Below are 144,179 nucleotides of genomic sequence, written 5' to 3' on the forward strand. Positions count from 1 at the left end.
TGAGCTGCATGACCAACGTCCTTGATGATCTCGAGCCTTGATTTTTTTCCCAAATGCCTGTTTCATTGAAGTTGGGATAGCTTTGATGAGATTTCCTTTCAGAATGGATGGAAATTCCAATGTGTTAGGCACTGTAAGGCCTAATGTGATGCATGTATCTTATATCCACGCCGTCTATACGTTTTTTAACCTCAATTTATTTTGTGGATCCAAAAATGAAGCTGGTCTGAAGATCAAGTGGACCACACCATGGGAAACAATGGTGATTGAACGCTCACCATTGAAATCTTCCACAGGGCCCGGGCTGATATGTGTTTTCCTTTCATCCTGGTCTGAGTGACGATCTCAACAGGTTGGATGACAAATAAACATTACCGGTGGGCCCCAGAAGGTTTCCACAGTGGATGTCATCATCCCCACTGTTTCCTATGGTGTGGTCCAATTGCACTTCATATCTGCTTCATTTTTGGGTTCATGCATTAAAATAAGCTGGAAAAACAGATGGACGGTGTGGATATAAAACATATATATATCTATTTGAGCCCCACAGTGCCCAACACATCATGGTGAGGGTGGTGTTGGCAACACCACATAATCCGTTGTCCCACAGAGACACATGGCATGGCCACTCGTCGAAGTGGACCCTCATCCATTTATACCACTGGGGGCGGACGCAAGTTGCCTGCAACACCACATGGCCCCACAGAGATGTGTGTAAGAAATCCAAACCGTCGATCAGACTAATGAGCATAGAGTGCACATCGTCTAAACCTTCGGATCAGGTTAACATTTGAATTTTCAATTCATCCTGGTTAAAATGATCTTATGAACGGTTTGGATAGCATATAAACATCAAGGTGAGCCCTGGGACGGTTTCAATGGTGGGCATTTCCATCACCACTGATTCCTGTAGTGTGGTCCACTCAAGTCTTGAATCTCGCTCCTTTCAGATATTCTTTCCTAACATGAGCTGCAGAAACTGATGGACGGGGTGGATTTCTCTCGGACAAATCAGCGGGCCCCAAATAGCTTCCAGACTTCCTGTGGTCAGGATCGCAGGCATCTGGCCATGATGAAAAGATCCTGACACTTTGAGTGTGGGCCATCTTTTAAAACCATCCTCTTTTACGAGCCATGGATGGATCGGATGATTGTCATCATCAAATCAAATTGCTTCTTTGGAATCATAAGCAATCCAAACTGAGATCTATCGAATAGATGCGAATCTATCTTATATCGTTGCTCAGTTTTGACTGTCCATATCATATGCTATTGATCTCATGGTTAGGATTATCTTGATTGCCGTAATTTTTGCAGCCTGGCTTGCTCCCAATGGTACTATTAAATGGACCGCCAGGATTAATTATTAGTCATTCCAGGTGTCATATAGAAGCTTTTGGAGACATTGCTGCAGATAGGCCCACAAGGGTCTGTATATGGCATCCAAGCCGTCCAATAATATCTTCCGATCATGAAAGTGAATGCCCGTAAATCACGCCACGCAGCCAACATGTGGATTTGGAGGTCTTGGATGGTTGTCCATTGCTTTCTATGGTGTGGCCCGTCACGTGGTCAACCGTCCATGATGCATGGTGGTGGCCACTTAATGGACCGGTTAGATGTCTCGCACGGTTGCCAGGTTGGCACGTGTATTGCAAACTGGTACGTTGTGGAAAAGCATCCGTACCTTTTTAATCGATGGGCCATGGATAATGGGAACACATCGTCCTTGTCACCCCAAATAATGAGAGTTTCCTTCAAAAGCATGGGACCCATTTGTCAGTTTCTGTTTTGAACCGTTGATTCATGAAAGAGAGAAGAACGCAAGACACAACAAGTACAACTACAAAACATTTCCTTTGCAAGGTTAGGGCCGTTGAATCTGGCATACATGTATAACATCCAAGCCGTCCATTATGTGGGTCCCACAGTGTAGATTCACCCTGGTACAATTCCAGGGTAGCCCATTTATCAAGCAGGCCATAATGCTAGAAGTCTTAGAATAACTTCCCCAAATCGTCATCCATTGGCTCCGAAACCGTAGCAAAATTGAATTGTGGAGAGGCCAATTTCGATGAAGGACGTTTGCATCCAGTGACAAGTCTGATGAAAGGCTTGGATCTCACACACGTTTGCCAAGTGGGGAGGCGTGTAGAAGTACTCATTGCACACGCATGTGGGCCTAGCAGAGCTCTCGCTAGGCAGAGTGCTTGTAGAGATATGCACACATCCAACCAGTTGGACAATAAGCTGCTGTCCACCGAGTAGATAACTTCCAACATGTCTGGTGCTTGTGACATCCAATCCGTAGAATAGGTTGGCCCCACCATGAGGATCACCTTATGAAATATCGGTCCGATATATTGATCAAGAGGACCATACTTATAATTTTTTATTTATCAGTGGTAATACATTATTTAATATTTCGTGGCCCATAATAAGTGAATGGTATTGATTTTTATATGATATGATTACATAGTAGGGACAACCTATTGGACGGGTTGGATTTGGCCAACACATCATAGGTTGGAAGTTATCCACTAGATGAACAGTTACCTATATACCAAGGAAATGTGGATGTAAGCTTTTCTCATGCTCTTATAACAGAGTAGGATGATTTTAAGAAGCCGTGTCTGGCCCATCTTCTACGAACAATCTGCTACGTCCATTGTACATGCCACTAACTAGACGTTTTGGATCACCTGATCATTATGAATTTTTTAAAGCAAGATATGAAGAGTGAATTAGACCTAATGGACGGCCGAGATATATAATTGGATGCCACATAGTCCAAATGAAACTGTTTGCATGGAAAAGTTTCCGTACACTGTACGTAGATTACTCTAACTTGGTATGCAGACTGATTATTCTCGCCGCTACGGGTTTTGCGTACCATACAAACGGTAATCCCGAACAAAAAGATCTCGTGGATTGTCCGCAAACGATCAAGCTAGATGAGGCCCACCGTGATATTTGCAATATATCCACACCGTCTATCCCTTCTGTCAGCTCATGTTAATACAAGAGGCCCAGAATGAGGGAAATCTAAAACTGAAATGGTACACAACACAGGAAAAGGTGTAGAGGGAAATGCCTACCGTTGAAACCTTCCTGTGGGGTCCACCGTGATGTTGTGATTTTTATTTAAACTAACCCAAAAAACAAAAATATTAGCCTCATCCAGAACTTCTATGGCCCCTCGAAGCTGACATTCAATTCCCATTGTTTCCTTTCCTATGCCTCACTTGAATTATGTATCTACCTCATTTTTAGGCTCCTGTCCTACCATGAGTTGGCCAAAGGGATGGACGGGTGGATCTATCACAGACATCACGGTAGGCCCCACCAAGCTTCCGACAGTTCCAGACATCAAAGGGGCCACGCCATTCGAAATAACGGACAGCCAACAGGATGACTCAACGTACAAGTGTGGCCCATCTGATGAGAATATCCGCCTGACTTTAGAGATCATTGATATGCGTGGAGGACCCTACCGTTTGCATGGTATGGATTTCATCCACAGATAGTAGGTTGGCTGGAAAGAACGGCTGCGTCTTAAGGAGCATTAGTTCTCACTTCTCATTTTTGTATTCCCGAATGAGGTCTGCTCATCTACAAGTCCTGCGTGCGACATCCAGAAGGTCAGGCCCATCCATCATCGTAATGTGGGCCACCACTCGAATTTGAAGGTTTGGATGGTTGACGATTGTTAGCTAAGTAAAGGCCCGCCTAATGATTTTGGGGGAAATCGAACATCATGGTGGGATCTAATGCCCGGTTTCAATGGGATCTACATAACATGATAGGCCCACCATAGGAAACAATAGACAACCATCCAAATTCACCTGTTGCCCACATGATGGTTGGATCGGCTTGATTTTTGGGGCATCCAAATCTAACAGCGGAGCAACCCTAATGGGCAGGTTGGATGTCAAGCACACATTCCCTAGTGGGCCCCAAATGCAGCACTTGTAGAATAAGTTCATTCCACAAGGATTTGCAGATGAACCGGCCTCATGTCGAGCTCGCTGAAGAAGGGTCCCTGCTCTGAAATCCCACTACGGCATGAGTGTGTGGCGGTGTGTGTGGGTGTTTTTTTTTTTTTTTTTTTTTAAAAGGCTCGCTGAAGAACGAGCTACTGAATTGTGGAAGGAATCACACGATCCTCGAGCGAGGACATGCACATATCATCGACTCTTGAGTTTGTACAAGTGGGGCCCATTTCTAGGCCATCCACACCGTTGATTTAACAGGCCCCACAGTGGATGCGTTATTCTCATAAACAACACAGTGAAGCTGACCGTAGAAACACCTAAGCCCAACCCCAGCCCACCATCATAGGAATAGGCCCGTGCAGGACTGGCCCACTATCCAAATACCCAGCCCAACAGTTCAATCAGTCAGCCCGTTCCCACCGGAGCTGACCTATCAGATCTATGGACACATTCAAGCTTGGGGCCCATTCAATCTTTGGACCGAAGAGGGCTGGGCTTTATCCAGATTAAGGCCAGGCCAACGTAATTAGTTTGTATAGCTACACGTAGTCGTGCCTGCCACGTGGAGAATGCGCATGAGATCCACCCCGTCCATCTGATGGGCCACCACATCTTCACCATGGAACAAAGAATCAGGCCGTTCCAAAAGTCAGGCAGGCCACACCATAACAGCCGGTATGGGGAGGCCCACCATTAGTTGTGTGTGGGGCTCACCGTGTTGTTTACATGCCATCCAATTCGTTCATCTGAGGGGCCTCATCAGGATGAGGCGCCCCAAAAAAATCAGGCTATACGAAAGCTCAGGTACCCCACCACACGTGAAATTAGAGGTTTTAGGAATGATGGCAAGCTGCTCTATGTGGTATGCTCCACCTGACTTTGCATTGAGGCCAAATACGGCTGGCGAACCTGATGGACGGTGTGGATCTAAGCCATACAAGGTCCTTCCCACGCTGGCTCAGTGACGAACTTGATACGGACCGTTGCTCTGTTTTGAGCTAATGGTTACTTTTGTGTGCTACTGATTGGATGGCAACCAAAACCCAATCCCCTTCTTTTGAGATGGCCCACACCGATCAACGGTCGTGATCACCAAACATGTTTTCCACGGGTACCGTGGGAGGGAGAAGTTGGGAGAAGAGGGTGGGCCACGTGATCACCTGATTAAGAACGGGAAGCCTATCTCCTTCTATTTTCCTGGATAGCAATTCCTTCAGCATTTCCATTCTCTCCTTCCTATACTTTTTGTACATCACCTGAAAACACAATAAATAAAATATAATTATTTTATTTTATTTTTTAAAAAAGAAATCTTTGATGCTCTTGCAGGTAGCAATGATTCATACACGAGCGCACATTACTTGCACACGTGGCCTAAATGTTCCTATATTAAGGACACAAAATGGTGGGACCAGCTGTAGATGGATCATAAGCCCAAAGCCGCTGGCAGGTTGGCCGGCATCTAATGGACGGTCAAAACAAAATAAGTGAACGGTCCAAATTCAACAAACAGTGTCGTTGGACCTATCTGAATTTGGAGCTACTTGCCTCTACGGCGGGTCCCGCTACTTCGGCATATGCAACCAAATATGCCATGGATGGGTGTATAGGTAGGGATAGGTGCATCCCCGCGGCGCGCAAGACGGTGTAGCCCTTAGGGTGGGGCCCACTTTGATGTATGTATTCTATATTCACACGGTCTATCAGTTTTTACATATAATTTTATAGCATGAACCTGAAAATGAAGCAGATCCAATTCTCAAGTGGACCACACCTTTGGAAACAGTGGTGATTGACCATTAATGAGCCAATAGTTATTTTAGCCTCCATCCAGGTTTATGTGACATTATCAACAGGTTGGATGGCAAATAAACATTATGAAAACGTTACAGTGGCCCTAGTAAGTTTGTAGTGGTAGGGTATTCAATCACCACTCTTTCCCATAGAATGGTCCACTTAAGATTCGGATATTCTCCATTTTTGGGGGTATTGCCCTAAAATGATTTGTCATGCATATATAATACATACATCAAGGTGGGTCCTATGATAAAGGTTGCACTGTCTTAGGTGAGGCCAGGGCGTACGTAATCCACAAAGCAGTGAACGGATTGACTGAGACCCCGAAGTGCCGCTTTTACTGTGGGACCCACCTTGATGCATGTATCTTATATTAACACCATCTATCTGTTTTTTCATATCATTTTAGAGCATTATTCCAAAAATGAAGTAGATCTAACTATCAGGTGGACCGTGCCATAGGAAACAGTGTCGCTATATCATTAATGAGCTAAAAAAGTTTTAGATCAAGCTAATATTTTTTTACCCTTCATCTAGGCTTATGTGACCTAATCAATAGATTGGATGGCAAATAAATATTATAAAAAACATTATGATGTGCCTTAAGAAGCTCTTAATGGCAGAACGTTGAATCAACATTGATTTTTTATGGTATGGACCTGATCATTGATCTGCTTTATTTTTTGGATAATGCCTTTGATTATTGGATCTGCTTTTTTAAAGATAATGCCCTGAAATTATCTGGAAAAATAGATGGACGGCGTGGATACAGGTTACATACATCAAGGTAGGCCCCATAGTAAGGGCCGCACCATCTTAGGTGAGTCGCTGTCTCACCTAATATGCCCCTGACAAGTAGCGCTATACACGGGTCCAGGCCAGTCGAGCTTGGCCCAGCTCAGATCGGCTTGGCCAGCAGGCAACCCTGTCTAAAACTTGTCGGCTCGGTTCGGCAAGCAACTCAGGCCAGCTCGAGCCAAGTTCAAGTTCAAGACTACATGCTGAGTTCAAGTTTAAGTTTCATCTGAACTCAATCCAGGTCCAATCAATTCGAACCAAGTCAAGTTTTGAGCTGAGTTGAGTTGAGCTTAGACTCGGCTCGAAATTATTTCAAGCTCTGAAAAATCAGCTCCACTCGACTCAAGCCGTCAGCAGTTAGACTGAACAGGAAGTTCATTCATCATTAAACATGGCGTCCGGGAAGGCAGGGACCGTGCGTCACTCATCTCCGGCGGGAGTCAAAAGGCCCTGGGAATTGAGTACTCCGGGGACATACAGGAGGAATGGTCGGGAGGATTTCGCATCAGAGGTTGGAAAACATCCTCTGAACCGAACCAAACCCAGTTTCGAGCCGAGTCGAGTCATGTGAGTTAACCAAGCGAACTCAGTTCATGTACAACTCTATGGATAAGTGCCTTTTCAGTAAAGTTGTTCTTTTATGTGATGTAGCCCTACGTTCAAATCCACTAACAGGCATATTACATCCACCGACTAGGAATTTTGTTGGGTGGAATCTGGACATGTTTCTCTTCATAGGGCGCAAATTGGTTACTACCACCATTAGGCCATGTTAGGGCTTTATGAGGCCCACCGTAATCTATATATTTTATCCACTAACAGGCATATTACATCCACCGACTAAGAATTTTGTTGGGTGGAATCTGGACATGTTTCTCTTCATAGGGCGCAAATTGGGTACTACCACCATCAGGTCATGTTAGGGCTCTATGAGGCCCACCGTAATCTATATATTTTATCCACGCCGTCTATCTATTTTGACAGATTGCTTTAGGACATGAGTCCAGAAAGGAGGCAAATTTAAGGCTAAGGTAGACCACACCATATGAAGCAGTGGGAATCGAACTCTTAACCTTGAAACTTTCTAGGGCTCCAACTCTTGCCGTTGAAACTTTCTATGGCCTGCGGTGATGTTTATTTGCCATCTAACATGCTTAGAAGGTCACATAGACTTGTTTGAAGGGAAAACATAAATATCAACCTAATTCAAAACTTTTGCGGCTACGCACATGGCTAAAAAGAGAAATAATCCAGTAGTTTGGCAACAATGGGTCTTATGTTCTAAAATCCTTAGCATGCTTGGACCGTTGGATTAAATGGTATGAAAATGCATTAGATGAAATTAAGACAATTATCATACGATGATTGTATGTTTAGAAATACAGTGGTATTTTGATGGTTCAATCCCATGTTCAGGATCAAGTCCTTCCTATGGGAAAAGCATCCTAGTAAGTGAAACCTTTGTGTAGTGGATCATGGAATTATAATCAATGGATAAGATTTCACAACTAATACATTATGCATATGCAACTCGAATGTTAGGCGTAAAGGGCGCAAATAGATGGACGGCTTTGATAAAACACATGATTTAATGTAAGACCCACAAATTTAGTGGATTTCAAATTTCCCCAGAAATCCCATGGAATCTTTTGTTTGGAATGGATGATATGATATATGAATTAATTCAATCATTCTCATCATTTTAAAATACGTAACGGAATTTGCATGGGACTAAATGCAATTCTATAACTCTTAATGACACTTTTCAAACAGACCTCTAATATTGACATCAGATGCATGTAAGGGTTCTGATCTAAGTCCAATACAGATATTAACCAACAAACTTGGAATAAGATAGTGAGAAATTGAATATCCCACTAACATCTAATTAAATTTTTAATAATAAATAAAATACATAATAAAATGAAGAGATTTTCCCAAAGAATTTGTATCTAACCAAATAATGCTTCAAGGAATAAAAATTACATGGAGGTGTTTTTTGGCCACGAAATTATAAAAATGCACTCATTTAAATTTTCTTTAAAAAGGAAGGAAAGTCGAGACTTGTGGGGACCACATGGTATGGGTGTAAAGTCCAACCCATCCACGTATGCACCCCACCATGATCATCAAATGGGTTACACTTGAATTTAGATATTTTGAACGTCGTATCTATAAACTCCACTTTATTATTGTAAAGAAAATAAAGAAAATAAAGAAGGATAATAATATAAACTCCACTTGAATTTAGATATTTTGATCGGCATATCTCCACTTTATTATTGTAAAGAAAATAAAGAAGGATAATAATATAAATTCTCTTTTGTAAAAGTATTTCTATAAACTATTTGGTAAAATTCAAATCTTGGAAGAATTTTGCCACAAGAATTCCAAAAAAAAATAGAAATAACTAAAATAAAATAAATAATAATAATCATAACATTATTAACAAATATCAAGCTACAAATCCAAAAGCATTTGAACAAAAAATCACTGACTTTAACAAAGATAAAGCATCTGGTCCTTATTCTTTCCCCAGTTTCAAAGCTCTTATGGGCCCCACCATAATTTAGCTGTTTTATCCACACCGTCAGGTCCAAATCTCAGGTGGACTAAACCAAAGTAAACTTGAAAACATTTTAGAAATTAGAAGAACAGAAGTTTTGGATCAAGCTGATAGTAATTTGTTTTTTTTTTTCAACGCTGTTTTCCTGTTACCTGAGATTTAGATGATAAAACAGACACATCATGGCGGGCCCATAGAGCTTTGACACCAGCTAGGTGGCTGGGGTTAACTTGGTGTTGGGATTCCGGTAATATTCCTATCCAACCCATTTAGAGCTATTTAGATAATCGGGTAAAAAATCCAATATCCATAATGGGATTTCTCAGGTCAGACACGTCAGATAATCAGATCAACGGATATTCCTACACTGTCAATGGTCCACGTTCAATATAAAAATATCCCACAATCCACACTAAACCCAATGGTCTTTGTTTCCTAACCATGCCCCCAAGTACGTCTTCAGCAACCGATAATACATAGCACGAGCCGATTAGGTGCGGCCCGGCCTGATCCATGGCAGTGCAGCTCTTACTGTGGGGCCCACCTTGATGTATGTATTCTATATCCACACATCCATTTTTTTTATTTATTATTATTATTTTTTTTTATTTTATCATTTCAGGGCATGTTCTAAAAAATTAAGAAGATCCAATTCTCAGGTGGACCATACTATAGGAAGCAGTAATCACTATTAAAAGCTTTATAGGGCCCACCGTAATGTTTCAATAATGTTCATTTGACATACAACCTGTTGATGTGGTCACATAAACATGGATGAAGGCAAAAAAACAAATATCAGCTTGGTCCAAAACTCATGTGGCCCACTAATGATTAATCACCACTGTTTTCTATGGTATGGCCCACCTGAAAATTAGAACTGCTTCGTTTTTTGGCTCTTGCTCTGAAACTATCTTTCAAAACGGATGGACGGTGTGGTGGACCCCACGGTTCGGGCTGCACTGTCTTGGGTGAGGCTGGGGCCGCACCTAATCCTGGTATGGAATGATCTAAACCAATCATGGCCGTTGAATTTGGACAGCTGACATCTTACGTCAAATTGAAAAACCATAGTTTTAGAAATCCATGACTCAAATGTCGACTAAATCAACCTGGCGCCATGTGATTTTGCCTCGGACCCGATGGGACCCGATCGGGTTCGATGTCTCGAGTTGGACGAGACTGGATGAGTTCATCCGGATCATGCTAGTGGATTCGTTGCGGCCCTTACTGTGGGGCCCACACCTTGATGTATGTATTCTATATCCACGCCGTTCATCCATTTTTCCATATCACTCCAGGGCAGAAGATCCAAATCTCAGGTGAACCATACTAAAAATTTCTTAGTGCTTACAGTAGTATTTATTTGCCTTTTAACCGGTTGATTAGGTCAAAAGGAAAACACAAATATGGCCCATCCAATGGTGTGCGTTCAATCACCAATCTTCCCTATGCTGTGGTCCACCTAAGATTTGGATCTGCATCGTTTTTGGGCTAGTGGCCTAAAATAAGATGGAAAAATGGATGGACGGCATGGATCAAAACACGTAATCATATTGCGCCCAGAGCACCAACCGTACTGGAGGAGCCACTGCCGGAATCAGTCCAGACATGCATTTGTGCAGCTTAAGTGGCTGCGTATCATCCATCACACTCTGCCAGAGTATAAAGCTTTTTTCTTAAAACCAGAAACAGATGGGTAGTGGCCGTACCCGGATAACATCCTGCAGCACGAAATCTGGGATCCACGGTGGCCTATGCATCGATCGCCTCATCAGAGCCCTTAAATCCTCGGCCCTCTCCGGCATCAGAATCTCAATAATATCCCTCTCACCCTTCCTCCTCTTCTTCATCTCCTCCCTCTCTTCCTCCGTCGCGCAGATCCCAGCCGTTAAAATCACCACCTTCTCAATCGCCTCCTCCCCGTGAACCATCGCCATACCGTACGCCACAAAACCGCCATAACTAATCCCGCAAACTGAATACCTTTCCAATCCAACCTTCTTTAGAGCTTCCGCCATACATCGCGACTGTAACTCAATAGACCGTTCGTCGCCATCGGAAGAGGAATCGCCGAAGAAGATCAGATCTGGGACGTAGACGTTGAAGGCCTTGGAGAGAGGACGGATCTGGTGCTCCCACTGCCAGCGGGCGTTGCCGCCAAAGCCGTGGATGAGTACGAGGCTCGGCTTGCGGCGGCGGGGACGGATGGGGGCCCAGAGACGAACGGAGGTGCGTTCGTCGAGGCGGACGGTGGTCGGGGAGAGGCCGCAGTAGAGGAAGAGGAGGCAGAGGACGAGGTCGCGGAGGAGGACGAAGCTGAAGAGGCATTCGAGGGTGTTGCGGAGAATGGTAGTCGCGCGGGATACGGAGATGGAGGTGAACGAGTTCCGCAAAATGGTGATCGCGCGGGATAGAAAGATGGAGCTGGAGGGAGCCATGTGAGAGAGACTCTCTTCTAGTTGGTAGTACCGATGTTTGCCGGGAGAGAGAATGGTAGTCGCGCGTCTCCTATCTGTACACGTCCTGCTCTCCTCGAGGAGTTCGTTTTCCGTTTGTCGCGAATCATGATTCAGCATGTGTCGCCACACGCTATGGACAAGATATTGAGTTGTTTGAGTATCAGAACCGTCCGGCGTTTTGTACCGTAAAGCAATAACGGGCAAACATTACGCTGAACGGATGTCTGCGTCCATCTCCATCTGTAGATGAATTTAAAATGATGAAAAGAAAATTTCAACCGCCCAGAACAACTCCAAAAATCAAAGGTTAGGATTGTCATTGTAGAATGATTCTGCCACAATATCTTATTTTCAATGATGGGTGTCATTATCCACACCGTTTCATTTGGTGTGGTTCCCTAGAGCTTCGGATCATCCTTCATTTTTATCCTATGCCCTAAAAATGAGCTGAAAAAACGGATGGACGGTGTCGATATAAAACACATAAATCAAGGTGGGCCCCACAGCGCCACCACCCAATCGTCTTCCATGGCTAGCGACGCACGATGGATCTTGTCACGCAAAGCGAACTTAGGAGGGACGTTCGATATTGAAAAGCATCTTCCAACCGTCAATGTACCGTCAATGTGGATGTGTCTCAAATCCACCCTTCCAAATATTGAAAATCTAAAATTAGGACAATTTTGACCAATGGATGATCAATTTGCCTGCTTTTGGGCTTTGGAAACTATGATGTGCGGCCCACCTGATGATCGGATTCGCCTGGCTTTTCCCATTCAACAAATATAAAGGGTGGCCCACCTGATGAACGGCTCGGATCTTTCTCTGATGCGCTAGATTAACGTCTGCGATTCGAAGATAGGGACGGCAACTCTCGCGAGTAGGCAGCTGCTCGTAACGGAATTAGGATAAGAGGGTGATACGGTTCTTAACGTGAGGAGACAAAAGCGAGTCCCGGATTACATCTTAGAAGGTCAGCCCTGACCGTCAGAGCACAAGTTGATATATATGTTAAATATCTAGGCCGTCCATCAGTTTTTCCAGCTCATTTTAGGATATGATTCCACAGTTGAAGTATATCCCAAGTTCAAGTGGACCACACATCATAGATAGTGGGGATTGAATGCCTACCGTTGAAACTTATCGAGGACTACAGGAGTTTTGGATCAAGTTTATATTTGTGTTTTCCCTTGTACGACATTATTATCCCCACATTTCCTGTGGTGTGGTCCACTAGAGCTTTGGATATGCTGCAATTTTGAAAAAAATAAGATAGCAAAAAAAATGGATGGTGGGAGCAGATTAGCTGTTATCCTGGTAATACATTAGTGGGTGTTATCCTTACCGTATGGGGCCCAACTCGATGAGTTTGATGTATATCCACACCAGCCATCCATTTTTACATATTATTTTAAGGAGAGGTCTTAGAACTTAAGCATATTTAAATCTCAGGTAGTATATTAACTGAAAACAGTGGTGACTGACTATTAAAAGCCTTTTGTGGATGACGGAAGTTTTATATCTTGCTTATCTTTGTATTTTAACTTCATCCACGTCATTTGAACCTTACTAACGGGTTGGATGGAAAGGAAAAGTTAAGTTATGGGGCATTACTGTGGACCGTAGTAAGTTTTGAATGGTTGACATTCGATCACCATCTTTATAGAGCATTTTAGGGCACGAGCTCAAGAATGAGGCAGATCCAAGGATTAGGTGGATCAGCGGTGGGAATTGAATGGCCACTATTAAAAACTTATTAAGAGCTACAAAAGATTTGGATGAAACTGATATTTGTATTTTCCCTCCATAGATAACCTTATGAACAAGTGCCATTATCACCTCTGCTTCCTACGTGTGATTCACTTGAGCTTTGAATCTTTCTCATTTTTGGAATAATTCTTAAAATGACCTGAAAAATGGATGAACAGTGTAAATAAAACCCATACACCAGAGTGGGACCCACAAAATTCCCCCGCTTGGACGGATGATCATTGCGGTTGAGTAGGACAATCAAACAAAATAGTCACCTTGAAGTTAACGTTGTCTTAGGGTATATTTAGTTGCACTTAATATCATGAAATTTCATGATTAATTAATCTAATCAATCCATGCGTGGCCCGCACCCCTTAACCATCATCAAATATAATTAATTGGGGTTAAACTCTTATTTTTAAAATTAATTCATCTTAAAATCAAACCGACCATAGTCCCCTACTTAAATCCAGCCAAAAAAAGCCATCAAATCCGAACCATTAATCATGATCAAGGAATCCAATCAAGGTCCACTCTAGAGTGGGGGTGTATACAAACCCAATAACAATTAGATAGTAGAGTCAGGCTTAGGCTTGGGCTTGATGAATTTTAAGTAGGTCGGGTCAAACCATAGCCATGTTGATCTCAATAAGGGTAGTTAATGAACCCGGCTAGCCCGTTAGGCTAGACTTGGTCTGGAATACAAGGGTCAGGGTTTGGCTGACCTAAAATTCAAGCCCGCTTATCAAGTGGGTCGGGCTTTGGATTCATCTACAAGGCCATCAGTCCATCCCGGGTTGGGCCCATTTAGGGTTTCAAGGGCATTTGGGTGGTGTGTCTTGCATGAGGAGGCACACCTAATGACAGCCCAGATCTTGCATGAAAGCTGATAGTTGGGATTAGACCATGCATAACAATCATGGGCTGAGCTCGATGTATTTGTTTAGGTCCATCATGGCCCGAGCCATCCTGGGCTCGGCTAGCACTTGGCTTGGGTTGGGCCCAGCTAGTGGACGGTCCTAATCACATAGAGGTTATTTCCAAGGCATGGTTCAACCATGGTGGGATCCGAACACACGAGTCGTCTGGAAAGCTCGAAATGGCTCTGATTTGGTAGTGGCCCCGACGCGGATTGGGTACCTCCCATGCCTTTTCCTAGGCCACCATGATGTATGGATTTTATCTGAACCGTCTATCCAGTCTGCCATATCATTTTAGCGTACAAGCCCATAAATGAGGTAGATCCAAGTTTCAAGTGTACCACACTTTGGGGACTAAATACTTACTATTGAAAATATATTTGGGGCCATAGAAGTTCTAAGCTGATATTTGTGTTTTTCCTTCATCCAGGTCTGTGTAACCTTGTGATGTTGGATGGAAATTAACTATCATGGTGGGCCCTAGGAAAGTTTCAATGGTGGGTCATTATCACCGCTGTTTTGTGTGGTGGGGTCCACCTTAACCTTGGATCTGGCTCATTTTTGGGAGCCCTAAATTGATATGGCAAAATGGATGGATGGTTTGGATAAAACCCATGCATCACAGTAGCCCCTCAGAGCCCCTGTAAGTTACTAGCCAGGGATTGGCGGGGATAGGTCATCGGTACTGGAAAAGCTATGTATGCATGTGTTTTATCCATGCCATCAATCCATTTTTCCATATATTTTAGGGTGTGTTCTCAAAAAATGAGGTAGATCGAAAGCTCAAGTGACCATAGAGTGGGGATTAAAGCATTCATGGTTAGAAATTTCTCAGTGGCTGGAGCAGTCTTGGACTAAGATGATATTTGTGTTTTCCCTTCATCTTTTTGTTTTTCTTTGTTTTTTTTGGGGTTAGCTTGTCATTACACACCCATGTCAGTACACACACTCCATGTTAGCCGCCCCCACTAGGGATAGATACCAAGACCTCGAGTGTTGAAACGAGGTAACTCCACTCAGTCTGCCAGTTGAGCCCTTTATCTAGGGTTATATGACTTTATAAATGAGTTACAAGAAATTGGATTACCCATTGAGTGACTCAAAACGTTTTATACTTTTATCCTACCGATTTAACTATGTTGGGCTACCATGAATGTATGTGGTTTATGCACGCTGTCCATCCATTTTTCCGGCTTATTTTAGGGTTGCGACTAGGGCTATTGATGGGCTGAATAGTCCTGACGGCCCTTCGGGCTTGGCCCATATTGGGCCGGGTTTGGGGTGGTGTATCAGGCCTGAAGGTCGGGCTCGGGCTCGCGTTTAGATCAGGAGCCCAATTGTAAATCGGGATGGACTCGCACAGTTGCTCTTAGCTCCCCGTAGCCTATAAATTTGGCCCGGCCCAACAAATCTATGCTAAACCTAATTTTTTTCTGGTTTCTTTCATTCTCCCCCCTCTCAAGCACACCAATATACTATTTATCCATATAGAGATTCTCAAGCTTGGTAGACCCGTGTCAGCCTTTCTGTAAATATTCCAGGCCAACTCAAGTTCGACTATTTCAGCTCATCACAGGCTCGGCTTAGATTTGAGCTTAGGTTTAGAATTGCAGGCCGGGTTGGGATAGAGCTCCGCTGAGCCCTAACCCTACAACTAAAATTAGGGCCTGTTTGGATCCGTGTATTGTATTGTATTATACAGTATTCGGGTACTGTTCATGTATACAATGAACGGTTTTCATAATACATCCAAATTACATGAACAGTTTTCATAATACATACAAATTACGGCGAGACAAATCGGTATTTGGATTAGAGGTATTATGGAGAATAGTATAGAGTATCTTATACAGATCAGCGTTTGGATAGGAGGCATTATGTTTGCGTACTGTACAACCATACAAGTTTCCGAATACTACATGTACAGATTGAATTTTATCACCATTCCATCATGATTTGCCCCCCCCCCCGACACCAGCCAATGGATGGTGGTCGTTGCTATGTGGACCCCACCATGATGTATGTATTTCATCCATTCCAGAAATATATTTTTATGCATCATTTTACAGTCTGAATCTAAAATGAGATATATCCAAATCTCTGGTGGACCACATTACAGGAAACAGTGTTGAATGAGGGTCGACCATTAAAAACATGTTGGGGGCCATAATGTTTTCGATCAAGCTGATATTTCTTTATTCTCTTCATCTAGGTCTGTATGACCTAATCAGTAAATTGGATGTCAAATAAATAGTATAGTGGGCCATAGGAGGATTTTAATGGTTGATATCCAATCACTATTGTTTTCATGTGGTGTGATCCACCTGATATATATATGTCGCTCTCATTTTTGGGATCAAGCAATAAATTGATATCTAAAAATTGATGAACGGAATGGATGAAACACATACATCATCAGTGGGGCCCACACAGCACCGACCACCAGCCATGGAGTTGGTGTCAGGGGGAGTAGCCAATCCGTTCCCTGATTTGGCACCACTGCACTGCGAAATCAACGTGACAATCAGCCATGGAGCTGGTGTCAGTGCGGTGCCGTCATTCGGCTGTAATGACGAGAGGCGTGAACTCTGACAACACAATACCGCAATTTCGAATTTTTGGTAACAGATTGAAATCGTGCGCATGGGATACCGTCCATTAAACGCTTCAATCCAAATGCTATGTAATTGGAATATTCAGAAATATTCACTTCTAATACGATACACCGCCCTCTTATACACGAATCCAAACAGGCCCTTAAAGTATACTGAAAAGCACAGAAGCACCAACATAAAAAATAATGAGAATAATAATTTCCATAGCTAAAACCTTTTTTTATACACGCACACACATCCCACACACCCACGCTGGTGGAATTTCACCACCTATGGCCACTCGAACCCTTGACCGGGAGTTAAAACTCTTGAGAGTCTACCACCCGGGCAAGAGTAAGGACCCCATAGCTGAAACCTTCATATGACCCAGAACTTGATCCAAAATTCAATGCCTCCCAATATATTTTTTATGGTATATATTCAATGCACGTTATTTTCTGTAGTATGGTCCACTTGAGCATTAGATATGCTTTATTTTATTTTATTTACTCGATCCTTAAAATTATCTGATAAAATGAACGAAGCTGATAAAAAATGTTGGGAAATACTGAAAAAATAAAAAAAATAAAAATTATTATTATTTTTTGTTTCATCATGGCTGAGTCATGTAAAAATTATGTTGTCTTTAAAGCATGATTCGCTCCCTTATCAATTGCTGATGGGTTGCATGTGAATTGCTTTCAGGATAAAACAAGCCTATCTATATCCTGCGTGCAACAATCACGAAGGGTCCACTTAGAAATAATTCAACGTAGTTGATCTTTTAACATACTAAAACAATTGATGTGTTTGTAGTATTTTTAACGGTGATGTTTTATGTAAGATTTGATGGACGAGGAGAGATATGTTGGAGTTGATTGATTTTTTTTAATTTTATTGGAATAGTCTAGTTTAATTTGGGACATTTCTGGTCATCGAATTAAAAGATATGACTATTGGATCATCATAATCCATCCATTTTCGGACTATTGTCGTTTTTTTGTAAAATGACTAACCGTTTCGGATTAATAATCCGATCGTTCTCTATAGCCTATAAAACCTAGGCTCACATCAGATCACTCACACACAAGCTCTGTCTCGCGATGGAAACACAATGCGCACGTGCGAAGTACAAAGTACGCTAACTAGTAACATTATAGCCATGCTCGTGCCTGCATTGCTACAACAAGAACACGCAACCCGAGCGTCTCATTCTCCAAAACTTAAAGTATTTCTCATTTCCGATGTGCGATAAAAGCAAAACTATACTTTTTCATTTGAAAATTTCAGCATCATTTTTATGGTAAAATAAAAATTTCCGAATTTTTAAATTTTTTAAAACCAAAATTTCAACAACTAAAAAAAAAAAAAAAAACATAAATCATAGTGGCAAGTAGAGTTTACTTTGCAAACCCACAAACTTCTATGAGGCACTTCATGTACACACTGACACGTGCCCGCATGGTAGACGGGGTGAGATCCACACTTTCCATCATGTGTATCCAACTGAGTAGAGACCCTTGCCTGGAAATCAAACTGGTCTACTTGTCGGGTGGGCCACAAAGTTAGAAATAGGTGGGCGGTTTAGGAAAACTTGCCTAAACTTTTTTCATCTGCCCATTCCTTTTGTAAATTGTAGCCCACCTGATGAGCAGACCAGCCTGACTTTGGTGCCAAAGCATCCAAATGATGGGATCCACCAGATGGATGGCTTGGATCTCATGTAGATGAGATGCCTTGTAAACACATACTGGTTAGCAAAGCTTGCAGTGGGCTGTGTTAGACCAGGCCAGTGTCAGTCTGTCATTTGTCAGGCATGAAATTTGGGTCCGAGCCTGTCCATGGCAAGCGCATGGTGAACCACTCTCACACTCATCCTCAATAAAGAAGTAAAACTTGCGTTCAGGCCAAGGTCTAGCTCATTTATTTTCTCGGCCTGAAAATCAGGCGCCCAGGTCTACTCATGGGACTAACTAAATGCGAGGCCATGCATGCCCATGGCAGACTAGACCAGAAGCCTATTTGGCCAGCCCATCCAGTTGACAGCCTTGCAGATTCACTTAGTCGCAATCAAGGTTCATAAACACTCATGATCTTCCATAGTTAACAGTACTTCATGTTGGAGGTCATTTTTACACATTTATCTCATTCTCCAGGAATTTCTGCAATTTATCATCCTTTAATTAACTGTGTTCGTTTCCAGAATTATATTGGGAAGTTGAATCACAAGAACACGCCAGATTTCGTGATGGAGTTCGAAAAGGAACATCAAGGTGCCTTTCATTCTTTCCCTTGGATCCTAAGTGCATGGGAAGATACTCGAGTTATATGATACTCAGGCTGCCTATGATGCTTGATACTCAGGCACTCAGAAATTGTACACATCGCATATATTAACTCAAATAAACCGACTGGATTACTGCAGCCCACTGTCGCCAGGTCACAAACCCCAATATCAGATTGGTTGAACAATCCTAACCTCTGATTCATCGACACTTGTTCGTGGAAATCAGACTTGGATTTTTTTTTCCCCCATTTTAACCGTCCAGTTTATGTATCTTTAAAAAAAGGGTGCAATAAATGTCCATCAGTCTGATAACCAGATATTCTAATAAGCTTAATGTTGGTTCATGATAAATCTACACTGGGTACCATAATTTGGACAGTTTAATTTAACTACTTATATGCCATGTATGCAATTTCTAAGTGCCTGCATATCATCCATCACACACTGGCACAGTATCAAAGTTTTTCTCTATTGGCTAAGAATATCTTTGGGTGCCCTAGCTAGGAAGGTGGGGCAGGTAGGATGCTTGTTGAGCTTAATTAACATCAGTTACATTTCGGGTAGGACCTGGATTGTTTTGGATGTTGATTTGGGGCTGAATAGGCTGGAAACTGGTATTCCACATAATGTTAAGGCTGTCAACAGGCCGGGCCTGGGGTTAGCTTCATCCGGATTTTGAACTGCTCGGGCTGGACCTATTCAAAATTTTAATTTTGCCCAGCCCATTGATAGCCCTACCTAATGTGGTTCCAATATGCTGCACCGGCCGTTCTGTGAAAATATCCATATGTGGTTTGGGGCACATCCAAATGCACTCTAAAATATTTCGTCTACCTGTTTGTATAGAGAGAATCCAAAACATGGAAATGGAGAACCTGTATGGAATCATTGGCGAATGGAATATTATGGAATCCAACAACAATAAACACTCCATTGTTTGGCTTTGAGTGAAGTTTTCTATGGGAATGTTAAAAGGTCAATGGTCAAAGGGTGAGAGCTATCCCTCATCACCTTGGACACGTTGGGAGAAATTGATGTCTACGTGTTTTGAGTAGAATCTTGGAAATGGAGGTTGAATTCCACGCTTTCATTTTTCTTTTTTCCTTTTTCTTTTTCTTTTTTTAACACCAACATGGCGAACTAGATTTCCATGGAAATCAAATTCATTTCCGGATTAAGCTCTCAATGCAAACACCTAGCCTATTTGGAGTGAAGAAACACCATATTCTTGTTTCTTGTTGTTTCAGAAACAAGTGGGCTCCACCATTGATGACCCAGCATTTGGTTGTTGTCTAGTCGGAAAACCATGTTAGTTCCATTTGTATGCCGGTATCCTAGAAATGCAAGGTGGGGGGTCCCACTGGACAATGATGGAATGTTGAGTTGTCAGTGGGGTCTACATGCTTCTGGAATGCGAAAGTGGAGAACTTGGGAAATTTATGCTTTCATGAATTTAGTTTTTTTTTTTTTTTCTTTTTTCTGACTTCAACATTCTTTCATGCTTTAACCCTGCAGTGAAATGGCTGGATATTCACCAGCGAGTTAGAAATATGATTCGAGCAGTATTTGAATCAGCTGCGATGGTACACCCAGAAATGCATAGTTCATATTCGAGGGCAATGTACGGTGTCGATGTAATGCTTGACAGCACCTTTCAGCCTAAGCTATTGGAGGTATTTATGAAACATTTGGTAGTTAAAAGGCAGTGATTAATCAACTGGATGTGTTTCAGTAGGTTTGAAGTATTATATGGAAACAGTAAGTAGCACTCAATGCCTGCTGGTTTTGTCCATGAGCGATATGGCCGTAATGGACCATAACAGAACAGCCTGATATGGGTGATACAACCCCATATTGGTGGCGAACAATACGATACACCAGAACTGATTTTTAATCCTTGATTATGACATGAAGCGGGCATTGGGTTCCTGTTGGGAGATGGTGAGAGAGTCCGCTTTTGGGGTAGATTCGTAGCTAGTGGAGATGACACTCAATGAGGAATTTCTGAGGTTAGCTAGAATGGTGAATATCATTGTAGCTTGGTGCTTTTTTATGTCTAGTGGTGCTGTGGTCTGCACCCCACCCTTCTGGATGAGAAGGTCGATGAGTTTGTTAGGCTTTTGGATAGTCTTCATAGCTATCAATTGTCTTTCGAGGAGAGCAATTGCGTCGTGTGGAAGATAGAATGCTCGGGTTGGGTTTCGGTTTGTTCGTTCTACAGATTGTTGCTTGGATCTTCATTGGGGGTGCATAGTGGCTGTCCTTGTTTGGCTTGGCATTACGTTGCTCGTCTTAAGGTTGCGGCGTTCGCTTGGTTGGTGGGAAGAAATGGGGTTGTCACGATTGATGAACTTCAAAAAAGGAGAATGATCATCCCCAACATTTTTGTTGTGTGTATGCAGACTGTGGAACTGGTGGATCACCTCTTCATTCATTGTCCCTTCACGAGGGAAATGTGAGAGAGATTCATTGTAATCTTTAACATGGATTGGGTGATGTTTGAATCTATTGAAGGCTTTTTCCCAATATGGCATGGGGCAGGTGTAGGGAAGAATGGGAAGGCAGTTTGGAGGCGTGTTCTCCTAGTGGGTATTTGGGCTTTATGGTTGGAAAGGAATAATCGTTGTTTTTCGATATCAGAGTTGGTCGGTGGTGGGTGTGTTTAGAAGGGAAAAATTGAATGCTATGGGGTGGGCTTCATGTATCAAGTCCTTGATTGATTGGAAACTTGCCATTGTGGTTTGCGTTTCGTTTTTGTAATTTGCTGGCTGGGCCGAACAATGGTCTCCAAGAACAAACCCAACCATCTGATTATGTGGAATTTTTTTCATGTTGCATATCAACTGCCGAGTGGATCACTTTGAAGCATCCATTTGGAACCCATGTATCGATTGAGATGGGATTATGTGATGGGGGATTTTTCTTCTGTAGCAGTTTTCATCCATGGTGTGGCTCAATGGTTTGGATTCTCTAAAGGTGGACCCATCTGTACAGATTGTTCTAGCATGACGCAGGGAAGGACGTGAGGTCGAGCACTGTCTTCCTCAAGAGGATAACTATTCCGAATCCACGGAACTTCTCTGGACTCCTCACAGAGACTTCTCGAATCCACGAGGAAAGAAAGCCCTATATGATTTTGGGGTAGGAGAAGCTACTTTAGCCCTAATGAATGAATAAAAACGAGTTCACAACCCTTTAAATAGGAGTACCAAGCAATGAGAAAGAAATCAGAATCAAACTACAACTAAAACTCCTAGAATTCGCGACTTACTATAAATAGTAAACTTACTATTTATAGACAGTTGTGATGTCTACTAGTGCGCAAGGTTTTCGGCCAAAAATAGTAAGTGTCCTATTTGGCTTCACCAAACCGTTCTCCTAATTATTCTAAGCTCTTTTCATGTTGGGCACAACTCCTAAAGCTCGACGGATGAAGAGTTATAATCAAACTAAAACTTACTATTTATAGTAAAAACGAAATTAAAATAGGGAAACGACCGTCGATCAGGAGTTTTTTGCAATTCCGAGCTGCGCAACCCAGCATAGCTGGGTTGGTTGGCTAAAGTAGCTCGTTCTACCCCAAAATCATATATTTTACGTCAGGTAACTCATTTCGGATTGCAAGATACGCCAGATCTAAGGTCCAACGGCCCAAATCACTTCTGTCGTCGACTGGGCCTTTTCTGATCCATCTTGGCCATGAAATTGTCTGCGACCTGCTCTACATCACAACATCCTGTAGTTAATGCATCTGCTGGGGGGACCATGGAAGCATACAGAGAAGAATTTAAGATAGTAACCCAATAACACCAAGCAAACATAGAAAACACATCGATTTAACATGAAAAAACCCTATTGGAAAAAAAAACACAGCATAAAGCGACAAATAATCACTATGAAAGCAGAGATTACAAAGAGATAAAGCTTACCCGATTCTAACAACCTCGAATCTCACCCTTGCTACACCCCTTGAAACTTTAGGACAACTTAGAAACACTTAGAATACCTCTCAATCCTGTTTACACCTATATATATATAGCTTTGGAAAGAATCTCAAACGAAATCAAAAACAAATTCTGCAAATTTGTAGTTTTGCGTAAAATCTGTACGGAATCTTGTCGATGGCATTAAAGGCCTGTTGATGGCATCGAAAAAGTGCCAGTGAGAGCAACTAACTGAAGAAAATCCATAAAATATCGATGAGATCAAGAACTATTCAATGCCATCGAACAGACTGTCGATGGCATCGACAGACCTTGTATCCGACTCGATTTAAGACATCAAATACAACAACATCCAATCACTTTTCTTTCTTTCGTTCATTCGTTCTTTTTTGGCTAGAAAAAGGCCAAAATTTTGGAGTCCCCCTTCATTCTTTTCATGCTCTCTAGAAAATGTCATTTGTTTGGTTTAACTGCAGGTTACCTACTGCCCCGACTTTACTAGAGCATGCAAATATGATACAAGAGCATTAGGGGGCGGTGATGCTATTAGAGGTAAAGATTTTTTCAATTTGGTGTTTGGTTGTCTCTTCCTGAATGAATCCACTCATGTTTCGTTACTGTAATCACATTATCAATAGTCAAATGTCAGAGTTGTATTCACATCAAGGATTCAGAGTCGGTGTACCTGATCATATATCCCCATTTCGGCCAACACCAGTCACCACTGAAACCGGATCATATCACCTGATTTTGGGCCGAGACAGTTGTGTATTGCTTCTTCTTCTTCTTCTTCTTTAATTTTTTTTACACACACCCCCACCCCCACCCCCACACACGCAAACACCATACGGGCACTCGATCCCATGATCCCAGATTCCCAGTGTTGAAACAGAGTCTGTCTACCACTGAGTCATGGAGCCGAATCTGTTGTGTATTGCTTGATATGTACTGGTTTCAGACCATAATTTAAACCTTGATTCACATTGAATTGAAGTTTTCACGAGTTTGCACGTGTGTGTGTTTTGTTTTTCTCGGGTTGGGTCGGCTCGAAGACTCAACCCAACTCGACTTGATTGTTAATAAATATAAATCTAACCTGTAAGGAATAGTAAATAATTTTTGAAATAATTACAGAAGTAGTAAAATGTATGAAATCAAACAACAAAGTCATGCATAGCTTACTGGTTGGGAGCATCTGTGAGATGTGTAAAGGGGCAGTGGAGATCACCTGAGCATGCAGCCGTACGGGGACCATGAGCAAAAGAGACGGCAGGACTTGAATCTTGGTCCCATGTTCAGTTCTTGGCAATGGCTGTGATTGATTGTTCTCAATTCCCTTTGATGGTCCAGCATGATAATCGCAAATGACAGCGTTGTCGTATTGAGCGACGAAAAATGGAGAAGACTGCTCAGCGTCGCTGCCAAAAGCAGTACCGATTTCTAATAGATGGGAGTTTTCGTGGGTGGGCCGCATCGACATGGGTCAGAAGGCACATGGGACACCAATCTAGATTGTAGATGCTCACCTGGTGGACCACACATATGCAAGCAATGGACAGTTAAAATCAATTTTCAGACGGTCTGAATCTAAAATACATGTATGGCCCACTTGAAAGTCTTTGCAAGGTGTAGCCAGCTACTAACTTCATCTGATGATTTGTTGCTACAGAGAGATTACATGGCAAGTGGGACCAACCAACACCTTGATGATCCAGACCATTGATTTGGGACAGTTTTGGGGCTCAGATCAATTGTTTGGATTATGAAAATGTTGGTCCCACTTGCAAGGTTGTAAGACTGTTCAGTTCCTTGTAACTCCTTTCTTCTTTTAAAGAAGGTGCCTGTAATTTCTCTGTTGTATAGTTAGTAAAACAACCAACAAATCATCAGATGAGGTTTTTCTGGGGCCCACTTGCATGGGGTGTATGGGTTGGCCACCCATCAGGTTGGGCAGGTACACTCATCAAGTGGGCCATACATGTATATTGAATTCAGACCGTTGGTGAATTCATTTTAACTGTCCATTGCTCATACATGTATATTGAATTTAGGCTCACCAACAAAAAAGTCCCATCTATTACAAACATGCTCTTTCTCCGTTTTTCGTTAACGGTCTAAGGACCACCACAGCCCCACCGTCATTTGCGAATATCATGTTGGGCAGGCCAGGTGCAGAAATCTCCAGCAATGCGATCGGATCTGGGCCATCGTGGCCGTTGATGGTAGTGACAGAGATTGATGGACCGTTCATTGAATATATCACCTACCTGCAGCACATGGGGGGAAAAGATGAAACGATTGTGGTGAGATTGAGAGAGAAGGAATGTATGATCTTCAGGACCTGAGTCCATGGTTTAGTAATCCAGGCGGTTGATTTGATTGTCTCAAATGAGTGGATGGTCCCAAAAAGATCTCCCAGTAGGGCGAATTTCCTACAATAGGGAGCCCGTACAACAAAAAGCTGTGGAGCCACCATAATGTATGGACATCCACTCCATCCATCACTTGCAACCACTCATGTTTGGATTTGAAGAATTTGACCGTTCGGATTATTTTAATTGATTATCTAAAGTTAGTCCTTCGTCTTATGATAAATCTAATGAGACCAACGATCAAATTGCACTGATTAGATGATCTAATCAATCCTTGATTTGGTGTTATTTTCTACGGCCATCTTTTTTCTAAGCCATGGATGGGATGGTTACAATTTACCAATGAAAGCGATTCTTTAGAATCATAATCAATCCATGATAGGTCCTAAGATGTAGATGGATCGGATTGTTGATTGGGTCTACTTTTATTTGAACGATCCTGTCCATCCATATTAAAGGTTGTTGATCAAATGGTTAATATTTCTTTGATCGATTTGATGTTGGAATGGTAGCCCACGACCCCAGGAAGTTCCCGGCCATCCGTTACATGAGCCTAAAAATGAAACTCAAATGGGTCACGAAACAATGGAGATTGAACGCCCACCGTTGAAACATTCGTTAGCCACACAAGTTTTAGATCAAGCTAATATTTATGTTTTCAGTCCATCCCAATGGAAATAATCTTATGAATGGTTTGGATGACACATAAATATCCGGGTGGACCCAGGAATTTTTCAACGGTAGGGATTTCCCTCACCACTTATTCCTGTCGTGTGGACTACTTGACTTTTGGATCTGCTTCGTTTTTCGGCACATTTCCTAACATGAGCTGTTAAAACGGATGGACAGGGTAGATTTCTCACCAACATTACTGTGGGGCCCAGATAGCTTCTGACCGCAGGAAGGTTCGGCTTGCTGGCAATCTGCATCCAACAGTCCATATCAATGGAGCGGATATCATCCACACATCATGATGGGCCCAAAATCTTCTATCCAAGACAGTCAAGAAAGAGAGGAGTATTATGATCCTTGGAGTCAAGTGGGCCTTGAGGTGGAAAGTGGGCCCCACGTTTCCTATCCTAAGGCTCATGAATAATGTGTATTTGCATATCCTTGGTCGAGGATCTTATAATTCCTCCTACCAGATGTATTCAACGGAAGAAAGATCAACGGTTAAGATCGCCTGCAGGGAATACACGGTCCATCCACAGTTTGGCCCATCAGATTAACGGTCTGAATCAAGAAATGATAGGCCCCACACGTATGACCAAGATACTATATTTCCCACAAGAAAAGAAAACATCACGGGCCACGACCAGGCTCGAGCCTTGTGGGCCGTATATGGACAGACCTCAGCCCGGCCTGATCTCAGCCGTTCGCAGCCCCATGCAAGATGGCAGATACGTAGAACAGAACATATGCACACATGAAGTCAGGCCGTGACCTATCAGACTACGTTGAGATGATGGAATCCTAACCGTTGATATGATGACCAGATAGATAGATAGATAGAGAGAGAGAGAGAGAGAGCTCACTATTCAAGCACGCTACGAGAAGCGAAGATCACCAGCCTCTCTCTCTCTCTCTATAAGCCCAACCACGCTATTGACGGTTACGGTTCGCCTCTTCTTGTTTTCTTGGCACGTGCCTCTCACACGTAGGCAGTGTGACCCCTGCAGCCCTAAGCTCTGTGGGGCTCACGTGATGTATGTGTTATATCCACTCCATCCATCCGTTTGACCAGATCATTTTTAGGGTATGAGCCTACAGATCCAAATATCAAGTGGATGATGCCCCACCGTTGAAACCTTGCTAGGGCCCGCTGTAATGTTTATATGCCATCAAAACCGTTCATTCGGTGGATCCGACCTAGATGAAGAGAAAACCTAAATATCAGCTTGATCCAAAACTTACGTAGCCCCTAAAAAAAATTTAATGGTAGGTGTTCAACCCTGACTGTTTCCTTTGGTGTGGTCCACTTTATCTTTGGATCTGGCTCATGTTTTGGTTTATGTCCTAAAATGAATTGGAAAAACAGATGGACGGATTAGATATAACAAATAAATCCTGATCTGCCCCACGGAGCATAGGGCTGTGGGCAAACCACGTCCACCATAAGATCCAATTTCAAGTTGCTCGTTGATGAGGTGGATCCAACGTGGTGGATGCTTGTAAAAATAAAAGTTCCCTGAGAAATCCACTCCATCCATCGGTTTAGCCTAGGTTCATAAAATTCCACGGCCTAGTGCGGCTTATGATACACGGGCCCTCGCACCTGTACACGTGTCATGCGTGTGTAACTCCAAGTAAACTGGCGTGAATTTCCTCATTCTCAGTTCATGTTAGTTCATAAGCTAAAAAACAATCTAGCATATTGAAAATTCAAGTGGGCCACACCACAGTAAAATGTGGGGATCGAGTGCCCGCTTTTGAAAGCTTCTTCAGCCCTGGCAAGGGTTTTGTGGGGCCATTTTGATGTATATATATTTAATCCATGCCGTTCGTCCACTTTGAAAGATCATTTTGATGGTATGATAATAAAAAAAAAGGCAAATCAAAGGCACAAGTGGACCACACCACAGGAAATAGTGAAGAGTGGACGCTTACTGTTGAAACCTCTTGAGGCCACATAAGTTTTGAACCAAGCTGATATTTATGCTTTCCTTTTGTCAAGGTCTGCGTGACCTTATTCGCAGGTTAGATGACTAATAAACATCACCGCAACACTGGGCCATAATTATTTGTCAAAATAAATTATTATTATTATTATTTAATACACACGCATACACACCCCTACACACTCATGCCTTAGTGGGATTTCACCACCTATGGGTACTCGTACCCTTGATCAGGTGTTGAAACTCCTGAGAGTCTACCACCCAAGTAAGAGTAAGGACCCAATTATTTGTCAAAATAGATGAATGGATGTACGGTGTGGATAAAACACATGCATCATAGTGGGCCACCACAAATCCCCAGCCACAACCGTAGGTCTCTAGCTAGGTCTTGGAAAGGGTAATACCTAATCCACATCCCTTCAACGCTATCAAAGTTTTGGATCAAGATACTTTCCAACATGTTGGGAAGCATATAAATATTATGGTGTACCCCACAAGGTTTTAACGGGGCATGTCTATCTCCATTGTTTCATGTGTCGTGGCCTATTTGAGTTTTGTGTGGGCCCCGTTCTTGGGCTCATATTTTTAGCTTCCACAAGATTTTGATGGGGTAGTCTATCCCTATTATTTCATACGTGGTAACCTACTTGAGTTTTAGATATGCCTTGTTTTTTGGATCAGATTATAAGCTAATATTTTTAGCTTATATTGCGCTGTGAAGCATATAAAAATTATATAGCCCCACAAGGTTTCAATGTTGGGTATGTCCATTTCCATTGTTCCTCATGTTGTGGCCCAATTGAGTTTTGGATGCATCTCATTTTTGGGCTCAACATTATAAGCTGTTTTTTTCAGTTATAACGGTGGGATAACACGTTTGGAGGCATATCGACATCATTGTGGGCCCATGAGATTTCAATGGTGGAAACAGATTGGCTACTCCCCCTGACACCATCCAATGGCTAGTGGTTGGTGCTCTGTGGGCCCCATGATGATGTATATGTTTCATCCATGCCGTCCATCTATTTTTAAAGATAATTTTACAATATGAGACCAAAAATGAGATATATCCCAATCTCAAGTGGACCACATTATAGGAAACATTGTTGAATGAGCGTCGACCATTAAAAACATTTCAGTGGCCATAAAAGTTTTGGATCAACCTGATTTTTGTTTTTTCCCTTCATTTGGGCCTGTATGACCTAATCAACAGATTGGGTGTCAAATAAACAATACAGTGGGCCTTTGGGGGGATTTTAATGGTGGATATCCAATCACTAATATTTTCATGTGGAGTGGACCACTTGAGGTTTATATCCCTCTAATTTTAGGGTTGAAGCCCTAAAATGATCTTTAAAAATGGATGAACAAAATGGATGAAGCACATACATCATGGTAAGGCCCACAGTGCACCGACCACCAGCCCCGGGGCTCATGGCAGGGGGAGTAGCCAATCCGTTTCCTTCAATGGTGGGCATGTCCATCTCCATTGTTCCTTGTGTTGTGGCTCATCAGTTTTGAATTTAGGGCTCATATTATAAGCGAACATTTTCAACTTATAAATGGAAGGGTTACCAGGTTTGGAGGCTTATAAACATCATGGTGGGCCTCTAAAGGTTTCAATAGTGGGTATTTCCATCTCCATTGTTCCCCATATTTTAGCCTATTTAAGTTTTGGATGTGCTTATTTTTTGGCTAAGAGTATAAGATGGCATTTAAAACTTACAATGGGTGGGATAATGGGTTTGGAGGTGTATAAACACCATTATGATCCCGCAAGGTTTCAATGGTGTCTTATGTCCATCTTCATTGTTCCCTGTATTGTGGCCCACTTGAGTTTTTGATATGCCTCATTTTTTGGCTCGGATTATAAGATAATATTTTCAGCTTATAATGGATTTGGAGGCACATAAACATCGTGGACCTGTAAGGTTTCAATGGTGGTTGGCATGTCCATCTCCATTATTTCGCGTGTCATGGCTTACTTGAGTTTTAAAAATGCATATTTTTTTTTTTTCTTTTTTTCCTACTTAGCATTATAAGCTAAGCTAAAAAATATGATACATTGAGCATATGTCAAATGAATATGACAGTAGCCCTACGGAGCTTTTGGTTACAAAGACTCATGTAATCAAGGTTAGGTGAAATTCACCTCTTGGCCAAACCCTATCGAACCATTAAATCATATAAATGAGTTAGATTGTTGAGCTACCAACCCTAGTTAGATAGCTAATAAACCTAAAATAATGTTTGTTAGATAATTGTAATCTCTGATTTTTGAATATTTGTTCATTGAATTTGAACCATTGATTACGTTGGCCGTCCACTGGGAATTAACTAACCTGCTAGATGATTAATAATTGGATAATTGTAATCACACCTTCAATGCTTATGTTTAGTTGTTTGGGCACTAATCAGCTTATATGTATCATGAACCCAAGATTACCCTTATTTGAATAAGAGGTTAGGATTGATCAACCAACCTGATTTTTTATAATGTAATCTAACTACGATGGGTTTCACAACCTGATTTTTATAATGTTATCTAACTATATCGGGTTTCACAATTAATAGGAGTGGACAACCTACCTTTACTTTCCAAAACTTCGATTGCTTATGTTCTCTTCCATCTTAAAAAAATTTGGCTTTTTATAGTTTGCTATGCTCTTTGTAACTATAGTCTCTTCTCTAGTAATTTAATGGAGTTACTGTTGGATGCAGTTACTTATGGCCCAATTCCATAAAGTTCATGTAGCTTGAAGCTAGATGGAATGTACTATAATTGCATTGGATAATGGGTTTTTGAAAAATATTTAAGTTGTTTAAAATTAAAATAAAAAAGTTAGAAAATTTATCAAGTTTTATAAATCGACATGTGATTTGGAATTACCCGATTTGAAATTGAATTTGTCTTCCTCATACCGCATCCCAAGTGTAATAAGATTATTTGAACAATCAATCTTTAGAATACAACAACTATCACTTGTCATGGGGGCACATTCACTCTACATTGGCTTAAACTGCTTATAATCTTAACTCCAATCGAAAAATGTTAAGCCATAATTTAAAAATAAAATTAGGCATTTTCCTCTAATTATTTTTCTGTGTTAATGGCCATATGAAGAGAAGTCGCTTTCATAGAACATGAAAGGTGGTTTATAGAATGTCTCCCCTTGGTTTAGTCATCACCATGAAAAAGCAATAAGAAGAAAATGGCTAATTTTAATTTCATAGTATGGCTTAAATATATTCTTATTGGAGTTAAGATTATAAATGGTTTGAGCCTGAATAATGTGTTCCACCTAACTTTTAAGAAGTTAAGTTATTGGCAATTGGGTCCCTCAATAAGGAGAGTGGATTAGGTGAGACCCGGATCTAGTGAGTTGGGTGGGACCTTTGAACATGGGGCCACTATGTGACTACAACCACTCTCCATCCTTAGCGTGTTTGATTTTCCAAATCGCATGAAAATGCATTGGGAGTTAGTAATTATTACTACTTCATCGGTTTGAAAATGTACTTCCATTTCTGTCTTGAAAATTGAGTTTAAAAAATAGTTTAAAATTATGGTCCCCATCATGATATATATGATATATCCGAGCCGCTCATCAGTTTTAGCATAACATTCTAAGGCATGAGCCAAAAAATGGGCCTAATCCAACACTCAGGTGACTTACACTAAAGGAAGCAATGCCACTGATACGTTTTTAATAGTAGATGTTCGATTCCCTAAATCTTGTAGTGTGGCCCAGATGAGTTTTGTATCAGCCTCATTTTTTTGGTAAAGCTCTAAATTCAGCTGGCATAATGGATGGACGGTGTGGATAAGACACAAACATTATGGTGGACCCCATGTATATTTCATAGTCTCTCTGTATTCAGAGCTCAACAAAGTAAGCGTCAAACCACGCATAGATAACAACGTAATTACCTATTGAAGTAATTATTACTCACTTGCATCATATTTAGCAAATGTTTGGAAAATCAAACACACCCTTATTGAAAGTTTATTTTAGGGCACGATGAACCAGTTCCAAATCCCAAATGGGTCATGGTAAGGAAACCATGGTGAGTGGACATTAAAAACTTCTTGGGAGCCATGAAAACTTTGAATCAAGATGATACTTGTGTGGCCTCTTTATCCAGGTGTTTGTGACCTTATCAACACACTGGATGACAAATAAATATTCCTGTGGAATCAATGAGGTTTTTAATGGTGGGGATTCAATTATGACTATTTCATGTGGTGTGGTCCACCAAAAATTTGAGTCAGCTTCTTTTTTTTGGAATCATGCCCTGAAATGAACTTTCAAAATGGCTGGACAGTGTGGATTTAAGACACATACATCCAGGGTATCATCTAATCCAGTTCATGTGGGGCCACCACCATGTCATGTGAAAATCCCTTTGTCCATCGGTCAAGATAAGAGGCAAAATGAGGAAGAACCGGAAGTCAAGGGGGCCACACCATAAAAGAAAGAGTGATGGATGGAAACGTCAGCATTGAAACCTTCCTAAGACTCACTGCGATGTTTACATGCCATCCAAACCGTTAATAAGGTGATTCCCACCAGGATGAACGGAAAATAACAAATTTTAGCCTCATTCGAAGCTTCCAGGGGCCACGGAGGTTTCAACGGTGAGCGTTCAATCCCCACTATTTCCTGTATTTGAGTCTTTGGATCTGCCTAATTTTCGGCCTGTCATCCTAACATAAGCTGAGGAAACTGACGGACGGAGTGGATTTCACACCGAAATCTCGGTGGGCCCACGGAGTTTTGGGTTACAGCAACTCCCTGCACGTTCCACCTTCGTCGTTTCCTTCTCACAGTTCGCCGCGCAAAATCAAGGTTCTGTACGCCGCGCCTGAAAGAGGGAAAAAATACCCTCCAAAACCGTGGAAGAGGAAGAAGAAGAAGATGGCTCACCACGACCGGCACTCTCACTCCTCCGCTCCTTCCGACGAAGCTAATCTGTAAAATCTCTCTCTCTCTCTCTCTCTCTCTCATTTCAATCTCCGACGATTTCCGAAATTCGACGGATCGGATGTGTCGGTTATTGTTTTGACGGCCCATCATTCGTCTCCAGATCTGACGAAAATAGTTAGCTAGAAGCAGCAGCAGACGATTCCGTTGATTTCCGGTTTAAATCGGATGAGGAGCGAATCAATTGTCAGATTTTCTGCAATTAGGGTTCTTGGTACATTGTAATTATGCGTTTGTGATACGATGCTGAACTCGTATCACTGGTTTATACAAATATCTCAGGAAAATGCAGAAAAACAAGAAGAAGAAAAGGGTGAGAAACCACTTCGAGAGTGGTGGGCCGCTTCATTTCTTTGATATTTCCATTGATACGTTTCTCAGAAATATAAATCTCTTTTATTCTCCACTTCTAACTGCTACTATGAACTATCTTGTAGCAACTGATATTAAAAAAAAAAACGTTTAAATTTAAATATAAGGGCCTGTTTGGATGTACATTGTAATTATACGTTTGTGGTACGATGCTGAACTCGTATCACTGGTTTATATAAATATCTCAGGAAAATGCAGAGAAAAAAGAAGAAGAAAAGGGTGAGAAACCACTTCGAGGGTGGTGGGCCTGCTTCATTTCTCTGATATTTCTATTGATACGTTTCTCAGAAATATACATCTCTTTTATTCTCCACTTCTAACTGCTACTATCTTGTAGCAACTGAGATTAAAAAAAAAAACATTTAAATTTAAATATAAGCGCCTGTTTGGACGCTTTTTAACTTTTTTAAGTGGTAAGAAAGTTGCATGTAACTTACTTAGAGGCGAAAGAAAGTTACGGGTAATCCTGTTTAGATGTAAGTTATAACTTTCTTACAGGTAACTTTGTTTTTGTGTTTGGATAGCCTGTAACTTTGTTACAGGTAATAAGTTGAATATTCACCCTAACTAGAGCTTGAAATATAGAATCGTTGAAAAATCAAATCGTCACATAAAAAAAACTTGGATAAAATTATTACATTTTATCAAGCCCATGTAGATGAATAGTTTGGTCGATTCTTAGGCTAAACTAATCAATGGGTGAGCTATAAAAGTGAGCCCATGTTTTCAAAATGATTGTAACGTGGGGAAAAAACTTCGAGGTAACACATAAATCATGGTATGGCCCACATAGCACCATCAGTAGTAGCCAATTTTAGCTGACTACTATGGTTTGCTTGCTGACATGTTATGTAGGCCCCACTATGATGTATTTGTTTCATCCACAACATCTATCCATTATTTCAGATCATTTTAAGTCATCAGCCCAAAAATGAGGTACATCCAAATCTCAAGTGGAACACATCACTAAAAACAATGTTGATTGAACGCCCACCATTAAAAACTTCTTGTGGGCCACCAATGCTTTGGATCATACTGATATTTGTTTTTTTTTTTCCCCTTCATCCAGGTCTTTATGACCTAATCAACAGGTCGAATGTCAAATAAATGGATGAACGGCATGGATAAAACAAATACAAGATGGTAGGCTTTCAATTATTATCATTTTTTGTGGTGTGGTCCACCTGAGATTTAGATATGCCTCATTTTTGGCATCGAACCCTAAAATGATCCAAAAGAATGGATGAACGGCATGGATAAAACAAATACAAGATGGTGGGCCCCACAGACCACCAGCCGTTACTCACACATCCTAGCCAAACCGCCTCTGTAAAACCTGAGGCAAAAAGAAAGGGAAAACAAAAAAAGAAGAAGGAAAGGGTTTTCTAACCTTGTTGGAGCTCGACGGGAGAGGGAGAAGGAGACTAGGATAGGGAGAAGGAGACTGAGAGAGGGAAACAGAAATTGATAGAGAGGGAGAAGGAGATTGAGAGAGGGAAACAGAGACCGAGGGAGATGGAGACATTGGAGGGGGATAAGGTGTTTATATAGCAAAAGAGCCACCAACCGGCTTCAATACACAGATGCAAGTTACAAGTTGCGATTCTTCCCATAAATTTTGTAGGTAGGCCTCTTCAATGCAAGCTGCGATTCTTTCCATAAATTTTGATTTAAAAAATTTCAACCGTTACTTGTATCAAAGATACAGGTAATTTGAAAAACAACTCAAGTGCCTGTATCATTTTCGCATCACTAGATCAGATTGTATACATGTTTGATTTTATGTTTGGACATAAAGATTGCAACCAATTTGCGAGAAATTGGGAAAATTTTGATTTTTATTTTTATTTTTCGAATTTCTGCAACTCGGTCCTTCTCCAAATCTCGAAATCGAAGCTTCCAATCCATGATTTTTCACGCAAAACAGGAAAAATCATGGATTTGTAACAATTTGACATTGATTTAAAGTGATTTACAGAAAAAAATTGATCGAAAATAAAAAAAATGCTCACCAAATCGAATATGTGGGATATATCCCACTACTTGTGCGTTTCGTATCGCACAGGTGGGATACAAGAGATACTGTGGGATATATTGGCCGATATCGTTGATATTTAAAACAATGGACCTTACACAATATTTGAGTTCATGCATCGGTCCTACATCATGTGCCTTAGAACAATGCCCCATGCTAAATTTTTCATCACAGTTGTAGCAAAGGTCCCTTCCCCATTGTTTTTGCATCTCTTGTGATGTCGGCCTTTTGAGCGAGAGTACACCATATTTTGATGTTGCATTTGGCATGGGATTAGAAGATCTTAAATTGTTTGGGTGAGGAGTCCGATGAGTAATTACAACTGGAGCTGGACACAATCCGACCCGATCCGACTTGATCTGATCCGAACCGAAGGCCAGGATTGGGTCGGTTTGTGCAGGCCCACTCAGATCCGAACGTACGTTGAGTCGAGTTCGGATCAGTGGCCAATCCAGACTGATCCGATCCTATCCGATTCAGTCAGGTACTATATAATTAATAATTACTTTTTTATTTTTACTTTTTTACTACCCGCCTCACCTGAACAAGGCCCTAATCCCTCCCTTCTCTTTCTCTACCCGAACGAGCGGTGCCGCACCCACCCGTCTCTCCTCCTTTCTCTCCCAATTTCCTTCATCTCCTTTCTCTCATCCGTTCTCTCCTTCTTTCTCTACCGATTTCCCACATTTCCCTCCTTTCTCTCCCTCCCTCTCTCTCCAGATCTTGATTCAGCCCAATCCGAATCGACTGGACAAACTCAACTTGATCTGACTCGATTCGGTTTCCTAGACTGAGTCGGACTCAGTTCGGGTTAGGCCAGTAAGGATTCGGATCGGATCGAGTCAGCCCTGCTGGACTCAGTACTAAATTGGATCGAGTTCGGGTCAGGTTCTTGAAAAATCGGATCGAGTCGAGTTGGACCCAATCTGGTCCGACTCGACTCGATGCCTATCTCTAATTACAACTGCTTCTTTATGAAGTGATGCCATTTGAAATGCTTCTACTAGACTTGTTGGTTAAGAGATTCTAACTCCCACACAAATGTCGTCATGAAGGCCCAAGATGAAACAAGCAATGAAGAAGGATTTGGGTAATCGCGAGTTGCGGTTAGCCAATTGCTCAAAGTGTGATTAGTAGTCACATACCATGGTTATTTGTTGAAGTTTTGATAACTCACCACTTGGATCTTCACACTTTGTAGGTCCAAACAAACACAAAAGGCATGGGTGAATTGGCGCCAAGTCATTTCACCAATTGTCTTTTTCATCTGTTGGTACCAAGCAATGACATCACTAGTGAAGTAGATAGCAGCGAGTCCTATCATTTGATCATCCAAAATGTGATTACATTCTTGAAACTATTCAGCCGTGTAGATCCAATTGGTGGGGTCGTTACCATCAAACTAATGAAAATCAATCTTGACTGATGGGTGGTATGCTGGGTCTCTACATGACACTCTTGACTCATGATTGTTTTTGTTTTGTTCTCTCCTCTTGCATAAGATGGACATGATGTAACACCTCATTGAGCTGTTTGCATAAGCTGTTGACTTCTTGCACAAGTTTGGCATTGGTCACCATAGTTTCAATTGAGCAGACTATGTAGCAGTGTTGATTGAATGTCTGGGTGATAGCGGACAACCGACCAGCGCACCAAAAACTCTAGAGTTGATGGGGAAGGATCGGTTTATTCCTATATCCAGGCCCTCCCAAGCAAACCCAGGCAAACCCAGGCGAGACCTCTTCGTGGGCAACCCATGTACGGGTCCCCAAATTGCATTGTCCCACAGTGGGCCCCACCTCGTGTTCTTTTTGTATCTCACAGACCCCACCTCGTGGGCAACCCCACATCGTGGGCAACCCCACCCTAGCGTCGAGATACGTTGCACCCTTGGAATCACACCAAAATGCCCCCGCATCATAGGGCCTTATAGCTTTGATACTAAATTGATATGATGCTCAATTCAGATCACTGGTTTATGTAACTATCTTAGGAAAATACAGGAAAACAAGAAAGAAGAAAGGGGTGAGAAGTCACTTCGAAGGTGATGGGCCTCCTTAGTTCTTTGATATTTCCATTGACGCATTTCTCAGAAATACACCTCTCTTTTATTCTTCACTTCTAACTATTCCTATTTTTTGGCAACTGAAATTTTAAAAAACATTTACATTTAAATATAAAGATAATCCTTTTACTCAAACTTCCTAAACCCAGTGAACAACCTGAAGAGAGAATCAAGGCGATTCCCTTTACTTCATGTGCGTGCGTGATCAACGGGGTGCACACTGGTTTGCCATGTTTCTTCTGTGTTTTGTTGTTTGATCATTATTTAGGGTTCCTATTCATTTCTGCAACAGTTGATTTTGTTGGCTCAACGAGTGTCTATTCTTGCTAGGGTTTTCAGTTTGTACAAGCATGACACATGGTCTGGTTTTCTAGACCATTGGTCTGTTGGGTCCCGTTGCTGATGGACCATGCTCTCAATATCTTCTACATTGGCACATCCTATCTGTCAATATTGTTCTTCTTTTGTATTTGCATTTGGGTTTGGACTGTTGCTGCATTGTTAACCGTCTCTTTGCAGGCCACACACTGAAAGGTTAGGATCTCCTGTTGAGGGGATTTACAGAGCATGGTTCATCGTGGGGCCCCACAGAGCCAGTCAACCGTATGGCCCACCTGTGGAAACTGATAATCTGAGTGTGCTCTGCATATCATAGGGTCAAGGATCATATATTTCCTCGCTTGTGGATTGGTGTCTATTGTCTATGAAGTTTCCATATGATTTTTGATTTTTCCATCTGTATGGATTGGGCCAGGCTTTGAGTGATATGGATTGTTTGGCCAGTGGACGCATCATAGGATGGGCGATTCCCCAAAATCTTGCCTATGAAGTGATCTTGGCCAGCCCGGTGACTCCACCTTGGTGGTTAAAAAAGAATATAACCGTCACCATAGTGACAAACCTATTCTTGGCCCAGAAATTTCTTGGGAGATACTAGATTTTGACATTTTCCTGTGATATTATTGGGAAAATCGCACTGAAAGTAAGATATTATTATTTGTTGAAAGATGTATAAAATAATTAAAATATCCTTTATTATATGTTGCTAATTAATTTTTAAAAATTGAATATAATGGTGGAAACTGAATAATTTCAACTTCTAAATAAAATTTCCTTTAGAATCTCGATAATTTCATGACAAAGTCACGAAAAATTAACAACTGCAGAGATTTTGAAAATCTTGCAATATCATCAGATAATATCATTTAATCAAAATTCTGCAGTAATATTGCGGGTTTTCAAAATCTCTGCGATATTTGTCACAATGACTGTGACATTTTATGGGAAAGGAGCCTACAAATCAGATCGTCAGAATCATCAGATTGGGGAGATTTTCACTGCACAATACCCTCCATTCCAGGGCCAACCAGATGAACATTCTGGATCAGCCAAACACGGCCACCACCTGTACGGGACAGAATGCCCTTCTCTCTCTCTCTCTCTCTCTCTCTCTCTGAACATTGTGTACTTCTCTTTTCTAGTGGCCCCACCTGTATAGTTCTTGTCCTGAGCATAAACCAGCTTTGCTCTGGCTGAGCATAGCACATATCCTTCTCATCCATTTACCAGTTTCTTAACTATCAATCTGGGAGTATGGATTGTTTTACTGACTGAGTATATATCATTTTGCTATTCTAGGTTTCTTGACGTATTGCAGGAGGCACCTTTATCTGGTCATCGACGGCCCACGAGCATTCTTGGGAGTGTTTTGTATTGTATTCTATTGGCAAGTGCAAGCTCTGCTCTACATAAGTGTGATTTTGTTTCATGAAATGCCCAACTGTGATGATGTTAATTGATTTGGCATAAAATGTTATCTATAATGCTGATGATAGCAATTCAGTGGAATCAATAGCAAACAACCACCTTTATCAATCCAAAGTGCTTGATGTGTGGGCCCCACAGTGTATAATCAATGGCCTGAAAATTATTATGATCAGATGATCTTAATGATCCAATTAATGGATTTCTTTGAACTTTTTGTATTATGTATTCCATGACCATCCATTTGCTGGCTCTTGATTGGATGGTTAGGAGCGTCTAAATTAGTGGCAGTCTGTGGCACCATCTCCAGTCTGGATCAATAAAGGTGGGGCCCACTTGTCCAATGCTTGTGCAAATGACTGGTGAGTGGTGAAGACACCCGCACTGGAACATCTCTCTTGATTCTTTGTTCATTTAAAAAAAAAATAAGGACTACATCATGTGCTCATAGGTTTTCTGTTTTCTAGGCAGGTTATGCTATTATGGCTGCAGCAGCTCCATGGATATTTTTCTCGATTCACAGATTAGTTCCGTCATTGCTTTGCAGTTGCAATGCCATTCTTTTGCTAATAACAGGTATTGTACTTGAGTGTCACTTCCAGCATTCTTCCTCTTTTTTTTTTTTTGGGTGGTTGCCAGTTGCATGTCAAATTGCATGTGTGCGTCTTCTGGAGTCCTGCTGATGTCTAGCTTCATTTGTCTTTTCCTTTTATGGTTGAGTCCTTATGTCAAAATAGCAGATGTAAAAATCATTCTTGCTTGAATGTGCAATGATTGTTTTATCTGCTTACAATATCAAGTCTCTTTTCAATATTCTGGTTTCACATGCCTTTTATATTCATGTTAAATGTGGTTTTAGTACGAACAGTTTTCTGACTGATGTTTTAATATGGCCGTTTTGCAGGTGTTTTTCAGCAATATCTGTCTTACCAAGTCAGAAAAGTGCGCTTGCAGGTCAACCTCATTGCCTTTGTTATTCAATATTTAATCCACCAACTGTTGTCATGGTTGCTGAAACATTTGACTTTTTTTTTTTTTTTTTTCCCATTTTAAGATGGCATTTTCATGCATCATCTATAATAATTTAAAACTTTTGAAGCACATTATAAAATTTATGTCAGGGTGATATTTAATCTATTCAATGTTATTTAGTAGCTTTATAGTCTTATTATCTATCCAAGTGGCCTTGTAGCAGCTATTTAGGAGCCTTATAGAAAGTGGAGGATTTTGTGCTGGTTGGTTTTACCCCTTGTGCTTCATAGTCCTGTTATCTTTTTGCATTGGGATTTTATTATTTCTTTGTCATCGTGGTTTTCATGGAGTAATTTATATTTCACCCCCTTTTTTTTTTCTCTGGTAAAATTAGTGGATATCTAGTTGCTCTTTTGAGATGGTTTGGATATGTGCTATGAGGGACAAAGACATCCTAGGAAGGAGGGAACTTCTATCAGGGAGAGCTTGGATTGAGTTGGTGAGAGGGGATGTGAAGGCTTGTTCACTTATCAAGGATAGAGTACTAGGTAGCAGTGATGGTCAGACACAAGGTATTCAGTAATAGCAACGGTGGCCATAACAACCATCACGCCCTCTTTTTTTCTTTTTTTCTTTTTTTTTTTTTAAAACATTATTTTAAGTGCATCGACCCCATGATGGACTATTACAGGGCCGTTATGGGCCATTTTTTCCGTAGTAGCCGTTATGACTGTTACAACCTCATTATGCATAATGGTTCCCATTGTTGTCAATTATTTAATGGCCGTCACGTAACCATTTTTGAATAACCTAGTCAAACATGATTCATTGCTGACTCTAAATTTCTAGGATAAGGCAATTTGCAATTCTTTGGTTGTGTATTTTAGCTTGAAGGAACCAGGTTAAGGAATCTCCCATGCAGTTTGTGGGTTGACCTTTTGGCCTTCCTTTTAATAAAGTCTTCTTCTACCGATCAAAAGAGATTAAAATAAGTTTGGTGGGTTGAAGTAGAATTTTGAAGGATTCTATCTTCCATGGAGGGTTCAAGGAGAATGGGGGCATTATTAAAAACTAATAAAGGAATACCAAATTTGTATTCTTGGGCCATGGTTGAGGTTGGTGATATCCTGCAGACCAAATCAAAGGCTCTTTTGGAGGGACTTAGGATCTCAAATTCTTTTCAAGGGGCCAATCCCACCACCACTTAAGACCCAAGGCCCAAGCACAGCCTGAGTTGGGCATGGGCCTTGCATAGCAAGCTCAAAGCCTAAGCCAAAAAGATTTGGTTGGGCCCGAGCTCGAGCCCGAGCTGGATTTCACCCGACCAAGCCCGATAAATGATAAAATCCTTATTTCCCCCATGAATTTTCCCAATCTATCCATTTATCAAGTGGGCCACACATGCATAAAAAAATAAACATTTTAGGAGGAATGAAACTAACTATTGGCATTCAAATTAGATGGTTGTGTAACTAAAGATCATAATGGCATATTTGGAGGATATGATACATGTACATATAAATTGAGTCAGGCACGGACCTAGCATTGCGGGATCAAGTCCAAGCCAAAAAAAATGTTTGGGCCTGAGCCTGACCTGGCCTGGAAATTGATAAAATCTGTATTTCCCCCTTGAATTTTTTTTCTGATCTATCCGTTTTATCAAGTGGGCCAGATGCACACACAAAAAAAAAACATTTTGGAGGAATGAAACCAACGGTTGGCATTCATAGATGGTTGTCTAACTAAAGATTAAAATAGTATATTTGTAGGATATAACACATGTACATATAAAGTCAGGTTGGGCTGGGCTAAAATGACTCGAGCCAAAGCTTGACTTGAAAATTGATTGGGCCATGCATGCAAGGACCGAGCTTGGCCCAAAACCTAGTCAGGCCAGGGGGGCTACCTGGCCCATTGCCACCTTGGGTTATGGAGGGAGCATTTCCAAAGTTGCTAAATTGGTTTTGGTGCAAGTCTTAGAACATTGGAAATTGGGGATAAATTTGGATGAGTTTAAGGACATGTATATAGGATAAACGTTTGGTTCTCCTTAGAATCTAAAGTTGCCAATCAGTCTGCTCTTGAGCTTGCAAAGGAGGGTGTCCAGAAGTGCTGGATTTGTATACAGAAGCCTTTCCCTTTGTATCAGCTTTTCTGTAGTTCAGCGGAAGTTCTGTTATCCATTAAAAAAGGCCGGCACAAGGTTACGATGATAATGATGACAAATGGCGGCCATATAGTTGCTCCTTTGGCTTGTCTAGGACCTTCCATGTGATGTGCTTTGATGATATTTTTTGAGAGTTCTCTATGCAGTCAAGATGGCAGTTTTTTATGCAGTCAGGATCTAACAATGAGGGGCATTTTCCCCCTTTTATGTAATCAAATTTTTTTCATACCTATTTTAATTTCTTATCTCGCGCTCCTTTTGTGCTTGCAAACTTCACAATGGTCATTAATGTTTTTTTTTTTCCCTTCCTCTTTCATGGTCTCTTCTGTGAATGTTTTGATTGTTGCAGCTACAAATGTCACTTTTTCCCCCCCTTTGTGTGATCTGTTCTGAGTTTTGATTGATTGCAGCGACAAATGTTGCTATTATATTTGCTGCAATATCAAATTATATAACTATTTAAATGACACCTTCGTTGTGTTCACCTGATGAAACATGAACTCGGTGTGAATTTGAGGTTGTAGGGTTATTACATGTTCAGCCAGAAATTAAAGCACATTGTCCGCATTCCTTTTTCCACCACTGCATATGGTGCGTATTCTGTAATCCCCCACCTTATTTTTCTGCCAGTTCATTTCATTTCTTATAGCAGTTGTAATTTTTAGTTTAAATCTTCACAAATCCAAATAGTTGCATGAGCTTGAAGGGAGATAAATTGTAGCTGGACATGTTTATTCCAGTAATGTGATGGTCGATTAGAAGTAGATCTGTGGTTGTTATTGTTGTTTTGGCTAAGCCGTGAATATGGAGCACTGCTCTGGAATGTTTATGGTATCCATGCTACTCTCATTCAGTGTTTTAAATAGCATCCGTAGCATATAGCATAGCCACACCGCTACGTAGCATACTCAAATAGCACAAATCCCCTGCAGCATACACTACCGGGGTCGTAGCACACGCTACAGCTATGTAGCATGTAGTTTATGTAGCATATGCTACAATTTACCTTTTTTTTTAAAAAAACTTTATGTTAAATGGTTTAAAACTCATATTTTTAAAAACCTTATAATGTAAAGTTGATACCGAATATTTCTTTATTGATTTTAACTTAAAATGGTGGTGTTTCTTTGTTAAAGTTGGTGTTGAACTCACACCATAAACAAACTAAAAAACTTATGTTAAAAGAAAAGAGTCTTGAAAAAGGGTTTTCGAAAACCCCTCTTTTGAACCCTAGCATGCGACGCAAGCTCTCCTCCACTTCTTTGATTCTCTCGATCCATAAGGAGATTGAAGGGGAGATTTAGGCCGATCATTAGAGCTTGCTAGAAGGTCCATTTGTTGTTTTTTTCAAGAGCATTGGAGTTGAAATGAAGGAGAAAATCAGATTTCCCCCTTTCCGAATCCATACAGCCATGAAATTGCAATTTTTAGATTTTTGATTGATTGAATCTCTCTTCTTGAGCTTGCAAGAGGTATGTTCTTGCTCCTTAATGAGTTCATTTTCATTTAGAATGAAGATTTATTAGTTATTTTGTGATTTTTTCATTTTAGGTTACTTGTTACCTTACAATATTTGTAGGGTAAGGGTTGCTATGCAATTTTTTATAAATGGTGTTTGTGTGGGTGGCTATGCATTGTTTCTATGGTGTGTGTATGGGTGGTTGTGCATTGTTTTCTATGGTGTGACCCATGTGGGGCCTACTGAGGGGTGTGTATGGGTGGCTATGCATTGTTTCTATGGTGTGTGTATGGGTGGTTGTGCATTGTTTTCTATGGTGTGACCCATGTGGGGCCTACTGAGGGGTGTATGGGTGGCTATGCATTGTTTTCTATGGTGTGGCTCACATAGGCCCACTAAGGTGTGTATGGGTGGCTGTGCATCATTTTCTATGGTGTGGCCCACGTGAGGACCATTATGGTGTGTGTGTGGGTGGCTATGGAGGCTATGCATTGTTTTCTATGGCCTACAATGGATCCACCGTGGCTCATTGTTTTCTAGTCCATCATGTGGGGCACCACTCTATGATGGTGGTTTTTTACATTTTAGTCTTGCCATTTGTGATTTACTGATTTGTGAGTTTGTGACTAGTGATTTTTTTATTTTTATTTTTATAGTGAACTAAAGAGAAAGATGTCTGAAGAGAAAGAGAGATTTTACTTGAAAATATGTGGCGGGGATACAAAGATTCCTAGAGAACTCATGGATGTTCCATTATGTCCGATGGTTGGATGGATGGAAAGAAGAGAAGCATCATAAACTTTTTGATTAATACTCCAACACGAACAATGTTTTACAAGTCTATCGATGCTTTTAATTCAATAAAAGATGAAAATTTACTATTTAAATATCTTGATGAGATTAGGGAAAAAAATGTGGCTCATCACGGATAACTATTCAAGCTATGTGAGTGTTGGGAAGAAGCTGATGGTTGATGGATAAGAGGAAAAAGATATATTGGACTCCATGTGCTGCACATTGCATAGATCTAATGTTAGATGATATCAGAAAAATGAAAATGTATTCTAAAATGCTTGAAAAGGCAAGGACAACGACCAAGTTTATTTATGGGCATGTAATTGTACTGAGCATGATGTGAAACTTCATGAAAAATAATGAGCTTCTATGGTCGGCAGTGACACGCTTTGCAACAATATACCTTATCCTCGGAAGTATTTACAAGCAACGAAGGGTCTTTAAGCCATGTTTGCATCGGAACAATGGTGTTCATATTTTTGAGCTAAAAGATAGAAGGAATAAAGGTACGGGCCATTATAATGTTTGATCTAAAGTTTTGGTTGCACGTTGCTGTATGTGCTAAGAGCACCATACCTTTGGTAAGCGTTCTAAGAGAAGTAGATTCAGAAGAGAGTCCAACAACGGGGTTCATTTTTGAGTTGATGGATTTAACAAAGGAGAAGATTGCATTTACTTGCAATAATGTTTAAAAAAAATAAAAAAAATTTTCCAATTTGGAACAAAATAGATGAGAGATGGACTTAGCTTTATCGTCCTCTACATGCAGCTGGGTACACTGTTTGAATCCTCAGATATGGTACTCAGATAAAGTTTTCTATACATCTTAAGATTAAAGGGGGGTTGTTAGAGTGCATGGATAGGATGATCAAAAAAATCAATAAAGAAATGTTGGTTTCAACTTCACATTATAAGGTTTTTTAAAATACGAGTTTTAAACCATTTATCACAAAGAAAACTTTAAAAAACCGTTTAAAAAAAGGTACATCATGGCATACATACGCAACATGCTATGTAGTTGTAGCATATTCTACAGGGAATTTGCGGTATTTGAGTACACTATGTAGTGCTACAGATGCTATTTAAAACACTTCTCTTAATAAAATGTTTGTTAGTTGATTTACAAATTCTTGGGCTCTGCTTATTCCTGCAAAGAGAAGTAAATATTGGAGAAGGCTCATCTATCTCTTTACATGAGTTTTTTATGCACTACTTTTAAAGTATGTTTTTAATTCCATAGAGGAGTAGCCTGTTTGTAAATTTTTATGTCACTGTAAAAACAAAAAAAAAAAATTTGAATGAGAAGATTGATTTGTAGTTCTTTTGATCTTGTTGCTTTTTAGATTAGCAGAGGTCTAGTTTTGGTAAGTACATACTCTAACACTAACAGTTTATGCTTGAAATGTATCATATGTAGGCTAATCCATTTTATATCAGGAGAATCTAAAGTATCATTTATGATTGCAATTGATTGGAAAGAGATACTGACCTAGAATGGTCCACTAGAGCCTTGAATTTCTGGTTCCAAAACCCTTAACTGCAATACTGAACATTGGGTGAAGAGGTGATAAAGTCGTCTTGTCCACCTTCCAGCACATGGACACATGCAGACTAGCCACAAAGGCATAAATCCATTTATCATGCAGGTGACTATGTACTCTTGATATGGAGACCTCCGTGGGGTATTATGGAGGCTAAAACTGACATTGCTAAAAACCAAAAGCAACCCTACTGTATGACAATGTGGTCCCTATCTAGCTGTTTAGTCGTTGGACCCATAGCTTAATTGGTCCACAGTTTGCATGTGAATGATTGATTCATGTTGCCGAAAATATTAAATTGTTGGATTCTTAGACCCATATTAGGGATTAGAGAGCTTGTGGGGCATCTTCTTTGGATTATGTTCTATGTGATGATGATCATGGTTCCACTTGTATCTCCCAGTCTCTTCATTTGCATTGTGGGTTCTAGTTATTAGTCGATGATGATATGATGATGTATACGTATTTCTCTTTAGAATTTGTTGCATCAGTTACAGAAATATCTACATGAATAGTATTAGTTTCTTACTATCATATGCAATTTGTTTATGAACTTCCTTATCAAAGTACTATCCTTTTTTTCTTGATGTACATTTTAAGGTATAACTTCGGCTTGTCTGTTTTGGTTAGGAACGACTCTAATGCTACTTGTCATGGTTTGGCAGCCACAGATCAATATCCTTTCTGTCTCAACATTACTAAGGTCTGCCTATTACTTTTCGTATACTTTGTGCCTTGATTTACAAAGTGCTTACATGTTATGCTTAATTATTTCATTGTCCATCTGCTAGCAGTGTACAGTAGCAGCCCAACTTGTGCAGGTGATGCAGGACAATTAACCACTTGCTCTAAAAGCTCGAACTGTTAGAGCATGACGAATTAATCCCTATATCTCATAGCTCAGGCTCCACATCTCATGGGTTAGGACCTCGGCCGAACTCCCCTCGTGGGCCTCAAATCACATGGGTACCGCCTCACATGGGCCGTCCACCTCGAGTGTGTCCCCGCATCCCACAGGCTACCCTACTTGAGCTTGGTGTGAAATGCGCATTAATCACCCCCGATGAGGAATCTCGAACACGAGACCTCTCCCAGGGGCCCCGCCCACCCCGAGTGTACCCCTGCATCCCACAGGTGACCCCACTCGAGCCCGGTGTGAAAATGCTCCTGCATTAATCACCCCCAGTGAGGAGTCTCGAACACGAGACCTCCCGCTCTGATACCAATTTGATGCAGGATAATTAACCACTTGCTCTAAAAGCTCGAACTATTAGAGCATGACGAATTAATCCCTTTATCTCATAGCCCAGGCCCCACATCTCATGGGTTAGGACCTCGACCGAACTCCTTCTTGGGCCCTAAATCACATGGGTACCGCCTCACACTGGCCGCCCTCCCCGAGTGTGTCCTCGCATCCCATTGGCTACCCTACTCGAGCTCAGTGTGAAATGCGCATTAATCACTCCTGGTGAGGAGTCTCGAACACGAAACCTCCCTTGTGGGCCCCGCCCCACCCCGAGTGTGCCCCTGCATCCCACAGGCGACCCCTCTCGAGCCCGGTGTGAAAATGCTCCTACATTAGCAGGTCAGGTCAAGTTGAGAGTCAAGCCCAAGCTGACATCAAGTTGGGTCATTCCTTGGTCTGACCGAGCTGAGACCCAACTTGAGCCCAACTTGATGTACCATATCCCCAACTCTTAACCCATCTCAGGTTGACTTGGGTTGGTCGGGTTTGGTTGGTTTGGGTTGGGTTGGATAGTATACTAATATTAGAGTTTCTTGTATTTAATGTATTAGTTTCTTATATTTTACATACGTTAAATATAATAATTTGTATTTATGCATGTAATATATGGTTGGCCTGGTTTGCCCTAGGGGTTCGTTTGGTTGCTTGTGTTTGGAATGCGTTGGTTTCCAAATCCCAAATACACTGGAATCATCACTCGTGTTTGGCATCCTGTGATTGGAATGCACCGGAATCTAATTTTTTTGTTTGGTAGCCCGTGTTTTGAAAGCATTAGGATCATGTATTATATTCGTAGAAGCTTGAATTTGATTAACTAAATCATCCACAATATTCCCAAGTGGTGTACGTGTGTAACATTGTAGATAGTCATTGTAATAAGCCCATTAAAACATAGACTTTGGTTAAAGTTGAGGTAATTTGAAGCCTTTGGTGGGCCACAGGAGTAGGCCCACAAACCTGCAATCGTCTACCTTTTAATAGGCTCGACAGGCTTTTGGGTTAGACAATTTTGAGTTTTTATATGCCTAACTGCTCTGCTATCTCAGCAGATCAGTTTCTTTTGTTCTTTTTTTGCTCCTTTTATTAATACAATCCTCTATGTTAACTTTCCAAAATAAAAAATAAAAAATTACACCTAGGGCAAAAAATTCAGGCTAACCTGTGATTCAGGTGGACCACACCAAAAAAACAGTTGGGAGAGAAATGTCCACCCTTGATTTTTAGAATGCCTACTGTGATAATTATATGAAATCACTCCAGCATTAGACGCCACACGAAAATTTAGTCCTAAATCTAAAAAATCAGGCCCATTCATGATTTAGGTTGGCTGCACCCAGGAAACCAGTTTGGAGGGTCCACCTTGCCGGTACACTGTGATCTCAAATCCTTGCTTTTCAGGAATTTGGAACGCTTTGGAATCCAAATCCTCCTGAACCGTCAAAAACCTACCTTGTTGCCAAATGCAAAAAGGTAGGTTTTTTATTTGGAATACACTCAAATACCCCTCAAATCTAGGCTGCCAAATAGGCTGTAGGCCGCAACTTGAGCCCAAACTGAGCTGGGTTGATAATTTCCAGCCCGAGCCAAACCCGAGCTCAACCAACCCAATACCAACCCAACCCGACCAAAATTTCAGGTTGGGCTAGTCAGGTTCGAACTTGAGCCCAACTCAAGTTGCAGCCCTAGTGTAAAATCCTTTTGTGTGTGTGTGTATTTATCACAATGTTTTCCTCATCGTTGTCCATGGTCACATTGTGATCTATGATGTGCACTTTAAGTAAAGTTTCCGAATCACCTTCTATGGTTGTCGCCTCTAACATGAAATGTAATCATTCAAATACCTAAACTAAATCATGAATCTCATCCAGACTTTATAAAAAGTGAGAAGAATCTATACTAAGCATCCATCCATTGAATTGTCTACCACTTGGGTGCACAAAACTATAGGGGCTAAGCATCAAGCCATACTCAAGGCTTGATCAGTGTTTTGGAAAATTAACATCGTATCATATGATCTATTAGAGCTTTAGAAATGGGGAAGTTGGGTTTTCCTTCAGAAAAAGGTTTCGAGATGTAGACATGGGCTATAATAGTGTTTTGGGTGGGATATTGTGATTAAATCTCTAAACCCATTCATATCCTTTTTGGGTGGAAAGATGACCAAACAAACCCTGTATTAGCGTTTATTTTGAATTCACCTATCATTCCCATGGGGGATGCACCTTGGAGCACATGGCCTAGATGCATGTAGGTGAACTTATGCAAATATCTGAGTACGTGAGGCACAATACCTCTGCCTTTCCTAACGCCTGTGCTATAGTTGCAAGAAGCATGAAGCAAAGTGGCAATGGATTTAGGTGCAAGATCGGGAAGCACCTGTTTGTATATGTTATTTAAGTATAAAATGGCAAGGAAGCGGGAGTAGATGCACGAGTCCAAAGCGTGATTTGAAGCAGGAGTGGCATGTAATTACAAGAATCCTGCAACTAATGTACTTCCCGGGATGCTTTTGGCAACACTATTTCTTGTATAAATATATAATTTTTCATATAAATAGGTTGTCTGATTGTCATAGCTTTTTCTCATCTATTTGGGTTCAGTTTTAGGAATAACAATCTGCCATTCACAAAAAAGAAAAAAAAATGAAAAAATCCTTTGGCAACTAGCTGCCCTCATTGATGTCAGTATAGTGCGGACTAGCTGATTGCTTGGCACAATAAAATAAAAATAAAAATCCTTTAAATCTATCACCTGATGGCAACCCTGCATTACTTGTGGTTGGGGACCAGTTGGCACATCACTATCAGGCTTGGTATCGTAGTTGATCATCATCATCATCTAAGCCTTGTCCCAATTAATCGGAGTTGTTTGCATGAATCCTTTCCACCATCCTACTCCATCAAAGGCCATACCTTTTAGTTAGACCATAGGTCATCAAGTCTTTTCATACTACCTCCATGCACATCCTTTGTGCCTTCCCCTTGCGCTTTTAGAGCTTCAGCTTGTCTTGGTCTCCATTGCACATGACCAATCCATCTGGGTCTACTTTCCCATATATTATTACTTATCGGTGTTGATCCTAAGTTCCCTTGAATGCATTCATTTCTAATTCCATCCACCCTCAACTTGCCACCCATCCATCTTAACATCCTCACTTTAAGCTACACTCATCCTATGAATATGTTGTTTCTTAATTGCCCAACATTCTGTCACATATACCATGGCTGGTCTTGTAGCTCTCCTATAAAAATTTCCTTTCAGTTTGAGCAGTACACAAGGATCACATAAAACTCTTCAGGCACATCTCCATTTCTTTCACCCATCTTGAATTCTATGGGCAACATCCTTCTCAATCTTTCCACTCTCATGAATTATTAACCCAAGGTATCGAAAGTGGTCATTTTGGGAAACCTCTTGGTCAGTAATCCTAACTAAGTCCTTATTTTCACTAAAATTGCACTCCATATACTCTATTTTAGTCTGACTGATTTTAAATTCTTTAAATTCTAAAGCACCCCTATGTAAATCTAGCTCTGTGTTTTCGTCTTGTCAATCAAAACTATTTCATCTACAAACAACATAAACCATAGGATCTCTTCCTGCAAATGCCTCGTTAACTCATCCAATGCCAATGTGAAAAGGTATGGGCTTAATGACGACCCACAGTGCAAGCTGACAGTAACTGGGAATTCACTTGTTGCGCCACCAATAGTCCTCATATTTGTTGTCTCCCTCATACAAGCACTTAATCATGTCAATATATCCTCTTGAAACTCCTTTCTTTTCTGGCACCCACCACATTAACTCTCTAGGGGCTCTATCGTATACTTTCTCCAAGTTAATAAAGACCATGTGGAGATCCTTCATCCTCTCCTTATACGTCTCTATCAATTGTCTAAGTAAGAAAATAGCTTCAGCCATAAACTTAGCAGGTATGAAACCAACCTGATTTTCTAATACATTTGTCTCATGCCTTAGTTTCCGCTCAATCACTCTCTTCCGAAGTTTCATAGTATGGCTCATAAGTTTAATCCACTATCGTTAGTGCAGCTCTACACGTCTCTTTTATTCTTATAAATAGTTACCACAATACTTTTCCATCATTCGTTTGTCATTTTCTTCGATCTTACAATCTTGTTAAATGACTTTGGATAAACCAACCCGCAACACCCCCCCCCCCCCCCCAAAAAAATAAAAATAAAAAAATTTAATAATAATAAAATTTAAATTAAAAAAAAATAAATCCAAACTTCTATTGGCATACCACTTGGCTAGAGGGGCTTTCCTATTTTCATCTTTCGAAGAGCTTTCACTCTAGATATCCAAATTCTATGTAAATATCTATGGTATTTGACGCCATTTGAGTTTATGGTTCCTTCTATTCCTATGCTCTCAAAGTGATTGTCATTTAATAAGTTCTAAAAAGCTTCTCCACCTTTGTTGCTCATTATCCTTTAGTAGTACCTTCTGGTTATCGCTCGTAATGCATCTAACACGATTTAGGGTCCTGTCCTTCCTCTCTCTCATTTTGCAAGTTTGAAGACATCTTTCTTACTTTCTCATTCCCAATCTATTGTAAAGGTCATCATAAGCCTCAAGTTTAGCCGCACTATTTTCTTAGCAATCTTTTTGGCATTTCTATATTGTTCAAAATTTTCACCGTTTCTAATCCCCTGCCAGGCTTTAAAACGTGAATGTTTATTGTGAATAGTTCTTTGTACATTGTCATTCCACTACCAAGTTTCCTTGTATGAATGGCTTTTCCTTTTAGATACTCCTAAAACATCTTTTGCCACTTTTCTAATGCACTCAACTATCTCACTCCACATAACATTTACGCCTGCTTTATATCCTACGTACCTTCTTCAACAATTTATTTTTGTATAGCATTGTTTTCTCTCCTTTTAAATTCCTTTGACCAGTATTTGGATACGTATTAATTTCACTCCCTTCCTTCCATCTCTTGATGTTAATATCCATAACCATTAACCCATGTTGTGCAATTAGACTCTCTCTTGGTATAGCCTTTTAATCCTTACATATTGGCCGCTTTGTTTTCCCAAGTGGAAGGAAATTTATTTGGCTTGTATATGATCCGTCTATGAAAGTTATTAAATATTCATTTCTCTTTTTAAAGTCTATGTTTGCTAGAGCCAGAATGTATGCCATAATGAAATCAAAGATAACATCACCCATCTCATTTCTTCCCCTAACCATATCCTCCATGCACACTCTCATAGCCTCTACGTTCTTTTCCTACATAACAATTTAAGTCTCCTCCTACAAATATCCTCTCACCATAAGTCCTTGCATTAGTCCATCCTCATTTTGGAATTATTTCTTGATTATATCCTCTAACCCTACCTGCAGTGTATATGCATTAATAACATTGATTATCTCCTCTCCTAGCACAAGTTCTTTTAATAAAATCTTATCTCTTACTCCCCTAACATCTACAACTTTATCCTTTAAATCTTCATTTGCCAATATCCCTGCCCATTTCTATTGTTTTCCTTTTCCATATACCAAGTGTATATCCATCAATTTCTCTATTTTTGGCCCCTGTACACTTTGTCTCCTGAACGCAAGCTATGTTTACTCTCGTTCGTTTCTGTTGTTGATCTAAAAGAAAGAAAGAATGGAAGAAGGAGAAGCGAGAGAGAAAACTTGAGAGAGAGTGGAGAGCATAAGAAGCTTGACATGCCCACCCTCTTTTGTTTTATTACTTGGGCTTTCATTTAGGAGTTGAAAGTACAAGAATACCCTTATAGAAAGAAACACAATACTAAAACTCAATGACTCATGTACACTCAACCAAATGCATAAGGATTGAACCCCAATAGGATGACCGCAGGTGTGACCATGTCACATGTGTCCATACATGTGATCACGTCATTCTTGTGAGTGACCATTCTAACAGTTTCATTGTATCTACTAACTCCAGGCTCTTACCTATACATGTTCCTATATTCTGCATGGTAAGATGAATCCTATTCTCCTGGACTAGCTTCTTTATCTGCGTGCGTCCAGAATGGCTCGGGAACCCTTGCCAACTCCTCACAACAACTGGGCATTGTTGCAGCGTGTCACATTCGGGGGACACCTGGCCAACCCTTACCCATTTCTCAATACACCTGGGTTCAAATGCAGCATGTCGCTTATGAAGAATGCCATAGCATTAGTTTGGAATGTCATATTGGTCAGATTCATGATGAAAGTTATGGCATAAGTTTGACACTGGCCACCCACCTGACACAACCTCCTTTATGTGGGCTGCTAACTGGCAATGAGATCACAAAATTCCCCCAGTCTGTAATAGACTATTACATAGGTTCATTACAATCAAGCACTATCTATTAGTCTATCAAACCACGAGTTGATTCAATCTCATTGTATCATAGCTGTTATTCTATGATTAATATCTTATTAAAATACTTGCTAGGAATACCTTAGCATGTAGGAGAAGTTTCAGGTACTTCCTATTTTTGTAGCACTATCTCGTTCGTGGCAAGTTTGAGTCTTGTCCAAATCACGATACAAACTCAATAGGGTCCTTACTCTACCATTGTTAAGTTTCAATGAGATCTTGGGTCAATAATAGTTGGGCCATGAACAGATCTTGGGTCAATAATACTTGGGCCATGCCAGGATTGGTTCAACCCTTGTTCATGGCATGGCATGGGGAATGCGGGGGTATGCTACGTTAACGTAGATGGAAGATAGCTATAATGGCGTTGATGTGGGCGATTTGGTTGGAACGCAATAATCGTACTTTCAGAAATGAAGAGCACGCAGCTTTGTCAGTCCTTAGTCGGGTTTTATTGTCCCTTTTGGATTGGTTTTCCTTGAATGCAGTGTAAGGGGCTCGGGTCTTTTCATTTTTGAGTGAGGTTTTGGTTTCTGTAGAGTGTAGGGTGGGGTTTGTATATTTTTGTTCCTGTGCAGCTTTGTTCTCTTTCTTTTTGCTGTTTTATAATATTTTTATCATCTTTCAAAAAAAAAAAAAAATAGCAATGGTGCCTGGTTGTTTAATAAAATTCATGATACCCAGAAGCCATTTGCTTTATAATTCACATCTATGATTGAACTCTTGTTCATGATACTTCCAGACTACTTGCTGACAGCTGCCTTTTATATTATGCAATGTGCAGGATAATTATGTTTGTTGAAGTCATATGTGCTGGATCTTTTATGAGCATATACATTGGTGAGTTACAAACCTGAGTAGTCTTTGGGAATATTGATGTATATATTTTCCTTAATGAAATTTTATCTTGTTGCATGCTAAAAGAAAGTAATATATTTTCCTTTTTGTTTTTAGTAAAGCTTCTTTTACACTTTTATATATTTCAATAATTGATTGATTTGGGCTTTGTTATCCATCATTTAGGCCTTATCCCAATTTATTGGGGTCTGCTTTGTTAAAATATCAATTTTTCTTTTCATATCCCACCTCGCTCATGGTTTGATGCATTCTCTGTCGTAATCAATAAATTAATGATATTCTTGATACAATCACTTTCATCTAGTGAAAAAAGAAATTTAAAAAGATGTAAACACTCTAAAAAGATAACAAAGTTAGAAGTTCAATCTTAATCTAAAATTTATATAAAAAAATTTCACCCAAAAATTATTATATTTCATTTGAATGTTTCTAATGGTTATAAGGTAACAATAAATAGTGAAAATTTGTCATGATACAACTGGCAGTTTGTATTTCTTCTGCCCATAAATTTACTGATCTAAATAACTGATATGATACAACAATACTGATTTTATAAAGGCCAAAGGCCAAAAAAAGAACAACAAGAGATGAGAACAAAGAGAAAACCCGGCCCCTAGACAAGGGGAAAACCCAGACCACATACGAAGGGAAAACCCCAACCCAGAAAATGAAACAAGGGATTAGACACACTGATAGTGATTTTTCCTCTGATGAGAAGCATACTGGTAGTGATTTTTCCACGTGGAAGAGTAGATCACTATCATTGTTTATCAAGAAGTATGACTTCGTCCTCACCTCTCAAGCCTGACTTGCCGACCAAATTTTCTAGAACGATTCAGAGGAAGAAACCGACAACCTTTGCATTTTAGTTGAAAATCTGTATCCAACTTTCAGTCTGTGAAAAGAACACTGTGCATCTCAATACATGGCAGAGTGCCCATTGTGTTTTAAGTTAATTTAATTGACAATTAACAAAACAGAAGTTTTTTTTTTTTTCAATGAATTGAAAAGAAAATATCACTATCAATACAGAAATAATTCTGCAACATAGAAACAGATCATTCCTATCAATATGGAAACATTGAAACAATTTGTTTTCCTTAACTTCTAGTGGAGGTGTTCTCTTTTCTTATTTATTTATTTATTTTGGGTCAAAAAACTTGTAAAGTTGTGGTAGAGTAACTTGTTGAATGATTCAATTTGCATATTGGAAAGTGATAGAAGTGTTGTAAACTTCCTTTTTCTTTTAATGAAGAAAAAATGTTGTGCGCTCATGGTACACTTGATAATCATTCATAAGACATTTTACCCTTATATCATATTTATATAAGGAGCATGTAGGTCAGATGTGAAAGAACCATTCTCATGGTAATTACATTAAAGCTAATTTGTGATCTAAGATGTTCTTGTCATAAGTAGACCCCACTGATGTCATAATGACCCTTCAAATATGAGTTCCAAACTTTGTTGTACAAAGCTTCTACAGAGGTGCTGTCCCACTTCAAGCTTATGCTTCAGTTCAGGATCACTCTCATGCTCCTGCACCCATTCCTGTTCCCTTTCCTGATTGTGAGGTTCTTACACTTTCTAACTTTTTGAAACAAACTCTTTCAGAGGTATTCAAAAATGGTTCCGTAACGACTGTTACATGCAGTAACGGTGGTAACTGTTACGGTTACTGGTTGTAACAGCCATTACAGAAAATTGATCTGTAATGGCCTGTTACTGCCCCGTAGTGGTCTTGTAACAGCTGTAATGGTCCATTATGTGGCTGAAATAATTTTTTCCAAAAAATAAAAATAAAAATCGCAAAGGCTGTTACGGCCACCGTCACTGTTACAGAATACCTTGCTCTTCCCAGCTCCTACACCCAAACCCTCCCACTTCCTCTCATGCTTTTTGCAACCAAAATTCCAAGAAATTTTCATTTAAGGCCTGTTTGATAAAACTTAATTTCCGCACTTACAAATGAAAATCCCAATTTTCGGTTAATCAGAGCGGTTGGCTAATCCACTGAATATTGGAATTTTCAGTGCCTACCACTGAAAATACGGGTGTTTTTTCAGCTACCCTCCATTCACTTAAAGTTGAAGTCTAAAGTCCGGAAGTGGTGATGCATTAAAACTTTTTCCATTTTTTACCATAATATCCTTTTTTTTAATGACGAGTTTGCCCATGTTCTTCTCAAAAGGGGGTGTACGTATTCCTCCCTCTTTCTCCCCCTCTCTCATCAAAAGGGGGAAGAATAGAGGCATTTTCCCTTTTATGTTGCCATAACGAAAAAGAGAAAAAAAAGATCTCTCTCTCTCTCTCTCTCTCTCTCTCTCTCTCTCTCTCTCTCTCTCTCCATTTCCAGTTGCTAGCAATGCACATTGTGGACGCAAAGGCATTGATTCCGGCAGATATGTGATTGGTTTACCCCTCTCTAGTGGTGGGGTCCACTAGGGTTTGTGCGATCTTCGCATTCTTATGGAAGTGGGGCCATGGTTCAATGATCCAAACTGTTGGTTTGTTCAGTCCCACCATGGTTGGCCCGACCATGGTCCAAAACTCACAATGTTTAGATGATTCCAACACTTTAATTGGTGTTTACAAATGAATGCTAAAAGAAAAAAATCAGCAACACCTGCCATTAGGCGAGAAAAAGCCTATTTCTTAAATGGCCGAGATCATCCAATGACGGCAAAATTTTGTCTTGTGGCCAACCAATAGTTAAGCCCAAAGGATAGCCTCTCTCTGATCATCATGCAGGCATGCCACAACCTGGAACCCTACCCATCCATGGGCTTACCGGTCTAAAATTTAGCCGTGGCAACAAATTGATGGCTAAAAACTTGTTTTCACTTGTTTCGTATACTATGGCCCACTGAATACAATGGCCTGATTTTTAGACCAAAGGATCTAATTTGATGGAAAGCTTGGACTTGCCATATTAGCATGTTAGCATATATGTGGATGGGTAGGACCCACACACGTGTGGGCTTCGCAAACTTCAATGTTGAAAATTGGAGATAGCAGCGATGCTGACCGCTAATATCTAATTTATACATGTATGGAACCCAGGCCGTTCATCAATTGGGCCCTAGGTGATGGGGCCATACCAAAACGTTAGCATATATGTGGATGGGTAGGACCCACACACGTGTGGGCTTCGCAGACTTCAATGTTGAAAATTGGAGATAGCAGTGATGCTGACTGCTAATATCTAATTTATACATGTATGGAACCCAGGCCGTTCATCAATTGGGCCCTAGGTGATGGGGCCATACCAAAAAAAAGAAGAAGAAGCACTGGCTGAATGATCCACTTATTGGAGTATTTCATGAATTGTAAATGGGCGGTTAAATAAAAGCTCGGTGAAACAGTCCACATTTAATGGGCAAGGGTCTATCCATCAGCGGCTATGATAATTGAATCAGCCTTATTTTTGGGGTATGCCTCATCAAAGATAGAGACCAACAAACGAGGCCAGGATCTTCTATCTATGGTAACCAAGACTTCTTGGGTTTGTTTGTACAGGTGGGCCCATTAATTTCATGATCCATAATACTGTCAATATGGGTTCCACTGGTTTTCTGGATAGACCATGCCTAAAAAAAATAAAAACAAATATTAGATTATCATAACCTTTAAATCGGCCTTTATCAATTAAATGTGAGATGTTGTTGTCTTTCTCTTAGTAGTCGTCTAGTTTAAGGACATTAATTAAAGGGTTATGATTATTCTATTAAAAAAAAATATAGTGCATAGTTCATCAAGCAAATGGTTATGTTTGAGAGATGTAGTGATTGGGCATGGGTGTGCCAAATTTTGTGGCATAACAATAACAGGTTTCGTCTCATTCTCAAAAAAAAGATTGAAATTAAGATGGAGGCGCAAATATGACAAATTGTCAATTTTCAAACATTTGTGGTTGTATTTACCAAACAATTTCTTGTGAAAAAAAAGTGCTTATTTTCAGATATCATGACCTTTTTTAGACAAATCACCAAACAAATTTTCAATAGTTAGAAGCACTAAAATTCAACACTTAAATTAATTTTCAGACCTTATTTTTTAGTTTACCAAACGGCACCTTAGTTTTGCAAGGAAAAAAAAAAGTATTTAGTTTTAGCTTTGTATGTATTGTAATGTGGCCAACTTTGTGTACATGATCAACGTAGTGTTTTTAACAAAGGTTCCCTCAATGTTTTTAGTACTTGTATCTTTGTGCTTGCAGGGTGTGTCCATCAGTATAATTCATTGGACCGTCAGCCTGATGTTTTGAAGTCCTTGTATTCTGCACTACAACCATCAAGTTCTTTGGAAGAGTTGAGGTAGAACTTATTTCCTTTCTACATGGTATGAGCAATGGAGTTTTGGAGCAAAGAGATTCCATATTAGTAATAGTGGCCATAATGGTCACCACCGTTACTGATACGGGTATCGGCTATAACGGGCCGATACAGGGGTGTAACGACTGTTACGACCACCGTAACGGTTAAAAATTTTCTTTTGCCCAAAAATTTCTGAAAAAATATTTAGAAAATCAAGAATAATGTAAATATTCCAAAAATGTATTCATTTTTTTGTTTTGAACATGTTTATGGTAGTGTAACGGTCCACTCTTTGGTGAGAGTGTTGTATCGGGCCGTCTAGTGAATTTCTGAACATGATTATATATATCTAATGTTTACACATCACAATAAAGCATTAAAACTAGAAATAAGAAAAATTGCATAAATACTACTTTTCAGTTTTTTGAAAAAAAAAAGGCCATCGGAGCATCTATTCACTCAAATCACTTCAATCTATGATTTTAATATTAAAAACTATAGTAAGTGTGGTCGAAATCTATTGTAAAATGATCTATGAGAGTTTTTGAAACGAGAAAAGTAAAAGGGGGGGGGATTTAAATAGGAAAAAAAAGTGGCCATTTTTCGACTGTTACGGGGGTAACGGTAGTTATGCCCCGTAACGGCCGATACGGTCCCAAAAAATCAACTGCCCTGTTTCACCCAAGTATTGTGTAACGGTCATGGCCGTTACCTATATGTATCGGCCTTTACGGGCGTATTGTAACAGATACGGAACAACTTGTTTTGAAGGCTTGTTATATATCATTTCCTTTTTTTTCTTCTTTAAATCTATCATAAACAGTTATGATACTCTGCCTAGTAGCAATGTGCCAGCTGGTTCCTTGCTCGAGGTAAAGGAAGATTAATGTCATGCTTGCTGTTGGTCATCAAACTTTTCGGTGATCATAAGATTATTAGTTTCAAATGGTGAAAAGGCATTGGTAGAATCGACCCCAAACAGCTGGGAAAAGGCTGCAATGATGATGGAACAACTATGATGCAAGTTATGGAAGAAGCGTACCTTTTTTCTTTCAATTATTGTGCCATTTTAGAATAAGATGCAAGGACTAGTAGGACCTAGTGTTTTAAGTATCGATGATATCAGCCGATATATCCCACCACATATGTTGTATTCCACTTGTGCGATATGAAATGCACAAGTAGTGGGATATATCCCACATGTTTTGCATGAAAAATCATGGATTGGGAGCTTCGATTTTAGGATTTGGAGGAGATGGGCCGAGTTGCGGAAATTTATAAAAAATAAAAATAAAAAAAATCAATTTCTCGCAAATCGGTTGCAATCTTTGTGTCCAAACATAAAATCAAACATGTATGTAACATAATCTAGTGATTCTTCTTTTGCTTTTGAATGTATTGCTTGTGTTTCCATACGTCTTCTTACATTTATAAATTATATGAATAGACTTTGAATATACTTGCTTCAATTCTGTTAGACAACACATAGATTAGGACCCTATATAAAGAAAACCTATTATGTGCACTTGTTTTTTCATAATGTTTTTATTTATAAGTGTGTATTGATGTCTTTTTTAACAATCATTGAAGTTTCATTGAAAAATTCGACCGATTTCCCAATGTTTCCCCATATTTTAAACAACAACGAAACATTACGCAATACAACCGATATATCCCATGCGATAACTGATACGTATCCATATCCCAAGGGCGCGATACCAATATTTCGAACACTGGTAGGACCTGGGTAACATCATTACAACCATATCTCCATTCTCTATTTTGATGTTATTTGATTGGTACTACTTATAGGCAGCTTAATTCAAGAAGTTAAATCACTTTAAAGTTGAAGACTTTCAGAGTTAAAGCAAAAGTGACCTTAAAGTTGAAACACTTTCAGAGTTAAGCGTAAGTTGAGAGTAGAGACAGAGCAAAAAGCTCAGTGTTTCTGCCATTATCTCTGGGATTGTGTCATTGTTCAAGTGATTTGTTGTATGAAAAGTTTGGATTAGAGTAAGGAACTGTGTTTCACTTCATCTCCACTCCCATTAAGATTTTGAAACTCATCGGAAGAGATCTCTCTTGGTATTTGCCATTAGTCCATTACTGCAGTGTTTTTTTTTTTTTTTTTTAAATGATGTTGATGCTGCTGCGAAAATTGAATGCTTTTATATTTCATGAATGAGACAACATAGATCCCCAATATTCTTCAGTTTACCTAGATGGTGCACTCAACACTTTGCACCATACTGAGAGGGCTGTTCGGTTTGGCAGGTATCATGATGGGGGCCGTCTTTCTGATCAGCAAATGGCCTTGTTGCAATATCAGCGGGAAAACCTTCACTATTTGAACGAGGAGGTATTTGATGCTTCTAAAGTACTGTATTGACTGTAGTCACATGATGCTGCATCTCTTGGTCATATGATGAATTTTCTAGCTGATGCTCGTTGGATTGGTTAATTGGAAAGTGGCCAGTACTGGGCCATGCCTATGCTTCCTATGGGTCAGATCGGGGCAGATATCAGTCTACTCACATCCAGACTCGATTAAAAGAATCATTGAATACTGTCAGGTTTCAATGGTACCATTCATGGGTGCCGGATCTGAATCTAATCGGATTCGAGTACCCAAGTGAATACTCAGATCCAAGCTAAAGTCCTAATCCAGCCTGGATTGATCCAAATCAGGTCTAGGATGAGGTTTGGATCCAGATACGGATTGTACCTGAAACATGCATGTTTATGTAAGCGGCATCCATATTTACAAGTCTACCTCTCACCAATCTTTATTACTGAGGATATTATATAATGAATACTAGTCTAAGTAAGGGTAAAGCCGTAAAAGCATACATAAGTAACATGACTGATACCAGATGTGGTACCTGACTCAACCGATCTTTAATGGGGCTCCTGATCATTAGACCTGAACCCAAACACTAAAAATGGATCCTGATCTGATAAAATTGGATTGAATATTTTGGGTATCTTTGGATCCTGGCACCCATTGATAGCCGTAGCCATGCCAATTGAGTGACCAATTCGTAACATCTGACAGTCTCATCTTCTGGTGTAAGCGAACTTGATAGTTGATACAACTCATTTGTTTATTCCAAACTATGCTTCTTAGTGCAGATTCTTCGGTTACAAGAATGCTTGAGCAAATATGAACGGTCCGATGATGGAAGCACACCTCAGGTACTGGCCATAGTATTATTCCCCACACCACTTCTCTACAAGGTAAATTCTTTCCATACGGATAGACATGTGAAACTCACAAGGACTCAGAAAAAAGACAAGGATTCCACATGAACCTTTAACCCACTCCCATCTCCCAGAATATCAGTCATACCTCATAAATCCTGTCTCGCAAATCCCAACCATCAATCAAAGCCAAATTATTCTCTTTAACAAATAAAGCAATGAGACTTTACACTCATAGATTCTTCTATTCCTTACACAATCCTCGCGGAATCCCAAAAGGCATCGTTTTCCACAGGTTCTCTTTTCTACAGTTGGCCGCCCTACAGTGCTGATCCAACACCAAATTTCCAATAGAATTGTTGAACACCCAAGAGGTTCCAAAGTGATCATGGAAAAAAATCCCTCACCTCTCACCACTCAAAAGTGGATGAGAAGGTGGTCTCTCCCAAATATGTGCATCATATGCAGGTGGAATGGCTTTTCCTCTTCACAAATTATGTTACCGTTGATAATGAAGATTAAATGAAAACTGTATTAAAATGATAAACACTTGTTGCATGACTTCTGCAGGTTGATCTTGCCCATCTGTTAGCAGCTCGTGATCAAGAACTGCGGGCATTATCTGCTGAGGTAATACTCTTTCAGCCATCTGAGTTGTTGCACTTGCCGCACAAAAGTACAGGAAAATTGCGGACAAAGTAACAATAAACTGCACTTGAGATATAAAGAGAACTAGCTAAAATTATATTTATTAGTATGTATCATTGGTTTTGGGTACTTGTGCAACTAGAATTTAAAAGTAGAAAAAGATTAAAGTATCAGATTTGATCATCAAATAACCACCTAGTGGCCAGAACAGTCATACATAGTTTCCTCTGTGTATGGCCTGTGGCAATATTAATAAACAGTCATACATGGTTTCCTTTTTGAGTGGCACTATCTTTCCTAATTCACATAAAATCTGGACTTTCTAACCATGTGAAAGAACTCGAAAAAAAAAAGAAAAAAAAGAGTGAATAAACTACCAATACAACTAGAAATCAAAACAAACGATGTGTATGAGAACTAGGGCTGTATGCACAGCCGTATGGTTGTGTAAACTTGCTTTTTTTGGGTCACATGTATGTACGCAGTTAGTACTAAAGCATAGAGTTGTATTTCTGCTGTTTATGTACAACTGCATGTACGATTGCAAACTGATCTAATGTGGACTCCTGCTGCAGCTGTGTGTACAGTTGTGTAAACATGCTATTTTCTGGTCACACGCATGTAAACAACTAGCAACTAACGCATATAGTTGTATTTTCTGTATTCTAACGCATATAGTTGTATTTTCTGCCGTCTATGTACAACTGTATGTACGAAATGATCTAATGGGGATTCCTGCCTCAGTTTGGGCCCATTTCGGGTCTCCTCTTGTGCGCACACGATTTGGAAACGATAGGGTGTCAGGGTCTTCTAAGCTCCAAATTCTCAGGTTGTTGGTACTGAGAGTATGATTAGAACTCATAAATAAAATAATGCTAAAACAACGTTTTAAAAGCCAGTGGACCCTGGCAAATTTTGGTGGATGGTTAGTTCAATACTGATCCAACTACTGGTCTGTCCATTTCCACTTCTCACCCCCTGTGGCATCATAAATGATTTGATTTGAAATTGTTTTTTTTTATTTTTTTGAAGAGTGAGCGATTTAATTTTTCTAAGAAGCTGCAAAATGGAACCCAACATTCACCACTAAAATCGTCCCAATAGGAACCAGATCCCCAGAAAGATTGTGGATACAGACCCTTTACAATCCAAACATAGAAACCATGGAATCTACATTTACATCTTGATTACCATCCACCCACTCTAAGACCTCCCTCCCAGATTCCCCTACTATTTGTTCCCATGGCCTTTGTTTATTGAGGAAGCATTTCCAATTGCGTTCCCGTTACTCCACACAACTGCTAACAAAACCCTCCAGTCATCATAAATGATTTGATTAAAAACAAATTTAGAAAAAGAAAACCAAATATTCTCCCGTATAAAGACATCGGATTTCCTTATTGCAAAAGTGACCAAATCATTTGAATCAGTTCTACTAAAACCACCCCACCTGGATGGTTCTCTCCCAGTGGACTGGATGGTCTGAACAGCTTTCTCCCTAAAATGGGTTTATATGTACCCCAGCGATTTTGGTGTCTGGTTCTGGTCCGGCCTGGGTTTTAAAACACTGCTATGATACTTTCCCAACATGCCACTGTTAAATTTATATTTTAAAAAGAATCGTTATCTGGGATTTGTGGCCTTGCTGGTAATTTATGCGTCGAGTCCAAAACCTGGAATGTCCCGAGTTCAAATCTGTTGCAAGTGGAGGCAGTGTGGAAGGGATTGATTGGAAATTATCATGATCATGTTTGTATATTTCACCGAATATATTGCTTTTACCAAGGAGTGAAGTAGCTTAAATTGGCATTATTTAATTCAGTATGCACATGCCAACATGGAAATTGGTCAATGCAGATGAATCAAATGCAATCAGAGCTACGCCTTGCCCGCAATTTGATTGCAGAGCGAGACTCTGAGGTTCAGAGCATCCGCATAACCAATAATCAGGTATTCTTGCTACTCTTGACTGCTATCTTGTTTAGGGTTGTTTCATCTATTTGAATCTTTATATCTTTTGAATATTTATTTATTTTGGGTATTTTCTTGCTCCTCTTTCTTTCTTGGACTTAATTATTTGAAACCTGCTATACTCTACTTGTGGGATAGGGTTCCAAATTCTATCTCATGGACACGTAGCAATGTGCCACCTGTGTGGGATCAGGGCTTTTCTTTTTGTGGACCCCACCCTGCATGTACTGTGGCTCAGAAGTCAGGCTGCCAGTCCAGCCATCAGGCAGATGATGTCAAATCTGGAACAGTGGTTGACTTCTTTGATGGGCTGGCCAATTGGTTGACCAGACTGGACAGGCCCGATTTTGGGTTCATGGCGTACACATTGGTCCCGCCAGGTGAACAGCCTGGATCTCATGCACTCATAGGCACCATGATTTGAAATAGCAATTTTGCGAGGTGCCCGGACATTTCTCTTGTTATTTTTTATGGTTTTCCTGACAGGCATTATTCTCTCCCTTGACTGCATTTCACTAGTTATCTTCAGATATTTACAGTTTTGATTAAATTGGTGAACAGTATGTTGAAGAGAATGAAAGACTAAGAGCTATACTGGGTGAATGGAGTGCTCGAGCAGCAAAGGTACATTTATCCCATTCCCTCGTGCATTCATCGTGATTCAAAGAGTGTTATTTGATACTCCGGCAGACTGATGAATGATACACCGGCACTTACATTCCACAGGGGTCATATATTTAACACAACATTAACTGTCCAAATCATGGAACCCACCGTAGATAGGGTATAAACATAAAACAATATTTACGTGTTTAATTTTGCTCTACAATTTATGGAATTTTGTTTGTTGAATTCATAGTATTGATTGCAAGTTATTCCATAACGGTAGCCGTAACAGCCTATTCTTTCTTTATTGACCAAAAAAGAAAACCTGAAAAACTTGTATCTGTTTTGTAACGGACCGTTATGGCTTTTATGGGGGCCTTAACTGCAATTATGGGTCATTTTTCTATAATGGCCATTACAACCCCATAATGTGTAACAGTTGCCACCATTACGTAAAGGCTACCTTTACATAACAGCTTTTATGGCCCCATTACTGCCGTTGCAGCACACCATGATTGATTGGTTTTGATGTGAACCCTCCATTAGATATGAAGCAATTGACATTTTAATGCATAATAGTAGTATGATTATTATTTTAAATAATCTAAAGTTAGGCCCATTATATAGACAGTTTAATTTAAGTCACACATGGCATGCATACAATTTGCAAGTGCATGCATATCAATATATCATCCACTCTGCCAAAGTCGTCTAATTCAAAACCCTTTCACCTGAACTCTTACATGTCTTTCACGAACGTGGTCAGCTCGAACGTGCATTGGAGGCTGAGCGGCTATTAAACATGGAATTACAGAAGAAGGTATCAAAGCTAAGAAACCATCGGACAGAATCATCCGAACAGCGTGGAGATTGATCTCCTGTCGGGTTTGAATCCTGTACATGTGTAGCTCGCCATTCTTTCTTTGGGTTGAAAAAGGCTAGTGCACCTTACCGGTTGTGGATTGAATTCTCTATTGTATAAAGCACTCGATGTCAATGTTAATGTTGTACTAGGGACGGGCCCGTGGAACAACGGCTAGGATGCAAGGGTTGAGACTCTGATCCAGACTTCTGTACAAAGCCAAAAACAAAAACCAAAAAGAAGAAGAGATTAGATGCTGATGGAAAGTTGGGAGTTAAAATGATCATAATTGATGGCCCAAATTCAAAAATAATAATAAAATGCATTGGAATTCATAGCCGTCCGATCAATCCGATGTTGGGCATGTGCCCATCTAGAGTGGGGCCCTTGATTTGGACGGTTTCAGATTGAGGTGCAAGTAGGCCAGGTGCATCATGGCTTCGCGCATGTTGTGCACTACCAGTGCATGAATGTTTTTATCATACAGCTGATCCTTTCTTGGGTGATTGTTAGACTACTATTGTTTCATTTGCTAATTTGCTACTGGTAGATAGAGTCGAACCCCTTTGGGTGAATCGGGCTTATATTCCCCTGACTCGACTCGACGCAAACCCAAACAAGTTGGGATGACTCAGCAGGGTAAAAAAACCATGACAGCAAGTGCTGGACTGTTGGAAGGGATGCTTCAGATTTTTGCAACAGATGGGAACAGTGAACTGTGGCACACCTGCAGTGGGGCTCTTTTGTGTGATCTGGGGCATGTAACACGTTGGGTCCAACATGAAATCTGTGTCCCGAAGCTTAGGCTGTTCCATTCATCAGGTGGACCGCACATGTCGAAATTAGGCCTTCGGTTCCTCATATGACTGTTGTGTGGATGAGCTTGATTAATCCATCTCTGATGTAGGGCGAACGGGAATCAGGTTGATAAGCGAGAGTGCTTGAAATTGCCAGTTAAGAAGGAAATCAATGGTCGTCCATATTCAGGTGAATGAATGAATGGTTCCTTACTCTTGCTCGGGTGGTAGACTCTCAGGAGTTTCAACTCCCGGTCAAGGGTTTTCGAGTACCCATAGGTGGTGAAATTCCACTTGTGTGAGTTTGTGGGGTGTGTGTGTGTGTTAAAAAATGTCATCGTGATCAGGACTGTTGAAATCGTCTGGTCAATATGGTTATGGCATGTTTCTTCCTAAGGTGTAATCAAGGGAATGATCCTTTGCCCCGTGATATGAAGAGGGTTCTCTTTTGGCTGGTGAATCCGACACCGGCTAGCTAGCTGGTGTCAAAGTTCTGTGAGCCCCACCGTGATGTATGTATTTTAGTCACGCTGTCTATTCATTTTGCCCTCTCCTTTTAAGGCATAAACTAAAAAATGAGGCAGATCCAAAGCTCAAGTGAACCCACCCTGGGAAAAAGGTGGGGATTGAACTCTTCCAGTTAAACTTCTTGGGAGCCATAGATATTTTAAGTCCAGCTAATATTTGTATTTTCCCTTCATCATCCAGGTCTGCCTGACCTTATGAACAGGTTGGGGTCCAGCCGGGCCTCACCCAAGACGTTGTGGCATGTATGGTTTTTTATATCCATGCCATCCATCTGTTTTGCCAATCATTTTAGGGCATGATTCCAAAAAAGAAGCGTATCCAAATCTCAGGTGAGCTATGCTACAGTTAACCTGAGATTTGTAACGGTCATTCACCACTGATTCCTTTGTTATGATCCGCATGAGATTTGGGTCTCCTTCATGTTGGGGCTCATACCCTAAAATGAGCCTGAAGCAAGGATAGACGGTGTGGACATAAAATCAATACATCAAGGTGGGCCCCGTGTAAGGGTGAGGCTGGAAGGGATTACCCCGTGACAAAGCCACTCCGTCCTACACTAGGATAGGGGTCTAAAAATCGCTTAGATCCAAAACTCAAGTGGGCCAGACCAAACGAATCAGTAGGAACGGTCCCGTTGAAACCTTCCTTGAGCCGACCATGATGTTTATATGCCATCCAAACCGTTCATAGGGTTAGTACCACTCAGATAAACCGTATGCACAAATATCATCCTAATACAAAACTTACGTGGCTCCTAGGCATTCAATCTCAACTGTTTCGTGTGGTATGGCCTAAGTGAATTTTGGATCTCCTGTCCTATTGTGATCTTTCAAAACAGATGGCCGGAGTGGATTTGTCACGGATATTTCTGTGGGCCCTACACAGCCCAATATGACCCCGCAATCTCCTTCTTGGGGAGGGCGCGGATTAGGTCAGTATCCAGATGGCTACTGAAGTGACGTCACCAGGCTCTGTGGACCCCACCATGATGCATGTGTTGTATCCATACCGTCCATCCATTTGGAAAGATCGTTACGTTTTATAGCGTGAGAAAAATAATGAGATAGATCTAAAGTTCAAGTGGACCGCACCATAGAAAACAGTAGGGACAGTGACACCCACCGTTCAAACTTCTTAGGGGCCACAGAAGTTTCCGATCAAGCTTATATTTTTTTATTCACTTCATCTATGTCTATGTTAACTTATGAATAGGTTGGATCTAAAAACTACATCATGGTGGGTCCTATAAATGTTTCAACGGTGGGTATGACTGATCCCACGGTTTTCTGTGGTGGGTCCACTTGAACTTTGAATCTATCTCATTCTTTTTATCATGCCATATAATGATCTCTACAAATGGTTGGACGGTATGGATACAACAAATGCATCATGGTGGGGTCCACAAAGCTTGGTGACGTCACTTCAGTAGCGATTTGGCCAGGGGAAGGGAGCAGATTAGATGCGCCCCGGCCTCACCGAAGACGGTGCGGCCCTTACTGTGGTGCCCACCTTGATGTATTTATTCTATATCCATGCTGTCCATCCTTTTTATCAAGCACATTTTAGGGTATGATCCCAAAATTGAAGTAGATCCAAATCTCAGGTGGACCATATTAAAGGACTAAGTTGTGAATGACAGTTAAAAACTTCTCGTGGGCCACAGAAGTTTTGGATCATTCTTATATTTATTTTTTCTCTTCATCCAGGATTTTTTGACCTTATCAACAGTTTTGATTTAAATAAAAATTACGGTGGGACCTAGAAAGTTTTTAATGGTAGATCGTTCGATCACCACTATAGTATGGTCCACCTGATATTTTTATATAAATAATTTTTGGAAAATTATCTAAAATGATCTTTAAAAGGAGATGGACGTAGTGGATAGAGAACGTATGCATCAAGGTGGGCCCCACAGTAAGGGCCGCACCGTCAACTGTGGGGCCGCACCTAATCAGCTACCGAGAAAGGGCATTTCCGCAATTTCAGACGCTTCCATGCCTGCCCTCTCTCTCGCCACTCTCCTCAACAGACAAACTGCTTCTCCTCCCCCATCGCAGCAGCCAAAGCTCTTACGCAATATTCCATTTTTTTCCCTGGAAAAACCTTGATATGCCGCTTCTATCCCCACCCTTCCCGCCACTACCATCATGGCCATGACCAGACACCATCGAATGCATCAGGACCGTCCGTTCTCCATCAATGGCCTCCTCCCTCACATGACCTCTTCTCCCCCCTTCCTCCCCTGGGCCTCACCCACATCCTCTTATCTTCTTAAATGCTTCTCCACCGACTCCAACACTCCAACAGCCGCCGCCGTCTGATCGCGCGATTCCACCGTGCTTGCTCGAATCCCACCGTCGATCGAGACCCAATCCCAAACCCCTCAAATCCCACCTCATCCAACCGTTGGATCATCAAAGTCATATCAACCTTATTCATTCATTCTCCATCCCTCGGTGCCCTTTCAAGCTTCTTTATTGAAGCATTAACCCCTTCAGTCGCTTACGCCGTTATCAGACGCTTGGGCAACAGAAACCCCAAGCTAGCCCTTGACTTTTTCGAATTTACAAAATCGACCCTTGGGTTCAGTCACTCTGTCGGGACCTACAGCTGTTTGATAAGAGTCCTCTGCGAAACAGGCCTCCACAAAGCGGCAAAATCAGTTCTGGATTGCATGATGATCGACGGGCATTCGGCCGACAAATCACTTCTTGGGGACTTGGTATCCGCTCATGCTTTAGCAGGTAATTATGATTCTGCCATGGATTTGCTTGTTAAAGCTGAAGAATACAAATGTAGGCCGAATTCAGTTATGTATAATAATCTCTTGAATCTAATGGTTAAGAAGAATCGAGTCGAAGATGCAGTTAGGTTCTTTACAGAAGGGCATTTTCATCCGGATACGTGCACTTTCAATATTGTAATAAAGGGTTTGTGTAAATTAGGCGACGTTGATCGGGCATTCAAGGTTTTTAGCGAAATGGGCAGTTTTGATTGTCGCCCAGACATTGTTACGTATAACACTCTTGTGAACGGATTATGTCGGAGTGAAAAGGTGGATAGAGCACGTGAGCTATTGGATGAGGTACGATCGAACGGTGTATGTTCTCCAGATGTGGTGACATACACGTCGATCATAAGGGGGTATTGCGAGGTGGGTCGGATGGATGAGGCGTCATTGGTTTTCAAGGAAATGGTTGTTCGGTTTGGAATTAGGCCCAGTTTGGTCACATATAATGTGATGATCAACGGTTATGGTAAGGCAGGGGACACAGTCTCAGCTGTGTCATTGTTTGAGAAGATGGCGGTTGATGGGTGTCTGCCCGACGTCGTGACGCTTACATCTCTCATCGATGGGTACTGCCGAAATGGACAATTGGATGATGCAATGAGGCTTTGGGATGAGATGGAAGGAAGGAAGCTTTTTCCGAATGTGTATACGTATGGTGCTGTCATCAATGGTCTGTGCAAGGAAAATAGATTGAATAAGGCCCGGGAGCTTTTGATGCAATTGAAGGGGAGGAGGGACATCGTTCCGAGGCTGTTTATGTACAATCCTGTGATCGATGGGTTTTGCAAGGCAGGTAACGTAGACGAGGCGAATATAATCGTGAAAGAAATGGAAGAGAAGGGTTGTGTTCCTGATAAGATAACATTTACAATTTTGATTATTGGGCATTGTATGAAAGGGAGAATGCGTGAAGCCATTGGCCTTTTTGATAGAATGTTAGCCATTGGGTGTGCGCCGGATACTATTATGATTAGCTGTTTGGTATCTATTCTTTTGAAGGCTGGTATGCCAAATGAAGCCACTCAAATTGTACAAACGGTGTCAGCAAAGGACTTCAATTTGAATTTAGCTTCTTTGAGCCAGGTTTGTTCATTAAAGAAAAATATGGACATTCCGGTGGCTGTCTAATGGGCCTTACTGAGTGTCTTGGGAGGGATAAATGGGGTCTGTATGTGAACTCCATGATGCATGTGGAGATCTTCGCACGGGTCTGTTCAGCAATGTCAACTGTGCATCCAGCCAAAGTTATGCCTTTTCATCTCCTTGGTGAGCTCTCTACACAAGAGTCAAGGCACAGTAAGTATCGATTTCATGTTGTTTTCTTGAATTCTTATACATTTGTTTGGTTCTTTTGGCAACATGTTTAAAATGGTATTCAGGCTTACTGTTTGTTTCTGCAGTTTACGTTTAGTATTGTTACATCTGCAAAATGTATTTTGACTTCTGTTTCTTCCGTTGCTTTTGAAATTTGATTTCCATATGAGGCATAGTTTCTATTGGCTTTTACTGTTGCTCAATGCCTTATTGTTGAAATGAATTAAACTATTTCAAAATATCTTCCAGTTTTTTATCATTGTAATTAATACCTAACAAACCCATGTGTTTTGCACTTCCGAGAAGAGTCTTGTTGTGCCTTGGAATCATCATTATATATAGTGTTGTCCCAAGTATTTGGGGCAGCTTTATGAATCCTGTTTGAATAACATTCGTAAGTCCCATCCTTGGTAAGTGGAGAAGCTTTTTTTTTTTTTTTAGTTTTTCTTTTTTGAGACGTAACAGATCTTTATTAAAAGATCAAAGCGGGATGAATATTTTTTTTCTAAGAATTTAATAACCAAAACTAGCAACTTGAAAGAGTCAAAACCTAATACAAATATCTATAAATCATGTTGGATTCCTTGTACATAATCATAGGCAATTGTAGGTTGTTTGTTCTGTATATGAGCCTCTTTAGGCCTTGCTGTTTTGCATGAGAATCCAATCCCAGGTTCTGATATAGATCAGCCTTATGGTCTTGAAAAGCTTTGATTAGCTACAGCATGGAGACCCTTCATGTACACTGTTTTATTGTTTTGCTGTACAGTTGTCATCAAATGGTTGATTTATAGGGACCTTTAACACCTAATTAGATGTGGGAGCCCCACAACCCAATTGGGTCATTAGAACTTCATCCGATTGACTTTGTGGATCATTCAATTGACTCTTGGGCCCTCACAGTTGTTTCATGGATCAGTCAGTTTCTCTGATCGAGCTACAGAAATGTGGGATCAATTATGGCTGGTCAATGTAATGACTGTGGAGATACTACATCTACATGTCATCTTGAATCTGTAATCATGTTGAGATAGTGGATGTTCTCTTGGTTGCAAAGCTGCTGTGTCTTCAATATAGCGATTTTCCGTTTCCACGCCATAAGAATCCTATCCTTTAAGTCAACCAGGAGAGTGCCAGTGCTGATGGGAGAGGGCTAAGGTTCCTGATATTGACAATTATAGCAGATCTTCCTTTTTCAAACTGCAAGAATCCTATATTCCTATCCTTTTAGTCAACCACAAGAATGCCGGTGCTCATGGCCGTGGTTTAAGGTTCCTGATATTGACAAAGTCCGCCAGCATGTCAGTAGCAATAATGACTTCGTGAAATGATGGAATACTCTGATCCAAAGCACAGTACTCTACCACGGCATTTCATTGATCTCGTGGGTCCACAGTTGTTACATGGCAGATTGACCTGTTTGACCATCTGACTACTTCAGTTATCTGGTGAATATTGGAGATCCAGCAACAGAGAAATTCAAGTGGACATGTAGCATCACCTAGTATTTGGAAAATAGCCAACATAGGTGTAAAGTATCCTTGGTTTTAAGACTTGGACAAGTATGATACAACTCATCCGAGTTGACTCACATTTGGTATCCGGTTCGAACCCCCTCCCACCAAAAACTTGATTGAAGACCGAGCAAGTTGATCCAAGTCACCTCGTCTAAAAACCATGCTAGTGTCACCCCAAGCCATGTAATGTAGCATTTTGTTAGTCTCCCTTGACAGTAGCATTCCATGTGGCACTTCTTTTATTTGGCAAGGCTGATCTTTGTTCTGCAATCCCGTCTGACCAACCAAAAGAGTTTGTTACCATTCTCATTGGAAAATGCACTGTTGAAAACAGCTTGTTTGGCCTTCCACTTGCTATTGTCGTTTAGATAAAATTTTAAATTTAACCAACTATAGGAGAATATTCTCCCCCAAGTACTCTTTGGTCTCATCATGGGTGAAGTTCCCTCCGGGATATTCATATTAATGTCTTTAATCACGGTATCTCATAGTTTTTTTTTTTTTTTTTTGAGTAGTAACAAAAACTTTTATAAAAAAAGGAAGAAACATTACAAGAAAGGAAGAGAGCTAATCTGCCGAGATAGTGGATCAACTAAAAACCCAAAAAAAAAAAAAACAAATTACAACTTTGGAGATTGACAACGGAAGAACTCCATTCTGCTATAAAATAGATCGCCCTTTGAACAGTAGACTCGACCGACTTAGATATTCCTTATTTCCTTCAAAGCATCTACCATTTCTTTCTTCCCACACTGACCGCCAAACTGCCAAGAGAAAGATTCTCCATATAATGGATCTATACTTTCCACGCCTTGTGCCATACCAAGCTTGGAGCATACTGCGGGCCGAACCTGGACAAGCACAGGACATGAGAAATCGAAGAGTGAAATATGGTGCAAAGTTAATCACGGTATCTCTTAGTTAGCCAATGCATCCAAGAAGGCGCATGTCCACTCAAGCTAGACACCCTAAAAAAGAGTGAAATATGGTGCAAAGTTAAAATTATTGGTATTAAAGTACTTACAGCCTGGCCCCAAAACTAATATGTTTTTGCATGTATCTGCTTCATTGCTATGAATTTTTACCATTTTAGTGTGTATCATCTATTAATATAAAAATGTACCAGTATCATATTCTCAAAATATTGATACGTATTGGCCAATATTTTTATCCATGTTAGGACGTATGACAAGCCTCAGTGATGGTGACTCTACATTAGGTGATTTCACTTACTACTTAGATGAAGCAAGGAGTCAGACATGTCAATGTTACTTTGAATGTTCAGAACCAGGCACCTTTGTGTAAATCGAAAATAGAAAATTCATACCCAAGGGCTGAAGGACACTGGGAGGGTTCACATTATAAGAATGCCAATGCTTGTGGCAGAGGTTTAAGTTTCCTGATATTGACAGATATAGCAATTTTCCTTTTCTCACATCATAAGACTCCTATTCTTTTGTCTCCTGCTTGTTAGATAAGTTGCTGGAGACAGTGTAGTGTGTGTGAGTGATCCAAGGTTCAATCTCTGGAAGTGTTACCTTTCCAAAAAAAAAAAGAAAAAAAAGATTCCTATTCTGGTGGAGGTTCAAGGTTCCTGATATTGAGAATTATAACCATTTTACCTTTTTCACACTATAAGAATCCTATCCTCTAAGGCAACCTCAAGGATGTCAGCTCTCGTATTGGAGGTTTAAGGTTCCTGATATTAACAAATTGCCAGCGTACCTGAAGCAATAATGACTTTGTAAAAGGATTGAATACTCTGATCCCAAGCATGGTACTGTAGCCTGATGGGATGCAGATGTCCTCTAGCCCCTTGGTTAAGATTCGTACACTATTTATTCCATTAACACGCCCTCTGTTTGTCTTGGGAATTGGAGTAGTGTTCCTCAGATATGTCAAAGTACTTGTGCACCGGGCAAGATTTCAAATATCCATATTGGAGTGTTTCAGCATGTCTTGTATTGAACCTATATTAGACTGTATCAGCATTAGTTTTTTGGATAAGAAGTGCTGAAATATATATATATATATATATATATATATATATATATATATATATATATATATATAATATATATATATATATATATATATATATGTAGGCATGTCCCAGAATCTAAACTTATTTGTGTTTTTGACATGGGATAGAATGTTGGGTAGTTAAGGAATAAAATATTCATAGGATGAGTGTAATTGAATATGAGGATGTTGAGATCAAGGTATCCGTTATGATATAGTTGTAGAGGCCAATACGTATAGGTAATGGTAGTGGCCATTACATGATACAGGGGTGAAATGTGGTAGTTGATTTTTTGGGACCGTATCGGCCATTACGAGGCGTAACAACCATTACCCTCGTAACGGTCGAAAAATTGTCATTTAAAAAAAATATATAAATTTAAATTCATTTATCTCCTCATTTTTTCACTTTTCTTATTCCAAAAACTTTCCTAGATTATTCTACATTAGATTTTGACCACTCTTACTCTGGTTTTTAGGATTAAAACCATAGATTGAAGCGATTTGGCAAATAGAAGCTCTGAGGGCCATCTTTAAAAAAAATGATAAAAGTGGTATCTATTCCTTTCTTCTTCTTCTTCTTCTTCTTTTTTGATTTCTAATTCTAATGCTTGATTGTGATGTGTAAATATTAGACACACATAACCATGTTCATAAATTCACCAAACAATCAGATACAACACTCTAACCAAAAGAGTTGACTGTTACAATACCATATACATGTTCAAAACAAAAACTGAATAGATATTTGGAATATTTATATTATTCTAGATTTTCTAAATATTTTTCCAGAATTTTTTGGGCAAAAGAAAAAAAACCGTTACCGGGATCCTAATGGTCGTTACGCCCTCGTATCAGTAATGGTGGTGACCGTTATGGCCATCGTGACCGATATGGAATACCTTGGTCGAGGTGGATGAGTGGCAAGATGAGGAAGGATGGAATTAGAAATGAATGCATTCAAGGAAACTTGAGAGTAACACTAACAGGTAATAAGGTGAAGGAAAATATACTTAGATGGTTTGGTCATGTGCAACAAAGACCAACCATGCCCGTTAGAAGGAGAGAGTTGGTACAAGTCGAAAGCTCTAAAAGGGCAAGGGGAATGCCCAAAAGTACGTGGATGGAGGCAGTAGAAAAGACTTGATAACCTATATTCTAACTGAAGAGTTGGCCGTTGATAGAGAGAGGATGGCGGAACAAGATTCATGCAGTCGACTTCAATTAATTGAGACAAGGCTTAGATGATGGTGATGATGATGATAGTAGTGTGTCAATCCACTCTTTGGTAAGAAAGTTGTTGGTTGGCTTGACCTGCTAAAAATCAAGCTTTTTAGTCTTTTGCTCCATCGTTGATGAACATCAAACTAGTATAAGCATATTATCCCAACTTCATCCAAAACCACAATATATGCTATTTTATTTTGTAAACAATAACTCTTTATATATATATATATATATATATATATATATATATATATATATATGAAAGATAATGAGAACTTTATTGATGCAAAAGAAGAAACAGAAACAAAGGGGAGAGCTGGACCGCTGAGATAACCGACCAACTACTCTCCTAAAAAGAGCAAATTACAACCCTTAAAGCTTTTCGACAAAAGACCCCACTCAACTATTAAGTGAATTACCCTATGAACAGTAAACTCCACCAAGTTAGAAATACCATTAAAACATCTCCCATTCCTTTCTTCCCACACGGCCCACCAAACAGCCAAGAGAGACATTCTCCAAAGCTTAGACCTTTGCTTTTCATACCTCATACCGTGCCAGGCCTGAAGAAGGCCACGAGCTGAATCTGGGAAGGTCCAGGGAACCTGAAAACGAAATAGAATTTCTGTCCAAATCTGATATACGAACTTTATCTATTTAATATGCACAATTCTAATCTGTTAAAAGTTGGGCAAAATGGTTTTAAAACGTGAAAATTGAAGAAATAAACCAGCTAAATATGCTTTGATCGCACCCAAGCCCAGCACGACTTGGTGGATTGGGCCTGTATGTTGAAATACAAAAGAATAGCACAAAGAATGAAAAAAAAAAAGGTGATGGTTTACCCATTTTTCCAATTCCCCCAAAATGGTCCGCTTTGCTTTGCTTTGTTAAATCATGTCAAGTGTTGTGTTTTGATCTCCAACATAGGCCTAAATCTAGTTTTAAAAAATGTTAAATGAGTTTCTAGCTTTCCTTTAAGCTTGAAATGAATAAAATAGGCAAAATTCGTGGTTAAAAGTGAAAAGATTGAAAAGGCAAGCACTATATTGGTCCCAATATGACCTGTGTAATTTTGGACATTCCCACCCTCCCACATTTTATTCACTTAAGTCATAAAACCAAAATGCCAAGCACACACCCTACTCGATACAATTTACAAGATAAGCCTCTCAGAATATAAATTTTGAATAAGGAGAAGAACTAAAGGATAGAAAAGGAGGATCAGGTGGGTCGTTTGTTCATATAGCCCATATTAATCAACTTAAACACTCAAGCTAGAGCATAAATATCATCGATGCCTAGCTTGGAAAAGATGCGCTTAGACTGATTGCAATCAAAAGCTTTAGTGAATACATTTGCAAGTTGATCTTGAGACTTGACATACAATGTAAAAATTGACCACTTTTAACATTTTCATCCATAAAGTGACAATCGACTTTTTTTACGCTTACCCCACACTCGTGCGCACACACCCCACACACTCTCGTGCACTAGCACCTCAAGGGATGCTCGAACCCGTAACCTTATGTTGAAACTCCAGAGAGTACCACTGAGGCACGGCAATAGGTGCAATGTGACAATTGACTTCAATATGTTTGTTTCTCTCATAAAATATTGGGTTGTTTGCAATATGAGCTGAAGCTTGGTTATCACAAAACAACTGCATTGAAAAAGTTACAGAAAAACCCATCTCTTGTTACGACTTTTTTACCCATACAAGCTCACACGTGGTATATGCCATGACCCTATATTCTGCCATTGTATTGAATCTCGCTGCCACACTTTGCTTTGTACTCATCCACATGACTAAATTTCCTCCCATAAATGTACACTATCTGGACGTAGACTGCTTATCAGATGGCAAACTTGTCCAATCAATATCACAGTACCTGGTAACCTAGAGATACCTTTTGTCGCTTATATAAGATTCCTTAGCTTAGAGCTCCCATAAAATACTGCAGAATTCGGACAATTGCATTGAAATATAGAGTTCTAGAAGAACTCATGGAATTGACCAACCATACTAATAGCTTACAATATGTCTGACTAACCACACTAATAGCGAACTGACTAACCATGTTAACACCATAGTTTGCCCTATGAAGCTTACACATTTTCTCTGACTCCCCCAAGCAATGAACTCAAGTGGTTGCTCCATATAGATTTTTTTCTGTGACATCTCCATTAAGAAATGCATTTTTAATATCGAGTCGAAACAAAGACCAGACATAGTTAATTGTAACTAAGAGAATAACACAGATGGAATTGAGTGTAGGAACTAGGGAGAACATCTCAGTGTAATCAACTTTGAGAGTTTTGAGTGTATCCCATAGCAATTAATCGAATTTTCAATCTTTTAACTGTTTCATCGGGCTGAAACTTAATAGTATACATCCACTTGCATCCAACTACATGGCTGTTAGTAGGAAGATGGTTCAGCTCAGTCATCACTTCTTTCATAGCCTGCTTCCCCCCTCATGAGACTAGGTTTCCTGATATCATTTAAGAACAAAATGGGAGACAAACAATGAAAAGAGATAAATATGATAATAGGATATTTGGGTACAAGTTACAAGAACGTCTACCTTTCCCCTCTGTACAATAGGAAGATAAGAAGATTCATAAGGTATAGGATTAGAAGGCTAGGAAGAAGATGTGGTGCATGACAAGTCATGAAAAGCTTCACTATCTTCCTTCTCCCATTATGACTTATGAGTAGGTACAGTTGCAGGAAGAGATAACCCGTGGAAGAAAGTGGTTGGATAGGATGGACCTCTACAGGAAGAGGCACTGACACTGTAGAAGAGGACTAAGAATCTTCCATTCTTAGAGTTGTACCTTCATCTGAAAAGAACAGTGTAGACTCAAAGAAGGTAGCATTTGCACACACGATTTGGTTACAAAGACTAGGACCATAACACCTAGTCTCTCCATGTTTTGGAATACCTAAGAAACACACTAGAATGGTGGAAGGCATTATTTGCTCAGGATGAGAAATGAAATATCAGGAAACTAAACAGAATGAGGCGACCAACAGACTAGAGTGGTGGAAGGCATTTGATTTATTAGGTAGAATGCAGTCAAAACGGCATAAAAAATCCAGATGACCTTGGAACATGAATTAACAATGCATGAGTAACTTCAAACAAGCAACATTCATACAGCCCATTTTAATCAGCTTTAACTGCCCGTATTGGTCAATAGCGGATCAATTCAGGTGCTGACACACAAAAATGCTTTTACAATTCCTTATCATGTCTCTAGGTGGGCTGATGGCTTGATACAGTCCTGATGTGGCCATATCACACACCTGGGTACTAGGTTGTTTGGCTACAATGCTATTCATTCAGTAGTTTCAATTGAAAGACAAGTGAGCTCATCATGCTATTTATCTAGCCAAATTAGAATCTTCCTACAATTCAAACCCTTTACCTATTGGCCCACACCATTTTTCCTCTTCTTCTTCCTCTTTTTTGGCCCACACCATTTTTCCTCTTCTTCTTCCTCTTTTTTGGCCCACCATGCTTATTCCTCAAGGTCTCAAGGTATTTGCATACCAGGGCCATTGGATTTGAGCCTTACATGCACTGGAAATTGAGAGCCCTGACGAGCTTTTGTTATAATCTTTTTCTCTTCTTCTTCTTCTTCTTCTTTTTTTTTCCCCAGAAGATAACTGAAATTATAAATTGAAAGCAGAAGTCTTTGGTTGTGTGGCGGGAACTCTTCCAGCCGCCTTCGTGGGTCTTCCGCTTTGTGTGGGAAAACCAACAAGGCATCTTTGGGAGAAGGTAGTGGAAAGAGTCGAGCGGATGCTAGCTCATTGGAGACGTCGGTATCTATTGCTAGCTGGCCGGGTTACTCTTACTGAAGCGGCTCTTTCCAGTCTTCCCTTATACTTTATGTCACTGTTTAAATGGCCGGCATCGATGCTTTTCAAACTTGAGAAGCTCAGGAGGGACTTCTTGTGGCAAGGCACAGATGACACAAAAAGGTTCCACTTCCTTAGTTGGAATGACGTTTGCAAACCTTATGATTAGGGAAGTACTGGGATTGAGGACCTTAGAGCTATGAATATTGGCTCTTCTTGGCAAATGGCTTTGGCAGTTCGGAGAGGAAGATAGCGCTCTTTGGAAAGAGGTTCGGAAGAGCAAATATGGAGTCTCTATGGGGGGTTGGGGGACTAGGGAATCGTCTCTCTATAGAGCTTCAGCCCTTTGGAACGGTGTTTATTCAGTGAAATTGGCATTCTCACAACGAGTGGGGTTCTCAGTTGGTAATGGAGTAAAAATCAGATTTTGGAAAGATGTGTGGGTGGATTCTTCAGCCCTTAAGGTGTCTTTTCCATCCATTTTCAGATTGGCGCTGGATCCCTCCATCTTGGTGGTGGATTGCTTTTCTTGTGTTGGAGGGGCGATTGTTTGGGATCCCCTGTGCAAACGTTTCCTGCAGGATGAGGAGGTGGAAGAATATGCGAATCTCTTGGATCGCATTCACCCTATTGTCCCAATTGTTTCGGAAGCGGACAAGATGGTGTGGAAATTGGATAGGACAAGTGTCTTTTCGGTAAAGTCCTACTCTCATTTAGGCAAAGATGGTACGCAAAGTGGGTGGTGGGCCACGCGTTTTGTGTGGGCCTATTCTGTTCCTCCTAAGATTACGGCGTCCGGATGGTTAGTTGGGTGGAAAAAGGTTCTCACAGTGGATAATTTGAGGAAATGAGGTTTGATCCTTCCCAATGTGTGCATGATGTGTATGCGGAATGAAGAGACGGTGAATCACTTATTTCTTTATTGCTCCCTCTTGGGGCCAATATGGGCAGATATATTGGGTCGGTTTCAATTGTATTGGTGTCTTCCAAAGTCAGTGGATTGTTGGTTGATTGCACGGCATGGATGTAGTCTTGGTCATCAAAAGATAGCTCTTTGGAGGATGGCACTTCTCGCAATTTGTTGGGCAGTTGGGGAAGAAAGGAATTCGAGATGTTTTAATAACTCTAGCAAGTCTGTGGAAGGCATCTTCCTCAGAATCAGATTATTGATTGTCGAATGGGCGCCCCCTTCCTCTAAGCTTAAGGGATGTAATTTGGAATTCCTCGGGATGTAGTTTAGTCGCCATCTCGGCGTCTCCATTTCTTCTTTTTTTTTTGTCAGTTTGTTTGTTTTGTTCTCTGTTTTGGCTTTGTTCTTAATGAAATTTCGTTATTTCTCCAAAAATAATAAATAAATAAAAGATGGGGAATAAACTCGGAATACAAAAAAAGGAGGCTTGCCGGAAGCCCACTCCTACCTTTACCAACACTCGCCGAGGACGACTTGACCAGAGAGAGTGGAGTCATTGAAGCTCCACAGCAAGCAAGCTCGAGGACAGATGGATTAACAGCCCTAGTAGCCAGGGTGAACAAAATGCTTCGCCCAGCAGCCATATTGTTAATCTCCTGAAAAGCCTATGAAAAAAAAAAATTTTAAAAATGGCACCATTCCTCCCGTCTGGCGCACATGATAACCTCTGATAGATTCCCTTCCACAGATACACTGATGATGGAAATGGCCATGGGACAGACCTCAGCCTCCCTGAGGGCAAAGACAGCAGCCTCAAAATCAGTCATTGCTTCGACCAGGCCCAAAAATACAAGCATCACCTTCCCCTAGTTGTTCTGCTACATGTCCAGCCAATATATTTTCCATACCATTTCAAAGAAAAAGAAAAAGCAACTGAGACTAAGACTCTTGAAAATAAATACTTGGCTTGAAGATTACATGCTAAAGTTCAAATTTCTCACCAAACTGTAATAGTGAGTTGGTCATATGCCTCCATGAGGTAAGAGAGTTGGTTTATATGCATAGACCAATACCTTAACCCTAATCCAGTTTGAGAGGACAAGAATAGCCATAGGATTTTTGTTTTTTTATTTTTTTTGAAGAGCAAGAATAGCTGTAGATTGCTTGTTTCCATTACTGAAAGTACTCTTGAATGGCTTGTTGGTTTATATGCATAGACCAATACCTTAACCCTAATCCAGTTTGAAAGGACAAGAATAGCCGTAGTTTTTTTGTTTTTTTGAAGAGCAAGAATAGCCGTAGATTGCTTATTTCCATTACCAAAAACTACTCTTGAATGGCTACTTTACTCAAAACCACACCAAAAAAAGAATATTATATGGGCCATCTGCAATTGCATGAGAAAATGGACTGGCTGCAACTTGGTGGGGTCGTGGAGATTGGACACCCAAAATGGTGCAATTTGCTGTTCTGATGTGAAGGAGCTGGCATGACTTGACATACAACTTCTAATGTGGTTTTCAACAAAGACATCTTTAATAGTAGTCCAAATTATAGTTATACAAATTATAGTCCAATTTCGGGTGCAGGAACTGGGAGGCGTCTATATCAAAATATTAACAAGTACAAAACCATAGTTTAAAAACCTGAGAACTCAACTCAACTCAATGTTCGTTCAAGTCAGCTCAGCTGGAAGACTTGACTCGGCCGACTAGATATTAATAATTACAAATTAGTATGTTTGTAATTATAAAAATTATTTAAAATTGTTAACTTTGCTGTAAGTATTATAAAATAAGAGATCTAATGACAAAGTGCCTTGTAGCTTAGTGGTAGAAGCTGTTGCCACCTACGACGGAGGTCATGAGTTCAATTTTAGTTAGTGATAGTTACCTGCTTTTTATGTTCAGTTTTAGCATAGTGATAGGTAGTTGCTTTCTTAGTTTTAACAAAAACCAGTTTCACAAGCCAAGTGACTCGGTTTAGTGCGAGTTGCATCAAGTTGATTGAGTTTTCTGAGCCGACCCAATGAGTCTTCTCGACTCCAGGCCAACTGAGTCCCAAGACCAAGTGTCCTAAAGGCTAGGCTTGAAATCTCGCCAAGTCGGGTTGACCCGGCAGAGTTTCAAATCGAGTCAGCAAGTTTACGGTACAAACTGCTAGGAAGCGGGAGCGGGGGTGGGATTCCGAAGTGCAATTTGAAGCAGAAGAGCACCTAGTAGGAAGAATTGTGCAAGTAAGGTCCAAATGTGTTTACAATGTTGAGCTAGTCACTTAGAATGGACATTCTTTAAATTGGGACCACTTTCGATAAATTGTTTCAATCACAGATGGAGTTGATACTCATAGGAGTGGTGAAATTGGGAACAGGACTATCCAATTTTCTTCATTCATTTTTTAATCTTTCAGGGGAAAAAAAGGTTGGGAAATATTTCTTTAGCCTCTTTGGATCTCTTGGGTGATGTGTGCAAAGCTAGCTGAAGTGCTCAAAAGTTGGAGAGTGGCCCCATTGGAAAAACATGTTGCCCATCTGATGGAATGGACCCTAATTAGGAAAGAATGGCAATGGATCTTGATTTTGGATTTGCTAAGGGATTTGGTTCTTGATTGTGAATAGCAGCATGTAACAAGGTGAAATCAATTTGATTCCCGCCTCTTTCAGGGTATCCATCAAAAATTGAATTTTTCCGGGACCTTCATGTGGAATCTGGGCCTTGATGTAGTGGGTGGTGTTATCAGGGGGATGAGAAATTTCTTTTTCTTTTTTTAATGATAATCTGGCTTTTATTATCATTAAAAAGCAAAGTGCTAGCGCAGCCAGAATAACCTTAGTCAGACTAACACGACACCATATACACAATGCCACCTAAGCAGCTCGGAGATCAAACCCCACAAGCGATTGTCTCAGCGCTCCTTGTTTTGCACGTGTCTGCCACATCAATGGCACCTCTGCTAACATGAGAGAACACTATCTGCTTTCCCCTACATAAATCCCACACCTCTAGCATATTAGCCACTAGCCATGGACATTTCTCGATAGCACCCACCGAACTGCATTATTGAACCCCCTTCCATGATGGCCAGGAGGAAGCTAAACCCGACCAGAATCTTAACAGCTTGCAATATCGTGTGTGGCCTATGCAAAATTGGAGTCTTGAATTCCCACCGGACCAGAGCAAGCAATGAATATGAAGGGGATGAGGTTGGTAAAATAACGAATACCTTTTGTTGGACAAACTAGGAGGTGTGATTCAAATAAGGACAAAGGAACTCTTCAGGAAGGACTGAGGCTTTTCTCTTTGTTTTTTCTTCAGCATCCGAGACGAGGTCCTCCCATTTTTTGTGAGATTCTTTACATAGCTTTCAGGCTATAATCCGATTATGGTTCTGCAGCGAAATAAGTGTGACGACATCCATTCTATATCAAAGGCAGTGTTTTAAATATTGACGATATCGGCCAATATATCCCATGATATATCTTGTATCCCACCTATGCGATACGAAATGCATAGGTAATGTCAATATATCCCACCTATTCGATCCGGTGAGCATATTTGATATTTTATCCTCTTTTTTTTCTTTTTTTCTTTTTTTCTTTTTTTTTTTTTGCTGTAAATCACATTAAATCAATGTCAAATGGTTACAAATCTATGATTCTTTATGTTTTCCATGAAAAATCATGGATTTGGAGCTTCAATTTCGAGATTTGGGGGAGATGAGGCAAGTTGCGGAAATTTGAAAAAAATTGAAATTTCTCAATTTCTCTCAAAGCAGTTGCAATCTTTGTATCCGAAAACAAAATCAAACATGTAACCTGATCTAGTGATTCTTCTTTTGCTTTTGAATATATTACTTGTGTTTCTATACACGTCTTCTTATGTTTATAAATTATATGAATAGACTTTAAATATACTTAAATCAGTTCAGTTGGAGAATGCATGTATTAGGACCCCATACAAAAGTAACCCCTATTATGTGCACTTTTTTTGTGATGTTTTGATTTCTAAGTATGTATTGATTTCTTTTTCAACAATCCTTGAAGTTTCTTTGAAAAAATCGACCAATTTCCCAATGTTCCCATATTTCCCAAAAAGCCAAACCAATCCACTCATCAGACAAGCACCTATCTGCATCGAAAGTGGACCATTGACAATTCTTCTGAATTGCCAGATGGTTCCATATGTTTATGGATGGCCGGAAGAGTTCAGTGGCCGACTTTTCCAGCCCACATCATCTGCATGATTGGTCCAACCTGATGCATGGTTCTACCACACCCATTGGCACATGCGACCACAGAGAGGTGCATGTGGGTTTGGAAGACCAGAACAATAAGTGGATTGCATGTGTCGTCCTTGTCACCCGACATGTGTTTGTCCTTCATTTCTACCACTCTTTTGTCACCTGTCGACCAGATTATCCGTTACTAGTTTTGCTTATTTGATTTTGCAGAGGCTAGTGGCAGCGGAGAATTAAGTCGGATGTTAGAATCTATAGGAGAGATGAGCTACGTTCCAGGCTTCCCATTCTATAACTGCATGCATGGTACCTGGATTTTCCATTGGTATGTGAAAGAGGCAATCTCACAGTTTTTCCTACTTGTAACATAACTCATCGGGAAGGGCCGAATTTGGCCCTTTTTTCCCCATGATAACTAGTGAAACGAGTTCTTCGTAAGATTTTAGTATTTTAAGGTCTGTTTTGAAGTATCATCGATAATCAGGATTGTTTCCACTCAATGAGGTTTGGGCGAGCAGCCAGCATTGTGGGTTTGCTCCCTACAGGTGTGTGGTTCGACTCCCCTCGTTGGCATTACCTGATACACATGGTTGTGGGTGATTGCGTGTATCTGCAGGGAATAGTCTCACCTCAAAAAATAATAATAATAATAATAATAATAAATAAAATCAGAATTGTTTCCATGATTTTAGTCAAACCCATATGTTTTGTATTTTTGGGAGCGGCAAGCATGGAAATGGAAACTGCACTGAGGGTGATTGCATTTTCCCGCTTTAAGAAGGAAAAGAAAATCAAATTGAAAAGGAAAAAAAAAACTCATTCCATCCCCTCCGAATTGCAAACGTATCCTAATTCTCTTGGAAATCTGTTTTCAATATAATATTATATATAAATATTGTTGAATCTAGTCAAGTATCATGATTTTTTTATTTTTTTTTTTCTGAGTTCTGTCGAATCAAGTCGAGTTTTTCCAGAGTTTTGTTGGGTCGAGTTCTATCTCAGCCTGGACTGAGCCGTGCCGGTAGAGTTTTTCTCGAGTCGTGATGAAATTTATTTGAGTCGGCTCAGACGAGTTGAATCGAGTTCTTCTAATTTGAATTGGTCAGGAGGAAAGACGATCGTGGTTGTCTTCTTCCTCCAAGGGGTCCCCAATCAACACTGACCGCACACACGATTGGGATGGACAGATGGTGTGCCCCATCTCTGGTAACCCATCTGATCATATAATCAAAGTTGATGGTGGGCCCCATCTCTGGTAACCCATCTGATCATATAATCAAAGTTGAGAGACCTTACACTGATTATTGTTGGATGTGTGAGGAATCATACCTATATGCTGTACAAACCAAACTCAAGCCTCCAGGTTAGGCTGGGTCTTCTGGGCTAGGCAGGAGCCTGGAAGCTGCCCTGAGATATTTTGCTGGTCTGTTCTTTAATCTGCCCCAGGTTGTCCTGTGGGGCCCCATACTTAGCGATCCAAACCATCCATATGCTGTCCTGCCTTGGATGGGATCGGATTAGGCGTGGGGTCCACCTTGATGCATGTATTTTATATCCACGCCGATCATTTTAGCGCATTAGCCCAAAAATGAACATCCAATTCTCAGGTGGACCATAGAAACGGTGGTGATTGAATAACCTCACATTAAAAACTTCCTACGGTCACCGTAATTTTCCCGAATGTTTATTAGCCATCCAACCTGTTGATAAGGTCACATAAACCTAGATGGAGGGAAGCAACAAATATCAGCTTGATCCAAAACTTATGTGGCTCATTAATGGTCAATCGCCACTATTTCCTATGTCATGGTCCACCTGAAAATTGGGTCTGCTTCATTTTTGGGCTCAAGCTGTAAAATGACCTGGCAAAACAGATGGACGGCATGGATATCAAATACATGCATCAAGGTGGGCCCCACAGCAAGGGCCGTGGATAGGCAATCTCTGTATTTTCCTGCATAATACCTTCCCATTTGTGGCCTGGGATGCTGACGTATCAATCAGAACCGTCCGTCTAGTGGGCTGAATCCCGGCATGGACGTAGCATAGTAGGCCTAAGCCCAGAAAACATTGGTTGGGCTGAGGGCTGGACTGGACCGGCCTGAAAATTGATAAAATACCTAATTCCTATTTGAGTTTCCTAATCTGATCTTTGGTCAAGTGGGCCACACATGCACAAAGAAATAGACACTTACAGGAATGAAACCAACGGTCTACATAAGCCCATTCCAAAGCCTGTCGAGCTTGTTGGGCCCACCCTACAGGCGACTCTACCACGATTTGTGGTACTGTAACGTCTTTCTGGCGAACATGCCACCTGATTAAGAAATCGGAACCGTGAAAACAGTAGGCCCCGCCATGAAGATCACCTTTCTCAAAAATCAGGCTGATCAACTCACTAGGTGGGCCAAACCTGTATGTTAAGTCAAACCGTCGGTGGTCCATTGATTCCAACAGTGTGGTCCACCTGATCAGCAGATTGTGCCAGGTGACCTTCATGGTGTGGCCCACCACATTAATGGTACTGATGTACTACACAAGTGGCACTTTGGCAGGAAATATGGTAGGGTACCACAAGTTGTGGTACTTTTGCCTGTAGCATTAGATAATATATTCTCCAATCACTGACTTCTGATTCTGTTGAATGAATTCCTTATGAAAGTAAAAGAGTCGTTCTGCCTCTGTCACCCTGTGGGCCCAAATGCTGAGATGGTAATAGTGGGATTGATTTGAACCGTCCATACCGTTGTTACTACCATAGATAAGCGATTGTCCCCCAATCACACTTCAGTGATGATCATAGCCTTGCTTTCTCTTCATTGTGCTAAATTCCATGATATGGACGGTTGCGATCAACCAACCACTAAGCATGTGCGACACATTGAGCGGCGATGCGTTCAATCCTAAGCTGTGACAGAGAGTATTAACCATCTCTGTTGAATCTAGGAAGCAATGGAATTCTCAGATTCTCACAAGTCACCTTCCATTCACTTCAACCAACGGTCTGGATTCGGATGCGGATTGGCTGGTGTACCACACACCAGCTATATAGCTGATGTATTGACGTCAGCAAGTTCTTTGGATCCCATCATGAGGTATGTGTTATATCCAAACCGTCCATCCAGTTGGCGATCCCGTATTAAGGCTTGAGACGAAAAATAACAGAGACATAAAGATCAACTGGACCACACTACAAAAAGAAGTGATGAATTGAACGTATACCATTGAAACCCTTTTGGGGGTCACAGAAATTTCGGATCGATATAAAATTTGTTTTTCCTCTTAATCCAGGTATTTTTTACCTCATGAACTGATTGGATGGAAAATAAACGTTATGGTGGGGCCTGAGAATTTTTTAACGGTGAAAATCATTATCCCCGCTTCTATTTTTGGTGTGGTCCATTTGAGATTTTGATATGATTAATTTTTTTTTCTAATGCTCTAAAACAATCTCGAAAAATGGATGAACGGTGTGGATATAATAAATACATCATTGTGGGTCCCATGTAACTTTGATCTCCTTTGAACAGTACGTAAACTCGGAGTTCAAGGACCGTCGGCGCTCGTCTTCGCACGGCACGTATCTACACCAGCCAATTCGCGTCCCTGGATTCCAAGCTATGTAAAAATCGCACCGTCCATGTACATGCCAGATCTACACAGGGTCCACCTGAATATGTGGGTATGCTGAATGTGGACAGTCTATTTTAGACTTTTAGTCATCAATCTTTATCATACTCTATGGCCCACCTGATGTGTGGACCAGACTGGTTTCAAATCAAGGAAGAAACTCCACTGTGGCCCACCTGATGAACATCCCAGATCTTATGCAAACTTTCCATCTCAAAGAACTCCCACATGAATGATTGGCAAGCATCACTTCCATTATCCTTACTTGAGGGGCCACACAGTAAGACTGAGATGTAGGAACTACATATCACAGTGATTGGATGGTTAGGATTACCTGATAGGACACAGCACAGTTGCTACTGGTCTATCTTGCAATCCAGACGCTGCAGACCCGATCCGACAGGCCATGTTTTGGAGGAGTCTGAGGTTAAAGATGTAATTATGATTTCCAAATCGCAATAAATGCAATAGATATGGTATTTGAGGATTACTCACCATTCTTGCAATACAAACAGTGATTTTGTGGAAAATGATTTCTTTTACTGCTGATTCCTCCAAAACTATTGAAAGAAGAAGTATCTTGTCTTTCCTTTTCAACCTGTATCGTCTGTGAATTTTCTCTCTAATGACTCGGTAATCTCATTTCCTTGAACAATCCATCCAATATATGATATATTCTTTGTATTTGAGGATGTGATGTGGACCCCACAAGAAATTCATGCACAACCCCATCCACACTAATCCAACTGCGCCCCGGCTGCTTCCACACCCTTCTCGCCTTCATCAAACCCCTCAGCTCCTCAATCTCCCCCCATTGCTGATCGACCGCCAATGCATTCGACAACATCACATACCCGGCAGAGTTTTTGGGGTCTGCATCGACGAGCCTTCTAGCAACATATGGAGCTAAGTCCGCTCTAGAGTGGAGCAAGCAAGCACCAAGCAAAGCCCCCCATACCATACCATTAGGGTTGATATGCATGGCCCGCACAACCGCAAGGGCCTCACCTACATGCCCAGCCCGCGCAAGGAGATCGACGAAACATGCATAGTGTTCTAGTTTGGGTGTGGCCGAGTAGCGTCTCTGTATGTCCATGAAGAGCGAACGCCCTTCGCTTACCAATCCTGAGTGATTGCATGCACATAACATGCCTACGAATGTCCCGTCGTTGGGTTGTATACCAAAATCTTCCATTTTAGAGAAGAGCTCGAGGGCCTCTTCTCCTTGGCCATTTATAGCAAGGCCCATGATCATGGCATTGAAAGAAACTGCATCTTTAGTGCTCATTCGATCAAATATCTCCCGAGCTCTCTCCAAGCTACCGCATTTAGAATACATGTCTATAAAAGCTGTGGCGAGAATTGAATTGGATTCAAGAATCGCTTTACGCCCTTTAACTTTCATGTATTCATGGACCCATCTCCCAAGATCTAAATCTCCCACTTGGGCACAAGCTGAAAGCACACTGACCATTGTAACATGGTTAGGTTTCACACTCGGATGTGTGACCATGAGGCGGAAAAGACCCAAAGCCTCCATGGGATGCCCATTCTGCATGTACCCACCAATCATGGCATTCCAAGTGAGCACACTTCTTCGCCCTCTTACACTCTCAGACATTTTATCAAACACATCTCGACTCTTCTGAATCTCCCCAATTTTTCCATACAAATAAACACGAACTGTATCAATAGCATCACGGCAAATTTCATCTGCATCGTTGTAGCCACCGAATTCTGATAAAACCGATTCCCATCTCCCTATTTCTTGAGGCTCAAGATTTGAACAAGCAGATAGAATGCTAACCATTGTATCGTTTTCTGGAATCAGATTCTTTTCAACCATTTGCAGGAAAAGAAGCATAGCTTCCTCTGATCGGCCCAATTGAGCGTAACCAGCAATCAAACAAGTCCAAGAACAAACCATTTCTTTACATGGAATTTCATCAAACACCTTTCTTGCTGAAAATAAATCTCTAACACCCTTCGCATAAACTGCGAGAAGGCCATTGCAAACGACGGAATTCTGATCAAAACCGGATTTGATGATATGGTTATGGACTTGAAACGTAATTACGGAGTCGGTCGAGCGGAAACAGGCCTTAAGAAGGAAAGAGAAGGTGAAATCGTTGGGGGAAAGTGACAGGAATATCAAGGTCTTGAAGACGGAAATGGCATCAAGGACAAGGCCATCTTCCGCAAGGATGCGAATGATCGCATTGAACGGGAAAATATTGGGGTTGTGGAGATGATAGAAAACACGGAGAGCTAAGCGAGATGGGTAGCGTCCGATGAGGCGGGTCGCGACTAGATCGTCTTGATCGGCGCCGACTCGGAAGATTCGGGCGTGGGCTTGGAGGAGGTGGGGAGGTGAGAGGGGAGCTTGAAGAAGGAGAGAGAGGGGTTTTTGGTGGTTGGAGGTTGGAGAGGAAGAGAGAGAATGAATCAAGAGCGGAGGCGAAGAGTAGGAGCAGCGCTTTAAGTTTGAAGAAATGGCGGGAGAGGATGAGAACATGCTTTTGAATTTTGAAATTCTGGTAATTTTAGTTCCAACGGTTAGGAAGGGATTTGAGGTACATCAGGGGTATTTCAGTTAATTTATTCAAAACACAGGGGCTTTTTTGTAATGAGAGGAGTAACACATCCAACCTCTGTGGGGCCATCATCTTGTATTATGTAAAATCCACTCCGTTCATCAGGTGACAAGACTTATTTTCACCGTACATACAAACTATCAGCCTGATAGAAGATTCACGCTGCCCACATCAATGAGAATAGTGTGAAATTGCTCCTAAAAACCTATTTGTTCACCTGTTGTGGCCCACCTGAGTATTGGAACATGCTGATCTCTTCGCTCTATTGAGTTACACTTGATTAAGGGTTTTGATTAAAGATATACACCATGGTGGCCCGGCACACAAACCTATTGGTCTGCATCACGATCCCACTCTTCCCTGTGGTGTGGCCCACTTGAGTTCTGTATATTGTCTATTTTTGTTCCAAGGATCTCACATCAAAGGATGCGCGTGATGGACGGAATGGATTTCACAAATACAACACGCTGGGGCTGATTCTGGTCCGTGAACAGTTCTGGGGCCGAATGCTTGTTGTTGGCCGTTCAGTAAGTGGGCCATGGCATGGCATGGACCGATTGGATAGTCCTGATTTTTCGGATCATATCATCATGGTGGGACTCACTTGATGCTTGGAACATAAGTATCAAACATGATACTCTCCCAGATTATCAAATAACTCCCAAGTTACATATGAGATTTCCTTTTTCTTTTTACAAAAATCTCAAATCATAAATGGGACATCTAATCTTGGATTGATAATTCACAATAACGATTGAGAAAGATGTTAATCATAAAATTAGAGTAAGATGGATGAAAAGGAATTGTGTTTTTGGAGTTTTTGTGTACCCACTCCATACAAATCAAATTGAAGGAGAGATTTTATGAAATAGATATAAGATTGGCCATTAATTCAAGATAGAATGTTGGAGTAAAGGAATAATAAGTTGGTAGGATGCGTATAGCTTTATTGCTATTACTGAGATGGGTGAGTTGAAGGACGGAAGGATGGAGCTTGAAATGAACACGTTCAAAGGGAATTATGAGTAAGATAAGAGCTCAGGCATGGCGCAAAAGTTCATGAGTAGCGGCAGCAAGCAAACATCTAATGACCCTTGAATGATTAGAACAACGGAACAAGATTCATGTAGCCATCACCAATTAATTGAAATGTAAGCTTTAATTGAAATAACGGCTTGGATGTTGTTGAAGTTGCAAATAGATATGGCACGATGCTCATTTTTATGCGCTACTAAGAGGCTTACTGTGGAAACCTACCTAGGGCCCACCGTGACGTTTATTTCTCATCCAACCTATTCATAAGTATACATCGATATGAACGAACACAAAACAAAAATATCAATTTTATCTAAAATTAGAGTTGGACATCGAGTCAAGTCAAACCTAGTTAGGACTAACCTGACTTGACCTGGTTTTGAAATAAACCTAACGCGAACTCAATTCAACTCGGTATTGAGTCCAGCATGCCTGACCGGATCTGAGTCCGAGTATGGCTTGAACCGAGTCCAACCAAGTCATAGGTACAAAGTCAGGTCAAGTCAGCACCAAGTCGAGTCAAGTGTGACGGGTATCCACAAGTTGAAATCATAGCTCAAAAACTAAGTGTACATATAGAAATTGAAGCCTCTCCATCAACTACACCATCTCAAATTTAAAATGTGAAATTTGAGTTTTATTTTATTTTATTTTATGAGTTAGGTTTTGGATCGAATCGAGTCAATACCCAAAGTCTACTCGGTTTGGATGCCAAGTCAAAACGAGCAGGACAAGTCGAGTTTGCTGAGTTGAGTCGTCCCATGCTCTATCTAAATGAAAGTTTTTAACGGTGGTCGTTAAATGCTCAGTGTGTGTTTGTCCACTGGAACCTGGATCTGTCACATTTTTGCGCTCATAAGGGTCCCGCGTATGACATACATTGGCCGAATATGGGTATGCCCGACGCTAACCCAACGCCATGCAACCGATGCCATGTATGGGTTTGGTATCGGTCGGTCTAGAGGCCGGTTCAGGTCAAACCGGTAAATACCCGGTCTGGTCCCGATGCAAACTACACAGGGGCCCAACTAAAAATCTTAGTTGGACCACACCACAGGAGAAAAATAATGATCCGATATCCACCATTAAAATACTCCTAAGGCCCACTGTACTGTTTATTTGACATCCAATCTGTTGATTAGGTCATACAGACATAGATGAAGGGAAACAATAAATATCAGCTTGATCCAAAACTTTTATGGCCCCAAAACCTTTTTAATGGTCAAAGTTCATTCAACACTGTTTCCTGTAATGTGGTCCACTTAAGATTGATATATATTCATTTTTTCCTTTTTAATATAAAATGATCTATAAAAATAGATGGACGGAATGGATGAAACACATAAATCATGGTATGGCCCACAGAGCACCGACCACCAGCCAATGGCCGGTGGCAGGGGGAGTAGCCAATCTGTTTCCGACGCAGATCTCTAAAAACAACTCTCCCAAACACCAAGGAGGACGGAGTTCTCAAGGCTGGAAAATCCCAACATGAGCGAGGAACAGAACTACCCAACTCCCACCAACATCAACGACCTTCTTCTCATCACCCTCCGCTCAATCCCAAGCATCGATTTTTTTCCATCCCTTGTCCATCCGATTCAAATCCTCCACCTCTCTTCCCCTTCCTCTGTAAATCCTCTATGGAAAGAATCATGCTATCACCCTTTCCCACCATATTTTCAGATCCAATCCAAAACAATTCCAGAATCCCACGCCTTCTCTCGGATTCCAGCACTCTCTTCTTCTGTAAATCTGATTTCTCATTGCCCAGAAGGAAGAACCGAGCTCAAATTACCTGCTCTTCTCTTGAACAAGGTCTCCATCCTAAACCCAGGCCGAAACCGAGTCGAATTCATGAAGATCTCGACTCAGAGGCCGATTCTCAAAAAACCCAGATGAGAAAACCTGCTACGAGCCTTGGGAATCAAATCGAGAAGTTGGTTTTCTTCAAAAGGTATGGTGAAGCTCTTGAACTGTTTGAAATTGTAGAATGCAAGGACGATTTTGTCTTAGAAGGTAGTACATATGATTCTCTCGTAAATGCTTGTATTGGATTGAGGTCGATTAGAGGTGTGAAAAGGGTGTTTAATCACATGGTCGAGAGTGGGTTCGAACCGGATCAGTATTTGAGGAACAGAATGTTGTTGATGCATGTGAAGTGTGGGATGATGATAGATGCCCGCCGGCTGTTTGATGAAATGCCTGAAAGGAACTTGGTTTCTTGGAACACCATTATAGGAGGGCTGGTTGACTCAGGTGATTACAAAGAGGCGTACCAGTTGTTCTTGTTGATGTGGAAGGAGTTCTCTGATGCTGGGTCCCGCACGTTTGCTACTGCCCTCAGGGCTTGTGCTGGATTGGGACTGGTTTTTGCCGGTCAGCAGTTGCATTCCTGCGTGTCGAAGATGGGGATAGATGGAGATATATTCGTGTCATGCGCGCTGATTGATATGTACAGTAAGTGTGGGAGCATTGAAGATGCTCAATTTGTTTTTGATGAGATGCCGCAAAAGACAGTAGTTGGGTGGAATTCGATTATAGCAGGGTATGCACTTCATGGCTATAGTGAGGAAGCTCTCAATCTATATCATGAAATGAGAAAATTGGGTGTGAAGATGGATCACTTCACTTATTCGATAATTATTAGAATTTGCACCAGACTGGCTTCATTAGAACATGCCAAGCAAGCTCATGCTGGTCTGGTGCGTCATGGTTTTGGTTTGGATATAGTGGCTAACACAGCATTGGTGGACTTCTATAGCAAATGGGGTAGGGTTGAAGATGCACAGACCGTTTTTGATAAGATGCCACACAAAAATGTCATATCTTGGAATGCTTTGATAGCTGGATATGCCAACCATGGCCAAGGAAATGAGGCTGTTGAAATGTTTGAGAAGATGCTTCATGATGGAATGATTCCAAACCACGTTACCTTTCTTGCTGTTTTATCCGCCTGCAGTTATTCTGGATTATCAGATGAAGGATGGGAGATTTTTGAGTCAATGAGTCGAGACCATAAGATCAAGCCTCGGGCAATGCATTATGCTTGTATGATTGAGTTGTTGGGCCGAGAAGGGCTTTTAGATGAAGCTTTTGCTTTGATAAGAGATGCTCCCTTCAGCCCTACAGAGAACATGTGGGCTGCCTTGCTGACAGCTTGTAGAATTCACAAGAACTCAGAGCTCGGAAGGTTTTCTGCAGAAAGGCTTCTCGGAATGGAGCCCGAAAAGCTAAGTAATTATATCGTGCTTTTGAATATATATAACAGTTCTGGGAGGCCAGATGAAGCTGCCAAGGTGTTAGGGACCTTGAAGAGAAGGGGATTGAGGTTGCTTCCCGCCTGTAGTTGGATTGAGATCAAGAAACGAACTCATGGGTTTCTTTTTGGTGATAAATCTCATCCTCAAAGCAAAGAGATTTATAAAAGATTGGATGACTTGATGGAGGAAATCGCCAAAGAAGGCTACATTCCTGGTGGGAGATCTTTGCTTCCTGATGTGGAAGAACAGGAAGAACGAATGTCGGTGCATCATAGTGAGAAGTTGGCTGTTGCTTTCGGGCTTATCAGTACGTCTGATTCAACTCCACTGCAGGTAGTTCAAAGCCATCGGATCTGCAGCAATTGCCATGATGTTATTAAACTGATAGCCATGGTTGCTAAACGGGAAATTGTCCTGAGAGATGCGAGCCGATTTCATCATTTCAAACATGGGTCTTGTTCTTGTGGGGATTATTGGTGATTATACAAATTCAGGATACCGTAGCCTAGCCTGCGGAAAGATTCAATTTAGCAGCGTGAGGATGTTTTGCTCCATCCATTTCAATGCAAAGAAAGTTGCAGTGTATGTCTTTGTACTCCATAGGAATAACACAGTCTAATACAAGATGTATACTAATTATTTAGCACTTCTTCTACACTCTGCAAAATGAGTACCAATGGGTCGCATGGCTGATGCAATCAAGAACCAGACTGCGAATGCAGTGGGCCACGCTATGTGTGGGCCTTGGCTGAAATCAGGCTGATTCAACAATCCTAAATGCTTGATCAGAACATTGTGCAAAAAGGGTTGGTGGCCATCTCTTTCCCCAAATTGATTATCCTATTTTTGGTCTGCGGCTCATAAACGGTTTTATGCTGGATGAGTGACCCAAATTTTGCACAGGTCTGCTATGTGTCTCCATTGGAACTAGCATGCAAGAAGTCGTATGCGTATGCAATTTGCATAACTAATTGGCTCTTCATTATTGTTGGCAAGTACAGGATTCTTTCATGGAAAATTTTGCATATTTGTATCTTGAATTTACATTATATGTTACTATAATCTCATGTATCTCTTTCTTTTGTAAATGATTCTATTCTAATCCAGTCTGCTGCTGCAAAAAGGATTATAGATTCTTTGGTAATTGAATCTTTTCTAGTCTCTTTATTGTCATTAATAATACAAGTTTGTAATCATCAATCCCTGCATCATTAGCCTGAGTAGTGTTCGTTGGAAGCCTTTTATATATAGAAGTAGTTGCCATTGATATTTGCCTTCATTTTTCTCTAGTCTGAATTCCCAACAATTCCATCTCACTACACCAAAATTGCTGATTAGGAACGGCCACATCTTTTATAAGGTCATTCCCAATGGATGAAGTAAAAATGGTTTTTAAAAAAAAAAAAAAAAAAGCCTGATTCAAAACTTTTATAGCTACAAGCATACTTCAACGGTGTTCACTAAGTGCCCACCGTTTCCTCTCGTGTGGTCAACTTGAGTGTTGGATACACCTGGCACGTCCTAAAATAAGATAAAAACGGATGGACGGGGTGGATTTCTCACAAACATCTCGGTGGGCCCCACCTAGCATCCTTGTGTTGGAACATCCAGCACAATCAAAACCGCCTCCGGGCCAGCTGGAAACAGACTGGCCACTCCCTGGCACTAGCCAATGGCTAGTGGTCAGTGCTATGTGGACCCCCAATATGATATACACACACACACATACATACATCCATGCTATCCATTCATTTTTCCAGATAATTTTATGGTATGAACCCAAAACTGAGGGAGATCAAAATCTCAAGTGGGCCACAGTGTTGATTGAACTCTCACCATTAAAAACTTCTTGGGGCTACAAAAATTTTGTATCAGCTGATATTTGTTTTTTTTTTTTTTTTTTTGCCTTCATCCAGGTCTGTATGACCTAAACTACAGGTTGGATGTCAAATAAACATTACAGTGGGCCCTAAGAAGTTTTTAATGGTAGACGTTCAGTCACTACTGTTTTCCCATGGTGTGGTCCAACTTAGATTTTGATCTACCTCAGTTTTGGTTTCATACCATGAAATTATATGTAAAAAAGGATGGACGGCATGGATGAGACACAAATCATATTGGGGTCCACAGAGTAGCCAATCCATTTCCACCTAGGCTGCACCTAATCCGCTCCGTACTGTAATATCACTTTGCAGTCAAACAGATCGTTTTAGAGTTTCTTTCACGCTTTCCCATCTCTCTCTCTTAGAAGCAACTCTAGGACAGGAAGGTACTGAGTAGTCGGAGCAGAAGCTACAGCCCTCGGCGAAAGGTGTGAACTTGATTTGGGTAAGGAAATCTCTGAGTTTTATAGTTTAAATCATGTTTTGAGATGATTGAGTTGATGTTCCACATTCAGATACATGACTCTCTTAGAGTTGGATCGAGTCCAGTTGTGTTAGATCAATCCTTCAAGTAAGTGGAATTTTAAGGTTTTTCCTAGAATTTCCATCGATTGAGTTGTAGATCACTGATTTTAGTTTCTTAATCTCCTTTAATTAGGTTACTTGGGTTGATCATATATCAAGTTGAGTCGGATTGGGGATCGGCTTGCATGCTCCTAAGTCAAATCGGCCAGTGGGGTGTGTCAATATCTCAACCTTTCTATATATACTTAAATTAGAAATTAGTTTAGGTTTAAATGAATTTTGAATTGTAATGTTGAGGATTTGATTTTCCCCAAATTTCCCATTTAGAACCACTTCCATTTTTAATACAAGTTACCGTCTGATGTGAATCTTACGTCTGAACATCACATTTGGGTCATGTGCAAGTGAAGGATTGTACTCAAGAAGCTGTCTTGCCAATTATACCAATCTTAAAACTAAGATCATGTTTTTCCTTGCATATTTCTAAATGATCTGTGAGCTTGCAGTTGATTTGCAGCGTGGAATTGATTTTTTATTAACTCAATTTGTTTGGCATTGTGATGGGGACATCATGCGCACACGCGCTCGCACACTACCACCCCTACGCACGTACATACGCAGAAGGAGGGCCTCCTAGCTAGAAGACAAGTTTTTGTTAAAAAAAAGTTGGCCTGATAGTCAAGAAAAGCCCATCATGGGATCTCATGATCATGGCCCACTCATCGGATTGATTTCATATTTTAGGTTTTGCTTATTGTTATTATTTAGAACATCATGAACACTTTAGATTTCTTTATTTGGTTTTTATTTTAGTTTACTTCATCGCCAAGTAATAGGTTACGCACATGGTGCGAGTTTTTGGGGTATAGGGTTTTCCCTATAAATAGGCACCCCTTGTAGTTCTTTTCGTTCATTCAAGTTTAATAAAAAATTCTGCTTTATTTTTCTGTTCTTTTCGTGAGTTGTGGAAGAATTCAAAAGTGGGTGCAAGTCCTCCCTTCTTTGAAGGGCTAACTATCGTGGTGCGAAGCCACATCTATCCCCATCCGCCCCTATCATCTTCCATTCAGATCTCTCATCTTCTATCATCATTATTGCTTTGAATTTCTCAGCTTTTGTAGCTATTCATCCCCTTATAGCCAGTTTTCAAAATTTGGACCTGTAGGAAGGCTGAAACTTCGGCTGAGCACTACGCCTCGACCTTACATCGGATCGTCGTCAAACTTGGAGGGATTGGAGGTCTCCCCTGGCCAACCAAGGCTTAGGTGTCACTTTGGAGAGGCGGGCTTCCATCACACGTGCGGCCAGCCTACCCGCGCACGTGCATCAGCCCTGGGCCACCATCTGCATGCAAGAGCTTTCTTTGGGTCAGGTTTTCGTCTGGTTTTTCTCTTTTCATTCCTATTTCCTAAACCCTAGCCTTAGTTTGCATTACCCCTAATTTATTTGCCCCTTTTTTTCACCATAGGGTTCCTTGAATTGAATTTGGGGAATCCTTTAGATTAGGGACTGATTTTTATGCATGTGTGGTTGATTTCTATTTCCCTTTGACATCGTTTGGTTTATAATTTTTATTGGTCCAATTCTAGCCTGTGTCGGCCTGGACCCGCATAGATTCCCCTTTTTAATTGAATGATTTAGATTGTCATGTGGGATGTGGAATTTGTGTAACTGTTTCTGAGTTGGTATGATCTAAGCCTGAATTCTTGCATCTCATACTAAAATTTCATGTCCTGCATCAAATTTGGTATCAGAGCTTAGGGTTCTTATAGGGGAATACATTACATGTTTAGGATTAGTTTGTTTGAGTCCATCATGTATTCAGTTCATCATATGTAGCTTTTAAGATTCCATAGTCCCTGATATTAGTTGCTGAAATTTCTGTTAGCAGGAAGTTACCAATTTACATTGATGTAACTTTCTGTTATTCCTTTATTTTGACAACTATATTGTTAGATTTTAGTAGCATTGCGTAGTTTCCCTCATATAGAGTCTTATAGGATCATTTAGTCCCATATAGTCATCGTAGAAAGTCCTTAGGTGGAGTTGCAAGTTGTACGTCCAACACGTATGGGTCATGGTTTTGGCTAGCACCCTACACTAAACATGGAACAACTGCTAGAGTCACTAAACAAGTTGTTCTAGCAGATCGAGTCTTGGGGTAAGCGTTTGGAACAAGACATAGATCAACGCCTTGACTAAATAGAGGTCTCCCTCCGGACAAACCCCACCATTAGGAAAGATGGCAAATCTCAGGCAGGTGGTAAGGAGGATAGACCAATGAATGGAGGTAACCAAGGAATCAGTTATGGGCGTGCACCCGTACCCCCATCCCATGAGGGACATCAAGACCATAATTTTGAGGGGTACAACATGTGTGGCCTCGTGGCTAGAGAGAGTGCATCAGATGCTAGTGTAGCGTTACCTACTGAGGTCATTCCGGTAGTGGATGAGTTTCATGGTGTCTTTCCTGATGATATACTGGATGAGTTTCCCCCTAAGAGGGATATAAAGCACACCAGAACATGGGACACCGTAATACCTACAGCCGAGTTTGCGTTTAATAGTTTTGTCGATAAGTCCACAGGTCTTAGTCATTATGAAGTCGTTACTGGTTATAAACCTGAGAATCCTATTGATCTTGTCCCTATGTCACTGTCCCATAATCCGTTAGAGCCTGCAGAGTTTTTTGTGCATCACATTCAGTCATGACATCAAGAAATCAGGCAAAAGATCACTACTAGTAATGAACATTACAAATTTTCTAAAGACCAGTATTAATGTTTCGAGGAATTCAATGTAAGGGACTCTATGATGGTCCGCATCAGGCCCGAGCGGTATCCTCCAGAGTCCGTTCGTAAGTTACACACGCGTAGTGTTGGACCCGTCAAAATTATAAAACGAAATGGTCTCAATGCGTATGTGGCAAATCTTCCACCCTCCATGGGAATTAGTTCCGCATTCAATGTGGAGGATCTAGTTGCATTTCAAGGGGTCATTGATGCATTGTCCAGCCTTTTGCCTAACCATTCTAATTCATCAGACCTTTCCCTTGATTCATGGCCCCCTCCCTACCCATTTTCCCAACCTCTACCGTCCCAACCCATCTTCCCAGTTACTACGTCTCATACCTACCCCTTCCGACCCATTTTTCCAACCTCTACCTCCCAAACCTACCCGTCCCGACCCATTTTCTCAGCCTCTACCTCCCATACCTACCTGTCCCGACTCATGTTCCCAGCTACTACATCTCATACCTACCCTTCCCAACCCATTTTCTCAACCTCTACCTCACGTACCTACCCTTCCCACACCTAGAGAGAAAATAGAGGATATTCTGGACCATCAGATAATATCCATGTCGGACGGCGGGTTTCAGAAGTACCTGGTTAAATGGAAGTCACTCCCAGCTTCAGACAGCACGTGGCTCACTGAGGAGGAGCTTCAGAAACTTCATCCTGACATCCTGGATCGGTTCAGGAGTTTTATTTCGCCAGTGGCGAAATCTTCACAGTCGGGGAGAATTGATGGGGACATTATGCGCACACGCGCACGCATACCACCACCCCTACGCACGTACGTACGCAAAAGGAGGACCCCACCATCGATCTGGCTCGATGATGACATCCAGGGAGAGCCTCCTAACTAGAAGACAAGTTTTGGTTCAAAAAAAGTGAGCCTGATAGTCAAGAAAAGCCCATCATGGGATCTCATGATCGTGGCCCACTCGTCGGATTGATTTCATATTTTAGGTTTTGCTTATTGTTATTATTTAGAACATCGTGAACTCTTTAGATTTCTTTGTTTGGTTTTTATTTTAGTTTACTTTATCGCCAAGTAATAGGTTCCGCACATGGTGCGAGTTTTTTGGGTATAGGGTTTTCCCTATAAATAGGCACCCATTGTAATTCTTTTCATTCATTCAAGTTTAATAAAAATTCCTGCTTTATTTTTCTCTCTCTTCGTGAGTTGTGGAAGAATTCAAAAGTGGGTGCGAAGCCCTCCCTTCTTCGAAGGGCTAACTATCGTGGTGCGACGCCACATCTATCCTCATCTGCCCCTACCATCTTTCATTCATATCTCTCATCTTTTATCATTATTATTGCTTTGAATTTTTCAGCTTTTGCTGCTATTTATCCCCCTACAGCCAGTTTCCAAAATCTGGACCTGTAGGAGGGCTGAAACTTCGGCGAAGCACTACACCTCGACCTTACGTCTCCCCTAGCCGACCAAGGCCTAGGTGTCACTTTAGGGAGGCGGGCTTCCATCACACGTGCATCAGCCCTGGGCCACCATCTGCACGCAGGAGCTTTCTCCGAGTCAGGTTTTTCTCTGGTTTTCCTCTTTTTATTCTTATTTCCTAAACCTTAGCCTTAGTTTGCATTAGCCCTAATTTATTTGCCCTTTTTTTTTTCGCCCTAGGGTTCCTTGAATTGAATTTGGGGAATCCCTTAGATTAGGGATTGATTTTTATGCATGTGTGGTTGATTTCTATTTCCCTTTGACATCGTTTGGTTTATAATTTTTATTAGTCCAATTCTAGCCTGTGTCGGCATGGACTCTCATGGATTCCCCTTTTTAATTGAATGATTTGGATTGTCATGTGGGATGTGGAATTTGTCTAACTGTTTCTAAATTGGTATGATCTAAGCCTGAATTCTTGCATCTCATACTTAAATTTCATGTCCTGCATCACAATGTCTGATAGACAAAATTTCATGATTAGGCAACAAAAGATAAGCTCCTCATTTCAACATTCCCTTCTTTCTTTCCTTTTTTTAAGAATAAATTTTATGATTGCTATCTATGGCATGCTTTTTTTCTATACTATTTGGACAGGATCTTATTGCATCTTTTCAATATTTTATTTTAAGTTGTATGAACATGTCGGGATATTGGGTTCGAGGTCTGTGTTCGACGCATTGTGTCCTTGTTTGATGCATACACACATCCATTTCTAAGATATTGTGCATTACTTCGCTGCACCAATTAATGAATAGAGGCAAGGAGAAGAGTGTCATTTGTAAGGAGAAATCAATGTACAGGGAGACATGGAATCTTTGCAGATATTGTGGTTGTGGTCCAGTGAAAGAGAGTATTAATGGTGCCAAGGAGAAGAGTGTAGTTTGCAAGGAGAATCAATGTAGATGGTGGAGAATAGGGATTACTGGTGGATCTCTTGGAGGTTAGATAAATATTCATTTTTATATTGAGGGCAACTTATTTTGTAACACTTACATATTACAGGACCCCTGCAAGTCTTCCTTCAAGGCATGCCAAAAATTCCTTCTCTACATTTTAAGAGTTGCACATTATAGCACCAAACTTATGTAAACAACTTATCATGGCATAGGGTGGAGAGATAGAGAAATTGTAAAAATAGATTTGTGGCCTTGCATAGAACAATTTTCTCTCGATAATAGGCCTCACTAACACCTTCCAGAAGCAAATTTGTACAAGTACACGTTACACTAATACATTGTTCAAGTTTCCAATGGAAGGGCGTTCTTTTGTGGAGATTGGTCCTACTATAGTGTGAAATAATCTTCCTGCAGTATCTTTTAGGCTCCACAACACACATGAGGAGTTAAGACTGATGGATAAGTTCCACAATTAAAAAGATATAGCAATTTCCAGTCTAAACATAAACCTTTCCATTGATGGCCTGTTACATGTCCTCAAATTCTTCATTACACATCAAAACAAAAAAAGAAGCAAACTACATGCAACATGACTAAGTGCTGACATGTAGACAATGATAATGAATTTAAGGCCAACAAATAATTATTATATTTAAAATAAAAAAAAAAAAAAAAGGAGGAAAAAAGATAAACTTAGAGCAACAAATGCAAACAGAAAATATGACATGATTTCTGAAGTATAATTACACACTTCCCATTACCGCCAACGAAAAACTACAACCACAAGCAAAGCAAAGAATCATGAGTATGCAATGAGATCCTACTCGATTGTATGGATTCATTCCAAACAATTCGGAAGTGACCCAAAGTAGCCTACTCAATTGTATGGATTCATTCCAGAAGCAGCAATGAGATCCTTATATTTGTTTGATACAAACTGTGTAACTATCATTCAGCTGCAAGACATGACTAGTGATACACCTGCGATTAGTTTTTGTACTGCACAACTGTAGCTCCAATGTCAGCTGTTTTTTTAATATATATATATATAGTGGCCTATATGCTGGTTTCATGTTTTTGTTTAAGTGCAATAAAAAGAAATCAATTTTATTATGTGTAGGAACTAGTTATCACTTGAAGTTATGGGCATTGAACATCTTTGCTGATACAATAGCAGTAATCCAATGCTTTGATCTAAAGAAAGACATTGCAGATAGAACTACTTTCTATTGTATCCTCCTCCTATTTCTATTTAAGGGCAGATATAATTGCTTTTGGACTAGATTGAGCAATGAGGCCTTTCTGCCGATGAACAGATCGCTCATCATATAACGTGAAAATCCGATTAGGGTGCAATTTGGTTTACAAATTTAGATTTTCTCAAGACATTGGATCCAAACATTAAGTGCAACATGGCAGTCATTAAAAGGCTTAAGCAGATAAATGAAGGGCAGCAAGAAGGGATGATGGAAGAAATAAAAATTGTCAAACTAAAGCAAATTTGAACGGTCTGACTGATGTACATATATCCGATCTTTGTAGCATTCAATCTATGCTCCATCCACAATGGGTCTGCAATTTGAACGGTCTGACTAATGTACATATATCCCCACAAGTATGGTCCATCATCTTTTACAGAGAGAGATGCCCACCAATCATCTGTGTGTTGGTTGATAGAGTAGAAGAATGGCCATAAAGGGATGCATGTATTAAAATCAGGAGTTTGTAAATGTCATTTTCCTTCTTCAAGCTAGAGTTAAAAACCATGCACCATTTTAACTCATAGCTTACAACACAGATCGGCTCCATAATTTGTTAAACTAGCCATATGTCTGCTTCAGGCATCAATCTGGGAAATTGTGTCATCTGTAATAATGTACAAGATGCATTTCTCATAAGAATCTAGAGTGTTCCAGTCTGGATTTTGAACATTCCTCAGCAGAAATTTTCAGCATCTCTACCTTTGCTAGTTCTATATGCCTTACAAGTTTCAGTTAAGATGATTGCTGGAGTTTCCATGGCGTGTGCTATGAGCCTATGACTAAATAATAGTTCTATACCCAACTATCACTGTTTTCAAATGTTCCTAACCATTTGATCAAAAGCCTGCATGAGGCAATCAAACCATGGAGGGCCTTTTTGTCTTGATCATTGATTTGCAGGCCACCACTCAATTTGGATTTGCCTAATTGGCGTGACATCTGCAAGGACCCACATACAGAGGTTGTCCCCACCTACCCCCACCCACCAGCCCACAAAAAATTTTAAAAAAAAAAAAAAAAGAAAAAAAAAAAAAAAAAAAAAGAAGAGAAGAAAAGAAAAGAAAAGGAATGGCCATTAATTTTAGAAAGTGCTTATATAAAAATATTGTTTTAACCTGCTGTCCATATGCGCTTTGAGTGATGCAGTAGACAGAGATATGGAGCTGTTGGTAAGAAATGAACATTCATCATGGCCTAACGGTAAACAGGTAAATGCTTTGTTATGGCTAACATTCATCATGGCCTAACGGTAAACAGGTAAATGCTTTGTTATGGCTAACATTCATCATGGCCTGGTGGTACATCCAAATGCATTTCCATCTTTTTAATTAGGGCTGTCAATGGGCTGGGCTTGGACCTAGCAAAATAAAAAATTTGAATAGCTCCAGCCCAAACAGTTCAAAATCTGGCCCCAAGCCTACCCAGGCCTTGTCCTTTGATGGCCCCACTTTTTAACAGACTAATATTGCTTGTGCTTGAATATGGTGTTTTTGATGTTTTAATACCTCATATATGTTACTTTGTCTAATGTGGGGGAAGTAATGAGATCAATTCCGTCCATCAGATCCCCGCCTTGTGTTTTGGCTTTTATGCCAAAAATCATATTGATTCAGTACTTGGTAACTCAGTGGGGCCCACTTTGGTGTTGATTATAAAAGCATGAAGGGGAGCAGGGTGGTTAAAGGTGTGGAGACTTGATGGGGGAAGAGTCTAAGGTGGGTTAGGACTCCACCCTCTGTGAAACAAGAGTCTTGGTCCTCACTTCACTCTCTTGTTTAACCATGACCATTGGTAGCAGTCAGTGATGGAGTGCATTTCCAGTTGTAGATGTTGCTGCCATTGGTTTTATGGTATGTGTTCTGGCAGGATCAGGATCACCACACGATTTCAATTTCTTTTATTTGTATGTTTCTCGATTCAGCTGACCATTCTTTTAGTCAAGCTGCACAACATCCCATACGAAAAATCATGCTGATCTGATGATCCTAACTATCTGATTAATAACAAGAAAAACATGTAGTTAAGATGATGTAGGACAATCCCTTTCTCTTCCAAATAAAAAACTACCAAGGATCTTTCTTCTTTTCTTTTTCTCCAACTCAAGTTAGATTTGATTTTGGTTCAAATGATCAAGACTTTGTGGATGCTTTGTTGATATTATGCAGGGGCCAAAGAGCAAAGCCATTGATATTATGCTTTGTGGGCATTCATTTCTAGATCCTCACTTCACTTCACCCTTGTGTGTGTGTGTGTGTGTGTGTGTGTTTTGTTGTACAACATGGATCAGCAAGGCGAGGTTACCAGCTTGGATCCTCCACCCCCAGAACCTCAACGGTGCACAGTTCATTCATTTTGTAAGACCCTTACTACACCAAAATCATGATTTAGGAACAGCTCTATCTTTGGTTCAGAAATGGCCTCAGCCGTACTGGATTTGGAATAGTCTAAAACCCTTCCAAATGTTCAGATCTAACAGCTTATTTGTTATACTCTCTCTCTCAGCAGCCGCTCCTCTCTTTTGTGCTAACGACGCCTCTCGAGGTCGAGATCTCCTCTCCCAGTTTCGTGATTCCGGTACCATAACCCCCTCTCTCTCTGTACAAGAAAGATCCAAGGAGCTTCAGGGAGCCAGAAGAACCACCGAGCTCTATCTCATGTCTACCATCTTCGATGCCTGCAAGAAGCGCAAACGGCAGATCAAGGCCTATGCGTTCGCAGACCCTAGCTGCCCAGTCGACTACTCGGGCCCGTTTCGCGACAATATCATATCGTTCCTCCAAGAATGTGCTGAGGTTGAGGACTACAATGTCGAAGGGATGCCGACATGGTGTAAGTTGCTCGTCAATGAGAGCAGCGGTGTCGTTGTTCATCTCTATTTCATTGAAGAAAATGTCAAGCACACGAGCCGACCGCTCTGCGATTTCTGTTCTTGCGTCGGTAAGGAATTACTGATTTGGATTTGTCACATTTGATTGGAATTGGGATTTTCTTGAATTGGAAATTGCAGGATTTGGGGTTTAAATTGGGGATTTGGGTTAGAATAATGAATTTTGAGAATCACGATGAATTCTTTTTGGCGATTCATTAACATGGCATCTATCACTGTAACCCTAACTGGATTTCTTGTGAGAAAGTGATGAATTGGTTGTGTTGATTTCCCCCCTGCATTTCTGCCCTCGACCGGACTTGGGAATTGGACTTGTGTAGGATTCTTTCAGGTGTCGTGGTGTAACCCAGATTGTGTTTGTTAAAAAAAAAAACTTTTGGATTTGGGTGGGATTCTTTTCAGCAACAAATTTCAGTTGTTGGGTGATTTTTTTCCGCTTCTATCCCTGAATCGGTTTCCTGAATTGGAGATGGGATCATGAAGAATTCCTCTTGATCCAAATCAGGTTTTGTGATTTATGTCTTTTCTATGACAGAATCTTATTTCTTACAATTAGTCATGGATTTTATTTATGCAATTAAGCTATATTGGATAGTTGTATAGCTCCTTATGTACTTGTCAATGTATTATCTTCATTTGAAGGTATAGGAAGCCTATGAACTCATTTTCAACTATATTTAGGCCTGTTTTGGAGATCAAAACACAAGATTTGAGGGTGATTTGATTAATCAATGTGGAGAGAGACTCATTTGATAGTCATGTTTTTACAACATTATATCAATTAGAATTGTGCATATTAAATAGATTGTGATTTTTACACAACAACATAATTCTTGAACCCCTTTCAGGCTAATGTCACATTGAGTTACTGAAATTGGTTTTTCCCTTTTTGGGTTTCTTTCCGTGTGGGTTGTATATTTGCTATATGATAGGTGAGGCCCGTTGTTCTTTGTAAAGCCCACCCGAAGTACATGGCTGTATATTTCCTTTTGGCAAAAAAAAAAGAAAAAAAGAGATACTGAAATTGGTTTAGTCACTTGGTGAGATGTTTCTTCTTGATAGTTGGCTTGAGGCCACTGATGAACAACTTAGTTGCTTGCAATTCACACAGAACTTTCATACAAGTATTGTTCTTTGTGCTTCTATAATTTCATTCTGGTTTGCTTCCATCTTTTATTTCATTTACCGTTGGAACATGCCTTGAGGAATTAGACACCACTTGTCGCTCGCAGATTGGTGGCTTCCCTTCGACATTGCTACCGATGAGATCATGTCGGAAGTTGCATCGATATTTTTAATTGGAGTGCCATAATGTTTTCTATGCGTTGTCCCATGAGACACATGGGAAGATTTCAAATGATCATGACCGTCCATCTGATAAGCATGGACCACGACACTCATGTTGGGATGAAGTGCTGATGTGATAATTCAACGGTGCGGTTTGAACATCATGTGTTTCTATTCTTGGCATGGACCACGACACTCATGTTGGGATGAAGTGCTGATGTGATAATTCAACGGTGTGGTTTGAACATCATGTGTTTCTACTCTTGTTTTCAACTCTGTTTATATGTGATTTATGGATGGTCAAAATCATTTGTTCCTAGTGATTATTTTGACCAGGCCCCATCATGGCCTAGCAGATGGGAGTTGATCACCAATCATCCAGGGTCATGGGGGGATCATCTTATGATAGTACTCGGCAGATGAACGGCTCTGATCACATGACCGTCTATGCCGCGCATGTCAGGGTGGGCCCATCGCCCATTCATTCTGGTTATTTTTCCCACATAAAGATAGTGCCCGGAAGATGGATGTTTCTGATCACTCACCATTTATTCGTGTAAGCCACGTGGGGAAGCCATCAGTTCATTGTTATTATTCTCTGGCCTTGGATTCGGTCAGTGATAGTGTCCAGAAGATGGACGGTTCTAATCATCTGTCCATTTCTGTATATAGGGACATGGCCAATGATAGTGCCTAGCAGATGGACGGTTCTGATTACCCTACCATCTCCGCGTTTAGGCCTCATGGGAAGACGCATGCAGCTGGAGCATGCATTGTGATGCATACAAGACAAACATAAGCGAGTTTCATGAGTCCAATGGAGTCAACGGTTTTTGATCGGACGGTCAAAAGAACTTGGTTTGGGTTTCGTGAACAGGTGGGTCGAAGATTGGGAAATAGAAAATTGAATTATTATTATTATTCACGTGGAGCTCAAGCTTTCTGGGTGAGAATGGTTGGTGGAATAAATGGCATTGAATAACGTTAGATTTCTGGGTGAGAATTATTATTATTATTTACCTTAGATTTGGATTTTCTGCATTTTTGGGCTCAATACTCTAAAATGATTTCATCGATATGGATAGATGGTAGGTAAAATTGATTTTGCAAAATGGATGGATGGTAGGGATGTAAGATACATACATCATGAAGACCCCACAATAGGAATTCACCCAAGTGGCACCCTATTTATGGATTGTGAAGGACAATGGATAAAAGGACAATTCTGGTATGAATGATGGGCATTCATAGGGGACTGAGCCGAGCCGAGTTTAAACTGAGGTCAGTTAGTGGCCGAGCTGAGTTGAGCTGATGCCAACTCGACTCAATTTGACTCGATGTACACCCCAGGCATTCAATAGATTGAATAAAAGGGAGATGCTCCCATCTACAGATGGACAATAATTTACCACCATCCACTCTCCCGACGGATGACTTCCAATGTGTGTCATGCGCATGCACATCTAACTTGTTCAGTACCTTCGCTTACAATGAGGATCACCATATGTAAAAATAAGCTTTTCCACTCTATTTACACCTTGCCCATGGCAATGAGATAAAATGGTCTAGAAAATGCTACTTCAAAGCTAAGAAGCTAGAAACATATTTATACTCAGATCATTGAATGCAAGCGTTTAAGAAAAGCAAACCTTCACAACTTCTTAATAACAAATCTCTAACAAAGTATCTTCATGTAACATATGGTACGATAAAATTGGTTATAACTAAAGTAATGGCTTAAAGAAGTATGCACAATCATGTAATTTGGTAGAGAAGGTATTCTCAATAGTTTAGAAAAGGGTGCAAAGTCACGTAATTAAATGTAGCACAACGCAACTTTATTTATATGTTTATCATAGACACTTATTTGTCTACTTTATTTTAGTTTAACCCTCATCACTACTCATAATATGAGGCTCTAGTTTTTATCTTTAGTTTACCTTGTTAGTTTACTTATTTGTGCACATATTTGTCAATCACATGAGTTAGTATGTAAATGAGCCGATTGAATCTTTGGAAGCTGAAGACCGAAAATACAAGAGGACATTGAGCATCAAGGAATGAAGAATAAATAAATCATGAGGTGCCTTGTTGACCCCAACTTTAGACCCAAAACAACCTAACTCCTATATAATCAATTCTCAAATAGAGAAACCCTTGTTTGATAATCACATAGCTTAGGAGCTCAATTGAATCATGATAATATTTAATAAATGGGGTGCTAAGCTATTATAAACACATAACCCAAAATAGTAGCTTTCGAGTGGTTCTCGATCCTATCAACAGGCTATTAATGGATCTTGATAAAATTGAAGACCAGCTTTATGCGATGGAAGAAATGGTTCATCAACTAAATAGAAAAATCTTTGAATTTCTCAATAAGATCAAATGACAACTCGATCCTATTTAATGGCCTTTTGATACTATCAACAGAGCCGTTAACTAGTTATTTTATAACTACTGCAACACGATTTATATAAAATGAGCATTCGGTTCTTGAGCATTGAGATAAATTTTTGGTGCAATTAGAGCTTAGGTGATTCTCCACTTATATCCCTCATCCTAAGCCTCTAAACTTATAAGATTCAAGTCATTTTCTTAAACTTTACAACTCTAATGAGGATTCCAACTTCAATTATGAAGATACACTTGATCTTCACAATTTTCTAGAGATTAGACACTAAGCTTATATGTATATTATTGTCTACATCCTCTAAAAAATCCATCTAGGTGAGTCCCCTTTTAAAATCAACTATCCATTAGTTGTATGATATCCCACGCACCATCCTCCCACCACCTTCGTCACCCCATTAGAGTATCGCATACAAAGTGTTTGTTCATGGATGTGGGAGCAATTAGGAAGTTGATTGAAGCTCGAGAGCACATTGATCAAGTATCTCAAGCAAGGCGTTACAAACGGGCTCAATCCAACAAGTAAGGTTGTCAATTGTGGAGTCCATTCACATTCTTTCCTTGTGTATGATTGAGTGTAGAGTTTGTAATCCAAACTCGAATAGGTTCTTGTGTAGGAATAAGCTCTTGCGTATGATCGAATTCACCAGACACAGGGGTGTATATGTTAGTTTCCATGAGGAGCCTTCGGTCGGAGTGTACATAGGGCCTTGAATTAGAATTGTATTCACAAGACACGAGTGTATACATGTTAGTCTTCATAGGGAGCCTCCGGTGGGATTGTATGTAGGGCCTTAGATTGGGACTGCTAGTGGTTGTTGGTTAGCCGATAAAAAACTAACTAAAGCCTCTTGCGGGAGCCACCAACATCAGTAGAAATGTGTTCCTCCGACACAGGAGTGTACGTGCATCAAGTCCTTATGTAAGCCTCTGGTGGGAGTGTCTGCTTGTAAAAGTTGGAGGTGAACCTAATTTAAAACCTCCGATAGTAAAATTTCGATACACTCGGAGAGATTGTATTCGCCAGGAGTGAAGTGGGCAAGTAGTTGAACTACTATATATGTGTGTCTTTGTGATTGTTATTTGATCACAATTCTATTTACGCTTTTGTATTTGATTAGTTAAATTATATGAATGTTTGAATTGAATTATAGTATAAGCACTTAACTTGTAAGCACACATAAGCTGACTATTCTTGTAAACTAGTTGCTTATTGTTGTATCTTTTGTAGTATATTTGATTAGACCTCGCTTTGATTTGGAAGTCTACGTGTTAATTACCTTATTATTTTAAATTGATTTAATTAGGTAATTAATTGTAACCTTATAAGTGTTAAAGACTTAGCCGTAATTCTAAGCTCCGCCAAGCTTATGTCTATCATGGTAAACAATCCATGCAATTTCATACATCTCCACCATTCATCATGACATCCCACTGTATTGTAAGGAAGATTGCTCATTTCAAATGAAAGAATGCGTGGCTTTCCTTCTATGTGCTAGGTGATTGCATTGGCCATTTATATGCAAAGTTTGGTCTACATCATGAATAAATGGGTGAGTCACGAGCTTCTTGCCATGTGCTTGTTTTCCACTAAGTTCACGAACAAATTATCACCCCATTAACCATCTTACCTTGAAGCCTAGTTTTTTTTATTAAGCGATGAATTGATTGTTGAATATCTGCCTCCTATTAGTCGTCTCACCGCAAAGCTTGATATTTTATTGAGTAAAAACAGATAACCATCCTGCAAATCATGATCGTCCTGTTATAAATTTCAGTCCACGCTAGGTGATGAAGTTGATTGTGAATGCCAATATTGTAAAAATTATTTATAAAATATTTTTGAACTTTTTTCTCTCTATTATTCTATCCTTAAATTATGGTTGCAATCATGTGAATATTAAAGTCATTTCGACTTAAATGTAAGAAAAATGAATCCATTTGAAGTACAAACTCTCTAATTTGCAAATCACCTAATCTTTTACTATCGATGGTTGGATAGACGTCCAATCTTCACAGATTCGGTCTTAATCGGTCTCTCTCAGCACAGGGGATCACAAAGTATTTGATTTAAATCGAGCCATATCTGGCTCTGCTAAGCTCAGCATGCACGCACGATCCAATTTCAGACAAATACACTCGTTGCTTATAATGTGGACCACACTAATAATTTATTATTTATCAACGACTATACATTATTTTTCTATGGTGCGGTCCACTTAATCAATAGATTAAGCTGATTTTTGCATGATGTGATGCTCTTGGTGGAGTCAACCTTCTAAACGAGGTGGATTTTGCACGTACATAATAGATAATGTTTTAAATATCGATGATATCGGCCAATATATCCCATGATATATCTTGTATCCTACCCGTGCGATATGAAATGCACAGGTAGTGCCGATATATCTCACATTTTTGATCTGGTGAGCATTTTCAAATCTGAATTATTATTATTATTATTGAAATTATATTAAGTTAGTATCAAATAGTTATAATTCCATTGGTTCTTCATGTTTTGGATGAAAAATCATAGAGTTGGAGCTTTGATTTCAATATCTATTGGTTCTTCATGTTTTCTATATTTTATTTTATTTTTAAAAATTTTCCTTCAACCAACTATCAATGGAGACTAATTTCAAAATATTTAGGAGTATTTGATGAAACGATCATCACATACATTTTAATTTCGAAATTTGAGTGTAGGTGGTAATATTTGGGGAAGATTATGAAAAATTCAAAAAAAAAACCTCAAATTTTCCTCAATTACCTGCATTGTTGCACTACAAACATGAAATCAAGCATATATGAAAGCTGGTCTATTGATTTGTTAAGTCCTTATTAATTTTCAAAAAATAAAAATTATTTTTAAATAAAAAACTATTAAATATATTTTTTTTTTCAAAATTTCCCTTTCAACCAATTGTTAATTGAGACTAATTTCGAAATATGCATGAGTGTTTGATGAAATGATCCCATACAATCTAACAATTTGAATATAATTGCATTAGTTTAGTTAGACAATGCATAGTAATCCTATACAAATGAAACTTATTACGGGCGCTTTTTTTTTGAAATATTATGATTTAAAAGTGTATATTAAAGTCTTTTTAAACTTTTTTTTTAATTTCATTGAAGAATTCAACCATTTCTCAAATATTTTTTCATGTTTTTTAAAAGGTATAATAAATCACCTTATACAAATGATATATCATGTGCGTATCTTTATGACAAGGATAGAATAAATAATAAGATACAGATATTTCAAATACTGGTGATAGATTTTATCATTGGCAGCTATCGGTGGGTGGTCCAACGGGTTGGTTGGATGTCAGTACATGCGTGCCACGTGAGTAATAGATGTGTGAGTGTTTATGGACAATCATAGTCTGTGGAGTAACAATATTTCTTCCGGTCGCTGCACTTGTTGGGTCTCTCTCCAAAGGATTTTCCATAAAGAATGGTGGGCTTTCAAGCTGACGTTGAATATGAAAATGACTAACGGTCAGAACGCAACAAGATAAACTGGAATACAAGTCAATCTGTTCGTTGTGGAATTCAATTGGGGTCCATCTACCCGTAAGACCCACCGTAGAGATGGTCTAGATCTACTGCCCCACTTACCACTTATCAGTTCATGGGCGACGAACGACCTTTCCTGATCCAGCATGCTGGATCAAACCCCTAAACCTAGGGAACGTTAATCACATTCACATGCACTTTACAACATTGTCGGTCTCACCCGAACTTGATCTGCTCTGCTGACGTCAGACATGTGATGGAAAGTGTGTGATATCTCTTTTTTGTTTGTTTGCTTTCAAACAGGAAACCTGACGCAACTTCCTCAACGATAACAACCCGAATCCACCGAGCTCATTCGGACTCCTCACAAATACTTCTCAAATCCAAGAGGAAAGAAAGCAAGAAGAATATAAATAAATTCTAATAAATTCAAATTTTGATTAATGAATGAAGTAAGCGAGTTCAAAACTTTTAAAATAGGAATACCAAACAATGAGAGAAAAATCAGAAACAAACTACAACTAAAACTCTTAGAATTCACAACTTACTATAAATAGTAAACTTACTATTTGTAGAGGGTCATGATGTCTACTAGTGTGCAAGGTTTTTGGATAAAAATAATAAGTGTCCTATTTGGCTTCACCAAATTGTTCTCTTAATTATTCTAAGCTCTTTTCATGTTGGCGCAACTCCTATAGCCCAACAGATGAAGAGTTATGATTAAACTAAAAATTACTATTTATAGTAAAAATGGAATTAAAATAAGAAAACAACCATCGATCCGGGAGAATTTCGCAAATCCAGCTTGCGCAACCTGGAGTAGTGGGTTGGGTGGCTAAAGTAGCTCGTTCTACCCTAAAATCATATATTTTACACTCGATGACTCATTCCGGAATGCGAGACACGCCTGATCTAAGGTATGGCGGTCTGGATCACTTCTGTCGTCGACTGGGCCTTTTCTGATATGTCTTGGTCATGAAACTGTCCACGACCCGCTCTACATCAAAATCTATATCAATCAAGGGCCTTACGGTAGACCGGTTATATGGTCCAAAAAATGACACTCAATTTCATCAGTGCAACCACTTTTTTTGTACATTTTCTACTTTGAATATTGACTTATAGACATTGGTTTTGTACCCTTATTTTGAAGTGTACGTTTAGGATAACAAGCATCACTACGTGGGAATGGTTTTTAGACCTTGGGACATAAATGGTTATGATAGATGGATGCGGATTGACTGGGAAAGCCTTTGCAGGAAACTTTATACGACCAGAGGCTAGGTGGGGACCAACATTATGTTTGTGAAAAATCCGCAGCTCATTTGTTTTTCCATAACATGTTAGGACATGTGCCCAAAAATGAGATAGATCCAAGACTCAAGTTGGCTGCATGATAGGAAGTAATGAGAATTGAACTTGTACCTACCATTGAAACATTCATACGGATACAGAGGTTTTGGATTAGGGTTTGTGTTTTCAGGCCATTCTAGTAGGAATGACTTTATGAATCATATGCATGACACATAAACATGGGTGCAGCCCACTTGAATTTTGCATATGCCTTTCTAGGCTCATGTCCTCATATGATCGAGCAAAATGGATGGATAGGATGGATTTATCACAAATATTATGGTGGGCCGGGAGTAGATTAGTTGAGACCCGGATCGATGAGGGGCCCACTGTAATGTATCCGACTACATCCACACCATCCGTATTGAAAGCTCATTTTAGGGGATGATCCAAAAAATGAAGTAGTTCCAAATCCCAAGAAACCCACAAAAGCTTTGGATCAAGATGATATTTGTGTGGTCTATTCATCAAGGTGTTTGTGACCTTATCAACAGGTTTGAGGCAAATAAACTTTCCGGTGGGATCCATGAAGTTTTTAATAGTGGGGATCCAATCAAGACTGTATCCTGTAGTATGATCCAACTAAAAGTTAAGTCAGCTTATTTATAGTATCATGACCTAAAATGAGCTTTCAAAATAGTTGGACGGTTTGGATTTAAGGTACATATCACTGTTAGCCCCCACAGTCAGGGTCCCACCAACCTAGTGGATATGGAGTCTCTCCTAATCCGCTTCCATGTGAGGATATCCATTCCATCCATCAGTTTCGCGAGCTAACAATAGAATAATATGGGTTTTCTGTGGTGCGATCCTCTCACTTTGGGCCCCACATGACTTCTCCTTATAAGAACTTCCAATTGTCATGTTTTGAATCTGTTTCAATTTTTGTTTGTCCTGCCATGAGCTTGCAAACCTTATCATGGAGTGAATTGCTCATGAACATCACGATGGGCCCCTCATAATTTCTGCTTATAGAAGCTTCCAATTGATAGGGGCACAACCAATTCATGTCTGTGATAGATGGATGCGGATTAAGGGGTTTGTGGGGCCCACTATAATGTTTTTCTTATACCGATGTCGTCCATCTGTTCGGCCAACCCTAAATTGAGGCAAGTGAAGGCTCAAGTCACCACAGAAGATAGTGGGGGTAATGATGCCAACATTGAAACCTTTCTATGGCCCACCATGATGTTTATTTGTCATCAAACTTATATTGTTAAGGCCACCCGATCTGACCTAAATGAAGGGAAATGCCAATATCAACTCGATCCAAAACTTTTATAGCTCCAAAAAGTTTTAATAGTGAGCATTCAATACTAATTGTTTTTTTTTAGTATGATCTACTCAAGTTTTAAATCTATCTCGTTTGAACAACATGGATATACCACAAACATGAGTGTGGGCCCCATGGAGCTTAGTGCTGCAAGAACTGTTAGGGATTGGGCTGCAGAATCATATAGAGATGGATCTAGGATAGCAATCCAAAGGGCACTAAGCGAACACAAAAGAACACAAAAATTTAACATGAAAAACCCTTTTGGAAAAAAATCACGGCATAAAGTGACAGAAATCCACTATGAAAGTATAAATTACAAAGAGAAAAAACTTACCCGATTCGAACAACCTCGAACCTCACCCTTGCTACACCCTTTAAAACTCCAGAACTTCTTCTAAAAATCCTTTGAAATACTTTAGAAAGCCTTAGAAATGTTTTAGAATGATCCTAAGAACTCCTATTTATAGTTTAGAAAACCTCACTTTCGCACCGACTTGAAACAGTCCAGAAATCGCCTCAAATTTATGCAATCCACACGCAGTCTGTATAACCTTTGACTAGTCGAAGCAGAGCTTGGGCTAGTCGAATGACCTGTCCTTCGACTGGTCAAAGATATCGAAAATTCGCAAATACATTGTTGCTAAACTATGAGTCGAACTTTCTCTAGACTAGTCGAACTATTCAAATTTAAGACATCCGTTAACCAACAAGAACACCCCCCGGAACCGCACAGCAAGAAATCCATCTTCGATCCAGACATGGCCCTGCCAGGTGTATGATCTCGAGGGGCCGGAGATTATACTTGGGCATAACCATATCATTTCTACGGACATAAAAGCACCACGGACTATTTGTGAGGTTAATGTTCCTGAGCCATAAAATTTGGGCACCTCATGTATCAGGTGAGCCACATATGTACATTTGATGTGGACGTGTTGCTCACCTAATGAATAACCAGGTCTTCCTTTAGGATATGACAAATGTACCCTGTAAACCACCTTACGTATGTCCCAATTCTCAAAACATGTACCACGTTGATTATTTTGTTGTAAAATATTGTGAAAGCTTATGACATATGTTACAACCAAACGCATCCTCGGTCAAGAAATATCACTAATGAGATTTAAATTTCTAAGTGGGGCAGGCTTTTATGATAGTCTTAAACAATTTTTAAAATGGTAGTAACTCATCAACCTCGCATGTGGTATTGATGTACAACTTTCCATACCATTCAAATTGTGGGCCTCATTATGGATGTAGTATATTTCTAAAATTGCACCGATCAAAATGGATGGTTAAGATTAAAATAGTGAGTAGAGATGTACATGAGTTAGCTTGGTGAGCTCACTTGATTCAACTTGGAAAGGCTCAAATTGCCTCGCTTGAAACTGGATTCGGACTATGTCAAGCTGGTTTCTGGGGCTTGAAAAAATTGCAACCTTAGTTCGAGCTTACCTGAGCTCGACTTGACTTGGCTCAAACCCCGACTCAGATCGATTGGGCTTGATGACTTGGTCATTTTGATCTTGATGCTGCTCGCCTAGTGTTTGAAAAAATGACTTAACAAAGTGCTGTTTTTGCCCTGCCCTTATATCATGGTATTCTCAAACTGCGTATTTGAGGGAAGAGTGAAGAAACAAATTTCCACAGAAAAAAAAGGCATTGTGAGGGTTCAAAAATGTAGTTGTTGACCATCTGACAGTTCAGATTTCACTTGTAAAAAACTTGGATCAACTTAAATCTTATATACAAAAGTAACCTCTCCTCTTCCTCTATATTTGGCCAGCATAAGCACCACACCAGAATCCTTGTTGGATGCCTTCCCGGACTGAGATCTTTAGGGATGATACTGTCAAGCTATTGTACCCTCCAATCCATAGAATAAGACATTGATTTCTCAATAAGATCAAATCTGTTGATTGAATGATGGACTCCCCTGAGTTCTTCGTAATAATTATTCCCCGGTCCTTTAGCCTATTTAGCTCTTAATACAGGATCATTCAAATCAGGTTTCTTTGTTTTTGGGATGGGTGAATTCTTAGCGTAGCCTCCCTGTTTTTAGCCTTAGTTTTCGTTGCTCCGTCTCCGTTTTTTTTGTTTCTTTTTCCTTTTCTTTTAGCTGTATTTCATTTCCCCTTTTCAATATAATATAGTTAATTCTCAAAAAATTAAAAATTAAAAATAAAAAAATCAGGTTTCTTTGTTATTGGGATAGGTGAATTCTTATGGATTCATCCCCCGAAGGAACCGAACATAATATTAATTTTTCATCATCCTGCTCGAGCAAGAATCAAAGGAATAAAATGTATCCATATAAAATCTAGCTTCAGCAGATTGCTTAGCCACAAGAGTGCTCGATCAGTGAGAGCTATTACACATTCTTTCAAGGATGGTTGCTGACTCTTCACCCCTACCTTCTTTATCATTGCGCGGTCATTTAGGGGCCTTAGCTGGTGATCCTGGCTGTTTCCCTCTAGACTAGACCATCTAGTCTGGGATGAATTGTAATTGATAATGACCCATTAACCAATTTTTTCCCAAAATGTCTGCTAGCTCATGCTAGGAATGTCACCTCAAAAACTAGGTAGATCTAAAACTCAAGTATCCGGCAATATTGGAAAAAGTAGCTGTGGGTGGTCCACTATTGAAGAATACTGTCTCTCTCTCTCCTTCTCTTTACCTTCCTCTCTCCATGCTTCTTCAACTTGGATTACACCCCAGTTCATTTTTAAGTTACCACCAAACAGGGACTCAGTAATTTTGCAGATCAGTATTAGTTATGAGTTCAAACGGTGTAGGGGAGAGTCAATGTTGGAATTTCCTCCTCTGAGCTTCCGAGGTTATCGGCTGACGATTCAAAGTTGGTTACTGGGTGTAATTGGCTTCGAATCGACAACTGAAATCCCTGAGTATGGTAAATTTCAACATCCACTTCCCTTTACACCGTTTGATCTCGTACATAAGCTATCATTAATGAAACTCACAATTTTCAAGACTAGAGACTCCGTTCATACTCACACAGTTTTGTATTGTCGTTAGGAGAAAAGAGATGAATTATAATGACTTGATCTTATCACAATGATAAATATGTAAGTAGCTCTACTGTTGTTTACTAAGAGTCCGATCAAAAAAAAAAAAAAAAAAAACTTAAAACTCAAACCCTCAATATGAACTAGTTGCATTGCTAGTTTATGTCTAGCCAACAACTTACAAAGTATTGGGGATAATGTTGCCAATAGTTGAAACCTTCTAAGGGCCAACCAGAATGTTTATTTACCATTAAACAGCTTATTCATAAGGTTAAACAAACCTGGATGAAGGAAAAACACAAATATTAGCTTGAACTTAGTGGGCCTGCATGAGGCTTGACATTTTCTCACCTTTTTTTTTTTTTGCTAAAGTATATATTTCAATGGGCTTATTACAGTTATTTTATTAAATATCACATATGTACCATTAAGTCATTTACTCTCAACTACAGTTTTGAGAAACTTTTTGGTCAACAATCCTAATTAGAATATGGCTGGCACTCGAAGACAAGGACAAAGCTGTCGCAAGGAGAAGATTACAGAGCGCTTCGTATCATCTTACTACAGTGATGCATCTGACTTCCATGCAGACAGATCATGCAGAGAAACTAAGGGCCAGTTTGGATACCACCGAATAAGTTACTTTTTCTACTTACAGCAGTAGATAAGTAACTTATTTCAGATAATTAGGTTTGGTTTAAGATCAGTAATAAGTAACTTTTTTACTTAAAGTTATTTAATCACTACAGATTAATAAGTAAAAAATCAAGATGAGCTACTTAAGGCATAAGTAGCTTTAAGTAACTTCGGATCTAAACGCTCCCTAAGAGGGAGGAGAAGAAACCAGTAAAGGGAACCTAACCTCAATCATAAGCAGGAGTTGGATCACTCCCAGCTAGAAGAATGGGAGAAGGAACGGATTCAAAGGGATCACTGGCAAGAGTTGGAAGGAAAGATCAGATCCGGTGGGTCTGTCATTTTAGAGGCCCCCTCATGGAAAAGGCGTGGTCCCCACAGAATGAAAGGATGGCAACAGCAACAGCAACGGAGATCAATGGTTCATGGACTACATGTCCAGTCTAGAATATAGCCCAGAAGGTAGCAGTCAGTTTTTGTAGGACGGCAAAAACAACACCTGACAGACACGAAGAGGAACATATCAAGCTCCGAACTCCAAGAAGACGACCAGAGACTAGAGCTGTACACGAGTCAAACCAAGCTGAGCTTGGCTCAGCTCGGCTCGCTAACAGCCAACCCCAGCTCAAACTCGGCTCAATCCTTGAGCCTAACTGGCAAGCTTGGCTCGGCTCGAGCGGAGTTCTAGCATGTGCAACATTTTCTCAATAAATTGCATCTTCAATCTCCCACACTTTGAATGCAAATCAATAAGAGCAATTTACAAGCATTTAACACTCACGAGCAGCATCAAGATCAAGATATGAGAGCAGTACTACAATGTAAAGTTTTTTTTTGTGGAGATTTGTTTTTTCAATCTTCCCTCTAATACCCATTTTGAGAATACCCTGATATGAGTGCAGTCCAAGAAACAACACTTTGTTGAGGCATTAGATCAAAATGACCAAGTCACCAAGCCGATCCGATTCGACTAGGGGTTCAAGCCGAGCCGAGTTGAGCTCATGCAAGCTCGAACTTGACTCAAAATTTTTTCAAGCTCTGAAAACCAACTTGACTCATTCAGCTGGAATGAATCTCCCATCTTCCAGGTTTTCTTGAAGGCAGGAGAGATCAAGGAAGTGGTGTTCCCAATGAAGAAAGGCTCAGTGGAGCCAAGGGGTTTCGCACAGAGGAATGACCTTCCGATAATGGGTTTCACGAGTCAATCAGTCTAAATTTTAGTTTATCAATTTCATGCAAGGGACAAACAAAGTGCCTTCATATCAAGTTTCATTCTGCTGAAGTATCAACTTACGAGATATGATACGCATTTTTCTCCAAGGGGGGTGTTTGGTTGCTAGCTTTTACATTTCTAGGCCTAGTAAATTCACTGGCTTGAAAGAAAAAAAAAAAAAAAGAAGAAGAAGAAGAAGTTTAGTTCACGCTTTTTGGTTGTTTTTTATTAAGGCAATTCCAGCTTCGGGTTAAGGGTCAACCTGAGCCAAACACCACCTCAAGGGAACACAAACCGCTTCTAGAACAGACTCAAATTCTAACCCGAATTCCTCTATACTTAATTGTAACCTGACCCAAACCAACCCAAATGCATATAATTTCATTCCTAACCGGACCTAACCCAATCCAAATACATAAGATTTTATTCCCAATCCAAATGCATATGATTTTATTCCCAAATGCATATGATTTCCAAACCCAACCCATTATCAAATCAGGTCGGTGTTTTCCACCCCTAGACCATCCTAACCTGAACCCAAGTTGTAGCCTAGTTTTTACATTTCAGGGAATTCCATTGTGAGCTTTAGTTGTTCCTTAAGTCACCATTCCTAGGTCTCCACGGAAAACCCTATATATCAACCAAACAAAATTTAAACATTCTTCAGGGATGACTAGGCCAATTAACATTTCCCAAGAAAATCTAAAACCCAAGAAATGAATTCCCCAGAATCTCTCACATACATCTGATTTTTTTTGGGGGGGGGGGGCCAGGAGATAGGAAAGCAAAAAATGTAAAAGGAAAAAAAAAAAACAGAATGAAAAACATCCACGTCTCATGAATGGAGTCGGTCATATCTTAAGATGTGATCACCCAAAAAAAATTAAGTTGGTCCCCTCGTAAGGTGGGCCGAGATGTTATAAAAAAGTTGAAAGTTTAGAAAATTTCATGAATCTCATCAGAGTTTTGTTCAGCCATACATTTGTTTGCTATCGCCAAACCTGATTGCCGATCAGCATGATTTTAAAGTTAGTGCACCTACATAGCATCCATTATCTTAATGGATTTCTACTAAAAAATCATAGTAAAAAAATAACAGGATTTGATGAAGAAGGGCTTGTGTGGCCCAGATGCAACCTTTTATCACCCATTTGTGGTCCTGGATGCATCAGGCTGACCATGATGTGTGTGACACATACTCCATCCATCATTTTCACCGGATTATGTTAAGACTCGGGGAAAAAAATAAGGCAGATTCAAGACTCAAGTGGGCCACACCATAGGGAATTGGTGGGATGAGGACGCAAACCATTGATTCAATATCAGTGGCAACCCAAGATGGTTTCAACGACAGGGGTCATCAACACAATCCTTACTTTTCCATGTGGTGTGTGGCCCAGTTGACTCTTGATCATGCCCGGCTCATTACAACAGTTGTAGGGAATTTGTGACCCACCTATTTCGTCTGCCGGCCCCGTTATTGATGGTGATGAATCAAAATTTATGATCATCCAACTGCACCAATGTTTTGGATCAGGCCACGTCCGTGGTGGGGCCCACCTGTATGGTCCCACCATCTTATCTCATACAAAAAACCATCTAGCCAGAGAGCGGGTTGATCCAGTGCGTACAAAGCAATAAATGGCTGTGTAAGACCATGCTTAGCCGAGATCTGGACCTTTCATTCATAAGACAGGCCAGAAACTCACGTTGTCCCTACGATCTAACCTTGTCATCAGAAAACATACGAAATCATGACCACCGAATCAACGGTTCAGATCACGTCTTGCTCAGAAAAAATCTGGATCAGCCCCCTTTAAAAATAAAAAATACCGGATCGAAATTCTTCCAAAACAGCAAACTAGAAAGAAAATCCAACTCATCGAATAATATCTCTAACATTAATAGAAGCAAAATACCAAACACTCAAAATATCCCAAAATATCCATATCCAGTAAAAATGATTGAAAATAAAAGCTCTGAAATCAAAAACTACCATTCAACGAGTGGGCCCCACCGATCACGCGGTGAGCACGACGGCCCCGCCAGCCTCCTTGATCTTCTTCTCCGCGGTCTTCGACACTAGCTTCGCCTTCACGACGAGAGGCCGCCCCTCCGGCAGCATCCCCTTACCGAGAAGCTTGAAATACCCGAACTGCGTGAGGTCGATCACGGGAGCTTGATCCGACGGTGCACATTTCGCCTTCTCCTTGACGTCTTCAGGGATGAGGGACCAGAGGCGGTCGATATTCAAGATCGGACGGTAGAACTTGTTGCGGAGCTTGTGGAAGTACCGCATCCCGACCTTCCCAAAATACCCCGGATGGTACTTGTCGAAGAGGATCCGATGGTGGTGCATGCCACCAGCGTTTCCACGACCTCCTGGATGCTTGCGGTGCTTGCCGATACGACCATGGCCGGCACTGACATGGCCGCGCTTCTTGCGGTTCTTCTTGAAGCGGGTCGTCATGGAGGAGATTAGGGTTTTGGGACGAAAGACGCAAGAGGGCGGGGGCTGGAGAAAACCCTAACGTGAAGATGAGAGCATTATATAGGAGGGAGCGGATTAGGTGTTACCCGGACAGCAGATTAGTGGCTGTTACGCTTACCGTGTGGGGCCCACGTTGATGAATTTTATGTATATCTACGCCGTCTATCCTCTTTCCCAGTTTATTTTAGGGGTTATCACAAAACTCAGATCCAAATATGCGGTGGACCACACCTATGGAAAAAGTGACGAATGACGATTAAAAACTTTTTTAAGGCGAAGAAGGTTTTGGATCAATCTCGTCCTGGAATTATTTCATTATCCAGGTCTGTTTGATATTATCAACGGGTTGGATTGAAAATTAAAATTATATATGTGTTTAAGGTGGGCCCTGGATGGTTTTTAATGGTGGCCGTTCAATCACCACTTTTTCCTGGCTTGTGGTACAACTGATATTTTGATCTTTTTGAATTTTCGGAAAACTAGCTAAAATATTCTTTAAAAGAGGATGGACGGCATGGATATACGATATATTATCAAGGTAGGTCCCACGTTAAGGGTAACCCTTTGATGTTAGTCGGGTAACACCTAATCCGCTACCTGTACGGAAACCCTAAAATGGAGATGCTTTCGGTCTGTCGCGAAGGACGATGATGCTCGATGTGTCTCACCATATTCGATCCACGTGATTAGATGGTCCCGTGATTTGAAAGTCGATGTTATCTTCTGCCTCACATATAAGCTATGGACGCATGATGAACCTTCATTGATAATTGCAACGGTTGATATTTTTATTTTAATTATTAACCGTTGAAAATTATATTTTGATTTGGCTATGCTCATATTTATTTGTTGATGGTCAGAATCATATTTAGTTGAATTTATATTTTTTTACCCTATCATTACTGAGGTCATAATATGGACGGTTCAGATCATCGTATTACTCAGCATATGGCCACAGTGGCTGGCGATACGCCCTGGATTGTCAATCGCGACTGACGTTTGGATGTGAGGAAAGTGTGACGGGGAGCAGATTAGGTGCGCCACGGCTCACCCAACATGGTGCGGCCCTGACCGTGGAGCCCACCTTGATGCATGTGTAGTATATCCACGCCGTCCATCCGTTTTTATGGCCCATTTTAGAATATAATACCAAAAATGAAGCAGATCCAAATCTCATGTGGACCACACTACAGGGAACTGTGGAGATTAACCATTCAAAACTTCTCGTGGGCCACAAATATCGCCTGTGAACTATAACTAAATTCAGGCCGAGTGCCCATCAGCCAGATAAACCGTCCATTGAGCTCATGTGGACCGCAGATGCTAACCGGGCTTTTACAATCATACAAACCCACATTTGGGCTAATTACATAGTGGGCCTAGAACTAGGACGGCCCAAACCCATCAATGGTGGACCGGGCCCAAGCTAGACTAGCCTAGTTAGGGCTGTACATCGAGCCGAGCTAAGTCGAGTTGAGGTGGGCCAAGCTCGGCTTGACTAGTCCATGCTATACTCGAGCTCGAGCTCGCCCTCGAGCTGAATATTGAAGCTTAGCTTGTTTGTCAAAACTTTCGAGTCGAGTTCAAGTCAAGCTAGTGGTTCGAGTCGAGTAGAGTTTACCTATTCTTGGCACGAGTAGACCGAAAGAAGCCCAAATGGAATTGGATATAGTCTTTCGGATCTAAACCCTATATGCTAGCTATAATTGTCCTAGGCATCTAAATTAAAGAAATTCATTCTAGATAGAGAGAATTTGTAATTTAAAGTGTGGACCGTAAATTGACCATAACTTTTTATCCAAATATTGTTACAGGACACACAAAGTTATAATTTTTTACTACCACACACCCAATTGACCTAGGTAAGAACTTTGTTTTACGAGAACACGTTGCCTTCCAATTTAAAATCATATATTAACTAACCATGTAGGTTGGATGTATCTCTTTCGTTTTAGTATATGTTGTCTTCTTAAGAATTGCTTCTAATCATGCTAAGGATCATCCTTGATAATTTTATTATAACTTTTTTTTCTAGTAAGTTTTACTAGTTTGGATCAAATTTTCAGCTTAATTGAAATGAGGGCCCTGAATTAAGAGTTGTATTTTGTTATTCAAAGCATTGTAATTTTGTTTTAGAGAGACATCAATAAAATATTATGAATTCTTCTTTATTTCTAGTGGATTTAAGAGCCATTACACTTTGTGAATTCAAGGTTCACACAATGTAGAGATGATGATGTTCTTCCAATTCTAATCCAACATGAAGGAGCAATGGCTATTTGTTGCTGCCAAGTGATGGGCCAAGATTCTTCCACCCGCGAGATTGACGTCTCACGATTCACTTATTGTTGGGCCATCATGTATAGGGGTGTGGTAGTTAGTCAAATTCAAGTTCATGTGATCCATCCATAACCGCGCCTACAAGGGCTTGGGATTCTCCAATTTAGGAGATTTAAGGGCATGTTGTCCATGATGCCCCAACACATCCACAATCTAGACTATTGAATTGCTTAATTCAAATGTGTGGGAATCCAATTGATGAAAATAATATGTATTTGCTGATTGTTGTGGAGGCACTGGGCCAAGCCTAGTTATGTAAGGCCTAACCTAACACTATAAGACCGAAGCCAAGCCTAACACGAACCTAGTATAGTAAGCCCAAGTGAGCAAGAAGAAAAAAAAAAAAAAAGTGGTTGGTGGACTACTCATGATCTAATAAATCTAAATATAGAAAAAAAAAAAGTCAATTACACTACAAATAAATATAATTAGATCACTTGTGTGATCGAGGGACTATATTTGGTTCACGTGTGTGAGTAGGATACGCGGGTGTGCCAGAGTTTGTCTAACTCAAGGGTTGATTGAATTGTTGGTATCCCCTTCATTGAGATAGACAGATTAGAGATTGAGATCAAAGATACAGAGCCCTCTTGCCCATGAATATTGCGCTTCATTTAGGTGATTAGTGAAAGGAGATGAGGTTAATCTTTCCGAATGAGTTATTTGTCCCCTATGATAATAGACTCGAGTCTACAAACTCAAGGACTTGTTCTTTCAGCATAATTCGTTGCCTATAGACACCCCATTATTAAAACAAGGCTAGCTTTTAGCTTTCAACTTCAATTCGGCCCCAACAGGGTTGCATGGATAACTAAAGGCACAACACAAAGACCATTGACGGATTGGATCAGTCCAGATTATAGGTCAGGCCAGAGCCCTGCAATAAAAAAACAAATAAAGAAATAAAGAAAGAGGGAGGGAGGAGAGTGAGTTCAGCTCCAGAGACGAAGAGTGAGAATACAAGAGATATAGTAAAGGAAAGGAAGGAAGCAGAAAGCAGAAAGAGTCAGAAAGCTTTACAAAATTTCTGCAAGCTTCCTAACCCTCTGAACCTTTATACCAATCTCACTTTTAGAGGCCAATCCTAAGTTACTTTCATTCCTCTACCTCTTCTATTTGAGAAACCAAAGCCATTTCCTTTGCAAACCCCTATATTCCCTCCCGCATATTCCATACAAGTCTAAGAGCTTTGTTTTCCTTATTTCTTTTTTTTACTTTTTCTCTTCTTGTTTTCACACACTTATATTAATAGGCTCTACTTTGACATCGCATACAGTATACTCCACATTTGACTCTTCGGAGGATCTTTTGTTTTAGAAAAATATAATTTAAATGAGTAACTGATAATTTAGTATGGTTTGTTTTTTGTTTTTTACTTTGTGCATTTTTACCTTGGTTTATTTCATTTTATTTCAATAATTTTCCTATTCACTTAAGACTTATAGGCTCATGTTATTGTTAATTCTTATATCTCGTTGCAAGTTCTCCAAATCTCCTTTAAAGACGTATGACCTGGCAAATTAGAGATGGTGATTTACACAGGCAAAAAATGGTGCCTAACTCCTTCATTTTCTATAACCGAGGCCTTTACCCATAATATACGATGCAAATCTATCTAAGAATCACTTGAGGCAATGATTCCTTAAATTCCTTGCTCTCTATGTGATTTTATGAACACTAGCCAATTGTAGATTCTCAAGCTTTATTCTTGCTAATGGCGACTCCCGAAGCATTTATGTCAATCGAATAGGTTGTTCTATTAACCTTGGAAAAGGCATTGCATAACAAACAAAAAAATTTGAGGGAAGTAAATTATTCATACCCTGGAGGTTCTGCGCCAAAGGAAACGAGTGGAGGTGTACCTGATGCGAGTGGCATCCATGTTCGCCAACCCCAAGTGCAAGGTTGCATGTGGTATAAACTCAGAAGTCCGCGGTCGATCCGCGGGGACTGTATAAACAACGATTCTCAACCACAACTAGATTTAATCCATCGAATAAAAGCGAAGTAAAAAAACAATAATTAAACACAACGAAGGATCCAAGATTCCACTTCTAATCAATTCATAATGTCTAGTTCATCAATTCAGTTGTATATCGCAATTGAAGTCAAATGAAGATTCTCTTCAATTGGAAGATAAAAACAGTTAAAGCATAATTAGTTCACCGATATAAGATATATGAATGCAAATTGATTTGTTCTCTCATAAAGAACAAAATAAATGATCGCGGGGAATCTAAGGCATCTACTGTGCCCGTGGTCTACATAAATTGATTGATTTTACGGATCAACACTTTCCCTAATGCCAAGCTAATAAATCTCATATAATTATAAGCATTCAATGTGACCGAAGTCGACAATGGATCAAAGGATTAACTAAAATAAAAGATTTTATTCAAATATAATCAATCAAAATTCATCACTTAAACTAATGTATTTAAATTCATAAACTAGAACATCTATAATTAATTAAAAAAAACTTCACCCCTTAGCTTTAGCTAAGAGAGTAGCTAAGTAAAGGCATCTGAAAAATAGAAAATATAAATCTAAAACTAAGAAAATGAGAAATTCAATGTAGAATTTAATGTAGATTTGCTCCACCCTCGAGCCTCTCTCTCTCTCTCTCTCTCTCTTCCCTTCATCTCTATATGCTTTAGAACGTCCAGGGAAGGCCTTTTAAATAGGAAAATTCAAATCGATCTTTAAATTTGGTAAAAGTTCACAAAAATGAACGTTGTTGTTCGATAATCTCAAAAAACGTCTAACGACCAGAATTCAAAAAATTGTTAAATGTTGAATGATCAACGCGTTACAAAATTATCCAGTGAGTTTTCTGTGAAATTCATCCATTTTCAATCAATTGGGCATTTTCATCGATTGATCGACGGATCTATTAATTGATCAACTTGATTTGCTTTTTCTAGCCCTGTAGTTTCAAGATATCATTTTTTTAGCCTTGAATTTTTAGGACTTTTTTTTTTTTTTTTTTGTATTTTCAATTATTTTCATGCATCGTTCAACATTCATTTGTTATTCTTTTGATATTTCACTTCCAAATGCTTTGTTCATTATTCTTTGAGCTTTGAATCTTAAAATTTTCCATTCTTCAATTCTTCCATCCAATTTTTTGGGCTTTGATTTGACACTTTATACACAGATCTGTCATTGACTTTAAAATGTTCTTGCAACTCAAAAACATATCTAATTAAACTTTTTTTAACACTTAAATACACTGAAAAAAGGGATGCAATATAATAGATAAATATGCAATATATAGGTCTTATTAATTCATAACATCATTACTTCTTTCCTCAACCCTTATTTGCTAGACACTCAACTAGCCTAAGCCTTGTGATTTGCAAGAATTCCGGATTATGCCTCACAAAAAAAAACACATGGTAGTCTTAGCACTCATGCACTGCATGCTAGATACTTTACTATTCCAAGCTATGTAACTTTCGGAATCCTGGATCCTGTCTCATAAAAAAAGCCAGTGATAGCCTAGCCCATCATGCATCACATTATGGACACTTACTGGATGCATGCTCTCTGACTTATTAGAATCCAGATCTTGTCATATCAAAAACATGTGCCCGTCCGATACTATATTTATTACTATGCCATACATACCCACTTTCTACACGTGCAACCACCAACAGTCCGATAGGGGCGCATGAACACCGAGGGTAGTTGCGGGATTTCCCCTCCCTCCAATGTTCATACTACCATAGTTCAACAGTAAAAACAATGGAGAAAACAAATAAAAGGCAAAAAGTGTTATTCTATCAATGATTTTTACAGTAGGGACACTCATAACTGGCTTGAGGGACAACGATCTGTTTGTTGTCCAATTGGGATCGAGCTTCATAGTGGGACGGTCGTGATGTGCAGGAAGGTGTTGTTCTGGATGGGAAGCTCATCAAAACTTAGATTTGGGATATAGCATGGTAAGAGAGGTGATATTCTTCCATGATGTGTATGTAAAATGTGGTCAGATCAATGATGCACGCATACTGTTCGATAAAATGCCCACGAGAGATGTTTCTTCCCAGAACTCTTTAATATTGGGTTATATGAAGTATGGGGAAATATCTAGGAACTGTTTGGAGGAATTCCTAGGGGGAACATCTTTTGCAGACTGGCATTATGCTTGCATTGTTGATCGCCTGACTGGATATTTGGCATATGTTGTCAGTCTGGATATGAATCCCTTTAAGAAACTGAAAGAAAAAGAATGGTAATGTCCTATGCTAATATATATAGGATTAAGCAAAAAACTGAAAGAAAAAGAATGGTAATGTCCTATGCTAATATATATAGGATTAAGCAAAAAACTGAAAGAAAAAGAATGGTAATGTCCTATGCTAATATAGAATGGTTAGGCCTATGCGAATATATATATGCTTCCATTACTCATCCAATTCATACCCTTTTTTTAGCGCATGGTAATGTCCACTAATCTGACGGGCTGCTAATGAAACAAGGGTCATTTTTGTTTCAAGAGACCTCCAAAATCTTATCCATAATTTCAACAGTTTAGTTTGAGTTACTTATATGGTACATGTGCAATTTCAAAGTAACTTAGATGGGAGAAGGAGAGATGAAGATAAAGCCTGTCTTGAAATCTAGATTCAAGAGGGTTTGTGTATTCTGTGGTAGGAGTACTGGGAAGAGAAACTTCTACAGAGATGCTGCTGTTGAATTAGGAAAAGAGCTGGTATACACATGTTCTTTCATGTATATGGAATATGAACACCTCACTCTCTCTCATCTTCTCTCATTCTATGTAGGTTTCTAGGAAGGTGGATTTGGTATATGGAGGTAGGAGCAGTGGATTGATGGGACTAGTTTCTGAAGCTGCTCATAAAGGAGGAGAGCATGGATTTGGTATACACATGTCCACTTATGATTGATTTTGCTGATATGGATTATCATACCCATCTGTCACTACTATGATGTATTGCCTGGTTTGCAAATAAATACCAATCATGGCAACGATATACCGTATACGTGACTTGTGATTGATTTTGCAGATTTCTAAACAAAATTTCAGATTTTTCAGCAACTCGCAAATGAGAACTTAACTACTCCAGCTGCTCCTTCGTCAGCTAGAATAACAGGAAATCAGAGTGCACCTATTGAAGAAATTCACCTTGAAACAAGGTCAAGAGATCCTGTACATGGTTCCCACTTTATAATATATTATGATTTGAAAAAAAAAGAAAAAAAAAAAAACCGGTCAAAAGATCCTTCAGCTGTTGCAGGAGCCTCGATATTGGCATCTCTATCAAATCTTAGAAAAGTTTTGAAAGTTCTTCCCTCAGCACCCACCCCAAACAATGAGGATGTCCAACAAGAATTGGAAAGGGCTTCCCTGCCTTCCGCACGTACAGCATCAGATCGCTATATGAAAGCAGCACTCAAGGAAGACACAGATTGGTATAACCAGTTCATTCTTTTAAAGATCTGCTAAAATTTTCTTCAGCAAATAGTATGATGGTTGATATTTGATTTGTCGCTTAGCTTCTTCCCAAGTTCTTCAGCATATCATTTTTATTATTATTTATTTTTAGAATTTATGCCAATTCTGAATTCGGTGGGAAAGTTCACTTCATATTAACTGGCCTCCAAGCCATTCAATTTTTTAATGTACCCTTATTAGTGTGAATTTCAACATAAATTCAAAAGCTGTTAAAGCACTTGTTTGACTTGATAAGGAAGGTCATTTTGTGAAAGTTGAGATTCTACAAAAAAAAAAAAGAAAAAAAAAAAGAAGAAGAAAGAAAGGATCTATCAAGAATGAGGTTGGTTTTCCTTGGTGTACAATCAATATTTTTTGGGACTCGTTACAGCTTTAACATGGCCATGTTTTAAACACTGTTGTTAGTTTAGTTACCACTAATTATCTTAGTAAAATTTCTATCGTCTTATGCATTTTGGAGTTCACCTACAGCTGAATTATGAAGCAACTTCAATTCAGACATTTTGAAAAAACTATCACGTTGGCTTTTACTATGGGAGGAATTTTACAGATGAAGAATCTTCCTGCAACTGCTCAGGTGATTTTCTGATCAACTTCTTATTGAAATGATGGGTTTAGTGATGAAGCTTTTTTTATATGTTGCTTCCGGATAAGACTTGCCAGCATGTCACATGTATTGCTTTGTGAGGGCCATCCACCAGATAGACCCACCAAGCATGTTTCTTGGCCTCACTAAACTAGTTCGCATTAATGTATGGAGAAGCTGGACAGTTAAAAAATGTTGAGCAGCAGTTCACCTTGAAATTACAAGCGAGGTCCACCCAATTAGTGGATTGGCTTTATTGTTTGGTCAGAGAACATACATGGTGGGATTTTATTCTCTCACATATATTCTGTGTTGGCATGTGTCCCTGTGAGTAGCCTTCACATTTTCTGTTGCATTTGATAAATATGGAATGGTAGTTATTCATAAATGGCATTTGATAAACATACAGTCCATCTGTTGCATTTGATAAAATGTGCTTTAGCCACATTTTTGCTTTGATTGAATTGTGAATCAAATTCTGAAGATCTAGGTCTTGGTTTTCCCTGGAAACCCATATGTGCATACAAATGCTCATTTTCTCTCATTCCCTTTGGAATCATTCAACAGATCAACAACATTGGCTTAGATGGAAAGAAAAAAAATATCATAACAAGAAACTATAGCAATGGGTTGCTATCTCACATAGGGAAAGGAAAAACATTTTATAGCAGTCAACCTATCGCATATATATCTGAGAGATTTTGCATTCTCAACAGTTACTGTGTAATTTTCATACATTTAGTGTTGATTCCAAAAATTCTGTTTTGCTTGTGGATTTCATGATGATGCAGTCATCTGAATTTTGAAATTTTCTTTTATTGGAACTAATGAATATAATGACCAAATTACAGAGAATATCACAGGTCTGAGCAAAGCAGAACTGTTGCTGTTGCATTTGTACTCAATGGTCTTGGTAATTCTTATGGAATGTTTGAATCCATCTAAAATGAAAGTTTCTGTATAAAGTCTTTTTCAATGCTACTACAGTGCTTGAAAAGTCGCTGTTCTTGGTTTTGTTAATGTGTTAACTGAAATATGTGGAATGACTGAAGTTGTTTCCACAAACTCCAAAGCAACGATAACATCTCTTGAAAAAATTTCAGGTAGACACTGTTTTTTATTTGGCAGGGCTTGGGCCTATCACATCTATTGCAGGATGGTGGATGATACCATCCATAAATGTGGATGGAAGAAGATGGCTGACACCAAGACACAAAATTCAAGCTCCACATGCTTGGACCTTGGCCTCAAATCTAAGCATTTTTCGTATTAGTAGTCGCTTGCAGGAATGATCTTGCTACAACAGAACTGAGCATAATGATTTTCTGGATCCTTTGGTACTGGTATCAATGACTTCTGTCCAGTTATTGTTTCTTGGTGAAACCAACGTTGCTAACAAAGCTGGTTTACCATGGTTACTGATGTGGGTCAACTTAGCAGGTCATTTGCTTCACTTAACTTGGCTGGTCTAATCGCGAAAAGAGAGCTGAGAAATCACAGGAAATGGGAAGATAAAAACCACCCCGATCAACTTGAATAGTTAAGGATCCAATCAATGGGTGAATGGGCTTTTCGACCTCCAAACGCTGCAAGTTAAACACTTGAACTTCATGTTTTATAGTCATTTATATACAACTCAACTACAAAGTGCTTTGGAAAATTACATTAAAAGTAAATGAGCATCAGGATGTAAGAAGGATCTCTGGTGGCAAGTACCACTGTAGATGATCAATGCGCCAAATATCCCATGGACTCTGGCCTTTAAAAAAAAAAAAAAAAAAAGATGTGGACCATTGGTGCATTTTCTGTAATAACTCTGTTTTCTAGATACTTTGAAGAGGGAGGATTTTTCAATTTAGGAGATTTGGTGTTCTAAATCAGGTCCAACCATATCAACCGTTTAGATCACTTTATAAATCACTGTTTTTCCATTTATTCCTGGCTAATCCTAGATTTCCAACATCAAATCATATGTTATTTTCAAATTCAATTATAGCTCCTACACTCCTTCATACTGGCACGTATCATTTTCAGACAAGGAATCAAGCTCAGTCATAGTCCTCTAGGAAAACTGACACCCCTACACATCCTTACATTCAAAGGATAAAATGAAACCTAGACCCAAGTCCTCCAGGAAAGCCAGAGTAGCTCCTATATTGTGAATGCTATCCATCCAAGTGGGGACCAACAAGAGCAATGAGCCCAGATTTACCAACAAAAAAAAAGAAAAAAAAAAGAAGAGAATTTCAATCATGCATTAGATGCCCCAGTTGTTTCTGAAAAGATGCCTAACTGGATTTTTTTATTTATTTATTTTTTTTTAACTTATGTAAGTCAATAAGTTACTTTTTATTTAGTTTGGTTATTAAACTTACATTAGTATCTCTTAAGAAAAAGTAATTTATTTCAGTCTTTAAAAAAAAAAAAATTTGCTTTTCAACTTCCAAAAGCAACTTATTTAAAGATTTCAGTATACGTTGCTTGAGATGAATTGCAATGTATCTGATCATAATTCTGCAGTTTTTGTTAACTAATTTGAATAGAGAATCTTGTAAGTTCTTATCTTGCACCTATAATTATATGGTTTTGTTCTCGAAATGGAAGACAGTGCCCTGTCAGCTGAATAGTAGATATAATTTTTCCTTTTTATATTATAGTTTTCTGATGATATAAAAAAATTTGGACAGCTAAAAGCAATTTACAGAAGTGATTCTTACTGGGGAATATTCTGGTCCCCAAGTCGTATGCCCTGAGATGATTCTTACTGGGGAAACTATATGCAGGTATTCAAATGTATACTGACGCTAGACATTTTGCCATATCCGCACAGATACCGAAGTTCAGCAACAAGAACAGAACTCTGATTGTCACGCCCCAAACTCGGAAACCGGGCTCACAAAATTCCCGATCGCCGAATCCGGCGCCGACAGCCTCCGTAGAACCCCATTCTCGGCTCCCAGCGCCCATTTGCCAGGTTCCGATCCTGGGATGCTACAAGGAGGATTTTCAACATCAGTTTGATTCGTAATAAGCATAACCAAAGGCATAACCCACAAACAACAACCAAAAACTCCATCACATTTCCACTATGATCAAAAACTTTACAAGTACAATGAGCATAAAGGGAAATACAATGATGATGAACAAAAACTCCAAGATGATCTGCCACGCGCCCAAGCCTCAGCGCTGCTGCGATCCAACGTCACCTGCACGCAACGGTCGTGCATAAGCTTATAGAAAGCTTAGAGGGTGGTGAAAGTGTATGCTCAAGGTGGTAATGCAGTTATGCAGTATCAGAGTAATGCGGAACATGCTGATGAATGCCAAGAATACCATTAGCCGTACCAAGGCCATGCGGTGCAAAGAATGATATCGGCCATACCAAGGCCATGCAATACGAAATGCAACTCAAGCATACAAATCCTCATCTAAGTCCACATATCGATACAGCTCAAAATCTGGAATATCACCGGGGTCTAGTACACTCCAAGCCAGATTGTCGCCCCATCGCGCGCAATAAGGTGAGTGAAAAAGACCTCACTATCCGCCTGCCAATATCGGGCTCGGCTCGTCAATAGCGGACCCATTCCTCGAGCTGGTCAGACTCAGCCTAGCATTGCCCCCTACTCTCGGGCGGGTAAGGCCGCACCCCCTTCCAACCGACCACGACACAGTGGAAAGCACAACCGTTTGGTAATCGGCACTCGGCGCTCATGCACCCACTCGGTCTAGACGTTGGAGCAACCTCTTGGTACCATAAGGGTTTAGGGACTTTCACCCAGGGATATCTATAGCATCTCATGTAAAACAGTATTTCCGGTATCCAATCCTGTCAACCACGATACGTCTGTGGAGGCTACGGCCCTGATGTCGTTAGGGCGTACAGTAACCATATCACACAATGCGAATGCATGAATCACACTATCCAGTCATACAGCAATCCTGCGCGTATCGTGCGCTCATTTAGGGCAACACCCCCTGTACGGGAGCCCCTAAACAATCTGCCCGAAGGCATATGCTATGATCAGTCATTTCTCATGTCAAGCATACGTATGATGCATATGATCATGAATCATGGAACTAAACATGTTATATGGGATGAATGATGTTCATAACGAAGATGGGCTCTACACATTACACGTATGAGCCCTAGGAAAAGTCATAATGCGGACATTTAACCAACACTATACTTGCAATGGGGACGTCAAACCGCCATTGCTCCCAAGGTATAGCCCGTCGCAAACATCATTACATAAATCATGTTGGGATTGCACATTGCAATGGACCTTAGGTATATCCCATTGGGTCTTCAATACATCAAATCGGCCGTATCATATGGGCCTCATATTCATCAAGTGAGCCACATCAATGGGCCGCACCAATGGGCCTTATGTGCATTGCAATGGGCCATAATCCGTGGGCCTAGAATGCATCAAATGGGCCTAATCTTATGGGCCTTAAGTGTATCAAATGGGCCACACCAATTGGGCCCCATATGTACATCAAATGAGCCTCAACCCATAGGTCCCAATACACCTTAATGGGCCTTAACCCATGGGCCCCTAATACATCAAATGGGCCTCGACCCATGGGCCTTACATATATATCAAAGTGGGCCTCAACCATGGGCCACAAGTAAACTGAGATGGGCCTCCCACCACCAGTATATTATATATAATATAGTATATAATATATATATATATATATATATACAATACATACAATATTATATAATATTATATATATGTGTGTGTGTGTGTGTATATATATATATATAAATATATATATAAATATATATATATACACACACGTACACACCCACACGCACGTACACGAACCCAACACGCAACACAAACATCACAGCGGGCTCCACCGTCCGCCCGGACGGTGGCAATAAAACACTTACATCACTGTGGGCTCCATGTGGGGCCCACCGTAATGTTTACGCTCCATCCAACCTGTTGATAAGGCCACGTGGGCCTAGATGAAGGGTGAAAACAAATTTCACCCTGATCCAAAACTTCCGTGGACCCAAAAAGGGTTTCAAAGGTAGAGGTTCAATCCCACTGTTTCCTACGGTGTGGGCCACCCGAGTGCCGTATAGAGCTGAAATTTTAAGGGGGCCCACTTCTGTGAGTGGCCCACCTCATGAACGGATTGGATGACAAATAAACATCAAGGTGGGGCCCATGGCTAGAGCCGTGGGTGGCTGCCTGTCCGCCCGGGCGTTGGTGTGCAGGCAGCGCCTGCTGCCTCTCTGACACAGCAGCAGCAGCTGCTGTGATGTTTTGTTTTTTTTTTTTAAATGATGTTTTCCTGCGGTTTTTCACAGGTGGGGCCCACGTCTGATAATCCACTCCGTCCAATGGCCCTCCATGGCTCAAGACAAGCAAAACAAGCCCAATATTGGACCTGTTTCGATGTATAGAAGCAATAGGGGATATTTCAACGGTAAGCCCACTGTTTGCCATGTTATGGCCCGCCTGAAAGTCTGATCGGTCCCATCTTCCGGCTCAACGCCTAAAACAAGCTTGGAAAAGGAATGGACGGCGTGGATTAAATACCTACATCAAGGTGGGCCCTATAAGAGTAGGCCACCCCAAATGCTTGTTAACAAGCTAACATTTGTGCTTTCCCTTTTTGTCCAGCGTCCAGGGACGCTGGACGGTTTGGTAGCCCACATGCGTTGGGGTGGGCCTTGCTTAGGTGGGCCATCAAATGATGGATGGCGTGGGTACTACACATATAAGGTGGGCCCCACTTATAAATGGGCGGGATAAAATACCTACCTCATGGTGGGGTCCATCCTAATGGGCCACACAACTTCATTATCATCACACATAAAAAAGAAAGGAAGTAGAGAGGGAGGGAGAGAGATAGAGAGTGGGACCCGCGTGATGGAGGGACCCCGGCCCTATGGGCCCTCCCTTGCACTAAATCATACATCAAGTGAGTCCCATTACACATAGGCCCTTCAAATCAAAATCCAACGGTGGAGATCCCTCCTCCACTAAATTAGACGGTCTAGATGACCCTAAATATGCAAGAAAAATAAACATCATGATGGGGTCCATGGAGAATGGCCCCATCATGGAATGATCATGATGATCCAAGTGGGCCATCGGCCACATCTTAGGGTCCAAAGTGAGATCCAAACCATTGATCGGTTGGCCTCACTTGGCCCATCTTAAAAACATTAAAAACTACCCTATCAAAGCACCCACCGCTTGATCTTCTTGCTCCCTTGGCTTCCTTAGCTCCTTGAGCTTCTCTTTGATGGAGGAATATGAGAAATGGATGGCTAGGATGGGAGATATAGGGATGGAAAGGTGGGCCTCACAAATGCATTTTTCTCTCCATGGAATGGCTTGGATGTGAGGAGCTCTTGGGTTGCTTGGATTCTCATTTGAAAATGAAGGAGAGAGAGAATTGTAAAGAGAGGGGGATGGGTGATAGATGTGTGATGTGGTGAGTGATGGGTGTAAGAGCCCCTTTTTTGACTTTTGTGGCAAAAGTTGTAAGAAAAGCATGGGTTGTAAGAAACTTTTTGACTTTTGGGGCTTGCTTGGGAAAGGGTGAAAGGTGATGTGTACTTGACATGATGGGATTGATGGGTTGATTGATTGATGTGACACCTTGTAGAGATTCTCTCGGAATTCGCACACGTGGCGTTTTCCTCGCACTGAACGCTGGCCCACATCTCCCGACCAGGGTATCGCCTTGGCGTGCGAGTCGCGGCATCGAAACCGCAGCGACGACGCGGTCGCTAAGGTACAAGTCCTGAGTTGAGTAGACTCGGGTTGACGACATGTGAATCAGGATCACGCGTAAATATTGGTTAAGGGTTGAAGGTTGCTGGAATTCGACTGGAAAGACCGCGAAAGCCTATGGAACGGTACGGTCTAGGATTCGGGGCTTACACTGATTCTCCAATACTCTATAAAATTTGAGCAGGAAATCAAATGTGGTGGTGGTTACATAAAACTTCTTTCAGATTATGTCAATCAGAAGAAATTTGGTGGTGATACTCCCTACAGGTTTGTTTTGTCATTCCTTCAAATATGCCGTATGCTTCATATATTCTTACTGTTCTGTATACATCTTGCAAAGTGCTTGTGTTTTCTTGTCAGTTTGAGTGGTGCGGAAAATTGATATTTGGTACACGTTTGGGATTTTGGGGATTTATGTTTTTGGCACCAAATATCAGTTTGTAAAGGCAATATTTACATGTAAAAGAAAATCATTAAAATTGTTTAGGTAGTACATAAGTTTGCCGAAAAGAAAGAGAAATTTAGGTTTTTCACTAATGGTTCGTGTTCTCTGACTCCATGCAGCCATGTAAGAAGATTCAGTTTAGAGTCTCATCTTTTGCAATTCACTTACTTGAGAAGGGAACACAGGTTAGTTTCTTCTTCTATATCACAGGATTGTACCAATAAAAAACCAAAAAAAAAAGAAAAAGAAAAAAGAAAAGAAGACAAGAAGACAAGCTGATACAGATGCTCTCAGAAATTGTATGTGTCATATGTAGGCCCAAATAAAACAAACTAATTGTGCAGCCCAATGTTCTCAAGTTACAAGACCAATATCAGATTGGTTGAACAATCCAAACCTCTGATTCGTGGACAATTGTTTGTGGGAATAGGACCATTGTATATTTTTATTTTTAACCATCTAATCAATTCGTGGGAAGAGCTAAGATTATGATGATGAAAAAAGACATTTTCTGAAATATCTGAATTTTTCAATGATAATTATCTGGTACTGAGGAAGATTTGATGTTGCAGGGCTTCACAGTACCTAAGGAATTACTGGATGAAGTTGCCAATTTTTTTTTCCATGGTCAGCCTGCAGAGCTCAAGCATGGTAGTGTCATTATGGCAGCCATTACCAGCCGCACAAATACGTCAAATCTGATCCATACCTTATTTTCTTCCCTTACTCTTAAGTCTTAACCCAATGCATGACTAGATTCACTTGAATGCATATTCGGCGTTGAGATAACGGTTTATTAAATTGAATCCCTTCTTGATCAGGTTAAACCTTGGATTAAGACAAGTCTCGATCCAGGTTCCGGTGTCGTTACCAAATATCTCCATAAGAGGTATTGTGTTAGGATATGTGGATTGGAAAGATATTGTGAGAATGCAAAATTTTTCTGTTACTGTTCCTGTAAATATTGAGATATGGCTTTTGCATTTGTTGCAGTGGGCTGCAAAAGTATTTTGATCAACAAGGTTTCCACATTGTTGGTTATGGCTGCACTACATGTATTGGGAATTCTGGTGATCTTGAATAGTCAGTCTCTTCTGCAATTTCAGAAATGGTAAGCATGAAATACATGTGAATTTCAGATAATAGCCGCACTACATGTATAGGGGTTTGTTTGGTTGCACCAAGCATTGTGAAATTCATGATTAATCAATCTACTTTGTTGCAAATTTTCATGATATTTGGTGTAACCAAACAATACTTTCAATCTAAAGCACTTGAAGAATGGCATGTGGGTAAACCTACAACTGGTTTTAGTTGATCAGTTCCTCCATTTGTGATTGTGTTTTGATCTAATATTTGAATGTTGAGCCTTCCTCTTGAATCTGATTTGGGTTTGTAGGAGAAAATAATGATAGTCAATCCATGTTCAACATACATTCATGGCCCGTCTGATGAGCAGACCTGCCTGATTTTTGGTCACATTTCAAATCCATCTTGAAACTCATGTAATTTTTCACTCTTATAAAAATAAAATAATAATAATAATAATAATAATAACAACTCATGTAGAAGTTGTTTGCCAGTAATCTGACAGAAGCTATTATGTAAAAACTTATGAATTAGATCATATCAGTACTTATCGTATCAATCCTTTGAGATTCCATTAGCATGAATGATTTTGCATTCTGCAGCTTTCTTCTTTCTGCATACTGAGCAAAAATTCATTGTGTGAAGAGATAGGGCCTTGTAATTCTAATTGGTTGTGATGCTTGTGTATAGGTACGCACCATGAGAGTACAGAAGCGCCTGAATGAGATAGTGAATAGGTTGAACAAGACAAAAGTCGAAAGGAAGCTTGACTTGAAAGGTATGATGGTCTATCCTAGATTTCATGTCCCAAGATCATATAAAGATTGTCTCTTGATTCTTGACCTTCCAGTTGATGATGCTTGCATTTCTGAGTCCATCCTGGAAATTTTAGTCTGTTATGTTTTGAAGGGTGTAAACCTTTTTGTTGGCTTTTTTTCATAGTCATGTCAGGAAGGCTGTAAACTGCTAAACGGTCTTGTTTACTTCTGAAATATTTCATGTGGTATTTCCTTCAACCCTTCCATTTATGAAGTTCACTGGGACTGAATAGACCTCTTCTAAGTTCTCAATTTCTGGCTTCTGCAAGCTTCCTGTAATATGTCCTGTACTCTATATGGTGTTACAAGCCACTCATGTTATGTGTTGTTTATGCAACTGAGCGGGAAGCAGTGAATGCCGCAGAAAGAGAGGAAAGGAAACTTCAGCTGAGAGATAAAGTAAGTCATTTCTTCATCATATTTTGAAGTTCACCATACCAATTTACACGGCATAGGAGAATTCAATCCACTTCTTGATTGAGATGATTTCGAAGCCAAGCAAACTGTACTATTGATCTTGTGCGCTGCCTAAGTGGAGTAATTGATTTTGGGTAATATGGCATGGTGATGATTGGAATGCATGTCATGTCATTAGCTATCTTCTTCCTATCATCCCACTTATGCTCCAATTGTTGCTTCAGAACCTCCTCTTGAGTCCCTTTTTTTTTTTTTAAATTATTTAAAGATAAGTATTTATTGAAAAAGGCAGCAAGTGCCACCAGACAAACTATACAGACTGACAAAAAAACTCATGTAGTTTTTTAAAGATTATTGATTTCTATCTAATTTATTAACATAAAAGAAGTTCAGTTTTTCAGATCTCAAATTCATTGTCCTTGTGAAGTCAACTGCTTCTTGTGAAATGCTTAATCAAAATTTCTTCTTGATGTAGCTGATCATCCAAAGGCAGACGACTATTATTCAGATCCAAGACTGGCAGCATATGTAGTACCATATACTCCAATTCTTAATCTATATGCCACAAATCATGCTCACGCTTTATGGGTGTTTCTGTTTGAGAATTTGTGTGAGGTTTGATAAGCATCCGTTTTTGACATGCACTAGTAGTGATGATGCAAAAGATGTGCTGGGAAAAGAAGTTGAAACCTTGAAGAAAAAGGCTCACTGGAAGAAAGCTTACTTCTACTTGTGGTATGACGTATGAAAATGCTGATGCAAATGAACTCGAAACAGCTACTGTGTATTTCACTTATTAGACTTGAGTTGCAAATCCACAGTCATGGACTGGAGTTCTGGTGGCATCTGTTTTTTTTTTTTTTTTTTTAAATAATTTATAATAATAAAAATAAATTAAAAAAATACTTAACTGCTTCTTACCAGGAAAAAAAAATTTGCAAAACTTGAAATACGCCAATCGCAAGATCCGAGCCGTCCAGATCGACCTCAACTATCTATTCAATGTAAATCCCTCTCCATCTCTCCTTATTTGCTGTTTTCCTTTTGCATCTTTGATTTTTCTTTTGAAATTCTAGATTTCCTGCAATACAAGGATCTCGATGAGGAATTCTTGCAAAGGGTTACGGAGAATACCTGTTGATATCTGGGTATTCTCTCTACATGCAGTTCTTGTCAATTTTGGATTCAAAGAAAGTTTCATGCCCTTGGAAACTCGTTGATTGTAAATAACACCTTCGGAAATGCGAT

The 144,179-nt window shown here is 40.1% G+C and overlaps 7 protein-coding genes and 1 long non-coding RNA gene across 10 annotated transcripts in view; 5 read left to right on the forward strand and 3 right to left on the reverse strand.

Moving 5' to 3' along the window:
* The window catches only part of LOC131227638 (uncharacterized), an 11,828-nt gene extending 189 nt beyond the window's left edge, over window positions 1-11,639 (reverse strand). The window contains exons 1-4 of one of the 2 annotated variants that reach the window (XM_058223441.1): window positions 10,866-11,639; window positions 5,156-5,251; window positions 1,688-1,755; window positions 1-57 (exon numbers count right to left, since the gene is read on the reverse strand). The exon at window positions 1-57 is cut by the window's left edge and continues 189 nt beyond it. In XM_058223441.1, the coding sequence (XP_058079424.1) occupies window positions 1-57; window positions 1,688-1,755; window positions 5,156-5,251; window positions 10,866-11,594 (950 nt within the window). In that variant the 5' untranslated portion in view covers window positions 11,595-11,639. The remainder of the gene's footprint in view (window positions 58-1,687; window positions 1,756-5,155; window positions 5,252-10,865) is intronic. The other variant, XM_058223443.1, reaches the window with a different exon arrangement.
* Window positions 11,640-18,868: 7,229 nt separating this feature from the next.
* On the forward strand, window positions 18,869-24,100 carry LOC131226995 (uncharacterized). The gene is made up of 4 exons (XM_058222683.1): window positions 18,869-18,956; window positions 19,038-19,154; window positions 20,684-20,841; window positions 23,589-24,100. The coding sequence occupies exons 1-4, from the start codon at window positions 18,869-18,871 to the stop codon at window positions 23,733-23,735; spliced, it is 510 nt and encodes a 169-aa protein (XP_058078666.1). The 3' UTR covers window positions 23,736-24,100.
* An 8,831-nt stretch (window positions 24,101-32,931) lies between these two features.
* On the forward strand, window positions 32,932-66,574 carry LOC131226665 (protein FIP1-like). Of its 2 annotated transcripts, none has more exons than XM_058222281.1 (14): window positions 32,932-33,077; window positions 39,198-39,289; window positions 39,795-39,899; window positions 40,228-40,277; window positions 42,987-43,053; window positions 46,888-46,960; window positions 54,655-54,710; window positions 58,948-59,044; window positions 61,319-61,403; window positions 62,177-62,239; window positions 62,816-62,875; window positions 64,751-64,843; window positions 65,426-65,488; window positions 66,237-66,574. In XM_058222281.1, exons 1-14 carry the CDS (start codon window positions 33,022-33,024, stop codon window positions 66,342-66,344), a joined length of 1,068 nt encoding a protein of 355 aa, XP_058078264.1. In that variant the 5' UTR covers window positions 32,932-33,021; the 3' UTR covers window positions 66,345-66,574. The 2 variants fall into 2 exon arrangements, with proteins under 2 accessions (XP_058078264.1, XP_058078265.1); XM_058222282.1 differs by having other exon boundaries at window positions 33,028-33,077; window positions 39,198-39,285.
* A 3,070-nt stretch (window positions 66,575-69,644) lies between these two features.
* LOC131227127 (pentatricopeptide repeat-containing protein At2g06000) lies at window positions 69,645-85,983 on the forward strand. The gene is made up of 2 exons (XM_058222847.1): window positions 69,645-71,744; window positions 85,759-85,983. The coding sequence occupies exon 1, from the start codon at window positions 69,933-69,935 to the stop codon at window positions 71,574-71,576; it is 1,644 nt and encodes a 547-aa protein (XP_058078830.1). The 5' UTR covers window positions 69,645-69,932; the 3' UTR covers window positions 71,577-71,744; window positions 85,759-85,983.
* Window positions 85,984-88,704: 2,721 nt separating this feature from the next.
* LOC131227893 (pentatricopeptide repeat-containing protein At1g08070, chloroplastic-like) lies at window positions 88,705-91,740 on the reverse strand. The gene is made up of 2 exons (XM_058223722.1): window positions 89,671-91,740; window positions 88,705-89,596 (listed from the first exon to the last, which is right to left on the reverse strand). The coding sequence occupies exon 1, from the start codon at window positions 91,688-91,690 to the stop codon at window positions 89,798-89,800; it is 1,893 nt and encodes a 630-aa protein (XP_058079705.1). The 5' UTR covers window positions 91,691-91,740; the 3' UTR covers window positions 88,705-89,596; window positions 89,671-89,797.
* Window positions 91,741-94,242: 2,502 nt separating this feature from the next.
* LOC131227543 (pentatricopeptide repeat-containing protein At5g50390, chloroplastic-like) lies at window positions 94,243-96,713 on the forward strand. Its single transcript, XM_058223343.1, has one exon. The coding sequence runs from the start codon at window positions 94,448-94,450 to the stop codon at window positions 96,545-96,547; it is 2,100 nt and encodes a 699-aa protein (XP_058079326.1). The 5' UTR covers window positions 94,243-94,447; the 3' UTR covers window positions 96,548-96,713.
* A 27,659-nt stretch (window positions 96,714-124,372) lies between these two features.
* Window positions 124,373-125,031, reverse strand: LOC131227375 (large ribosomal subunit protein uL15x-like). The gene has a single exon (XM_058223163.1). The coding sequence runs from the start codon at window positions 124,961-124,963 to the stop codon at window positions 124,514-124,516; it is 450 nt and encodes a 149-aa protein (XP_058079146.1). The 5' UTR covers window positions 124,964-125,031; the 3' UTR covers window positions 124,373-124,513.
* Window positions 125,032-133,351: 8,320 nt separating this feature from the next.
* On the forward strand, window positions 133,352-134,815 carry LOC131227409 (uncharacterized). Its single transcript, XR_009162248.1, has 2 exons — window positions 133,352-134,305; window positions 134,521-134,815. It is a non-coding gene; the product is annotated as an uncharacterized LOC131227409 (long non-coding RNA).
* The last annotated feature ends 9,364 nt before the right edge of the window (window positions 134,816-144,179 follow it).

The sequence above is a fragment of the Magnolia sinica genome, chromosome 15 (assembly GCF_029962835.1).
Source record: "Magnolia sinica isolate HGM2019 chromosome 15, MsV1, whole genome shotgun sequence".
Taxonomy (NCBI): domain Eukaryota; kingdom Viridiplantae; phylum Streptophyta; class Magnoliopsida; order Magnoliales; family Magnoliaceae; genus Magnolia; species Magnolia sinica.

What these genes read in the sequence shown, in the direction of transcription:
- LOC131226995 (XM_058222683.1), top strand. Translation starts at nt 18,869, where the DNA reads ATGCATGCCCATGGCAGACTAGACCAGAAGCCTATTTGGCCAGCCCAT. An exon ending in TTCACTTAGTCGCAATCAAG is followed by an intron (nt 18,957 to 19,037) that starts GTTCATAAACAC and finishes CTCATTCTCCAG; the next exon opens with GAATTTCTGCAATTTATCAT. An exon ending in TTCAGCCTAAGCTATTGGAG is followed by an intron (nt 20,842 to 23,588) that starts GTATTTATGAAA and finishes GTTTAACTGCAG; the next exon opens with GTTACCTACTGCCCCGACTT.
- LOC131226665 (XM_058222281.1), top strand. Translation starts at nt 33,022, where the DNA reads ATGGCTCACCACGACCGGCACTCTCACTCCTCCGCTCCTTCCGACGAA. An exon ending in CCTTCCGACGAAGCTAATCT is followed by an intron (nt 33,078 to 39,197) that starts GTAAAATCTCTC and finishes TTGCTATTCTAG; the next exon opens with GTTTCTTGACGTATTGCAGG. An exon ending in CATTCTTTTGCTAATAACAG is followed by an intron (nt 39,900 to 40,227) that starts GTATTGTACTTG and finishes GCCGTTTTGCAG; the next exon opens with GTGTTTTTCAGCAATATCTG.
- LOC131227127 (XM_058222847.1), top strand. Translation starts at nt 69,933, where the DNA reads ATGCTTCTCCACCGACTCCAACACTCCAACAGCCGCCGCCGTCTGATC.
- LOC131227893 (XM_058223722.1), bottom strand. Translation starts at nt 91,690, where the DNA reads ATGTTCTCATCCTCTCCCGCCATTTCTTCAAACTTAAAGCGCTGCTCC.
- LOC131227543 (XM_058223343.1), top strand. Translation starts at nt 94,448, where the DNA reads ATGGAAAGAATCATGCTATCACCCTTTCCCACCATATTTTCAGATCCA.
- LOC131227375 (XM_058223163.1), bottom strand. Translation starts at nt 124,963, where the DNA reads ATGACGACCCGCTTCAAGAAGAACCGCAAGAAGCGCGGCCATGTCAGT.